The 144,179-nt window shown below is 35.3% G+C and overlaps 1 protein-coding gene, 1 long non-coding RNA gene and 1 other non-coding gene across 4 annotated transcripts; 2 read left to right on the top strand and 1 right to left on the bottom strand.

The window, feature by feature from the left end:
* Window positions 1-65,354: 65,354 nt before the first annotated feature.
* On the bottom strand, window positions 65,355-101,162 carry LOC132001114 (uncharacterized). The gene is made up of 3 exons (XR_009399530.1): window positions 101,083-101,162; window positions 81,586-81,697; window positions 65,355-65,443 (listed from the first exon to the last, which is right to left on the bottom strand). It is a non-coding gene; the product is annotated as an uncharacterized LOC132001114 (long non-coding RNA).
* Window positions 66,665-66,771, top strand: LOC132002300 (U6 spliceosomal RNA). The gene has a single exon (XR_009399802.1). It is a non-coding gene; the product is annotated as a U6 spliceosomal RNA (small nuclear RNA).
* A 424-nt stretch (window positions 101,163-101,586) lies between the features above and the next one.
* DEPDC1 (DEP domain containing 1) lies at window positions 101,587-120,365 on the top strand. Of its 2 annotated transcripts, XM_059375084.1 has the most exons (12): window positions 101,587-101,857; window positions 103,719-103,984; window positions 106,943-107,099; window positions 107,539-107,657; window positions 108,053-108,183; window positions 109,570-109,617; window positions 112,571-112,711; window positions 114,073-114,924; window positions 115,373-115,545; window positions 117,259-117,435; window positions 118,752-118,937; window positions 119,615-120,365. In XM_059375084.1, exons 1-12 carry the CDS (start codon window positions 101,810-101,812, stop codon window positions 119,753-119,755), a joined length of 2,439 nt encoding a protein of 812 aa, XP_059231067.1. In that variant the 5' UTR covers window positions 101,587-101,809; the 3' UTR covers window positions 119,756-120,365. The 2 variants fall into 2 exon arrangements, with proteins under 2 accessions (XP_059231067.1, XP_059231068.1); XM_059375085.1 differs by lacking the exon at window positions 114,073-114,924.
* The last annotated feature ends 23,814 nt before the right edge of the window (window positions 120,366-144,179 follow it).

Below are 144,179 nucleotides of genomic sequence, written 5' to 3'. Positions count from 1 at the left end.
ATATCCAAAACAGCTTTGTGCAACATGTGAACAAGTTCCTCAAAGATTCCAAGAAATCACTACAGTTGGGAATCTGGTAAAATGACAGGACTTCTATTTTCAAATGAGTTTGAGCAACTGACTATTGTTATTTGGGCATTCAAGGGAAATGCGATCTAGACAAGGGCAAAATATATGACTTATAGGTCACGTATGCCTAATATAACTAGAATAGAAATATTGGAATGGAGTATTCCTTATACAAACCATGGAAATCTCTAACTTCTTAAATTCAGTTTATTTTTGCTTAAACTTTTAAGACTTAATGGCCACCCAAAATTCAAATCTACTGTTAATACAATATGTCTTTATATTCATCAACAAGTATTTAAGAGACATCAGCTATGTGCTGGGCTAACAGTACACAAAGCCATTCTCAATGGAGAAATCAAATACGTTCATCAAGCATATGGATTTGTCATGGTTCCCATTACTTTACTAGAGAAAATTTTTTATTGCATTAAAATAAATAGAAGCGCTGCCTTCATATTTTCTCTTTTGGAGGACATGTAATAATGTTTATAATAAAGATAATAAAACTACCTAATGTTACTGAGCATATTTTATATGTGCTGATATTGTGCTAAAAATTTGTATTTACTATTTCTTTTAATTTTTGTAACTCTTCCAGGTAGATACTATGATGAGGAAACTGAGAATTAAATACCAAAGTTGTCTATGGTAACACAAACAGTGATAAAGAGAAGATTGGAGTGTGATTTCCTTTCATATTCAAAACCATGCAGACTAATAAGAAAACCTTAAAAATTATTTAATCTCACTACCTTTCTAAGTATTCTTTTGCAAATAACTTATTGAGGAAATTGTCAATCATTATAGATGTGGTTTCAGAATTCTAGTCTCAGCCTGATCCCCTGGGGAGCCCTGGTACAGGAATCACACCATAGAGTTTGTTCCATCCAGAGACAAGGCCCCCCATATAAGTTAGTCAACTTGCTATAAGCTGGGTATGGGGGGTAGGGAGAGGAAGTAAGGAAGGGTATTTTCTGGCATCTCCAGGCAAGGTGGAACCCTCTTGAAATCCTCAGAAAAAGGGTACAGATATATGCTGTTAATAGCCAATACCTATAATAGCTAGAATATGAATACAAAGCCTGCTAAAGGGAATCTGGGCAAAGCTCCAAAAATATCAGATACATCTGCCAAGTGTTTAGCCAACTCATGCTTGGATATTTTCAGTAAGAAAGAACTCCTCATCATACCCCTTCTCCACCTAAGAAGGCGGCCCATTGCAATCCCTGGAATGGCTTGGATAGAAAAGTCTTCCTCTTGTTGGCTGCGGGGGGAATAAAGGGAGGTCATTCCAGGACAGAATATGCAAAGGCCCAGAGTATAAAAGAGCATAATGCTATGTATTGTTGCCATACCTATTGGTAAGATTTATTGCCATTAAACTTAGGATATGAAAGTATGAGGTGAAAAAGATGGTCTAGGAAGATGGTTATAGGCCAGATAGCCAGATAATGAAAGACCTACATGCCTCATGAAGGACTTATATTATGAGATATCACTAAAATGTATTTTTGCAGAAAAGGAAAATGATCATCTCCTGTATAAAACCAATTCTGGAAACAATGCAGAGAGCAACTCTACCTCATTATATTAACTTTATAAGCTTTCTCATCCTCGTTTCCTCTGGATTATCAGTTCTTCAAGGACAGAAACCTAAGTGCCTAAAACAATTAATGTTTATGGAACTGAAAGGAATTGATCATAAGGAAGAGAAATCATTACAACAACCCAGATGAGAGAGGTTAACAGTCTAAATCAGGAGTCAGCAAACTATAGCCCACAGGCCTAAATCAGTCTAACACCTCCTTTAAGTAAAATTCTTTTGGAATACAGCCACAGCAATTTGTACACATATTGTCAATAGTTGCATCCATGTTATACAGCAAGTTAAATAACTGTAACAGAGACCATATGGCCTACAAACATAAAATAGTTGTATGCCATCCTTTACAGAAGAGATTTGCTGACCTGTGGACTAAACTGAAACAGTGGTTATATAAATGAATAGGTGAGATGGATGGAAATTATATTTAGGAGAAAAAAATCAATTGGAGTAGCCACTACTTTTTGTTCCTAGCTCTATTTCTTGATATCATATACACATTAGACACATGCTATAAATACATATAAAAAGCTTGCAAGTATATCAACATAGCTTTCAACAACTACTATTTGTCAAATTTAAATTGAACTATCATTTCCATAAAATTCCCTAAACTCTGAGGAACATACAAGGTAAACCATTTACCGTCAGGCCTTGAGATCCAAAACAGAAACATCATCAACCTGTTTGGTCCACATAGAGACTGATAGTCCTGCAGTAATGGGACAGTTCCACATAATGGGACATGTCTCTTAAGGAAATCTTCTAAACCTCTAAATCATTGCCATATTCTGGTCTTCAGAGATGGCCTAAATCTTTTTCACCTCATTAAACTGCTCTGCACCAGAGTCCTCTAAAAACTTTTTATCTGAAAAGTCCCCATAAGGCCTGAAATTTCTTTTCCCTTCTCTATATGGTCGGAACATAAAAGATTGCAATTCAAAGAAAAAGTAAAGAACTGTCATGGTCCTTTTTGTTGGTATTAATCTCTGAACAGCAGATTTAGGGTGACTTTTTTTTTCAGTTCCTGGTTCTCTACTTCCTGTTTGAATATACACTACAAAGTGTCAGTGAAATGTATTTATAGGACACAGTGGGCCAGTTGCTAGGTCTTTTGTATCAAGACTTAAAGGATAAAGGCAGGCTCCTTTCTTGGAAAAAAAAGAAAAAAAAGGCAATCTGTAGCCATAGAAACATCTAATCTTAGTTATAGCACCAATATCCCGAGATGGGCAAATAATAATAATAATAATTTAGATTAAAAGTTAACTATAAAAATGGATTTTTAAACACCACACCTTGAATAACAAACCAATCAAGAAAACTTTTCCTACCTTCCATGGAATAAATTTAAGAAAAATGAAACAACAAATGATATATTGGTACTTTTATATTTGAAGATTATTTACCTCAAATATTTAGTTGCTGTCATTATTTGGAAGAGAATATAGTCCACCATACATGATACACCAAAATATTTCTCAAATTAATTAAATATTTAAGTGTGAAGACAAGCATAAAAATATAGAACCAGAGGAGATATAAGTAAACATTTCTGATTTTACAATGGAGGAGGATTCTTTAAAAATATGAGTTAAACCAGAATCTGAAAGACTGATCTGACTTCAACATATAAAAACTTAAGACTTATAGATATATTAAAACAGAATAGTCAAAATTTAAAAACAAGTAACCAAGAAAGAAAATGTTTTATTGGCTATGACTAGAAGTTCCATTCCTTTTTTTTACAAGAGGAAACACATAATAACATGATTTTTTTTTTAAAAAAAAAGCACAAAATACGAGGATATGCATAAAGATGGAATAAAAATGACCAATAAATAAATGAAAAATATATGAAAAAACTCAGTGTCCAAATATAAAAACTACCTTTTTTTTTTTTTTTTGCTTGTATAAAAGCAAAGACTTTTATTTAAAAGATAGTACATAGATATATTAGTTCAAATGTTTTTGGTTGTGAATCACAGAAAACAAATTCAAAGTAATTTAAACAGTGAAAAATTACTAGATCCTCAAAATTTTGTTATCCCAGAGATAGGATTGCCTTTAGGCCTGGTTTAATCAGTAATCAAGCTCCAATTCTCTTAAAATTTTTGGACCTGGTCTATTTATTTAACAGCATTGTGTTAAAGCTGGCTACCTTCATGAAGGCAATGGTTACCAAGACTTGGCTTTTTATGACACCATTCAAAAAAAGAGAGAGTATCTCTCCTGTCACCTCAGTCCTGGCATTCATTCCAATTGGATAAGTTTAAGTCATGTTTCCAATATTTGACCAATGATCATGGTCAGGGAAATGGTATCTTCTAATTTGATTAGTCCTGTGTTAGATGTCTATGCCTGAACCAACCAATCACTGTGGCAAGAGAAAAAACAATTTGATAATTGACTTAAATCATTTAGGATCCATTCTTGTTATTCAGGTGGGGTAAATTCGTATCATGCAGCTAATACATAATGGGGGAAAAGGAATAAACTAGCTGCACTGATAATGCATAGAGAAACAAGCTCAGTCAGGCACAGTGCACAGAGCAATAAATTATTAAATATTTATAAGAAAATTGGACTATAAATATCAAAGCCTTAAAAATGTACACACCACATTTTTTTCCAGAATTCCTGATGTTAAAATTTATCCTAAAGGAATAATCATGGAAAATACAAAGATATATCTATTATATTTGTTTAGAATACCCAAAACTTAATATCCAACAATGGAAAATTACTTATGATATGATACATGAATTGTATATTATATAGTGTAAAAGAATATTTACTGACATATAAAACTGCTCAAGATGTATTATTTAATAGAAAAAAACAATAGAATAATCTATATGAGTTACTTGTTTTTAAATTCTGAATAATCTGGGATGCCTGGGTGGCTCAGATTATGACCTGCCTTCAGCTCAGGTCATAATCCCGGGGTCCTAAAATGGAGTGCAGCATGGAGCTTCTTGCTCAGTGTGGAGCCTGCTTCTCCCTCTGCCTGCCACTCCCCCATGTGTGCAAGCTCGCACTTGTTCTCTCTCTCTCTGACAAATAAATAAATAAATAAAATCTTTAAATTCGGAATAATCTGTTTTGAGATATCCAAAAGTCTTAAGATATTACCCTCTATTTATAAAATATACATACATATATGTATACATTGAAAAATACTTAAATACATCAAAATATAAATAGGTGTTTTCTCTTGAGAGAAGGAATTACAGTTTTTATTTTTCATAATTTTTTGTATTTTGTAAATTTTCTTAATACTTATGAACTATTGCAGTAATGAAAAGAATTCATGTTTAAGAGAAGAATTATAAATAGTAATTAATAAATAGTTTAAAAGAAATAATTAAACAAATCTACATTTTGAAAAAAATTTAATGGGAACTGTGACTTTAAGAATGTGTTGGTGAATTTCCAAAAGTTCCCAACTGCAGGTTGAAAAAAAACCCACATAAAAGCAAATATCTACAAATGGAATCTTTAAATAATCTGCATCTTATCCCTGGAGGAACAGCAGCATGAAGCCATCCTTTAGTTGCACAGTATTAGCCCACCTGAGTTTAACGCTCAGATTAACATTGACTTTATCCATAATGACTCTTCTACCCTCTGGGGAAAAGCTTAGGATAAGCAAAGAAATACCAAACCTCCCCAGAGGGCTTTCCAACTCCCTAAGGAACCCTTTTTTGAGAACAGGCCCAAATACTCATATTTATACATCTGTGCAAGTGATGGTTAATGACCAAAAATTGCACTCTAGGTAGTTCCGACTGTACTATATGTAGCTTCAACTTTCCTGTAATTGATTCAAAGAACAAATGTTGGTCTGGACTTTGGGAAGATATGTGTACACTAGGTTATAGGAATAATCACCTAAATTTAACATGGTAATTTCTAAAAGTCATTTAAACTATATCTAAGTTTACTGGTTTCATCTGTTGATGTATTATATAGGAACAGACTACAGAAGCTAAATATACATGATCTAAGAGAGAGCAGCAAAGTTGAAAAATACGTAACCCTGTATAATGGGAGAGGATTCCACGCATAGGTGCTTTCTACACATAGCCGATCCTAGCTCCATTGTTGTAGAATGTACTCTATTCTTTAATCAACATAATACAAAAAGAGACCAAAAACATAGCAGCAACTGAAGAAAAGGGGAGAAGAGAACACACAGTATCATGGAAAAGTTTATTTTTCTGATTTATGATTTAAGAAAGCAAAAAAAAAACCTTGAAAATTTTAAGTGCAAGTAAAAAGAAATTAAAAGCACCCATAATAATTTGACAACCAAAATATTTTTGAAAGTTTTACACCAGTTCAGTGTGTATGTAATATACACATGTGCTTATGTGTTTAGTATACTATATATTGAAGTTAAATATATTTAATATAGTTTGATATATATTGTTTAAAAGCTTAATATTATGTTTATGTTATATATACATACAAACACATACATTTATGTATATGCTTTTTCACTTAAATATATTATAAATATTTCCATGGTAGGAAACTGCCTTTGGTATTACAATATTTTATCACAATGCTATTTTATTCTATAAATATACCAAAAGTTATTCAATCAGCCCACCATTGTTAGAAATTTAATTTTGTTTTCTCCCATATTTTGTTATTTCAAGTAATGTCGGTTTTTGAAATATTGTTTTATTATTTAACACAAAGTGCTACATTCTTTGATTATATCATTATTATAAAAATCTTCTATCAGAATTCCTTGGTTAAAAACAAATTTAAAATGTTAACGTTCTTGATGTGCATATCAATTATGAAGTCTTCAGTTGCTATTAAAAATAAAAATAATCTAAATTTAAATTATTTAAATAGCTTTATCAAAGATTTTTTAGTGGAGCTCATGAGTCCAGAGATAACTCAGGGCACATAGTTGGTTTCCTACAAAATTCAACAATGTTATGAAGACCCTTCTTCCTTTTTCTTTTTTTTTTTTAATTTATTTTTTATTTTCAGCATAACAGTATTTGTTATTTTTGCACCAGACCCAGTGCTCCATGCAATCCGTGTGCCCTCTATAATACCCACCACCTCTATAATACCCACCACCTGGTACCCCGACCTCCCACCCCCCGCCCCTTCAAAACCCTCAGATTGTTTTTCAGAGTCCATAGTCTCTCTTGGTTCACCTCCCCTTCCAATTTCCCCCAACTCCCTTCTCCTCTCTATCTCCCCATGTCCTCCATGCTATTTGTTATGCTCCACAAATAAGTGAAACCATATGATAATTGACTCTCTCTGCTTGACTTATTTCACTCAGCATAATCTCTTCCAGTCCCGTCCATGTGGCTACAAAAGTTGGGTATTCGTCCTTTCTGATGGAGGCATAATACTCCATAGTGTATATGGACCACATCTTCCTTTTCCATTCGTCCGTTGAAGGGTATCTTGGTTCTTTCCACAGTTTGGCAACCGTGGCCATTGCTGCTATAAACATTGGGGTACAGATGGCCCTTCTTTTGACGACATCTTATCTTTGGGGTAAATACCCAGGATTGCAATGGCAGAGTCACAGGGAAGTTCTCTTTTTAATTTCTTGAGGAATCTCCACACTGTTCTCCAAAAAGACTGCACCAACTTGCATTCCCACCAACAGTGTAAGAGGGTTACCCTTTCTCCACATCCTCTCCAACACATGTTGTTTCCTGTCTTGCTAATTTTGGCCATTCTAACTGGTGTAAGGTGGTATCTCAATGTAGTTTTAATTTGAATCTCCCTGCTTCCTTTTGTCTCCTGCTCTGCCTATTGTGATACTAGGGAGATAACAAATAGCTACAAACAACTCCTGTGAATACATTTATACATTTTTTTCTCCTTTAGGGTCAAAGAAAGTACATCTTCCCCAACACTCAAGCAAAAATCCTAAACTTCATTCTAGATAAATCTGGGTCATGTGCCTATTCTTGAGCCAACAGCTTTGGCAGGAGGGTTTGATATTGTCGATTTACAGTCCCACAAATAGAGTTCAGGTTACCTCCAGTCTTCACAAATATTGAGAATTAACCTTTAAATACTCACAATAAAATCAAAAGCTGTCAACTTGATGAAAGAAAAGAGTAAGCCATTATTCTTTTTCCTTTCTTTCTTTTCTTATCAGTTTAACTTTTTTTTTTTTTTTAGGAACCTGCTTTTTATTTTTTTCATTATATTCATTTAGCCAACATATAGTACATCATTAATTTTTGATGTAGTGTTCAATGATTCATTAGTTGCATATAACAACCAGTGCTCATCACAACCCATGCCCTCCTTAATACCCATCACCGGGTTACCCCATCCCCATACTCCCCTCCCTTCTGTAATCCTCAATTTGTTTCCCTGAGTCCAGAGTCTCTCATGGTTTTTCTCCCTCTCTAATTGCTTCTCACTTTTCCCTCCCTTCCCCAACTGTCCTCTTGCTACTCCTTATATTCTACATATAACTGAAACCATATGATAATTGTCTCTCTCTGCTTGACTTATTTCACCTAGCATAATCCCCTCTAATTCCGTTCATGTCGATGCAAATGGTAGGTATTCATCCTTTCTGATGGCTGAGTAATATTCCATTGCATATATGAACCACATCTTTATCCATTCACCTGTTGACGGACATCTCAGCTCCTTCCACTATTTGGCTATTGTGGACATTGCTGCTATGAATATTGGAGTACATGTGTCCCTTCTTTTCACTACATCTGTATCTTTGGGATAAATACCTAGTAGTGCAATTGCTGGGTTGTAGGGTAGCTCTATTTTTATGCATCTTGAGGAACCTCCATATGGTTTTCCAGAGTGGCAGTTTGGTCTATTTAATAGTGAAAGCTTGAACTCTAAAATAAGATGGTCTATATTTGCATTTTGTTTCCTAAACTAGTTAAGACTTGTTTCATCTTACATAAATTAGGGTAATTTTCTGAAAAACAAGAATAAAACAGGATCCCCTTCTTAAATTCCTATGAAGATAAAATAAAACTTTAAAAAATTTGGTAGGGGTGCCTGTATGGCTCAGTCACTTATTTGCCCAACTCCTGATTTTGGCTCAGGCCAAGATCTTGGGGTTGAGAGATCAAGCCCTGTGTCGGGCTCCATGCTGATCCTGGAGTCTACTTGGGATTCTCTCTCTCCCCCCTCTTTCTCTGCCCCCACCACCTCACTTTCACTAAAAACAAAAACAAGCAAACAAACAAACAAACAAAAAAACCTTGGTAAATGTTGGGTTTTGTTATAATTATATTATTTGTATTACTAAATTGTTGTGATTACCTATTCATTCCATGAGCTAATTTTTCTATTGGGAATAGCAATTTTTTAAAAAATTTTAAATTCAGTGTAGTTAACATACAGTGTTATATTAGTTTCAAGTGTACAATACAGAGATTCAACAATTCTATACATTTCCCAGTGCTTATCAAGATAAGTGTAATCTCCTTCATGTTTTTCACCCATCCCACCAACCACCCACCCACCAACCCTCTAATAACCATCAGTTTGTTCTCTATAGTTGAGTTTGTTTTTTGCTTCATCTCTATTTTTCTATGTTCATTTATTTTGTTTCTTAAGTTCCACATATAAAGGAAATCTTATCATATGTCTTTCTCTTATTTCATTTAGTATTATACTCTCTATATCTATCCATGTTGCTGTAAATGGCAAGACTTCATTTTTTTTAACTGAGTAATATTCCACTGTGTACCACATTTTCTTTATTCATCTATCAATGGACACTTGGGCTGGTTCCATCTTTTGGCTATTGCAAATAATACTGCGATAAACGTGGATGCATATAGCTCTTCAAATTAGTGTTTTCATATTCTTTGGGCAAATACTTTGAAATGGAATTACTGGAACATACAGTAGTTCTATTTTTAGTTTTTTTAAGAAACGGCCATACAGGGGTGCCTGGGTGGCTCAGTGGATTAAGCCGCTGCCTTCAGCTCGGGTCATGATCTCAGTGTCCTGGGATCGAGCCCAGCATCAGGCCCTCTGCTCAGCAGGGAGCCTGCTTCCCCCTCTGTCTCTGCCTGCCTCTCTGCCTACTTGTGATCTCTCTCTCTGTCAAATAAAATAAATAAAATCTTTAAAAAAAAAAAAAAAGAAAGAAACTGCCCTACATGTTTCCACTATATGAGTTCTGTTTGGCACCAGTTTGCTTTCCCACCAATAGTACAAGTGGGTACTTTTTCTCCACCTCTTCGCCAACACTTACTGTTTCTTATGTTTTTTACTTAGCCATTCTGACAGGTATGAAGTGATATTTCATTGTGCTTTTGTCTTGCATTTCCTTGATGATTAGTGATATTAAGCATTTTTTGGCTATCTGTATGAGTTCCTTGGAAAAATGTCTGTTTGTGTCTTTTGCCATTTTGAATTGGATTATTTGGGTTTTTTGAGTTATTTAAGTTCTTTCTGTATTTTAGATACTAACTCTTTATTGTATATGTCATTTGTAAATATCTCCCCCCATTCATTAAGTTGTCTTTTAGTTTTATTTTGATGTATCCCCACTAGTTTCTTTTTGCTTTTTTTTTCCCCCTTGCCTCAGGAGACTTATATAGAAAAATGTTGCTATGGCCAATTTCAGAGAAATTACAACCTGTGCTCTCTTGTAGGATTTTTGTGGTTTCAAGACTGAAATTTAGATACTTAATCCATTTTGAATTTATTTTTATATATGGTATAAGAAAGTGGTTCATTTTTCTCAGCACCATTTGCTGAAAAGACTGTCTTTTTCTCACTGCATATTCTTGCCTCCTTCATTGAAGATTAACTGACTAAATAATGTTGGGTTCATTTCTGGGTTTTCTATTCTATTCCATTGATCTCTGTGTGTTTGTTTTTGTTCCAGTACCACACTGTCTTAATCACTACAACTTTGTATATAACTTTGGGTCTGGAATTGTGATGCCTCCAGTTTGGTTTTTCTTTCTGAAGATTGTCTTGGCTATTTGGAAACTTCTGTGTTTCCATACAAACAAGGATTGTTTGTTCTCATTCTAGAAAAATGCTGTTGATATTTGGGTAAGGATCTCATTAAGTCTGTAGATTGCTTTGGGCACTATGGATATTTTAACAATATCTTTTCTTCCAATCCATGAGCACAGAATGTCTTTCCATTTGTGTCATCTTAAATTTCTTTCATCAATTTTTCATAGTTTCAAAGCATAGGTCTTTCACTTCTTTGGTTAAATTTATTCCTAGGTATTTATTATTTTTGGTGTAATTATAAATGGAATTGTTTTCTTAGTTTATCTTTTCACTGCTTCTTTATTAGTATATACGAATACAACAGACTTCTGTATATTGATTTTGTATCCTATTACCTTACTGAAGCCATTTATCTGTTCTAGTAGGTTTTTTTGGTGGAGTTGTTAAGGTTTTCTCTATATAATATCATGTTAACTGTAAACAGTGAAAATTTTACTTTTTCCTTACCAATTTGGATGCCTTTTCTTCCTTTTTTTATTTTAATCTGATTGTTATGATTAGGAATTCCAGTACTCTGTTGAATAAAGGTGGTGAGAATGGACATCCTTGTCTTGTTTCTAACCTTAGGGAAAAGTTTTCAGTTTTTCACCATTGAGTATGATATTAGCTGTGGGTTTTGGGAATAGCCATTTTTAATCATAAAAAGGGAGGTTTTATTTTATTGTTTGAAATGTCTATTTCCTCATTTAAGACATATATTTAGGTATCACTATGTCTTCAGTAGTTAAATGACAATGCCTACAGACAGTGGTAATGAGTATCTGAAAACTTGAAAAAGCAGCCATGTTTTAAAAAAACGGAAAATCAATCACTGATGAGAGGGTGAAAATTTTTTGGCTTATCCTCCTCCAACTCCAAGACACTGTATATAAGACACTTGTGTTATTGTATCTCTCTGGAATCTACAGAAAGCTAGACTTTCTTCAGTGTAGCATTTCAGACAAAAATGCCAACAGCGTTACTTAATTACAGGGCTAATGTCAAAATGAGTCACTCTGAAGACACAACTGGAATCATATATGATAAACATTATGTTAGACTTTTTATAAAATCAACAAATAACTGTAAACCTCAGCCTTTTGTTACAATAATATCTTTAAAAACTAAAGAGGAGTCCCTCATTCACAAGTTATGAATACTCTTGTCCTAATATAGGAATAGCTTAATTTACAAAAGCCTTATATGAAGCCATTCCTCTAACTGGGAATAGAAATGGCATTTTTAGTTTGTTCAATGTGTAGTATGATTCCTATCTGAGTACTGTTATTTCTGGCTCCCTGATGAGCCACTGTTAGGATTGGTCAAAAAGGATCTGGGCCCCCTTCTTCTCTTTTGGATGTTTTCTTCCTCTGAAATTAGTTAGAACAGAGAGAGAGCTTTTTTTCTTCCACCTCAGAATTTAGCAATTCTGATTCCTAAACAGATGAGTTCTAAGGAAATCGAACTTATTTCAGCTGTGTGCCCAAAGCTCTCTCCCTGCCTCATAAAAGCAGCATGCCATAGATACATTACTATTGACTGTTGTTCAATGTCATGGTTACTTATCTTTCATTACATATAAATGGTGATTGTAGAAAGCTCTCTATCATGCAAATGGTTCTTATTATCTCAAGCTTAAAACACACCCTTTAAGAAAGTGGGAAGTTATGCCCTGTTCTGCAATATTTGGCAGTGTTCATTTTAACTGAATCATTTGTTAGAGCAAAATTACTGTAACCTGTAATAAATGCTAAGATTGTCAGATGCATACTTGTACTGAATTAATATTTTATAGCTTCTTGGCCCTGTGTGGGCTGACTGTTCTACTGGAATGCTCTAGTACCATGGAAACGCTTGGAGATATTTTCTCTTAATTGTAAGAATGTTTGACAGATAACAGTACAGTACTATGGAATTAAACTCCATTGCTGATGAATTCTGATCAGCTTATAACTTGCTTTATCCTATTATTTCAGGGTTTCTTTTTTATTTTATTTTAAAGCATTGCAACATCTGTCCTTGTCCATAATCACTCCTTAAAAGCCTTATTGTCAGTATTATATTGTCTATGTAATTATCAAATAGAAGAAGATACCCAGTTTTTTTAATTAAAATTTTCTCTATTTTTAAAAAGTCCAATCTGTGAACTATGAGTAAAATCTTTTGAAGAATTACTTATTTAAAGAAGAAAACAATTCTGTAACATCTTTCCATTGCTAAACTGTGTATTTTTTTTAGGTACAGTTATATTAACCTTAAATTCTAATGCCAAAAAATATTGGTATTTAGTTAGAAAAAAATATTTGTAGTCTTCAAAACAAAATATGAAGAATGTATATTATACATTTTTATATCTAAGGAACATACTATACTTCTACCTTCCTAGTCTAATGAGATGAAACAGAAAATATTTATTATTTTCTGCTTTAAGATCTCTGAATCAGTTGCCTCAAGTTTTACCCTAAACTCCCATGACCTTCATGAATCACATTCATAATGGAAGCCAAGCATCTAAATCTTTAGGCAGTTTCCAAGAGAAGTAGATAACTGCTAATGACATTCTTTCTTGGTTGTTCCTTTTCTCAAACACATCTAAGAGGGTTCAAGTAGTTGTTTGTGACCAACTCACTAAAATGTTTTCTTTTCTCCTATTATGGCTCTGCCATAAACACTGGGAGGCTCTGACTCTCTTAACTTTAAAAGAAAAAAGCCTTTCACTTTGGTATTTTGGTTCTACCAAGGTGGCCCAAATTCACCTTAGTCCTTAGCCCTGGTCCTCATTTGGGACTATTTTGACACACCACTAACACTAACTATAAGCAGAACACTGGTAAGTACAGCTCATCAACTGACTCAACTCTTTTCTTGTGAACCTGTCCATGTAGCTTTTACCTTTCCTCTCTCCACAGAGTTAAATATTGAGGAATAGTGAAGAAAGCAATATTTAGATCAATCAGTTGAACATTATTGGAGAAAAGCTGTAAATACATTAAATATTTCTCCTATCACATGGAGTTTATTGAGGGAAGATATTAGCTCTGGTTAGGAGTAGCTGGGAAAGGTTTTATAGCAGAAAGGACACTTAAACATTATGTGTGCTTGTGTTGGAAAGAAAAGCAACCCAAGGCGGAAAGAGAGACTAATAAGCAAAGTGTAGGGGGGAAAAAATGGTCCCCCAATGCTACCCACTTAGAATCTGACTATATTACCTTAATTTGGCAAAAGGGACTCTGTAGAGGTGATTAAATTAGGAAGTTTTGAGATGGGAGGTTACCCTGGATTATCCAAATGCACCATAAATACCAGAAGTGCTCTTATTTTAAAAGAGGAAGCAGAAGTGTGAATCAGAGAAGGAGACTTGAGGACAGAAGCAGAGGTGAGAAGGATACTGCCTCTAAAAGTTGGAAAAGGGAAGGAAATAGACTCCCCCTATTATCTTCAATTGTTTATTAGACTTTTATAAAAAAGTCTGCAACACCTAGATTTTGGCCTACTGACACCCATTTCAGATTTCTGATCTCTAGAATTACAAAACAGTAAACTTGTGTTGAGTTTGTGATTCTTTCTTATAGCAGCAATAAGAAATGTACACAAAGGCAAATAGGGAAATATGTGCTATAGGCTATTAATCCTATGATACTCCCTGGTGTAAAGATGAAGTAGCTATAGCTCATGGAAGTTAATTTCTTTGCCCAAATTCACAAATCTGTAAGTGTTAATGCTGAGCAAGAGCCAACGTCTACCAACTCTTCAGCTCTCCCCACTGTACCACATCCCTTGTTCATACCAGGCCACCTAATTTCAGAGGAGTTTGAGTGAAAGTCCAAAGGGTGTAAAACAGTATTCTCTAGCAATAACTTTAAAACTTTCAAGCAAGGAGTGGTATAATCAATTAATTTAATAGCATAACATAAAGTAAATAAAGAGGGAGGGAAAAACATCTAGAACAGATTAGGCTAAAGGAAAGTTGAGGAGACAGGAAAAAAAGGCCTGAACTGAGGCCAACAGTGGGAATAGAGATAGGTATATTGTTTATACAGGTGGGAAGGGGTGAGGAGGAAATTGTTTTCCTTTGGTAATAAATGAGAAGGGTTAAAGTTTTCTAATATGTATATACCTCTTAGAAAATAAGTTAGCCACTCAAAGAAGAAATAATACCATTCTCCTGAAGCTATTTCAAAAAAACAGAAACAAAAAGAAAACTTCCAGACTCTTTCTAGGAGGCCTGCATTACCTTGATCCCAAAACCAGGCAAAGACCCCATCAAAAAAGAGAATTTCTGACCAATATTCCTGATGAATACAGATGCCAAAATTCTCAAGAAGATCCTAGCTAAAAGAATCCAACAGTACCTTAAAAGGATTATCCATCATGACCAGGGATGCAAGGCTGGTTCAACATTCACAAATCAATCAATGTGATAGAACATATAAATAAGGGAAGAGAAAAGAACCACATGGTCCTCTTGATACAGAAAAACCATTTGACAAAATACAACATCCTTTCCTGATTAAAACTCTCCAAAGTACAGGGATAGAATGAACATTCCTCAACTTTATAAAATCCATCTATGAAAAACCCACAGTGAATATCATTCTCAATGGGGAAAAGCTGAGAGCCTTCCCACTAAGATCAGGAACACAACAAGGAAGCCCACTCTTGCCACTATTGTTCAATATAGTACTAGAAGTCCTAACAACAGCAATCAGACAACAAAAAGAAATAAAATGTATTCAGATTGGCAAAGAAGTCAAACTCTCTTAGCAGATGACATGATACTCTTCATGAAAAACGCAAGTTTCCAGCCCCAAATTACTACAACTCATACAGTAATTCAGTAATGTGGTAGGATACAAAATCAAGGCACAGAAATCTGTTGCTTTCTTATGCATTAACAATGTAACTGTAGAAAAAGAAATTAGAGAATGGATTCCACTTATAATAGCTGTAAGATACCTTGGAATAAACCTAACCAAAGAGGTAAAGGATCTATACTCTAGGAACTACTAAACACTCATGAAAGAAATTGAAGAAGACACAAAAAGATGGAAAAACATTCCATGCTCATGGATAAGAAGAATAAACATTGTTAAAATGTCTATGCTACCCAGAGCAATCTATGCTTTCATGCCATCCCAATCAAAATATCAATGGCATTTTTCAAAATGGTGGAACAAATAATCCTAAAACTTGTATGGAACCAGAAAAGAACCTGAATCACCAAGGAAATGCCAAAAAAGAAAAAACAAAATTGGAGGCATCATGATGCCTGATTTCAAGGTATATTACAAAGGTGATCACCAAGACAGCATGGTACTGGCTACAAAACACATAGACCAATGGAACAGAATAGAGAGCCCACATATGGACCCCAACTCTATGGTCAACTAATCTTGGACAAAGCAGGAAAAAATATCCAGTGGAAGAAAGACAGTCTCTTCAATAAATGGTGCTGGGCAAACTGGACAGTTATATATAGAAGAATGAAACTGGACAATTCTCTTACACCACATACAAAGATAAACTCTAAATGAATGAAAGATCTCAATGTAAGACAGGAATCCATCAAAATCCTTGAGAAGAACATAGGCAATAACCTCTTCAACACCGGCCACAGCAACTTCTTTCAAGACACGTCTCCAAAACCAAGGGAAACAAAGCAAAAATGAACTTTTGGGACTTCATCAAGATAAAAACTTCTGCACAGCGAAGGAAATAGTCAACAAAACAAAGAGGCAACCCATGAAATGGGAGAAGATATTCACAACTGACACTACAGACAAAGGGCTGATATCCAAGGTCTATAAAGAGCTTCTCAAACTCAACACCCAAAAAAATAGCTAATCAAGCCAAAAAATGGGCAGAAGACATGAGCAGACACTTCTCCAAAGAAGACATACAAATGGCTAATAGACAAGTGAAAAAATGTTCATCATCATTAGCCATCAGGGAGATTCAAATCAAAAGCACATTGAGATACCACCTTACACCAGTTAGAATGGTCAAAATTAACAAGACAATAAACAGCAAGTGTTGGATGTGGAGAAAGGGGAACCCTCTTACACTGTTGGTGGGAATGCAAGTTAGTGCAGCCACTTTGGAAAAAAGTGTGGAGATTCCTTATGAAATTAAAAATAGAGCTACTCTATGATCCAGCAATTACACTACTGGGTACTTACCCCAGAGATAGAGATGTAGTGAAAAGAAGGGCCATATGCACCCCAATGTTCATAGCAGTAATGTCCACAATAGCCAAAATGTGGAAAGAGCCAAGATGCCCTTCAACAGGTAAATGGATAAAGACGATGTAGTCTATATACACAATGGAATATTACTCAGCCTTCAGAAAGGATGAATACCCAACTTCTGCATCAACATGGATGGGACTGGGGAGATTACATTAAGTGAAATAAGTCAAACAGATAAAGTCAATTACTGTATGGTTTCAATTATTTGTGAAACATAAGAAATAGCTTGGAGGACATTAGGAGAAGGGGAAAATGAAGAGGGAATAATTGGAGTGGGAGATGAACCATGAGAGACTATGGGCTCCAGGAAACAAACTGAGGGTTTCAGAAAGGAGGGGTTTGGGGAGATGGGTGAGCCTGGGGATGGGTATTAAGGAGGGCACAGATTGCGTGGAGCACTGGGTGTTATATGCAAACAATGACTCATGACTACATCAAGAAGTAATGATGTATGTTATGGTGACTAACATAACAAAATAAAATTAAAAAAGAAAGAAAACAAGATAACACATTTAAGTAGGTTGTATAAATATAAATCATAGTTTTCAGATAAAAATTAAGTTTTTAACCTGCATCAGACTATTTTAACTGTTAAATCCCCATTTCAAAAGAGTTTTAAAATTGCTTAAAAAATAAATGAATCCCAATACTGTATTACTTACAATAATACCTGAGTTCTTTTTTTATCTCATTGAGGTCAACTATCTGGCAACCAGTGAAAATTGAGAATAGAAAAGTGTCACTCTGTTCTTCTCAGAGTAACAACAATATACTCTCTAAATCCTCACCTTTCTGACAGGTCTGTCTTAACCTTATCCATCTCTCTATTAACCTGTTCTACTCCCTTCATATGATGTTGGTAAGCTACAAAAATATCTTTGGATGGTCATCTTTGTTATACATCTAAAACGTTTGTTGCTGCATTAGGACATGTTATTTATCGTTCCTACTCCTCTGTCAATTTTCATCATGCCCATTTTTCAATCTTGATTACCTTTGCGATTTGGTTCTTATATGTTTCTACCAACTTTTTCAGAGTGCTGAACTCTGACAATGGCCTTAATAGGCTGAATAATGATTCACCCAGGATGTCTATGTCATAATGTCCAGAACTTGTGAATATATGTTACCATATATGGCAAAATGGACTTGGCAAATTTGATTAGGATCTTGAGATAGGGAGACTATCCTAGATTTTCCAGGCGGGCCTAATGTAATCACAAGGGTCCTTCTGAGGGAATGAGAGGCAGGAGAGAAAGGAAAAGGGAGAAAGTGAAAAAGCGAAGGTTACAGATAAACAGACGAAGAGAGATGAGGAGGGGGACTAATGATCACATTCCGATTCTCAGAAATAACCTAATCTAAAAATAACATCAACTTTTACTTACTCCTAAATTCAACTAGTGAGAGAGAGGAAGTGGAATAAATGCCCTCACACAAAGGGGGCGGAAGATGAGGCAGATCTACATAACACCCAGCCATACAGATATCAGGTCTACCTTGGACATTTGGGGGATGGTGGGTGGAGTTTCCAAAAGCTAAAGAAAAATTTTTAGTGCAACTTCCTTACTGACACTTATCCCCATATTCTGCTAACCTTATCTCCATGTCTCCCACATCTCCTTACCCCCACAATAAGGACAAAAAGAAAAAGGAAGAAAAAGAAGAGAAATTAACATTTTTGAGCACCTATTAATGTCAGACAAGATGTGAGATGTTTTTAACTTGTTACATTTTTTAAAAGATTTTATTTATTTATTTGGCAGACAGAGATCACAAGTAGGCAGAGAGGTAGGCAGGGTGGGGGGGTGGGGGGGAGCAGGCTTCCTGCTGAGCAGAGAGCCCAATGCAGGGCTAGATCCCAGAACCCTGGGATCATGATCTGAGCCGAAGGCAGATGCTTAACCCACTGAGCCACCCAGGCGCCTCTTCTTAAGAGAACTAAAATTTCTGAGCCTTTAATGTGGGCCAAGCATTGTGTGTCATACATAATTTATCTCATGCTAACAAATATTCTTTGAGGTTGATGGTATTTGTATCTCCATTTTGTAGATTAGAAACAACCTTACAGGTTAAGTAATTGCCAAAATCAGACATCTGGCAAATTGCAAGGCTGAGATTCAAATGCAGGTCCGTCTCATGCCAAAGCCTGAATTCTTAACCACTGCTCTAAGAGGTAGGTACTATTTTTCTTTCCTTATAGATAAAAAAATGAGTTAAAGACGTATAAGTAACTTAGGTTACTTTCTCCAAATGAAAATTAGCTTATACATCTTAAAAATATTATAAACATGATAACAAGCATTATATTTGGAAAGCTGGTAGGGTTCAGCTTTTTGGTGGCTCTATAAATTGATTTTATAAAAACCATCCCCTTACAATGAATCTTGGAACACCGAAAAAATAAAATTAAATTTTAAAAATTTTTAAAATTTTAAAAATGAAATAAATAAATAAATAAATAAAATAAAAACCATCCCCAAAATTACACTAAACAACCAACCCCTTATTCAGGCCCATTCAGTATCCACAAATTGGAGTTAGGGTAAATCCCAGCACTCAGACTTACGAAACTAAAACCTACTAATTTATCAAAAGGCAGAATTAGAGTATGTAACAATGGTGTCAAAGTTTGCATTTGGAATAACTAAATCTCTCAAGCACCACCGTACGTTAAATTTTCAAACATGCTCTTAAGGGAAACTTTGTGTTACATCATTCCAAGGGCTTATTTCTCTTAGATCCAATTCATTGGATTGGAGTCGAGAGAACCCACTGACAAAATCTCACACAAAACTTCTCTAACCAGAGTCTCAGAAAGATAGTTCCATGTTGCATGGGCTACCCCTCCAGCCACTATGGGACAAATGCAACCCATATGACTCACAAACAAAACATGACACATACAACTATTTCCTAGATCAGCTCACTTCAGATGACCAAGCCCAAGTAACAAAATCAAAGGTTCTTTTGTGCTTCTTTCTTTTGGTTCACACATATGTTCATGTATAAAATACACAAAAGACTATTTTGTTTTTGATTAAAGCTTCTAATTTGGGCAAGGCAAGAGCTAAAACTTGGATACTGCAGTACTCATCCATTTTGTTCCTACCACTCTTTGAAAATGTGTGTTAATTTGCCCAGAGATTGTACCGCAGTAAAAATAACTTCACATGTACCTGTAATGCCTCACAGCTCAAGGAATATGAAAACAAAAAGAGTTCATGAGAGTCACATGTGTTCTAGTGAGAATACAAAAGAAGCTACTAATTAGGAAAAAACAAAATGACCATGGATAGAGCAGCTGCAGTAATTTGCTGCGCCTTTCTGGCATTATGGGAAACTGCATGCATTATCACAGTCACTTATCACAGCATAAAGAGACTTCATCAGTTTATTTTCCCCTCCCCATAAATTCATCCACTTTAGGCTATGGAAAAGCAGTTCACAAACCTAAGGTTGAAATGCTGAGGTTCAGAAAATGTTCAAAAAGTGGCCTTCAACAGATTTTGTAAACAATGTTTTTGAATAATTTTCAATTAGAGTCACAACGTGTTTGGTTGCAACATTCACTTTCCCTTGATGAGAATCCAGGAAAACTACTATTTTACTTGCTGAAACATGGAAGGAACATAGTCTCAGTTGGCAATAAATAAAACAAGAAGATGGGAGTTGGATGGGAAAAAAAGAAAGAAAAAAAGTTGCCAGCCAAACAGAACTAACGTGTTTAAAATACATTCTGAAGTGTAAAGGAAACTAGTAAAAATTAAGCAGGACTTAGAACCACATTTTCTTCAGATGAAGGTGGAGAGATGAGGGTTCCAGATCCAGCAGTACTGTTGAGTTCTGCCATGCTCGAAATAAAGGATAGCATGACCTGAACCAAAAATGGACAAGTCTATTCAGAGGACAAATTTTGACAAATCCCACCAAATCTGGACATATAGAGAGCATCTCTAAGCACACCAAACTGAGAATGTCTATAAACATGAAGTCATTCGGGTTTTAAAAGTCATTAGAGGGACGCCTGGGTGGCTCAGTTGGTTAAGCAGCTGCCTTTGGCTCAGGTCATGATCCCAGCGTCCTGGGATCGAGTCCCGCATCAGGCTCCTTGCTCGGCAGGGAGCCTGCTTCTCCCTCTGCCTCTGCCTGCCATTCTGTCTGCCTGTGCTTGCTCTCTCCCCCTCTCTCTCTGATAAATAAATAAAATCTTTAAAAATAAATAAATAAATAAATAATAAAAGTCATTAGAATATCCAGAGGAAAAACAAGAATTCACCCATTCCACTATAGAGAACTGTACTCCCTGTGTGTCTGCTATTTTCCATGTAAAATGAAGATTTCTGTTAAACTATCAGGTGTCACATGCATAATTTTAAATAACAACATATTATTTAAGACTAAATTATGAGCTCTGGATTGAGTTTAGCCGTGTTCCCTCCTCCCATGACAGAGAGGCCATGTGGGAAGCAGGCCTGGCCAGTCCGTCTTACACAGCTGGCATGGAGAAAAAGCAGCACACCTTTCAATAATTGCTTTCAACAAATAGTAACTGTGCATCTGTTGTGGCCTCACCCAAACATAATGAGTCTGGGGACTGTCTACGGAATATGGTGTGGGAAGCTAATTTCCAAGGCTGAACCAAATAAGCTAATCCAAAACAGAGAGTCAAACAAGGGCAACCTGGGGATAACACTGGTAATGGGGATGGAAGGGAAGCAGAAGATAGGAGCCCATAAATAAAAACTGATCTAAACAAATTTGGCAGATGGTTGTTAATGCCCACTGAAGGGGTTGGCACATTCATTTGAGTATATCAGTATCATTTGAAGGAGCTGGAATGTGAAAATAAATTACACTATTTCTTAAAAAACAATGGGCTCAAATAAGCAGCTTATGGTATAGGGCAATCATTTGAGACTATGTATTTAACACCAGCCTTTCCTGTGTTCTCCTTGCAAGAATCAAAGAAACATAAAAATTAGGAAAACAACATCTGGACCAATAGAGGATTGAGCAGTAGTGCCAAGAAATAAAACAATTTTGTTGTAAGTCAATGAAATTTCGGGAGTTTGTTTGTTCTAGCAGCATACTGATATGCTATTTTTCTAATTATAAAATAAAAACAATAAAACAATTTAAACAAAGGTGTAGAAATAGATGGGCAGTTTGTACGCCAAATTATTCACTGTGGTTAGCTCTGGGAAGGTAGAAGAAATAGTCCTGAGAATGGTGGATAAAAGGGATTATTTCTCCTATTAAAAAAAAAAGACTTGAAACAATTATAACAACACAATAATTACTAATTTAGCTTTTGGTACATGGGTATTTTTTATACAATTCTTTGTAGTACACTACATTTTTACTATCATAAAATTAAAAATAAACACAATAACATATATCCGCTTAAGAAAATTGGGGTATGTATAAAAGCATAGAGGAAAATTAAAACCACCCATAATCCTGTCAAGAGATAAAATTTTACCAACGCTGTGAATATATACATACATACATACACTATTTTTATAAAATAAGTTTACACAATCTATGGCCTGCTTTCTTTCATAACAATTAAAATTTCCCCATTATATTAAATAATATTTTATAGCATACTAATTTTCTTAAGTAAAATACATACAAAACAGAAGACCAAAAAGTTCTTATTTCCCTCCATCACCTAATGTTATTCCTCCACTATTTGCCAACTTGATGAGTGAAAAATATTCCATCTTCTTTATTTTGCATTTGTTTGATTGCCAGTTAGGCTATACATTTTTGTGTGTATATATAACATTGCAACATTGGTTACCTATAGTGGCTACCTCCTCTATTTGCCTGGACTTTCTCTCCTTTCTGAGGAAGGACTGACCTTCTCCTTTCCCACATGGTTCTGAAGGAAGGGGATTTGCCCAATGTGCAGGGATCCCTAAGTGCAGGGATCAGCATGTAACCCAGTCATCCTCCTGGTGAAGACTGCAGAAACAGTTCTAACAGTTCTAAGAGTTCTAAGAGGGAAGTTCTAACAGTTCTATTTATAATGATAAATACCCACGTGAAGAGAAAACAAAGATCCCAAACAACCTAACTTTACAATTCAAACAACTAGAAATAGAACTAAGTTCAAAGTAAGCAGAAGAAAAGAGGTAACAAAATTCAGAACAGAAATAAATGAAATTGAGAACAGAAACAATAAAAAAAATCAATAAAACTATGACTTAGATTTTTGAAAAGATAAAATTGAAAAACCTTTAGCTAGGCTTATAAAAATAAAGGAGGACTCAAATAATAAATAAAAGGGATGTTTTACAACTGATACGATAGAAATACAAATGATCTGGCGATTCACAGACCTGTACCCTGGAGGATAAAAATATATGTTTATTTTAAAAAAGAAAAAGAATAAAATAAAATAGTCTAAAAAAAAAAGAAAAGAAAAGAAATACAAATGATCATTAGAAACTTCTGTCAAAATTTATATGCCAATAAACTGGGTAATCTAGAAGAAATGGGTAAATCTTGGAAACAAATAACCTACCAACACTGAATCAAAAAGAAATAGAAAATCTGAAAAGACAATAATGTGTAAGGAGACTGAATCAGTAGTCAAAAGCCTCCCAACAAATAAAATCCCAGGACCCAATGGCTTCCCTGGTGTATTCTACCAAACTTTTAAGGAAGAACTAAGGCCAGTCTATCTCAAACTACTCCAAAAAACTGAAGAGGAGAAAACATTCCCAAACCCATTCTACAAGGCTACCATTATCCTGATAAGGTTAGGCACAGATAAGGACACTACAGGAAAATAAAACTTCAGGCCAATATCCCTGATGAATATAGATGTGAAATTCTCAAGAAAATAATAGCAAATAAAATTCAACAGCACATTAAAAGGATGATGACCAAGTGAGATTTATCCTTGGGATACAAGGATGGTTCAAAATACACAAATTAGTCAATGTGATACACTACATTAGTAAAATAAAAATCATACAATCCTCTTAACAAATGCAGAAAAAGATCTGAAAGAAACCAACATCCATTCGTGATAAAAGAATCTCAAAATATTGAATATAAAAGGAAGGAGCTCAACATAATAAAGCCCATGTATGACAAGCCTAGAGTTAACATCATACTCAGTGATAAAAAGCCAAAAGTTTTCCTCTAAAATGAAGAACAAGACAAGAGTGCCCATTTCCACCAGTTAGAATCAACATAGTACTGGAAGTCAAGCCAGAACAATGAGGCAAGTAAGAGAAATAAAGACATCCAAATTACAAAGGAAGAAACAAAACTGCCTCTTTTCACAGATGTTATTATCTTAAATAGAGAAAATCCTGAATACCCCACTGAAAAAGTGTTAGAACAAATAAATTCAGTCAAGTTACAGGATACAAAACCAACATGCAGGGACACCTGGGTGGCTTAGTTGGTTAAGCAGCTGCCTTCGGCTCAGGTCATGATCCCAGCGTCCTGGGATCGAGTCCCACATTGGGCTCCTTCCTCAGCAGGGAGCCTGCTTCTCCCTCTGCCTCTGCCTGCCACTCTGTCTGCCTGTGCTCACTCTCTCCGACAAATAAAATCTTAAAAAAAAAAAAAACCAACATGTAGGTATCAGTTGAATTTCTATATACTAACAATAAAATACCTGAAAAAAATTAAGAAACCAATTCAGTTTACAGTAGCATCAAAAAGAAAACAAAAATAAGTTTAACCAAGAAGGTAAAGATCTGTACACTAAATTGTAAAATTGGTATAGAACCACAAAAGACATCAAATAGACTGAGCAATCCTGAATAAGAACAAAGCTAAAGGAAGGAGTCATAGTTCCTTATTTCAAGCTAAATCACGGGATGCCTGGGTGGCTCAGTCAGTTAAGCCACTTCTTTCAGCTCAGGTCAGGATCCCAGGCTCCTAGGATTAAGTCCTCTATTAGGCTCCTTGCTTGACAGGGAGCCTGCTTCTCTCTCTGCCTCTGCCTGCTTGTGCGCGCTCTCTCTCTCTCTCTGACAAATAAATAAATAAATAAAATCTTTTTTTAAAAAAGTAAATCATAAAAACTGAATCACAAAGCTGTAGTTCTCAAAATAGCACAGTATTGGCATAAAAATGGGCATAAAAGCCAATGGAACAGAATCAAGAACCCAAAGATAAACCATACAGGTTTATTTATATATTCACATATTTATATAAGGTCAGCTAATCTTAGACTGAGTCCCAAGTACACAAATGGAAAAAGGATGGTTCCTTCAACAAATTCTGCTGGGAAAACTGGATAATCACATACAAAAGAATCAAAGTGGACCTCTCAGTCTTGATTTTTTTTATGTGATACTAAAACAAAGGCAACAAAAACAAAAATTTAAAAAGTGAGACTTCATCAAACTAAAATACTTCTGCATAGCAAAGCATTCAATAAAACAAAAAAGCAAACTACAGAATGGAAGGAAATATTTGCAAATCATGTATCTGAAAAGGGGTTAATAATCAAAATACATAATTAACTCATATAACCAAATAGCAAAAAAAAAAAAAACCACCCACAACAACAAAAAAAAGCAGCCCAATCAATCAATAGGCAAAGAATGTGAATACATGTTTCCAGCTGAAGAAAACATTTGCAAATCATACATCTAATAAGCAGTTAATATCTAAACTATATAAGTAACTCATACAACTCAATAACAAAATAACAATTTTAAAATGGGCAAAGAACAAGAATAGATATATTTCCAAAGACACACAAATGGCCCACAGATATATGAGAAGGCACTAAACATTGTTAATTGGGAAACAGAGGTGAAAATAATAATGCGGTATCTTACACTTGTTAAAATGGCTATTCCAAAAAAGACAAAAGATAACAAGTGTTAATGGGGATGTAGAGATAAAGGAATCCTTGTCCACTGTCAATGGTAATGTAAATTCATATAGCACTACAGAAAATATAAAGACTCCTCGAAAAATTAAAAATAGAACTACCATGTCATACAGCAAACCCATTTCTTGACATGTATCCAATGGAAATGATGTCATTATCTAGAAGAAATATCTGCATCCTCCTGTTCATTACAGCATTATTCATGATAATCAAAATGTGGAAATAACCTAATTGTCCATCAATGTATGAATGGATAAAGAAGATACAAATGAAGAGGGTATATATATGCACATACATACACACACGTTTATATATATACACACACACTACACACCATCGAATATTATTCAGCCAAAAAACAGATTTGCAACAACATGGATGAATCTGGAGGGCTAAGTAAATTAAGCAAGATAGAGAAAGACAAATACTGTGAGATATCACTTATATGTGTAATCTTAAAAAAACAAACTCATAAAAACAGAGTACCTGTTGTTCCTAGAGACTGGATGGTGGAGAATATGGGAGGTTAGTCAAAGGGAACAAATTTCCCATTAGAAGATGCATAAAATCTGGGGACCTAATGTATATCAAGTACTATAATTAACAATACTGTATTGTATACTTGAAAGTTGTTAAAAGAGTAGATCTTAGGGTGCCTGGGTGGCTCAGTGGGTTAAGCTGCTGCCTTCGGCTCAGGTCATGATCACAGGGTCCTGGGATCGAGTCCCGCATCGGGCTCTCTGCTCAGCAGGGAGCCTGCTTCCCTCTCTCTCTCTCTGCCTGCCTCTCCATCTACTTGTGATTTCTCTCTGTCAATAAATAAATAAACAAATAAATAAATAAAAAGTCTTTAAAAGAGTAGATCTTAAATATTTTCACCACAAAATAAAGGTAACGATGTGAGGTAATGGATGTGTTAACTAACCTTTTTGTGGTAATCATTTCACAATACATATGTGTTATCAAATCACCACACTCTGTACCTTAAATTTACACAATGTTATATGCCAATTATATTTCAATAAACCTGTGTGGGTTTGGGGTGGAGGAAGAAAGGAGATATTCTATGGTCTCTTTCAGACCTTCCTATTTCACTATATTGCCTTCCTGACCTCTACTTGTTCCCCATAAATTAGTGACTTAGTACACCCTTTTTTTCTGATAAAACTTAATACAGAAAAGATTTTGAGTAGCCAGAACTTATATTTGTCTTCTATTATGATACTAACTTTATTCATATTGCCTTCTAAGCATTCTTTATTCATTCATGGCATATGTCTTTCATATATATAGTAAATATTTTCTATTTTTATTTGCTTTATTTTATTTATTTTATTTTATTTTTATTTCCTTGATTTTTATTTTGCTTTATTTTGCTTTTTTTTTTATTACTTTCAATGCGCTTTTCTCTTTTATTGTTTCTTCCTTAGAGAAAACTAGAGAAAACTTCCTAGAGAAAACTTTCTTAACCTGATGTCTCATATATAATTACTTGTGTTCTCTTCTAATCCTATTAATGAGTACTTTTTTTTCATTTTAATACATCTAGAATGTGAGGGTTTTTTTAAGTATATGTATATATAGATCTAGTAATTGTTGGAGAAGTTAATATATTTTAAGTAGAGGAACCTCTAGATTGATTTTGCATAAACTGCTTCTTATCCTGAAGTCTGATCAAGATTGTGGTGGTTAATTTTATGTGTCAACTTGACTGAGCTAAGGGATCCCTAAATAGTTAGTAAAACATTTCTGAGTGTGTCTGTGAGGGGTGTTTCTGAAAGAGATAAACATTTGTATCAGTCAACTAAATAAAGAAGATTGCTTCTCCAATGGAGGTAAGATTCGGCCAATCTGTTGAGAGCTTTTAGGACAAAAAAGACAGAGGAAAGGCAAATTTGCTTTCTGCTTGACCTAGGACATCTATCTTCTTCTGCCCGTGGACACTGACACTCCTGGTTCTCAGGCCTTCAGGCTTGGACCTGTTCCATCAACCTGCTATGCCATCAGTCCCTTGGTTCACAGGCCTATAGACTCAGACTGAATTATACATTCAACCTTTGTAAGTCCTCTTGGTTACAGATGGGAGACTTAGGACTTCTCAGCCTTTGTAATAACATAAGCCAAATAAATATCAATATATACGGAAAAATACTTATGGAAAAATATACATAGATATGTGTGCATATATACACATACATATACATACAAACACATATATATTACATATAATATATATGTATATGACATATTTATATTTATATTTGTATTGTTTAATACAATCTAGTACAAAGCCCTTGAGATTCTACCTAGGTTTGGAGAATCCTAACTAGTACAAAGCCCTTGAGAATCCTAACTAGTACAAAGCCCTTGAGATTCTACCTAGGTTTCTGGTCCAAAGGATCTAAAGATATCATCACACTTAGGTCAGCCATCTTAATTGAAGAAATTTTAGGACAGTTTTATATCTATCTCCACTGCTGCATCCAGACATTTTCACTATTCCCACACTAGCTACAGCCTCAGTCATCAAAGTGAGGAAAGGAACTTCATCACTGATGTCAGTTAGCCATTAATTATTTTTCTTAGATTAGGATTGTGCTATTATGGCAGTTAGACAATGCTGCTTCTAATTGCAAAATGCCTTATTACTTTCAGTATACCTTGGCTGTAATGTTACTCCTGCGTGTGTTTCTGTGTGTTTACGTGTGTGTGTGTCTTTAAATACACATAAAATTTAAGCAACTACATACTAAGATGCATATTCCTAGTGTCTCATAAACTTTACCCTCACAGATATGGTTCTGGGAAACCCTGCTTTGTCAATCAATCCTCCTGCCCAGGGCCAGACTGCAGGGAGGTACATAACATAAATGTGACAACTGCTACCCTAGGAGAACACCTAGTAGAGTAAAACAATCAGGACCAAGAAACAAACAGAAAAAGACAAATCTAAGTAACAGAAGTTTTAAAAAATATATACAAGTATCAGCTACAAATTAATAAAACACATACACCAAAATGGTTTTAACAGTTCAACTCTAAGAACAGAGACCCCATGACCCTATGACGTGGCTAGGAGGTGAGGTCTTTGGGGCTATAAATATATGGTCATGATCAGCTGGTCTAGAGGAATAGACTATCCAATTTACTTAGGGCTCTGTGTTAATATAAAACTAAGTGCAAGTTCTCAAACTATCATAAATTGTAAAAGGTCTCTGTCCCTTCCTCCTTCTATCTCATCACTTTTTCCACTTATTTTACTTATTAAAAATATTTTTATATTCTCATAAAATATAAAATTCATTTATAATATCTTCAATAAAATGGGTTCTTTGTTAAGCACCGGAAACACAGAATGAAAAAATTCAGTCCCTACCCTTATAGAGTTCACAATTTAATGAGTTCAACAGGTTGGAGACAGACGAAAAATTTTAGTACAGTGTGGAAAATGCTACCAGTATGGGGAGAACAGGGGTAGAAAAAGACATAGGAGGTTTCTTGGAAGAAGTGTTACACTAACAGTTGAAAGATAAATAGAAATATGGTATGTGTGGGTGTGTGTGGGTGTAGAGGACAGGTTTATGGAGTTGGAAGGAAAAGATCATAAGCATTGTGCATGATCACCCAAAGAAACACTATCAAAATAAATCCATTGTGTTCTTACAGCTCTTTACAGGTTTACAAAACACTTCCTTCTTGGCCACAACCATTGATAAAAATAGAAACAAGGTGATGGGATCTCAATCTCCAAATCCAAAACCAGCTACCTGCTATGGCTTTAGCCACTCCAGCAGGGTTCCTGGAAATACAGATCATGCAGAAACAGAGATCTTATAGATCATTATAGCTGGCAAATACATGGTATTTACTAAAAGCCAGGGCTAAGGTCCCAGATCAATGAGTATTTTCCTACCCTTGAGATCTAGACTAAGCACAAAAATTACTTTGGTATAAAACAGTTCTTTGTATATTGTGCACACTGGGGCCCCAGTGTTTTCCAAAAAAGCCACAGAGTAGCACACTAAGCAGTAGGTATCCAGGGTCCCACTCCTGAATGCCTTTTTATTGGTTTATGTATTAGAGTTTTGCCTAAGATTTTCTTGAAAAGGGTTTTGCTTTTAAAACAAAAATTTTTTTAAGCTTAAAATCATTATTGCACTAACCTATACATTAATTGCTTCTAGATTTTTCAAAATGGTATCTGGAATACCCTGAACCACTAATAAAATTTATAAAGATAAAATGGTGGACATTCTGATCCTAAGGTCTTCCCAAAAACACTCTTCTTCCTATATCCAAACTCTCTAGATCCCCATTTCCTAATCTTTTTGATTCCTAATGTTCCAAACTTCAATTTAATATGGTTTCTTCCCAGGGACAAAGATGTTATTCTTTCTTCTGAGCCAGGGACCTTATATTTATAACAAGAAATCCTCTAAGCAAAATCTGTGGCTTGGCACAAACCCCACCATCCAAACCTCCTTATCTTCAGTTTGTATTCGTTGAATCTGATGCATTCCCAGGGATTTTTTTTGTCCCATCTGGCCTTTTTCTGCCAATATAGCTTCTGCTTCTACCTCCTCCTCTAGAAGTCCATCAGCCCATAATTCTTGGGGCCAAGTAAGGTACAAATTTTGCTTCTACATTTGTCCTGGTTATAGATTTTCCTCAAAAGATGTTTTAATTAGAATTGTTACTACTGATGTTTCAAAGGCCACTAAGTGCATTCATAAGCCCAGAGAAAACGGATACATACTCAACCATGCACTCTCCCCCAAATATTTTACTTTAGAATTATTCAGGGCTATATACTTTATTTGTTTATTTATTTATTTTTTAAGGTAAATTGATTTATTTATTTTCAGAAAAACAGTATTCATTATTTTTTTCACCACACCTGGGTATTTACCCCAAAGATACAGATGTCGTGAAAAGGGCCATCTGTACCCCAATGTTTATAGCAGCAATGGCCACGGTCGCCAAACTATGAAAAGAACCAAGATGCCCTTCAACGGACGAATGGATAAGGAAGATGTGGTCCATATACACTATGGAGTATTAGAAAGGGTGAATACCCAACTTTTGTAGCAACATGGACAGGACTGGAAGAGATTATGCTGAGTGAAATAAGTCAAGCAGAGAGAGTCAATTATCATATGGCTTCACTTATTTGTGGAGCATAACAAATATCATGGAGGACAAGGAGTGTTAGAGAGGAGAAGGGAGTTGGGGTAAATTGGAAGGGGAGGTGAATCATGAGGGCTATATCCTTTACTGCCACTCATCTATCTGCTGCTAAATGTACTTCCTTTCTGCTTACCCTATTCCTTTTATGTTCAGCTGGGTTTTAAAAGTTCCAATCTGTTTCTTAATTTGCTTCTGAATTTTCTCTGAGCTTTTTATCTTTGAAAGTAACAAAAATTGAATTCAAAGTCTCAGAAATAAATACAATCTATGCAACTGGGAAGCCCAAGGGATGATAACTTCAGGCATAGCTGAGTCTTAAGAGTTCAAAAGATGCTATCAGTTCAGCTAGTTTCTCTCTCCCCTCTCTTCTTTCTCTCTCTTGCCACCCTTCTCTCTTGGCCCCTTATTTCTCTCCCCCTTGCCTGCCTCCTTCCCCTCTCTATCTTCATTTTTCAGTTCATGTTTCTCCTATATTGGCCTGTACTCAAGCAACTCCATGTGTCAACAAATATGTTCCTTAGCACCTGTGTTTTAAAAGCAGAGGGACTTTTTCCAGTATGCCTATCAGAGAAGGATACCAACTGCCTTTGTCTATGTCCACCCATGGGCCAATTATGGTAACTGTGAAGGAGAAGAATAACTATTGACTACACTAGATCACCTGCAACCCCCCTGCAACTCTCTCTCCCAACCCTAGCCTCACCACAGAGATATGGATATGACCCAGTGTTCCAGTAGTTCCTAAAAAAAAAACAAAAATAAGAACAGATATAAGAATTAGCATTATTGATTGCATTTGAGTGTCTTTCTTCCTTTTTTAATTCTCTCAATGTCTTTTATTTTACTGCAAAATTTAAAAACTAGTCTAAGCAAATGGACTTAAACTCTGGGTTTCTGATATTCTCACTCCAAAGCTTAAGTGGTAGCTTTTACCCTCGTACCAAATTTTGCATCTTTCATTGGCTGATTAGAATTTTCCTTTATGTGGAAGCAAACAGCTCTAACCCAAAGTGTCCTAGATGGAGTCTTTTTAAAAATTTCTTGTTTTGTCTTTGGGTTCTCAATAAATCTGCTAAATTTTTCCTCTACTCCCCCAAAAAACATATGACTGATGTGATATGAACCCCTTTATTTCTCTATTTCCTACTTATGCTAAATTTTATCACTCCCTTATGGTTAAACTCACATTCTAATTTCCCTGACATATATAATCATCATTTTCTATTCTGTCCATCCTGGCATAGAAATATGATTGATTGATAGATGATGAGTGGAAAATAGTAGATGACAGACAGATGGACAGGTAGATAAAGAGAACCTAAGATAGATAAAGCCATTCCATCTACCAACAGTTGCAATTACAATTCAAACAAGAGACCTGAAAGGCTCTGCCTAATGCAATACATTCCCACTCCCTACAAACACCTACCAAGAACCCTTCCCAGTGCTAGATTGCCTCTAGCCAATGCTCTCTGAAGCTCCTTGAGCAGACCTTCCCGAATGAAGAATTAGAGAAATGATTCCCCATACTTGCCAAGGCCAGATTGCTCCAAATGGCTTGTGATTCTCCCAGGTGATCTTATAAGGCTCATGAATGAGCTCTGAAAAATAATCTCCTCTCCCATCCATGTCACATCTCATTAGTTGAAGGCCCTAATCAAGATAATCTTCCAAATCAGGAAATATTTTTCTGTTTACATAGGATAACACCCATCAGAAAGTACTTGAAATCTTAGAATCCCTAAATGAACTTGCTTCCCTAAATTTAGTTCCTGATATATATCCTAGCTCCCAGCTGAAAATGATAGCCATGCACCTGAGAGGTGAAACCAGGCTCAGTCTCATTATATCCTCCCATGGACACAGGAGGAGAAGAGAAAACCCCTTCTTTTCATCCAAATCTCCATACCATCTTTCATCTCCATACCATTCTTTCATCCATACCAAATCTCCCTTAAACCATCCCTTCAATGTTACCATCTCCATGCTGATCTACTTGATCTTTCAAGAGCCAGAGACACAAACCAATAAGAGATACCACATGGGAATCAGAAAAGAAAAATTCAATAGAAATCCAAAAGGGAAGTGATCAAAGTGAACACATCACCCAGAAAAGGGAGCCCTGCAGAAAATATACTGAGTGATATCTCAGGAAGAATATTTGTCCCAGTTACGAAAATGTTTTTTTTCAGCCAAACCCACTGAACAATGTAAAGGAACTTCCTCAGCCACCTTTGCTTTTCTACACACACACACACACACGCACACACACACACGTGCACACACACACACACACACCACTTTATTTAAAGCTTGATGTATAAATAGCAATAAATATATTGCCTAGAGACCTACACCAATGAGAGAAACATATACTTACTCTTCGCTCTTAGCTAAAAGAAATATTTATTTTTGTCAGTAACATAGTTATTAATTAGAGCTCTTAAGAGAGAATTTTGGAAAGATAGAGGTCTATTTTCAAAGGATGGTTAACACTAAAGAAACAGTTCTTGGTTCAAATCCCAGCTTCACATCTCAGGTAAATTACTTAATTCTCTAAGCTTCAATTTTCTCTTGGGTAAATCATAAACTTTCCCCCCATAAGATTATTGGGAGAATAAATTAGAAATTTGACATAGAGTACCCAATAAATGATAATGAACTATAGGATTTTATTAAGATTTTATTCTTAAGTCTATTGTACTTTAAAATTTAGAGTGGTAACTCTTCCCTTTCTTCCTAGCTTTAGAAAAGAATCTTAAGTGTTATAATGAACCATTAGCAATTACAACAGAATCCAGTGCCTAAACAAAAAGTCAAATTTAGCCAGGCATGGGTTTATTTGAACCAATTCCATGGTTTATTTGAACCATGGAATTTTATATGGCAATATTTCCCAGTTGTGCTATAATATATTTACTCAGGTCCATCAACCAATAATTCTTAACTTTTGCTATCCCCAACCTTAAGTATTTCAACAAAATGCATCTTCCTATATCTGTATGCATCAGCATTGTCTCTTCGTTAGATAACAAAATGATAGCAATAAACAGATCATTGTTTCTGTGTCACTCTAGCACTGTATCCTCTTAGTATATCACTACTGGAACCAAAAACAAACTTGATCTTTTCTTCTCCAAAAAAATAAGCACTGCATCCAATTACTAAAAAGTAATCAATGTTCCTGTAAAGCAAATTCTCAGATATTTCTCAGCCTTTCATGTTCTGTCTTTCAAGTTTTAAAAAACATAAAGAGAAAAAGAAATAAGTCTATATGATATAGTGCTTATTAAACATATTGAGAACATGCTTCTCAGTGTGAAGAAAAACTGAATCAGAGTCAAAGGACCTAGGATTCAATCCACCTTTACCACTTATAAGCTTCAGCCATTTAAGCTAAGCTTCAGTTTCCTCATCTGTAAAACAAGAATAATATGTACCTCATAGAATAATGTGATAATTCAATGAAAAATGCTAGCTCCAATATTTTCATGTAGTTGGTCCTCAAAAAAATAAGGTACAAAATGCCTAAATATTGGAGTTATCTCTTGTTCCTTAGTCTTAGGAAAGAAAATTAATTCAGTTAATCAGGGCATTCCCTAATAGAGAATTGGCTTCCCAGTAGTTCTAGTGTCAAAACTCTTGTTTCAAGCAAACCTTTATGTAGAAGCATAAAATGTTACATGTTAAAATATGAAGCAGAAGCAGAGCTCCTTCTTTCAACCACCCATCCATCTATCCACCCATGAAATATCACTGGTGTTGAGCATTATATTAGACATTGGAAGTACAAAAAATAATATATGGCTCCTGGGGCACTTGGGTGGCTCAGTAGTTAAGCATCTACCTTCACATTCAGGCCTTGATCCCAGGGTCTTTGGATCAAGCCCCACTTGGGGCTCCCTGCTCAGAGGGAGTCTGCTTCTCCCTCTCTCCCTGCCCCTAATCCTACTCGAGCTCTCTGGGGTGTGCACCTGCTCTCTCCCTCTCTCTCTCTCTCAAATAAAAAAGAATCTTAAAAAAAAAAAAAAGAAAGAAAGAATAATATATGGCTCCAGTTCTCAAGGAAATTGGCATATATTAATCATGTGTAACCTGTTCTGGTTGAGTCTTAGATGTTGGTTGATTCAAAGTGAGAGATCCTGGATGGACATAGAGAAACTAAGGTCAGAAATAAGGGTACATGAAATGGGTTGTTTGCTACAGACCTAGCAGAATGTAACCTGAAGTCAAAGTCTTAAAAAAGAGGCTGGGAAATAAGAACAGTCTGAAACATCAAGTACAAACATCAAGTTCCAATGGGAAGGCTCGACACTTAGGTCAAGCAAAACAAAGTAAAGATTCCAGAGACAGATACTGGAGAGATTTCATGTGGTGATGGTTTACTGAAGAGGGGTTATAATCCAAAAGGCATGGCTACTTAAGAATTGTGTAGGAGAAAGTAGCAAATGGCTTAGAACCAGTTTGAAGAAGGAAAACATTATAGATATATAGGAAAATACATTCAATAAAGTAATATATAAAACTTGAAGTATAATGTTCAGTGAGACACCATATCCTATGGTAAACATTGATGATTTACAGTGTACTCAAAGGAAGGAAGTGCATAGGTAAAATGGCCCAGATAGGATTTCACCCTAGGAATGCTTGAGGCAACTGGGTTTATTAAGCCTAGAGAAGAGAAAGCTTATGGGTACCATGAAAACAGACACTAAATATCCAAATGGCTATGGGAGAGAGAGGAAATAACATTTTGAGCTCTCAAAAAGCCATTCTCAGAGCTTTCCCTAAGATCTCTAGTCTCTTCTGAGATACAAACAAATCTAACTATAATCTAAGTAGTTAATCGAGGTTGTCCACTTGAGCTTTAAACACAGCTGCCTTAAATTAACTGTATTATTTCCTTCCCAAACTTCTTCTCATCTTCTATACCATATTCTTTTTTACTGCCATCCCCAAGTTAGTCAAGGAAGAAACCTAGAAATCATACAAGGTATTCATTTTCTCTCACACCTCCACATCAATTTAATTACTAAATTTTCTTCATTCTTTTTCCTTAACACATAAAGGGAGTTTTCTAGGAAAAAAAAAAAAAAAAACTAGGACCATAGTTCAATTTCCTACCTAAAAGAAATGGATCTCTGTTACCTAGAGTAGACTTTCTCAGTCCACACAGTACCAACCACAGTCCTCAGGACAGTGTCTGAGTGCATAGGTAAGTGTGTCCCAGGTACAGAAACTTGGGAAACGGTTGAACTGAAATCTCTTGGTGATCACAATCAACATTAGCATACTAAAGTATGAGAAGTCTTTATCTAAAGAAAATTGTTTTGATTTGTATAATCAGTATTTCTTAGGGCTGTTTGGTTTTTGAACCCTTAAGACCTCTTATTTTTCTATAGAGTTAGTGTTCCATAGAATATATTTCAGTGAATATTGGGCTATAAAACAAAATACCCTATAAAACTATTTAGAAGCAGTTTACAACTTTATCTGCTACTGTATTTATCAATCAATCAAATCAGGAAATATGTATTGAACAGCTATAATGTTATGTGCTAAGGATATAATAGTAAGCAACTAGACATGGTTCCTGTTCTCAGGCATTTACTTACAGTTTCTAAAAATTATGATATTTTTTATTTCTCTAAGCCATGCCCATTCCGTAGAATGTCCTTCTCCCATCTTCATCTTATAACCTCCTCATGCTTTGGCTGCTTACACCCTAAATTATAAGTTCCTTGACCACTGAGTATCTTATTTTTATTTTCCTATGTCTAACACATAGTCTACTCAATAAATGCATATTACATTAATAAATGGATAAATGACTTAAGATATTAAATGGCTTTATTTTAATATTTTGAGTTTATAATCTCTAATTAAAACATTTTTATAATAGTGATTTCAAATGCAAAGACATTAATAACATTATTTTAAGGAAATGCTTATAAATGTCTCTTTTTAAATTTCATCTTCTGACTTCTTAACATAATTATTTAGCATAAATTATAGGTACACCTGTCATATCCTTAATTGTACATGAAGCACTAATTTGGAAGAGTTTTAAAAACTTATGTTACATGGAAATTGAAGTAAAATAGCAATTAAAAATTGAACTTAAATTTTAAATGATCTGATCTCAGAAAAACACAAATACACAGTAAAATTGCTTTGTCCTATCATTAACAAAAACTCAAAGTGTCACAAATATTCACCTTTTGGTATTCCACAAATTTGATGAGACTAAATGGAACCAGGAGAATTTGTCAATGGGTTGAGGAATCAGAGAGCTAAGTTCATTTTTTTTACACTAACAACAGTGAATATGCTAGGTTTACAGATCATATATAGTTAGAATGTTAACTAAATCTATCAGAGTCAAGTATCAGCAAGTGGGTCATTCTGGTGAATGTGGTTAAAAGAAGAGAGATTTACAGAGAAATATTTATCCATTAATAATGAAGAAAAGCACATGATATAAATGGAGGGGAGAAATAAACTTGAAGATAAGGAAAGAGGTTAGAGGTTGGCAAAAAATGGCAGTTGTGGAAGCTAGGTGATGAATACATGAGGAGACATTATACCATTCTTCCTGATTTCATGCACAAGTTCTCCAGGCAAAATGATTACAATGCCACACTACATATGGGATCTACACAAAGAAATTAAGACTAGAACAGTAGTAACAAAACAGAAGTAAAATATTTCTTACTTTCAATTGTTCTAAAAAAAAACTTGATGGTCCAAAGCAAAAATACCTGCAATATATTTGTGTTTGGGCATATGTAAAAGTAAAATATATGACAACAAAGCACAAAGAATGGAAGGGATACATCAAAGGGTATAATATTTTAAAAGTAGGATGTCAAGGGGAAAATGGAATCCAGACTGAAATTAATCTAACCATACAACAAATGAATCTCAAAACCTCAAAGAGAACTGGAAAAATGTTATTGAACTAAATAAATTTGGAAAACATTTTTGCAGGATACTGTAAAGCTAAAGGCGAAAGAAACTACACTCAAACATCATCCTATAAATTTATTTACATGGGTATTTGTTACCAGTTCTCAAAGCACTTTACTTGTGGACTAGGTTTGAACAAATAAGCAAATACATATAATGAGAAGCATCTTTCCCACTGTTGAACTAAGGACATTAAAAATAAGGAATGACTGAAATCTAAAATGAATAGTGGAGTAGGACTGAAATCAGAACTATCAATAGGGAGTCACAGACTTAAAAAAGCACAAACATACAGAAAGATGTACAAAAGTAGAAATAAATGTAGATGTTGGTCATGCATTAACTAGTATAAATGAGCCTACCTGAAAGAATTTTCACTAACTAAATTAGGAACAACTTGAAAAATGAAATGTATAATAAGAGTATTGGATTATAACCCAATGATTTATTTAAAAATCCAACTGTTGATACTGATGTAACTAAATAACTGAATAAAGAAATAAAGAACAACTCTTTTTGCAGAATAATTTTAATTGAGAAATGTAGAAAGAATGAAGGAAAGAGAAAATCACCATTAGATCACCACAATATTTTGTTTTCAGGGAAAATCCACTGTTCATAATTAGAGAGCAATATTTAAGAGAAATTGAGTATCTACATAGTTTCAAACTAACTCTCCCCAAATTTTTACAAATCACAAAGGGAAAAATAGTAATGTTTAAAGAATCCCACCTGATACCACTTAACCAAGGTTAACTTCACTGCTAATACAGTTAACACTATGAAACCCCTGTTAAAATGCACTGAGAAGGGCATATTAGCTCTGTGGCATCCTTCCCAATAATGCATAATCCAACTTACTCATGAGAGAACATCAGACAAACCCAAACCGAAAGACATTCTGCAAAGTAACTGACCAAAAAAAAAAGTCAAAGGTGCCAAGGTCATGAAAGAGAAGTTAAAACTGAAGAGCTGTCACAACTGAAAGAATAAGGAAACATGAAACTAAACACTGGATTGGATCCTGGAAGAGAAATAGAACATTGGTGAGACACTCAATGAAATCCAAATGAATTATGTACTTAATAATATTTTACCAAGATTAATTTCTTAGTTTGGGTAAATGTTCTATTGTTTTATAAGATGTTAATATAAAGAGGAAACTGAGTGAAACTGAAACTCTTCTGTAAGTCTAAATTACATCTCAAAATTTAGAAGATGAATAGATGGATTAATGTTTAACCTTGATTTCAATGAACTCATAGTCTAAGGAGGAAAAAACACATTAAACAATATTATAATGCGATAACTATAAACAGAGATATAGAGTTATGAAAGCCAAGGACTAACTCCTGAGCAAATCAAAGACTGTGTCTAGGAGAAAGTATAACATTTGAAATGAGCCCTATTACATGTTCCCGATAGAAGAAAGCCAGAATTTCCAGAAGTAATTTTAAAACATATATGAAAGACTCTGAAATATCCTAGAAACTGCAAACGGGTTGATACGTTTGAAGTAGAAGTGAAGTGCTAAAACTGGAGATACAAGTAATCTTTAGACCTGGTGGAATGTTATCTTCTATTCTAGATAATTATAACAAAAAGACTTTACATCAAGGACTTGATCGAGGCAGTGTTATGTTTTAGACACATCACTTTGATAACATTATGGAGAATAAAATAAAAAAATCACAAAGCTTTATTTACTAGTTGAATGTTTATTCTTCCAATTTAACTTTTATCTAGAGTGATATATTAATGCAAACCTATGCTACTTTCATAAACTCTCAGTAATGGAAATATTTGAAGTTTTCAAATGCCAATACCTTAAGTCTCACTCCTCAAATGAAACAGACCAGAAATATCTATTCCTCATATAGAAAATTTATTTAAAATTCAAATACTATGCCTAATTAGTTCATCAGGAGTATTTTTTATACTTCTTTGGGTAACATTAATAATAAAGCTAATACTATTATTTGTGTATGCAATGAATATTCATTAAGCACCTACTGACACCAAGCATGCTATTATATGTGTTGAAGATTTAATATGAAAATATAGACCAATAAAACACCATTCATGGAGTTCATGTTATAAGGATGAATGGTGAGATAGAAAAAATGATTAAATAAATTACATATTATCACTCATTGGAAGGTGATATAAGCTTTGGAGAAAAATAAGAGGTAATAGAAAAAAAAAACAAGAAAATATGGTATTATTAACAAGAAGTGAAGACAGTAATTTAAGGGGGGGGGAAATGATCTAAGTCTGTCAGAAGTGGCCAATGGTTCAAGTCAAATAGAGAACAAGAATTGTCAGTAATTTGAAGGTTATTGGGGCCGTGGCAAGAACAGTTTTGGTCAAGTAACTGGAGGCAAAAGCCAAATGAACTGAGTTCAAGAATGACTGGTAGTAAATAACAAAAGGATATAAAACTCTTGCTGGGAGTTTTGCTACAAAAGGAAGAAGAGTTGAGGTCAAGAGCTTCTCATTAAAATGGGACAAAAACAATATATGTTTATGTTGATAAGAATGATCCAATAAGAAGAGGAAATTGTTAGTATGGGAAAAGGAGAAGAAAATTGCTGGGACAATGTCCTTGTGTAAGAAGAAATAATGTAACCCAGCTCACTAATAGGGATGCCATCCTTAGATGGGAACAAATGGGATAGTTCATCTATAATAAATAGCAGGTATCAGGCAAAGTATAGGAGTAAAGAAATGCTGACAAATAGTTAAATCTGCTTGTGGGAGATTTTGAAAGCCATCTTCTGAAAGTCAACAACTGAGAATAAAGATAGTTAAAAGGTCAGGAGATTAGAAGAAAGGGAAGAAGATATAAGGTAGTTAAGTAAGAAACTGGAAAATTGCATCAGAAAGTACACAAGTATATGGGTTGAAAGAGAACATTAGAGGTTTGCATCATGAATATCAAATGCCCTTCTGGTTTGTTGTTGTTTGTTTTTCCTGCCCTGTTCATCTACATTGGAGCAAACAACCTTAAGTTAGATTTAACCAGTATTAAGAGTTTCACAAAAGTGGCTGACAGAGTGAGAAAAGAGCAAGTGAATTAACTGGAGAGAGGATTATTACTGAATGAAAATAGCAATTGATCTGGGTAAAAAGTAAAGTGACTCACAGACCTGTACCACTGGGGATAAAAATACATGTTTAAAAAAAAAATAAAAAATTATATTAAAAAAAAAAAAGAAAAAAAAAAAGTAAAGTGACATCATGAAAGAGAGAAAGACAATGAAAAAAGTGGTAAAATCAAAGGGTTGTCTTCCAAATGGGGAAAAGATAGTTAAATTCAAAGAATTTGGTGGAAAAATAAAATAAAATTAAGATGTTAAACAAAATTAAAGAAAGAAAGAAAGAACATAAAATACTGATGATATATTTAACATCAAGAAACACAATAAACCATTACAACACCAAGTAAAGTAGTAATTACTGACTTGTCTTCTCTCTGGCAATCCATAGTTGATTTTTTTTTAAATTTAATTTTATTTTTTCAGTGTTCTAAGATTCATTGTTTATGTACCACACCCAGTGCTCCATGCAATATGTGCCCTCCTTAATACCCACCACCAGGCTCACCCATCCTCCCACCCCCATCCCCTCCAAAACCCTCAGTTTGTTTCTCAAAGTCCACAGTGTCTCATGGTTCTTCTCCCCCTCTGATTTCCCCCCGTTTATTTACTTCAGAGTAAGAGTTCTTCCTCCTCTCTAACCCTGGATACCCAAGGATAACTTTCTGGGGAATTCGTGTGCATCTGTAAAGAAGGTACTAGTTATTTCACAGCTTGCAAACTGTCTGCTCTTTAAGGCTTCTTCGATGCTATCAAAGACACTATTTACAACAGTTATAAACAAAGAAGGTAATTCTGCAGCAACAGTGTATTGACTACAGGGTGATTTAATAAACCGTCTTTCCTAAGGAAGAAGGAAATATATTTTTAAGCTTAGAGAAAAATACAAAACTCAAAATAATCAAAAGTTAATGATGTATATGTAAATTATATAATTAATGAGAGTTAACCCTGAATACATTGAAGTTTTTCTCTAAAGCTACTAAATACCAGAATAATGTTTATTTCTCAAATAAGTGTCTGGTATTTAGTTGGAGCTCAGTATGTATTAGTTGATTGAATGAACAGAAAGTGAGATTGTCTTTTCTTGAAAACCAGTGACCTCCATCCAACATTTAGTTTTTTTCATTTTCCTTATGATATAAAATCTCTGAGTCAAGCCTTGTTTTTACTTTTTCCCAGGCCTACACTTATAAGTTATTCCCCAGTTCACAATAGGTAACAGCATTGCTTCATAAAGGCAATACTGACAGAACTGTACTATTTATAGTCCCTTGGCTTCAAAAGACATTTCCCCCCTCATTAATTTGTTCCTTTGGTCCCAATCCTCACTCTTCATAGAACAATATGTAACAGGGACAAATCTTCCCCTACTTTGCTCATGCTCAGGAGCAAGCTGAAGGCCTGGAAAGCTATACTTCATATACCAAGATGATGCCAGCCAAGCCCTGGCAAGAGAATGATTGAACATTCTCAGATTAATTTCATGGCTATTTGTTCCATCCCAGAATCACATTAAGCACAGGCCTCCAAGTTGAAATTGCATCGCTCTGTCCTTGCTGCCCAGGTAAGGGCAGTGAAAAATGAGTATATTCCCCGCCTTCTAATGATAAATAATGACTTTTCCCTTTACAACTGAGATGTATTTTACAGCATCATCAGAATAGTCTAATTACCAAACAAAATGATAAGATTTAACAGGACTGAAGGAGATAGATGAAATTCACAAGAAATAGGCATTTGCATCTTTGCCATCCTTCAGTGTCACTACAGTAATAGAAAAATGGTAACCGGAAGATGTGTAATAAATAGTCCATTAAATATTCATTTGGATTGTAAATAACTTAAAATTTTAAACTACCCAATAAAATATTGTAAGAGATGGGTACAAACATGTCTGGCTGCTAAAGGAAAACTGACAAGCAGTGTTGGAGGGGAAAATAATAGAGGTAAGACTGAGCATTAACTGGGTAAATAAATGCTGTGAGCACAGAAAAACAAGAAGGGAGCATTGCCTGTAGTGATTTGACAGGGCAAATCTGGCTTTCACAAATTTTGATCTGTAATTGTCCAGGTGGACTGATATTACACTTCCTGCAATAGGGTCATTCTTACAATCACATCTAACACTATTAGTCTCTTGATCATAGCATGATTCTTAACATTTTAGAGGTTTTCCTGGCTGTGAATTCATTCTTTGTTTTAGGCTTGTATGACTCATACACTTGGGTACTGAATCAAGACGAGTATTTGAGATTCTTTTTTTTTTTTTAATATTTTATTTATTTATTTGACAGAGATCACAAGTAGGCAGAGAGGCAGGCAGAGAGAGGGGAGGAAGCAGGCTCCCCACTGAGCAGAGAACCTGATGTGGGGCTTGATCCCAGGACCCTGGGATCATGACCTGAGCCAAAGGCAGAGGCTTTAACCCATTGAGCCACCCAGGCACCCCGAGTATTTGAGATTCTTTTTTATTAAGCTTGGCCTAGTCATTCCAGTATCCATAAAATAAGAACACCAGTTACAACTTGCTGAGGGCAGTAGGAAAAATATATATATAAAGAAGAAGGTTGAAAATATGGAGTACAGAATGAGCATTAACATTCACCAAGTACCTATGAAGAATGAGGTACCATCTACCCACTAAGCAGTTACATACATATTACTTTATCCAACTACAACCATGCCTGGTTGTTATTAGTATAAGCAATTTTTAAAATGAGGGAAATGAAGTTCAGAAAAGTTAAGTGACTTGACAAAAGCAAAAGAGTAGGATAGAGGTAGAACCCAAATTTAAAGTCTGTTTTTTAAATTATGTTCAGTTTGCCATTGTATATATAATACATCATTAGTTTTTTGATGTAGGGTTCAAAGATTCATTAGCTGTGTATAACACCCAGTGCTCATTACAATACATGCCCTCTTTAATACCCATCACCCTACTATCCCATCCACCCCCCCAAACTCTCTTCTGAAACCCTATTTGTTTCCTGGAGTCCATAGTTTCTCATGGTTCATCTCCCTCTCTGATTTCTCCCCCTTCAGTTTCCCTCCCTTCCTCTATGGTCTTCCATGCTATTCCTTATGTTCCACATATGAGTGAAACCAAATGATAATTGTCTTTCTCTGCTTAACTCATCTCACTTAGCAATAGCTCCTCCAGTTCCATCCATGTCAACACAAATAGTGGGTATTCATCCTTTCCGGTGGCTGAGGAATATTCCATTGTATATATGAACCACATCTTCTTTATCCACTCATCTGTTGAAGAACATCTCAGCTATTTCCATAGTTTAGCTATTGTGAACATCTCAGTTATTTCCACAGTTTAGCTATTGTGGACATTGTCATTATGACCATTGGGGTGCATCTGCCCTTCTTTTCACTACATCTCTACCTCTGGGATAAATACCTGGTAGTGCCATTGCTGGTTCTTAGGGTAGCTCAATTTTTAACAACCTGAGGAACCTCCACACCATTTTCTAAGGTGGTTGTACCAGCTTGCATTCCCAACAACAGTGTAACAGTGTTCCATTTTCTCCCACTTCCTCACCAACATCTGTTGTTTCCTGATTTGTTAATTTTTGCATTCTAACTCTGATTGTGACCTTATTATTTGTTTTTAGGTTTGTATGACTCACTCATTGCATGATTTGTTAGAAACCACTGGCTATCTATGAAACAAAAATGCTTAAAGTTGTTGCATATGTTTTTTTCATGAGGGCAAAAGACTTTCAAAGAATCATAAAAGGAAATATTTTCTCTTGCAGAATTTAAGCAGCTGAGAATTCTAATGTCAGTGTTAAAACCAGAACTCTGTCAACTGCCATTACTAAACAGTCATTTTCCCACTGCTATTTTGTGCCTTCTTTCAGGTTTGCTGATTGGAGACTATCCCTGTAACATTTTTATTTGTGTTTTTATTTTGCTAGATCTATATCTTTTTTTTTTTCTTAGCATTTCTTTCCCTTTTTCCTACAGAGTTTATATGCTATCCAGGTTTATATTTCTAAAACTGGAACTCAGTTTAAAAACACATGAATCACATAGAAATGAGTTTTATAAATGACTTTTCAGAAATGTACATTATCCACAGATTTAATTATATCTGTATCATTACCTTAAAGCCTGAAGTTAATGACAAAGATTTGGAAGACTTAAAGTTCATTACCACTGGTGTACAGATTGTTTTTATATAGTTTCCTTTGTTGATAGTGCATTCATCTTCCTGTTCATAGATATTTCCTTGTCCAACGATGAACATTATATACCATATTTAGCATATTACATCACTCCAAACTACCTGGCAACTTACTGTCTAAAAATGATCAACAACAGAAAATACCTCCTCGGGGTTCAGGACACATTTGACAGAGAACCCAGTCAACTATAGCATGACATTCACCTACTCAACAAGTAGGTGAATGCTATTGCTGGTTTAATCCTGCCTCCTTCTTGAGATGTGGGAATTGTGTAGGTGGTAGAGTATCCCAGAATAATAGAAAGATCTTCTCTTTGCCTCCAGATTACTACACAGTCTTAAAAGGGGCAAACCATAGCCAGCACTACATTGAAAGCTATGTATGAGTGGAAATTTAGGGGCTTTTATAGCAACTCCTAGAATGCTGCCCATACAGGGTTTTGCTATGCTGTTTTTGACAAGACAACCAAACTTTATCCCAGCAATCACATTAAGCTATTGGCAGCCTGAGAATTATTCTGTCCTAGAAAATAATAGGAGCACAATAGAAAGATGCTTTTCTCCCTATTTTACCATAGTGTCCTCCTCAGCTCAACAGAAGACTCCAGCTTTGTTTGTTGAATTATGTCCAGGTCTTTGAGAGAAAGATAATTTAAGAATATTTTAATTATGCACAGAAAATGGAAACAATACATTAAATAATCGAAAACTTCGATGATAAGGAATAATAGTTACTGTAACTTTTTTATTACCACACAATTTATAAATTGTCCAAAAAAGATTTTAAGACTCAAAATTCATTCAACTATGTAAATATGATATGGTTTTCCTTTTAAGAATATATCTGACAGGGAGTCATCAACTAACTAGATAAAGTACCAAAGGAAGCCAGAGAAGGGAGAGATTAATTCTGCCCAGAGATAATCCTGGAGGTCTTCACATGATTGATCTGAACCTTGAAGAAGACAAAAAGGAAAAAAGGCTTTTTCAGGTATCTCTAAGTAAAGGGTATGCTGAGAGAATAACTAACAAATAGTTGTATCAAAAGCCAAAGTTAGCTGACGGCAGTATGGGAAGCTGGAATGGAGACAGGAGTGTAATGATCAAAATCCAAAGAATTTTATTACAAAGAGCAATGAAGGCCATGTTAAAAATGTTATCTATTTATCTAATCTATTGGTAATAGGGAGATACCAAGATTAGAAAAACAGGAGAGGTATGTAAAAGTCAGATAAAGAAAAGGGTTTCAAGAAGGGAGTGGATAATGGTACCAAAGGCCAACAGAGGGATCATGGAAGGGGAAATGACATTTGTATTTTTATGTTTACCCTCTAATGTACTTGTTGCTGTTGATGTTGTTGTTTTAAGATTTTATTTATTTATTTGGCAGACAGAGAGAGAGAGAGATCACAAGTAGGCAGAGAAGCAGGCAGAGGGGGAGAGGGGAAGCAGGCTCCCCACTGAGCAGAGAGCCTGATGTGGGGCTCCATCCCCAAACCCTGGGATCATGACCTGAGCCAAAGGCAAAGGCTTAACCCACTGAGCCACACAGGCGCCCCACTTGTTTTTTAATTTAGGGGGAAATCTTGCTTTATGCCAAGGGTAAAGGGTCATACATGTGTCTACTAAAGAAGATAGAGAGCAACCAGGGTTTATTGAGAGAAGTGGCCCAGGTTAAGGCAATTAAATATTCTACTCAGGACTTTTTGTCTCATGTGAGGATGCAAATGTATAAAGACAGCTCAGAATTAATATTCAGTGGCTCTGAAAGTATTCAGCATTCACCAGCGTTTGACTGAAGTATTACTTGGCCATGGGATCTGTTACTCAGTTTCTTTTTCTTCCTATACTTTATCTAGAATGAAGAAAGGTAAATAGGAAAAGCCAAATTTGAAGGATATGCCTTTTTTCTCTTGTTTTCCAATGAAAAGAATTAAGCATCTTCATAGGTTAAATGACACTGGTTAGAAAGACACAGATTTTATTTTTTTTTCCTTCAAGTTCTAATTTATATTCTAGTTAGTTAACACATGTGGTAAAATTGGTTTCAGGTGTAGAATTTACTGATTCACCACTTACATGTAACACCCAATACTCATCCTAAGTGCTTTCCTTAATGCCCATCATTCATTTAGCCCATCTCCCACCCAACTCCATCAACACTTAGTTTGTTCTTTATAGTTTCAATCTCTTATGGCTTGCTTCCCTCTCTTTTTTTTCCTTCCCCTGTGTTCACTGTTTTGTTAAATTCCACATATGAGTGAATCACATGGTATTTGTCTTTCTCTGACTTATGTTGCTTGCCATAATAAACTCCAGCCCCATCCACATCATTATAAATGACAAAATTTCATTCTTTTCAATGGCTGAGTAATATTCCATTCTATATGTTCTATATTCTACACCACATCTTCTTTATCCATTCATCAGTTGATGGACTTTTGGGTTCTTTCCATAGTTTGGCTATTGTTGATAATGATGCTATAAACATTGACATGCTTGTGTCCTTTGATCAGCTTTTTGTATCCTTTGTGTAAATACCTAGTAGTATAATTGTTGGGTCACAGAGCATTTTTGTTTGTTTGTTTGTTTTTTAGATTTTATTTATTTATTTGACAGACAGAGATCACAAGTAGGCAGAGAAGCAGGCAGAGAGAGAGGAGGAAGCAAGCTCTCTGTTGAGCAGAGAGCCCAATGCGGGGCTCTATCCCAGGACCCTGGGATCATGACCTGAGCCAAAGGCAGAGGCTTAACCCACTGAGCCACTCAGGCGCCCCTCACAGAGCAGTTCTATTTTTAACTTTTTGAGGGACCTCCATACTGTTTCCCAAAGTGGCTACACCAGTTTACATTTCCACCAATGCTGTAAGAGGATTCCCCTTTCTCCACATCCTCACCAATATCTGTTGTTCCTGTATAATTAATTTTAGCCATTCTGTCAGGTGTGAGGTGGTATTTCATTATGGTTTTGATTTATATTTTCCTGATAAGTGATGTTGAGCAAGAAAGATAGATTTTAGAAGAGAGGCAATATTTGATCACATGAAATCCCAAAATGAGTTTGAAAATAAATGGCTAGAAGAATCTTATGGAAAGGTTATTCTTTAAAAAGTGGGACAGATAAATGAAGATAAATAAAACTTAGCAGTTCAAGGAGAGGGATTCTGAGAGTTTCCATATCTGGTGGGATCTATTTTATCTATTAAAAAAGTGAGATAAGAGAAGAAATGCATGTAACTCAATTAAGAAAAATGATAAAGGGTTAGAACAGTTTAACACCAAGAAAAGATAATTACTTATGGTGAGTGTGAAGAAAATGTTTGCTAAACACTGCCCAGATTGAAAAATCAGTGTGTAATACCAATCAAAAACATTTTATAAACAATGCAGCAATATTCATTATCTAGCCATTTCTTAGGAAATGACCACAATATTAAACAAATCCAGTGGAGGCATTTCTGCAGAAAGCTCAGATGGTGCAGTCCAAGCACAGAGATTTCTAATCATCTAAGTTTCTAAAAGATAGATCTTAAAATAAACAGAATAAATGAATCACATGTAATTTACCTCATAATATTTTCCCAATATATCTTTAGGCATCTAGAAATTCTTATTCATTCTTCAAGAAGCTGTACAAATGTGGCTTCCTCTCTGCAGAATCTTTTTCCACCCATAAGACACAATATTTATCCTTCCTCTCTAATCTTTGTGGCACCATGTTCAAGAGAAGTTAAAATACTTCCACATGATAGATCATTAGTAAATCTACCTCCCACGATGAAGTGAGAACTCCCTGGACATAGAGATTACATGTTACTCATTCATAGAAACCCAGAATCCACAACAGAACCCAGAACATTATAGGAGCTTGACAAATGCCATTTGGGTAGATTAGTGGGTAGATGAAATTTTATTGAATACCATTTATGCTAGTCAGGTGATTGATAGGAGCTCACAAGTCCATGGGACTGTACTCTATGATAAATATTGAGAGCACAGATTCCCTGCAGCTTGCTGAAGAAGGATCCATAGTGGCCCAATGTTTTTGTTCTCTGAAGTTTTGGAAAGTCTAATAGAGTATATTCTATTAGTTCATAGTAAGGATATTAAAATGCTACGGTCTAAGTAAGGAATGTTAAAGTTGTGACTCTAACATCTCGGACAATAACTTTATATATCATACAAAAAATAGCCTATATCCTTTTGTTGCATTGACTCCTGCCTTCATATTATACAAAGACTTTCATACAGTAGCGATTCCAAATTTCTTAATAGGAGGAATTTGAAGCAGCTCTCTGTTTGGGTGAGTTCCTGTGTGTGTGTGGTAACAAAAGATCGGGTTCTAAGAAACTTCCCTAAATCTGTGCTTACATTCCAAACATCCTGTTTTTATGTAGATTGTATGTTTAATGTGAGGTGGTTTGAGGAAGACACTGAAAATTTGGGAGAATATTACAACCCCATCCCAATGGTAAATATGTATTTTATGATATAGATATAGATACATATCTCACTCTCTGGGGACTATCACTTCCATAATCAAGACCTTGATTATCCCATATGTTAATACATATAATAAGTGCATCTCATTTTTATGGACAATCATCTATCTTAAATCTTGCAGAAATAAAGGAAGACTATGGAAAAGTATTTTAAAAATTTACAAAAATGTGCTTTTCCTGCATTATTGATGAATACTATAGCTGGTTAGGAAAACTTTCATGAATACCAGTAGCACTGTATGTTTCTTTATATCCTATTTAATCAGAATTGCCTGTTTCCTTGTTAGTCTCTCCTACTAGGTTGTAAATATCTTTTTTTTTAAAGATTTTGTGTATTTATTTGACAGAGAGAGAGAAACATCACAAGTACGCAGAGAGGCAGGCAGAGAGGAAGGGGAAAGCAGGTTCCCTGCTGAGCAGAGAGCCCGGATGCGGGGCTTGATCCCAGGACCCTGAGATCATGACCTGAGCTGAAGGCAGAGGCTTAACCCAATGAGCCACCCAGGGAACCCTAGGTTGTAAATATCTTGAGATAGAGACTGTTTTATTAATTCTGTCTCTATCATGCCTAATACAGTCTTGGAATTTGTTAAACATAAGTGATTTTGTTTTGAGTGAACAAAAAAATGTATACAAAAAAGATAGATATATATATATATATAGTTGTTCACTCAAAATATACATATATATAGTAGATGTCCTTCATCAAGTAAAAAAAAAAGTCAACATTGATATTTTAAAGAAGATGGACATTATATGAATCTTTATCTGACTTTCCACTTGAAGACTGAATTGTTGTCTGTCTTCTCACTTTACTACTCTATTTTTTTCACTGTTTATATCTTAATTAGTGTCTGCCATGTTTAAGCAAAATATGAAGAAATTTAAGTGTTTTTTTTCTTACCTTTCTGATAAAAATGCTGTCTGATAACAGAAAATTATTACAAATAGAATGCACTTGAAAAATACATAATTCCTAGTTAATTTCTATATTTAGACATCCCAAAATTTATAACAACAATCTATGCAGTTGTCATGCATATGTAGTTTCAGGAGGTCAAAGTCAGAAATATCACCCTCTGAAATTATGAACCAACAAAATGAATACAAAATGAAAGTAATTAGCCATCTGCAGAAGTAGCATATCCCATAAGGTCTGATTCATCTCTATACCTTGGCATAGTGCCCCTCAGGGAGCTGATATTATAATACCCACAGAAGTAGTATGGCATGGGCAATGACCGCTGTAAATTATCTTCCAGGTGAATGTCTCACAGGAAATGTAATAAAGAAACATTCAGTTTTATAATACATTCACTTCTGAGATCAGTTAGTGTAGTAGGTTTCCCCAGAGCATAATCAGCCCCTTGCTGAACCAGTAAGAGGAAGTTTCTAAATCCACAAAGCTGAGGAATGCATTCTGGACCCACAGTGACTCTACTGCTGTTCAGACTCCTATAAATTCATTCTAATCTTTGCACAAACCTCTCTCTTATCATCTCACCTTCAACGGGTTACCGTCACTGGATAACTGGGAAAATGAGAAAATAGCCAAAGCCCTGCTGAGGCAGGTGTGCCTTCTCAACACACAACCCCCACCCCCATTTGACAAGGTGACAAAGATTTAATTTCCTCCACCACACCTGTTTATTGGAAAGTTTAATGTTAATGGAAACTGCACTTTGGGGGAAAGGACAACCTAAAATCCTAATTGTCTCAATACTTCAATAAATCCATGATGGTCATGAAGAAAATAAATTTCTGATATGTTAAACCCAGATTTCTCAGGCTATGAACTGCAGCTTGTTATATTTCTTCAATATTTTTTTTTTGATCTGTGGGACAGATTGTGACTGACTACAGTATGCAGCAAACTGCATTTCATAATTTTATCCTATGACTCATTCTCTCAACAAGATGGTTGCCTCCAGACAAAAGAAATGGTTTTGAATTCAAGCAAACAGAAGATTCACAGCTTCCAAGCAACACCACATTATGTTGAGCACAACAGCAAGCAAGTTCCTTTACTAGGGGTCCTACGAAGAATAGAGGCTGCCTTGAAGGGCAACTTTAGAGGCAGCTGAGGAACTATAGGGCCATCTGTTCTGGATGATGCAGAAGAAACTACTGCATTCAAAGAGGGTCACACTAGACAACTTGCAAGTTGGCTTCTAATTCTAAATCTGATATAAACGATTATATAAAATATAATCAATGTAAGTGCCATTTAAAATTTCTCTTAAGATTAATATCTACATCAACTTACAAGGAAATAATTATATTGACTAACCCAATTAAAAGGGGCAGTAACTTAAAAGACAATGACTAAAACAAAATCTGGTAAGAGAGAAATGATGTTCCTAACATGCAAAGATCTGTTTCCTAAAGAAGAAATGGCAATTCTCCTCAGGAAACACAAGCATTGATGTTTCCTGCACTTTAAAAATAACATAAATGTGTAGGAGTCCTTTTTCTTTATGAAACTAATGTTTTATTGTTAGGTCTCCTAGGAGAAATGTAATTTTTTTATGATTGTAACTGGCATCTGAAATCTATTTTTGTGGCTTAACAAGAGAAGCAATACTACCATCATGTGGCAAAAGAGATTAAATTTATTTAAAAAAAATTCCAGAGGTGAAATTTAAATCCACAAATAGAAGTTCTAATCAAATGTACATCCATTCTTGTATCATTTAGATACTATTCCTAAGTAAAGAATTTGCAACTTTTCCAATTCTTATAGTAAAGGCAAAATTTACATGACAAAGGGAAACTGTAATTAATTCTTCTCATTTAACTGTTAATAGTGACTTCCATCCTGTTTCGTTGTATATTACTAGTAAAACAAAAGAAAAAATCTGAAAGCTGAAGAAAGTATCATTTATTTTACTACAACAATGAAATCATAGATACTTACATAAACAAGCAAGCAAACAAAGAATTCTAGAAAGATAACCAAGCAAAGAACAAAAGCTAAAATTTTGAATATTACTTTTTTTTTTTTTCAAATCAAAACCACAATGAGATACCACCTCATATCTGTCAGAAAGGCTAAAATTAAGAACTCAGAAAACAGAAAATGGTGAGGATGCTGAGAAAGAGAAACACTTTTGCACTATTGGTGGGAATGAAAACTGGGTGCAGCCACTTTGGGAAACAGTATGGAGGTCCCTCAAAAAGTTAAAAATGGAACTGCTCTGTGACCCAACAATTGTACTACTAGGTATTTACACAAAAGATACAAAAATGCTGATTCAAAGAGGCACATGCTTATCAATGTTTATAGCAGCATTATCAACAATAGCCAAATTATGGAAGGAATCCAAATGTCCATCAGCTGATGAATGGATAAAGACAATGTGGTGTAGAATATAGAACATATAGAATGGAATATTACTCAGCCATTGAAAAGAATGAAATTTTGCCATTTATAATGATGTGGATGGGGCTAGAGTTTATTATGACAAGCAACATAAGTCAGAGAAAAGACAAATACCATACAATTTCAGTCATATGTGGAATTTAAGAAACAAAACAAGTGAACACAAGGGAAGAAAAAAAAGAGAGGGAAGCAAACCATAAAAGACTCTTTTTTTTTTTAAATAAATATTTTAGTTATTTATTTGACAGAGAGAGAGAGAAAGATCAAAAGCAGGCAGAGAGGCAGGCAGAGAGACGGGGGAAGCGGGCTCCCCGCCGAGCAGAGAGCCTGACGCGGGGCTCCATCCCAGGATCCCGAGACCACGACCTGAGCCGAAGGCAGAGGCCCAACCCACTGAGCCACCAGGCACCCCCCATAAGAGACTCTTAACTATAAAGAACAAACTAAGGGTTGATGGAGGGAGGGGGGTGGGAGATGGGCTAAATGAATGATGGGCATTAAGGAGGACACTTACTGGGATGAGCACCTGGTGTTATATGCATAATTGTAAATGATGAATCAGTAAATAATATTCCGAAAACCAATACCACACTAGATGCTAACTAACTTGAATTTAAATTTTAAAGAGTATTACTTTAAATTATAATTTCATATGCCTTATCTTTTTTTTTAAGATTACTTATTTATTTATTTGACAGAGAGAGATCACAAGTAGGCAGAGAGGCAAGCAGAGAGAAAGAGGAGGAAGCAGGCTCCCTGCCGAGCAGAGAGCCTGATGCGGGACTCGAACCCAGGACCCTGAGATCATGACCTGAGCTGAAGGCAGCGGCTTAACCCACTGAGCCACCCAGGTGCCCTTCAAATGCCTTATCTTAATTAGTCCTAACCACTCATACCATTTTTTTTTAATATTTTAGTTATTTATTTGAGAGAGCAAGAGAGAGAACACAAGCAGGGAGAGGGACAGAAAGAGAGGGAGAAGCAGACTCCCCAGTGAGCAGAAAGCCCAATCCCAGGACTCTGGAATCATGACCTAAGCCGAAGGCAAATGCTTAACCAACTGAGCCACCCAGGCACCCCCAATATCAATATTAATATCCCCATTTTACTCACAGGGAAACTAAAATGCAAAGATAATAAATAATTTACTTACAATTAGTTCACTCATCCAGAAGGTGATTTCAGCTTGCCTATCACTTGGTTTGTCAAGATTTTCATGACACACTAAGGGAAAATTAGCCATTTTCTTTTCCAAACCTGCTAATACTTTGCACTAACTTCTTATAGTACTTATCACATTGTACTATAATCATGTTTCTCCTCCTTCAGTTCTAAGTAGGATTCTTGAATTTGAAGATATTTATTCCATAAATATCAAAACTCTACCTATTCTTAATGAATGTTCTGAGGTAGCATTTCAAATACAGCTTTCTCTACATCAGTGGCTCTTTAAGTGTAGATCCTAAGCCAGCAGCATCAGTATCAGCATCAGCTGGGACTTGTTAGATATGCAAATTTTAGGGCCCTCTCCTGATCTACTATATCAGAAAACCTGGGGATTGGGCCATCAGCTATGTTTTAAAAAGCCCTCTTGGCAATTCCAACATACTCTCAATCTTGAGAGGGTCTAGTCTACCTAAATCACCAAGGTGAATACTGATATATTCAGCCCAAATCACCTACAGAATGGAGACAATCCATCTGCTGCTAGAAGCAAAGCAGTTAACAGCTCCGAACTAAGTTCTTCTCAGAGAACAGACCCCAAAGATGCACCTCACTTAACATCTCCTTCTCTGGAAATCTTCCTTAAACAACACATTCTTCTCTACATGGGTTGAGGGTCCCTGCTGTATGCTCCCACAGCACTATGTTTATTATTTCATCATAGACAGTACTGTGCCTGGCACATAAATGGCACTTGACATTAAACAAATTATCTGTATTTAAATCATCTACCTAAGTGTCTATTAATGATCTTCCTCTCTGGACTATAGGCTCCCTGAAGGCAGGGAAAATACTTCATTTATACTCTAATGCCCAGTACCTGGAACAGTACCTGACTGCTTAGTGCTACATACTCACTGAATTAATAAACATTCTACTTTCTGTGGATTCAAAGATGAAGACAATAAGGACCCATCACTAAGGAACTCGCACTCTAGTTGGAAAAAAAAAAAAAAGGCATGTGAACTATATAAATCGTGGTGCCACCTGATACATGTTATGAACAGCCTTGCACCTACCAGGCCTAATACTATCTCCTTTTGTTTTATTTCAATCCTCCTTGTCTTTCACAGTTCAAGAAGACAGATCTCTTCTTTCCCTGACTTCCTATTATCTATCTATCTACCTATCTATCCACTCTTCACATATTTGGCTCATTCTGTGAGTGTGTGTATGTGTATGTGTAGTTTAGTAGTGTTTATGTAGATGCCCTGCCCACCTAGGTCAGGAAATACATCATTGTATCTCCAATGTCTATATCAATAACTCAACAATTGTTAAATAGTTGTCAATTTAGTAAATGTTTGTTTATAGAAATAAAAAAAAATAATTTAGCCCTACCTTAGGTGGGGTTCCATAGGAAATAGATTTTGAATGGAGATTTGAATACAAAAGATCAACTGGGGAGTGTCTGCTCTGGAACAACACCTATAACAGGGTGATACTATTGCACTGAAGACCTTAGCACATCGTACAGGAGCTCTGGAGCTATGATGGCTCTTCACTAATGTCCCACATTGAGATCTGAGACTTTATGCCCCCACATCAACCACCAGATGAAGGCTATCCCCAGGGAGGGGCATAACCTTGGGCAAGACAACTCTCTTCATCAAGAGGTAATTCCTAGAGGGACTGACTAGCTGTGAACCATCATTAGACAACACTCACAAGAGAAGGGGAAAGGAGAGTCTTGGGCCAGCAGAGGGGATCTGGCAGTGCACCTCTGTATCACTGCAGTACCGGTCAGTGTTTTAGTTGTGAGAAGTAATCATACACGTGGAAAGACATATTCATTGTCATATGTACTTTGCTTAATTTTGATGTACTGATTTTGTATCTCCATTAAAAAGTTATGAAAACTGATTTGTCTCAAGAATTTAAACAGTAACTACATATTTTACTCAATAAATTCCTTCAAATATTTAAACTGCTATTATTATAGCTGAACCTCTTATAAACTCAGTTTTGCAGTTTCCTAACTTCGTCTAAAATATCAATGACATAAATATAAATTATTTTTATTGTTCTCATACATTCAAAAATTATTGCTTTATGTATGTTGATAGTTTCCTAGGATTTCTGAATAATTTTCATTACTTCATAGGAATCCAGGTTGCAGAATCTGGTTGGGAACTAATAAAACCTGGTGGTTTGTGTATAAATAATTCAAAAAGCCACTGGTTATTAGATTGAAGCCCTTACTAATGTGAAGATTTACTTGATACAACATGAATTTTTAAAATTTCTGTCATTTGATTTTAATTTCTGAGACTTGGTATCTCCTCCAAAATAATGTGTTTAGTTTTACATAGCTGATAGTTCTTAACTCACAGCTCTTTTACTATGATATACCAACACAAAATACATTTGGAATGTTTTAATAGCTGAGTTTACTATTTGTATTTTAGTAAAATTACCAGAGACATGTAGAGGTTTCCTCTTAGAGGGCATAAGAAACCCAGTCTATATAATTCGTTTTCCTAGTTAGGTCATGTAACTAACTTGTCATTCTGGAACATCATAATAAACTTTCTTTACACTATTGAATCCTCAACCCATGACTACGATGTATCATTTTATATATTTAGGTTTTATTTAATAATGTCTTTCAATAAGGGGTTCTATTGGTCTCCATAGCAATCTTAAGACATTTCATTATATTCAAAAACACTGTGTTGCTATTGCAAATATCTTCTTAAATTACATTTTCTAATTAGTTGTGAGGGGATAGAAAAATAAAATTGACTTAAATATCAATATTATATATTGCATCCTTGCAAAATCTCATTAATTTAAATAATTTCTCTGTGAATTCTTTTTGTTCTTCAAGTAGACAATTACATTGGCTGAAAATAATCACTTACATTTTTTCTATGTATTCCAATATTATTCTTTTAATTAACTTATTGAAAAAACTAATAACAGTAAAAATGTTGAACAGTGGTGGTATCAAGCATACAAGTCTTGTTTCTAACTCTTAAAGAAATTCTCTTGGGAGTGATGTTTGGTATGAATTTTTGTGGACAGCGCTAGCAGGCTAAAGAAGTTCTCTTCCATAATTTGCTTTCTAAGAGAGTTTTTTTTAAAAATAATGAACCAATGTTACATTTTTTTTCAATTATATTTTATATCTTGAGATGAGGGGCACCCAGGTGGCTCAGTCATTAAGCATCTGCCTTGGACTCAGGTCATGGGCTCAGGTCATGATCCCAGGGCCCTGGGATCAAGCCCAGCATCAGGCTCCTTGCTTGGCAGGAAGCCTGCTTCTACCTCTCCCACTCCCCCTGCCTGTCATCTCTCTCACTGTCTCTCTCTGTCAAATAAATAAATAAAATCCTTAAAAAAAAAAATCTTGAGATGACTATATCATGCTTGTCCTTTAAATTATTAGAGAAAGATACATTGATTTTCTAATTCTGTATCCTTATAATTCCAATTTCATAGTGATGCATTAGCTTCTAATTCTATTCCCTAATATTTATTTTTGTATGTTTTTATGTGAAATACATTTTGTATGTTTTATGTGAAATACATTTATACATTGGTTTTTAATTTTTTTTAAAGGTTCTATTTATTTATTCAACGGAAAGAGAGATCACAAGTAAGCAGATAGGCAGGCAGAGAGGGATGGGGAAGCAGGCTCCCTGCTAAGCAGAGAGCCCGATGCAGGGCTCGATCCCAGGACCCTAAGATCATGACCTGAGCGGCAGGTAGAGGCTTAACCCACTGAGCCACCCAGGTGCCCCTCATTGGTTTTAGTATCAAAGTCTTACTAGCCTCATAAAATGAGTTGGAAAATTTAATATTTCCCAACAGGATGGTATGTTTTTCAGTTCTCGCAGATGTGATAATTTTTTCATATATATTTAAAACTAGATATTAGGTGCATGTAACTTTCGAATTTTAAGTTTTCATAGTGAAAAGAAGCTTTTTATCAAAGTATATTATTTTTCCTAATAATGCCTTGTCTTAAATTCTATCTTGTCTTATCTTGTGATATTTTAAGTAGCAGGCAGCTTAGGTGAAAGCTTTTTGGTGTGGCATCAACATGCAACAGATAGAAAATTCCAAAGTAAAGGACACAGCAAGACTAGATTTTCAAATGATGGATCTGAGAATTTGTTTCATATTTTAAAAATCATTTGCTCACATGGAGAATCAAAACATAGCGTAAGTGATGATAGGATTTAATAAGAATGAGGTATTCATTGTATTGCTAGGAGTCAACCTTCTGCTCTCACCACAGACAGAAAAAAAAAATGTTAGAAACAATTCTCCATGTATCTTTCATATTTACACGTCTAGGCATTAACAGCCCATTTGCTCCGTAAGTATTTTTTCAAGAATGTTTTCCATGTGGCCCTGGCAGGACAGACACAGAGACTCAGGAGAAAATTTATTTACATTTATGTATAATAAAGACAGAGACATCTCTTCTCTTGAAAACATTCTAGTAAAGATAAGGTCTCTCTTCTGAGGGAAAGATGGGTAGATTTGCCAGCAGTCTCTAATAAGATTGGATGTTTTCTAAGATCAGTGCTCCTCAGCTGGTCCCAGAATCCACCTGGATCCACTTTCAGATCACTTCTTTAAAGCTCGGAGAAAAAGGGAAACTGATACGAACATGGAGCTCATGCTTCCTGTTATGCTGTAAATAATAATCTCTAAATCCATTTGGGATCATTTCTTCCCTACCAGCCAAAACTATGAAAGACAAGCTGGCATCTGTCACTCTCCTCCTGTTTTGGAACTGCTTGAGAAGAACTTCATGTCTGATAAAGTTAAAAAAATGAAAGAAAGAAATCTGCAGCTTTAATAATTTATCTCTTACAAAGGTACTTGAATTCCAGGGGTGAGATGTGAAATTCATGGTTAGAATATCGGTATGGGATCATTTTTAAAAGTCACTAGTGAAGACGGATAAGATGATCATAACAAAAAGACAGTGAGAAAAGTATTATCAGGGCACATGATAAAAGGGCATCATCTGACAAAGGGGCATTGCCCACCAAGAAAGTTGTAGTTTGATGGGCAAAAATTTCCAAAGTAGCCATGGAAGGACTCCACAACAGACACACTCTGGTCTGAGAATCATTTGGGCTTAAACACCAATTTATGATTAAATCAGTCAAATAAAAATTTGGATATATCCTTTACTTCTTCTCCAACTCCAATATACCTCCTCTCCCAAAGACTATCCAGGAACAGCTAAAATTTTCAGTGAATATGGAAGTGTCAATAATGTCTGGAAAGGAATCTGTTTGTAATAATCTTGGAATTATTTTCTAAATGTAAACAAAGAAGTTATAGGGTCTAGAATTGTCACGGAGTAGCAGGGAAAAAGTAACCCCTTTAAATCACTGAGCAGATATTTAAAAAACTGTAACAAAAGTCAAATTGGTTTCTTGATTATACTCCATAAATTCTGATTCCTCAATATAGCCATTATATTAAAAGAGTTTAATTAGCTTTATGTTAGTTACATTTGCCTACCATAAATTTTTCTAATATTTTTTAAACTCTAGTCTGAATATTTTTCTCTTTACCTGGAAAATTGAGTCCATTTACATTTACTGTTTTATAATTTTCTTTTACTTTTTCTATATGATTTTACTTTTTTCTTCTTTCCTACATTGTTTGGAATGGATTTAGTTTCTGTAATTTTTTAATTATAGAAATTTAATTATTATTTCTTTTATTCTTTCCACTTTTTCCTTGCATTAGTTTTAAAGTTAAACACTCCACTTTATTTAAATGACAATTTTAGAAATTTTAACATCAAAACAAGGATTTAAGGAAAAAGCATATAAGCTTAAAATATTTTAACTAAAATCACTATCTTTTGACTTCTATTATCCCGAAGTTCAGGGCTGTTTTTTTTAAATTTCTAATAGTTTCATCTTTTTATAACCTCACAATTTGGACATTCATGTATTTACTCACATGTTTACTATTTTCTTCTTTCATTTCACACCTTCTCTCATTATTTTTATGACTGAAACATAACTTTTATTAAAATAATTTTTTTACATTCAATTAACTTCTTGTGTTTCTTTTTTACAACAGAAGCTATTTTTTTTTCTTTTTTAAGTTTTTATTTAAATTCAGTTAGTTGACATAAAGTGGTATATTCATTTCAGGTGTACAATATAGTGATTCAACATTTCCATACAATACTGGGTACTCACAACAATAAGTGCATTCCTTAATCTCCATAACCTATTTTGCACATTTCCCACCCACCTCATTTCTGGGTAACTATCAATTCTCTATAGTTAAGAGTCTGTTTTGGTCAGTATCCAAAATATATAAGGAACTTTCTCTCTATGTGTCAAATAAATAAAATCTTTTTTTAAAAAAAGTTAAAAATTGAACTATCCTATGATACAGCAATTACACCACTAGATATTTGCCCAAAGAATACAAAAACATTAATTCAAAGATATACATGCAACCCAATGTTCATAGCAGCAGTACTTACAATAGCTAAATTATGGAAACAACCCAAGTGTCCACCAATAAAGAAGATGTGGTATATATACACAATGGAATATTACTCAGCTATAAAAAAGAATAAATCTTGCCATTTGCAATGACATGGATGGAGCTAGAAAATATTATCCTAAGCAAAATAAGTCAGTTGGAGAAAGACAAATACCACATAACACATATCTTTTAAAGTTTCTCTATTAAGAGGTTAATAGTAAGTTTTCTCTCTCTTTTTATATACCTTAAAAATTCCATAATGACAATTATTTTCTCTCCAGTCTGAAAATTTTATTCCACTGCCTTATGGCTTTCCTTGCTGCAATTGAGAAGTCACTTGTCAGACCAGTTATAATTTCTTTGTAAATAATCATTCTTTTTCTCTCTGGCTGCTTTAAAGGTTTTTCCTTTGTTTTGAAAAATTAGAGCCCTGATTAGATATCGTTAGACCTTCTCATTTTTCCACATATCTTAGTTTCTCCTCACTATTTTGCATTACTTACTCACTTTTTGTTTTACTTTCTTTGACTTCTTCAGATCCTTCAGATCCCTAAGCTATTTAACTCATCTATTTTATCTCTACTATCAAATATCCAATTTTCCACTTAAAGAACTTTTTCTGGCTTTTTTTTAAATGTGACTGATAATTTTTATAGTTTCTTATTTATGTAAATTCAAAAATATTTGTTCTATTTATATTTAAATGATATTTGGACTGATATATAAGTCTAAGATCACAATCTTCCTATATTATATGTTACTGGGAAGACTGTGGCCAGCTTGATATATTTTGTCCTTGGATAACTTAACCTCTCTTCCTGTGTGCACAAAATATTTTCTTTATTGTTGGCATACAGTAAATATCAAACAAAATATAAAAGACATTTTTTGTCATAAAAAATTATAAGATAATTGAATAATGCAAGCAAAATGATAGCAACATATCATGGGGATTATGATCAAATGTAGAAGTAATATACATGACAAAAATAGAACAAAGGTTTGTTGTAAGGTTTTCACACTATTTATGCAGTGGTCTAATATTACTTGAAGGTGAACTAAAATAAATTTTAAATATTTTAAACTCCAGAGCTGTTGCAAAAAAGTATAGTCAGAAGGCAGTAATAGAGATAAACAGAATATTAAAACACATAATCTAAGGTCAAAATTTAGGAAAAAGAACACAGATGCCACAAATAGGAAATAAATAGCTGACAGTAGACTTAAATCCAGATATACTGAAGATTACATTAAATATAATGAGTACGCACATGCTAATTAAAATGTAAAGACTGTTGGAATGACTAAAATCCTGATATGGGTTTTTCTGTGACAATTTTTTTAGAATATAATATTACTTTTTAATTTTTGATTCAAATAATTTAGGTTTTCTTTCAAATATTTTAGTTCTAAAAACATTTCTTAAGCTATATTTTTCAATCTTTTCAGTTCTATTCTTCAGTCAGAACAATTATGCATACTTGGAATTCTCCTTTTGTCTCTCTTCCACACAAATTTCTCGCCAATCCTTTGTTATTTTCCTATAGTTATGGTAATAAATTACCACAAACTTAATAGCTTAAAACAATAAACACGTATTTGCTTATAGTTCTAGAGGTCAGAAGTGTAAAGTGAGTTTCACTGGGCAAAACCAAGGTGTGGAGGGAGCTGTGCTCCCTTTGGAGGCTCTAGAGGACAATCTGTTTTCCTACCTTTTCCAATTCTAGACCTGCATTTCTTCCATCCCTTGAACTATGGCCCCTTCTTTCATCTTCAAAGTCAACAAGATAACATCTTTAAAATCCATCTCTGCTTTGTCATTACATCACCTTCTACTTTTCTGTCACCATAGTCAAATCTCTCTTTGCTTTCTTCCCAAAAGGACAGCTGTCATTACATTTAGGGACTACCAGGACCATCTCTCCATCTTCAGATACTTAATCGCATCTGCAGTCACCATTGCCATAATAGATAACATTCACAGGTTCCAGGAATTGGGATCTGTATATCTTTGGGGCCATTATTCAATTATTCAAATGTTTTTAAATTACTTGTTCATTTACAATTCATTTGGCTTGTGTCTCCCACTCTTACTATGTTTTCAATAGTTTCTATTATCTTTTGTTATTAGACACACAACCTTCACTTCAGGGATAATTTTTTTTAATTTAATTTCTTCTTAACCTGAGCTCATTGATTTTTCAAATTGTAAGAAGTATTTAAAATCTTCAAAAAACAATATAATGATTTTAAAATATATTTGAAAATTCTTTGATCTCTCTCCCATCAAAAGCTATAGCTTAATTTTCCTTCCTTTAAACATGGGCTAGTGTTGTTGACTCACTTGTAACAGAATATAACAGAAGTGTCAATGTGTGGCTTTTGAGGCTGGGTCATAAAAGGCATTGCTGCTTTTGCCTTGTGGTCTTAAAATCAGTCACCAGTTGGGAAGATAACCACCCAGGTTGTAATAAGAACAACAAACCCTACTTTGAAGAGGTTCATATAAGGAGACACTGAGGCCTCCCACCAACAACCAATAGCAATTTTCTAGCCATTTGAGTGGGTTATCTTGAAAGCAGATTTTCCAGCCTATTTATGCCTTCAGAGGATGTCAGATATCCCAACTGCAACATTACTAGAGACTTCAAGCTAGCTAAGATGTTCATGAATTCCTGACTCACAGAAACTCTGTAGACTTCTTCCTTCCTTATTTATATGTCCATTTCTTTGTCTTTGGTAACTTGTTTTGAGTTTATCATATTTAGTTGGGGTTTTTTTAAAGATTTATTTATTTATTGGAGAGAGAGAGAAAGTGGAGTGGGGAGGGGCAGAGGGAGAGTGAAACTCAAGCAGACCCTGTGCTAAGCACGGAGCCCAATGTGGGGCTCAGTCTCACAACTCTGAGATCATGACCTGAGCCAAAACCAAGAATCAGAGGCTTAACCAACTGTGCCTCCAAGGCACCCCTATTTTCTTAATAAGATTCCTAAAATGAGTTTTGCACAGGCACAAAGTAAAAGTAGACAAAATAAATACAGGCATAACTCAGAGATACACGGGCTCAGTTCCAGGCCACTACAATAAAACAAATACCATAATAAAGCAAGAGAAATGAAGTTTTTGGTTTTCCAATGTATATAAAAATTTTGTTTACATTATCCTATAGTCTACTAAGTGCACAATAACATTATGTCTAAAAAAACAAACCCTAATCCCCAATGTGATAGTATTAGGAGGTAGGGCCTTCAAAAGGTAATTAAGCTCCACCCTCATGAACTAGATTAGTGCCCTTGACAAAGAGACCCTAAGAGCTCCCTTGCTCCTTTTGCCTATAAGGACACAACAGAAAGATGGTTGGCTATGAATCAGGAAGCAGGCTCTTACCAGAAATCTCTTAGTGCCTTGATCTCGGATTTCCCAGCTTCCAGAACTATGGGGCACAACATTTGTTGTTTCAGCCACCCAGTTTATAATATTCTTTTATAGCAACCCAAACAGACCAAGACATTCTTGTTCTGTGAAAGAGCATTAAGCCATGAAACATTCTGAGTTATTTTTATGCTTAATGCAAATCAATACATGACTATGAGTTCTTCATCTATAAAGTCCAGATATACTCTGGTAGCTACTGTATCTCGCAAAGCTATGTTGAGTTGATATAGTATTTTATTAGTATGTTGGAGACTTCAAAAAAATAATATTCATATGGTAACATTATTACTGTGTTATGACCTCCCTTTTATGGCTTGGGTAATGAGTTATTTAATTCCCATAATATTAAACAATTTAAATAAAACTTTTGGAGATGGTCAAATTAAATGGTTTGATAGCATAATGTTTAGAGTTAAGCAATTGAATAAAACTGTGGGAAGTATCTGTAATCAAGCTAGATTTAAGTAACATCTGATTCACTTTTATGGAATAATAGCCTTGATGATAAGCTAATTTGAGAAAAGTAGGTCCAGCTGTATATTCATTAGAAATAAGGAAAATGCTCTCCCTAAAACATAAAGCAACACACAAGAGGCAATCTAGTAAAATATCCATTAGCTTAAGGGTATGTATATAATTCTAATCACAGTCTTAGTTCCACCACCAACTAAGCAAGTTCATTTCAGCTCCTTCATGTACCAGTGCCTCAGAAAATAGAGTAAAACAATAGTTTCACATTTATCTTGCATATTTCATGAATACATTGTGATTATAAGTGTACTGATAAGGATAAAGGGAACAGGTGTATGAACACTTTGGGCAATGCATTATTTCATTTATTAGGACTAGAACTTTGGAACTTTCAAACTATATGTATTGTAAAAAAACAATATGTTACCATTAAAGAAATGTTATTTCTAAGCAGTTTGAATTTATTTGCACATATTGACTCTAATAAATACTTGTAAAATTCTTTTTAATACTTTAGCAATTCTATAAGAGGCTTTTATTTTTTTAAAGATTTATTTATTTATTACAAAGAGAGAGAGAGAGCCCATGGGGGGGGGGGCAGGGCAGAGAGCGAAGAATCTCAAGCAGACTCCACACTGAGCGATCTCCACACAGGGCTCGATCTCATGACCCCAAGTTTATGACCTGAGTCAAAACAAGATAGACAATGAACTATGCCACCCAGGTCCTGCTATAAGATGCTTTTAGAATGCAGGGTTTTTTTTTTTAAATATTTACAAATCTGTGGTGATGTGTATAGTATTCTTGACTCTATGAAACATCATAATGTGGTATATCACAAAGAAGATGGGTTTTATGCGGCAAACAAACTTGAAAAGGTATTTAGTAATGTTACCTCTTCACATATGTTTTCTTATCTATAAAGGATATTAAAAAACCTACCAGTGTGGTTTGGAAGATTAAGTGAAAAACATATACTTATTTAGTATCTGGCACAATAGAGATGCTTATAAATATCTTCTCTATTATTAAGTCTGAAGTCATTTATCAATTTGTTCTCCTTTCCCTTACTCTGCATGTTTTAGCCTCTTTCTGCACCACAATCTGATCATATAATTTGATCACAAAAGGGTAACTGATAATTCGTGACACTTTGAAGACAGAAAATTCAATCACTTTCTAGTTCCTTTCTGAATTAAAATCATGGGTCAAAAACTATAGCTCATGGGCCAAACTCAGCCTGCAGCCTGTTTTTATATGACCCCTGAGCTAAGAATAAGTTACAAAGAAGGAAGAAGAAGAGGAAAAGGAGCACAAGGAGGAGGAAGAAAAGTAAGAAAATGGGGAAGAGAAGGAAAAGACTATGTCACTATTTGTGGTCCATAACACCTAAAATATTTACACTCTGGCCCTTAAATGAAAACACCGGACAACTTCTGGTTTATATCCTGAGATCTTTTTGATCAGAGACCTCATCCTACGGCATGGAATTGAGAATTCACCATAATTAGCTTTAAGGAAATAATTAATAAAAACCTAGACTTGGAAATAACCACATGTACTAACAATAAAGAAACCAAACAAAGATTAAAAGTATAACAAATCTGTGATTATTTTTAGATATTAGTAAAAATAATTCTTAGATACCTAGAGTCTGAGTTAAAATTAAATTCACTTGAAATGTTGCTTAGATTATTGGAAAGTTTCCAATTTTGCAACCAAACAGGCTCGCTGCATCATACATTACTTGACTATTACAGTAGTGGAAGTTAACGATGCCTAATTAAAATGCTTGAACTACAATATTAGTAGTTATTTATTAAGCTGTTATTTCAGATCTTTGGAGGAAATACAATTTATGTCTTAAGCAGGCAATAAAAATCCCAGTATAAAAGTCAGACTTCCGTGCTTGCTTCGGCAGCACATATACTAAAATTGGAACGATACAGAGAAGATTAGCATGGCCCCTGCGCAAGGATGACACGCAAATTCGTGAAGCGTTCCATATTTAAAAAAAAAAAAAAAGTCAGACTTCCAACTACCTCTTACTCCAGCATAAATTTAACTTCCTTGCCAAACTCGATTTATTTTAACATATCCAAGCACATGGAAATGTGCACAAGACTTAGTCAAGGTACAAAAGAACCTGTAGGCAAGAAATTTAATAAAAACTAGAAATATAACCCATAATATTAATAGTCTTCAGTCTTACGCATCCTGATGTTTACTGTGTAGATACATGAGCCCCTTTTCTGGGAACTGACACACCACACACAAGTGTAAGGCCCCTTACAGCACTGTCTGTCCCATATGATCATGTCAGCCCAAACTTCTAAATGGAGGCAATCAAATCTTTCTTCTAAAATTGGGTTTCAGATTCATAGTCAATCTCTGTTAACTACCTGAGCTCTTGTAGAACAAAAAGATGGTTACTTTTTAGCCATATATAGAGAGAAGCAGAAAAAGAAAAAAATCTTTAAACAAAGAAAAATTCAGATTCGCAGAGCAAAGCCAGGACAGACTATGCTATTCTGTATCTAGAAAGTGTTTGTGTCATTGCCTTGTCTCCTGATGGCTTTTCCGTTTCTGTTTCCCATCCTTTGTGAGGCCCAGCAGACCTTCGTGTTCCCCACTTGTGTGAAATACTTCGAATCCATATGTAATACATATAAATTTGCTCTATGGCATTGCTCCCTAGAGTTATTGATTAGTAGTCCTGAGAATTTGTATTTCTAAAATGTTTACCATGGTTTGAGAATTACTATTTTAATATCATTATATATACAAAAGTCTTCAGTTGGAGTGATGAGATGGTGTGATTATATAGTTCGGCAAATTAGGAAAAAGGAGTCTATGGTCTTCAATCTAGATGATTCCCCTGTGATGTGAACAGTCCAATCATCCAAGCACCCCTTAATACACTAATGTTTCTATCTACTGTGTGATAACTCAGTACTTCAGAAACTAATTTTTTTAAGACTTTGTTTATTTATTTGACACAGAAAGAGAGAGAGAGAGCCAAGGGCACAAACAGGGTAAGTAGCAGGCAGAAGGAGAGGGAAAGCAGGCTCTCCACTGAACAGAGCCCAAGACCCTGGGATCACAACCTGAGCCAAAGGCAGATGCTTAACTGACAGAGGCACCCAGGCACTCTAGGACTTCAGAAACTATTAATAAGTGTATCAAACTACAACTTATAGTGTCACAATCATCTCAGCTTTATGGAAGAATCATCATTTCCAAAAAATAAGTTTAGGGAAAACAAGATGACTCTCCTTACAGCCTTCCATCATTTGTAACACCCAAATTCAAGGTCTAATATCTCTCCCAGAGTGAACCACTTCCATTGGAATCCTTCCCAGTCTAAAACAATCCATTTGTATCACCTTGATGAGCATAGGGTTTTAAAGATAAAGATTCTGTTTGATATCCAATGAAGGTAAGAAGCTAAGTTGCTAGAGGAGGGAAAATCTCTGACTATAGAACACAAGTAGTTAGCTTTAGGCAGGTACTAGAATAGAAATATAATAAATCTTTGGGCACCTGGGTGGCTCAGTCAGTTAAGCGTCTGCCTTCAGCTTAGGCCATGATCCCAGAGTTCCAGGATCCAGCCACGTATCAGGCTCGCGGCTTAGTGGACAGTCTGCTTCTCCCTCTGTCCCTCACCCCACTCTTGCACTCACTCTCTCTCTCTCTCTCTCGCAAATAAACAAAAATAAAATCTTTTTAAAAAAGAACCATAATAAATCTATACAGAGCACAAGATTCATAAAGTACAGGGCTATCTCCTATCTCCCAGTTTGGAAGAGAAAATCTACCAATTCCTTATAGTCAGAATTTCAGAGTATCAAATCACTTTGGTATCAAAACCAATTCATGGAGATTTTTATTTATTCCACAAGTATTCCTGGGCATACATACTTCAGTGGAAGATTCAGCTTTATGAGGTCTTAATCTAAAACAATTTGGGGAATAAGAGCCCCTTTAAGAAAAAATTACATAAAATTATACGTACAAAGTCCTCTATACAAATATTCAGAGGGACACCTGGGTGGCTCAGTCAGTTCAGGATCTGCCTTCCACTCAGGTCATGATCCCAGAATCCTGGGACTGAGCCCGACAGAGGCTCCCTGCTCAGCAGGGAGCCTGCTTCTCCCTCTCCCTCTGCTGCTGCCCCTGCTTGCTCTCTCTCTCTCTCTCTCTCTGTCAAGTAAATAAATAAAATCTTTAAAAATTCTTTTAAATAAAAAATAAAATAAAAATATTCAGAATGAAAATATAAATCACAAAAAGTTACAAATTGTATTAAGTTGCAATACCAAAAATATAAAATCAGAAGATGGCATATTTCTATTAATTAACTTCCTTTACTAAATTAACTTTCAGCTTCATAATTTGTCATTAGTAAGGACATGAAAAATTTTAAGATTGTTGTCACATTTGGGAAAACCTCTATCAAGAAGAGGGCGATTTTGACTAGGTGTTGGTGAGAATCCATCTCTCTACTTATATTTTACTCATGTAATACTTGGAAGAATTTTCTACAAATTAGCTTCTGGCTCTGAACTATTCTGTTTGTCTTCCTCTTCTCATATATTTTAGGTGCTGAAGCTGTACTATGAGTAAATTGATAGTAAATAACTATCTATGCTGCATTTTTATGTTTTAATCCTGATTGAGTCAACACAACAGGCTATAGTAATATTCCTAGAAAACATCTCTACATCAGCATGGATGACAATGGTTTAACCATGGGGGGAGTAAATGCAAATCACATAAATAAAATCACATAAATAAATCTCATTAAACCAAGTGTATTGCCAAATCAATTTCCTCTAAACTAGATTCAAAACTACCCATAGCTACTGGAACACCAAGCCAAAACAAGGGGAAATACAACAAAGGTAAAGATACAATGGAAAGAATGGAAAGACTGATTATAGATTGAAAAATATCTTACTTTTTAAAAAATACTACAAAATTTTACAAAAATATGTGAACACTGTGAAGGCCTCTCCCAAGACTTTGGAATGAGCCCAGGTAAGTGAGAGGCCCTAAAACTATGCTTCTTTTTTTTTTTTTTTCGTTTTTATTGTTTGTTTGTTTGTTTTTTAACATGACACAAACAAACTATGCTTCTTTTAATTCATGCTAAGCCTACCTCTGCATCCTCTCACTAGAAAGACTAGGAGTTTGCTTTATGTGATACGTGAAAGGTAAATATTCTGGCATCAAGAGGCTGGGTACAACTTTCAGGCTCCCACTTAATTCCTATTTGTCAGGGGCCATGCACTTGACTGTAACTTCCTCATCTCTAAGATGAGGCTGTGACAATAGTGTCTCAAAAAGACCTATTTAAGTGAGCACAGTTTTTAAAATATAGTGATTTATAAATGTTTATTTTTATTAATAATATCAGTACTACTATTCATACTGTTATTAATATGAATAATCAACTTAAGATTATAAAAATTACTTTTACTCTTCGGCATTCTTAGCATCTAGTCTCTACAATGTTTGTTCTTCTGTGGCTAACCCAGATGAAATAAAAGTAGAGCAAGATTATAGCCTTGCTACGCATGGATGGCTAGTGCACAATTATCCTTTCCCAGTGAGGAAAAGGTTTCCCTGGTAACTTGCCTCACTAAGCCCGATCCCTATAAGAACCTGAAATAGCCAAGCAATTTATTGTTTGCAATAAATTTAGTGGAATTTATTACGTCCAAGTTATTTTTTTTTAACAATCTTTGTAAACTCTGAGCAATTTTCTAATCAGGACTTTTTAAAAAGGTTAAGTCTTTTTTCCTATTCCAAACATTATTGAAATATATTGGAACAGAACATTATGATTATTTTTCTTTGTACTTTTAGCAAAGATATGTGGGTATTTGTTCATATCAAGTAATCAAGCTCATGTACCTTAAAATGGCTCATGGCTAATCTCTCAGGTAAATCTACTTGAGAACCCAGCAAAATTCCCAAGTTTTTTAGGGAAATATTAAGAACAGCATTCATTACTTTTTACCAGATTTTATTCATATTTATCTGAAAGACTGAATTTAAATTTAGATTTTTTTCTTGAATACTTTGCTTGGAAATCAAGTTTCCAGTAAAGAAATTATAAAGATTAGAAAAAGAATCTTGCATTTTAAAATGAGTACAAAACTCTTAACAAAATCACCTAAATGCAAAGGGGATCATTTTAAGATGACTGGGAAAAGAATGAAGAAAAATAAAAACATTTCTTAGACCATGCCTGTTAATAATTCTGAGTAGATGTGAAATCATTCCATAGTATTTATATTACAGCAGAACTCTGTAGAAACACAGTAAAGTTTTAAATATATCCCCACAATTTTTATAAAGTAATTATTTAACTAATAGGTAGAAAGTAAAAGCAAAGCATGAAAGTATAGAAATGCACACAATAAACACAATGGTATCAAAGGGACCAATTCAAGAAATTTGTATGTTTGAAAGTATTGAGATGTTGATAGCAATTTTTCTGGGTACCTATTTCCAAGATGATGTCTTCTCTCCCTATTGTGTGCCAAAGAGTTTAGGATCAGCTTTTCTAGGTGTCCTGTTTGGATTTTCATTCATTCAACAAATATTTATTGAATACCTACAATCTTGTAGATACTATGTGAGGTACTGTAGGTATATAATGAGAACAGGAAAAAATGAAAACTCTAATTTGAAAAATCAATGCACCTCTATGTTTACTGCAGCATTACTTACAATAGCCGAGATATGGAAGACACCTAAGAGTCTATCAATAGATGAATAAAGATGTGACATATATACATAACAGAGTATTACTCAGCCATTAAAAAAGGGTGAAATCTTTCCATTCATGACAACACAGATGGGCTAGAGAGTATTATGTCAAGTAAAATAACTCAGAGAAAAACAAATATCATACAGTTTCACTTATTTTTGGAATCTAAAAGACAAACATTAACAAAAGAGAAACATTCTCATAAATATAGAGAACTAGTAATTTCCAGAGGGGAGGGAGTCAGGGAATGGGCAAAATAGGTGAAGGGGATAAAGAGGTACAAACGTCAAGTTATAAATTGACTGAATCACAGGGATGAAAAGCATGTCATAGGGAATATGGTCAATAATACTGCAATAACTTTGTGTACCTAATACACGGTAACTACACTTCTTATGGTGAGCTTTTCAAAGTATATATAATTATATATATATGCATTATATATGTACATATATAATGTATATAAATCAAATCACTCTGTTGTATACCTGAAACTAATATGTTATATGTTAACTAAGCTGCAATTAAAAGTTTAAAAACACAAAAATAAATACATAAAATGAGATAGGAAAATAATGGTCTCAGATTTCTGGTATTTAAATTTAGTGGAGTATAACAGGAGGTTTGTTTGAGATTTTGTTCTGTGTTCTAAGAATTACAGCAAAGGCTCAAAATTATACACAAAACATACAAAGTTCTTACATTATAAGCTCATAAATTCATCAGCACTTGGGCTCACACATATCTTCAAGGCTGAATGGGAGGCAAGAATCCAAAATCTTCTCTACCACACTCAATGATCATCTTTTCTAACAGTGAAAACACATAAAAGATGGGGAGGAGAGAGTGAATTGTGTGCAGTATCCAAGGAGAAGATAACTTTCTTTTCCTTTCCCAATATATCTATATGAATGCTTCTCCTTCCGAAATCCACTGGGAACGGGCAGCTTCATAAAAAATCCCTTTTACAATAGTAGGATTTCCACCAAAAAAGGAGAAAAGTCCAGTTGGGAACCAACAGACTCAATGATCTACCACTGGGTAACCATGAGCTGGGAAGAGAGAAAAAAGACAAGGCTAAAAGATAAAGAAGCAATGAAACTGCATTCATAGTGTTAAGGCCAAGCCAAGTAGACATCTCAAAAAGAGTTGAGTTTCAGCCTCTCTTTGCAGGAACTTCTCCCAAAAAGCACTCCAGCAGTAAAATGCTATCAAGCCAGAAGCTAAGGGTACAGGAAATGAAAATAATAAACCAGAGCTTATCTCCCATGTCAAAGAATCATCAGGGAATCCAAACAAGGTCCTCTACAACCCATGACAGAAACAACCAATGGCAGCCAGAGAAACCTCTTATCAATTACAAGTAATTACTTCTACTCTCAATTCAATAAGTAAAGGCTTGGGTTTTTTCCCCACTCCCTTCTCTGCACCAGAACCTAAGAGAGGAGCTAGTACCTAGAAGAGGAAGTTGGATGTGGAAACTTTGTTCTAAGCTACTGAAGATCAACCAGATAGTCCTAACTGTGCTTTTAAGAAAAGAGAGAGCTTTGAATCAAGTATGAGAGGGAAGTCTTAAAATATACAAGACTGAGATGTTAAAGGCTGCAATAGAACAGTTCTAATAACTGAAAGTGCATGGAATATTAAAGAGTCTATTCACAATTCTATTAGGCAAAGTGAATGCCATTGCTCTCCCCAGAGTTTGGTCCAAGTCGTGAGGAAAGCTAACAGCAAAACAAATGGAGTTAAGCAGATGGATCACTGAAAGCTAGATGTGGGGTTTAGGCAGTTCTGAATCCCAGAAAAGATATCTGCACTAATGGTACAGATTTGGAAGCTCTCAGCACCTAAAACAGAACCAATAAATAATATTATTAACAAAAATATAATATTATAACAATAATAATATTAATGATAACAAGTAACGTTTATTGATCTAATTGCCAGCCACAAAACTAAGAGTTTTATATGGATTATTATATGGATTATAATTTAATCCTTAGGACATCCTAATATACCTAATATATCAAAATGGCTACCACTTTGTTCCCATTTTACATAGAAGAAAAATGAAATTTATAGAATTTAAAGGACTTGCCCCAGTCTCCTACCTGGTAAATAACAGAACAAGTATCTAAACAAAGTAGTTCTGACTCCTCCAATGATCACTTTGTTTGACTGAATTCAGTAAATGGCCTTATGAACTTTTTCAACAGTATAAAGTAGATGTTATCATTTAGATACACATAAAAGAAGGAGGAAGAAAAGATGGACAAAAATTAAAAAAGGTTAGTGCACCTGGGTGGCTTAGTTGGTTGAGCATCTGACTCCCTGATTTTGCCTCGGGTCATGATCTCGGGGTGCTGGGATCTAGCCCCATGTTGGGCTCTGTGATCAGAACAGTGTCTGCTTGGGATTCCGTCTCTCTCCCTCTCTGCCCTCCCCCCATTCACACTCTCTAGCTCTCTAAAATAAATAAATAAAATCTTAAAAAATAATAAGAAAGTTTAGTTAAGATATTTTATAAGGTAAAGACAGTGAGGTCATTATAGAAATATAAAAGTTTGGTCTGTTTGTTTTCCAAAGCATTGTTGAGAGCCAACTTAGAATGAAGAATGTAAATTTATAACAGTACCTACTTTGCTGGTGGTTGATACATCCTTACAAGGAAAATGCTGTTTTCTTTATGACATGACATTTCATCTATCAGTTCCATTCTCTATTCCTTGATAACAGCAGCATAGAATAAAGTATATGATTAATAATTTTCATATATATACACATATATATGCACATACACACACACACCCCTATATGGAAAAGGTACAACTAATGGATGGGCATATATACGTTTTTACAAACAGAGGTATATTTCATGGATCACATTCCTTTAATGCGATTCATTTCATGAGTTACAGAACATTCTATATTTCTGGTAAGATGAAGAAAACTAAACTAAAATTGTTGAGGTCCATTTGTAGCTAAACACTCAAAGCTATTGCATTATCCTTTTTACTTTACATAGCCATACTTCATTTAACTGACAAAGCTCAGGAAGGAGATGTGCAACATAAATCAATTTTCCAGGTAGCTGATGCTTACCTACTGTAGTATCAAACTGATTCTACTTCAATAAATTCAATGGAAACATTCTAAAATATATTACATATTTCCAGTCCTTTATTCAGAGTTACATGATTTAAAATGCATCCTTTTCTTGATGGCCTAGATTCACAGTCTTTGTTTTCCCATTAGCAAAATGAAGGTAAATAAGAGTTATTAATGAGCAGGTACTAAGTGCTGACAACTGTGCTATGATCTTGACTCCAGAATGAGCAGTATGGTGTAAATGTTAAAAAGACTCTGGAGTTGAACCATTTCCTAGCTCTGTTACCTTAGGTAAAGTACTTAACTCTCCATGCCTCCGTTTCATCATCAGTAAAAATGAGATCATAAAGATAGCTTCTTCATGGAGTTATTGTGAAAGTTAATTTCTTCAAAACACTTAGAGGAGTACCTGGATCTTTATAAGCATGGAGTAAGTGATAGTGATGATGAGGAGGAGGCTCTCATGTAATCCCCCTAGCAATCTAGAGTACTTGAGATGAAGAAACTAAAGCTTAGAGACCTTAAATAACTTGTCAAGGCCACACCACTAGTAAGAAAGTGCTGAATCCAGATGCAAGAATACAACCAATAAACACTGCCACTACATACATATCCAACATGTGTTGCTCACACTGGTGGTCATGATCTTGGAGTTATGCAGGGCACAACCTGCACAGCTCAGTAAAGCAGCCCTGCTGACACCTAAGGCTGCCTCCCTATTTCATACCTTTCGAAGGCCAAGTGAAAGAATGGGGACACCAACACAGTTTCCAACACAGCCTTTCAATAAATGATAATAGCTTATCACCTTGCCACAGTTTCTTTTAGTTTTTTGGCTACATCCAATCTAGTACATAGAGGGAGAGACAGAAGACCTGCTAAGCCAGCCCAGGCTTCTGACCCACAGAAACTTCCAGATAATGTTGTTTAAAGCCATTAAGTTCTGAGGTAATTTGTTACATAGCAATAAAAAAGAAATACACTAGGACTTGTACTACTTAGTCTCAAAACCCTGCTTGTGTTTCATATGGTTAATCAAGACCACACTACTAAAAAGAGATAACAACTCCTGACAAAATTCTTACCATCTTGTGATTGCTTTAGACTGTGAGTGCCTCAAGAGCTAAAATTTTGCCTTCATTTTCTTTTTCTTTCTCTCTTTACTGGGTTTGCCTTCATTTTCTAAAAACAGGAGACTTGTTATCTAATAATTAATGTACTGGAAGGAGGCCAAAAGATAAAGTGCAAACTCAGGAGAAACAAAATGTTGAACGGTATATGAATGAAGCAAGGAGGCTGTGATTGGAAAAGAAGAAGAAGAAGAAAAGAAAAGATTTCCAAGTTTGAAACCCTACAAACAAAACAATCAGAATGATGGTAATATGTGAAATGTGAGCACTCATGCCATTTTAAACAGCCCGTGAGCAATAGTTTAACAGACACAATAAACAGATGAGGAAGAATCAGCAGTGAGCAAAGTACCTTCCTTGCTTTTGAGAAAGCAATGTACAGCTAATGCTAACAACCCAACTCCACTTTAACACATCTTGGGCTCAGGAATGAGAGTCCAGGACCAGAACATCACACCCAGTTCCATTTCCAGACATAGCATGGCAAAATAATAGGGAGCAAAAATCTTGACATATCACTGAGAAGAAGCTGTTAATTAAAAAAAAAAAGTCTATATGAACTGAACTTTGAAAGATTAATATTATACTGCATTTTAATTATGTTTTGAAAAGTTAATATTACATTGTGTATTAACATTACATTTTAATTACATTAAAAAACCATTGTTTAGTGTACTTTATCTCTTTAGGTTGACCTAATATTTGATGGCAATTCATTTTCCCTAACTTTGGGAGAATATATGAGAAATATTATAACTATTTTTATAACTTTACTTTTTTAAAATATCTATTTATTTGAGGGGGGACTGTGAGTGGGAGGAGGGGCAGAGAGAGAGGGAGAGAAGAGACAGAGAATCTCAAGCAGACTCCCTGTTGAGCCAGACCTGGGACTCTATCCCACAATCCTGAGATCACGAAATTGTGACCTGAGCCAAAATCTTGAGTCAGACATTCAACCAATTAAACCACCCAGGCACCCCTTAACTTATTTTTCTTTTAAAAGCTTAACTATTTTATTAGTTTTATTTTCCTAGTATATTTTGCATTTTCAAACTTAATAGCAAAAATATTAAAATATCTTTTATTCTGTGTTTCTTATATAATGAGGGACAAAGTAGGAAAGAGATTTTATATAGCCTATGAATATAACACAGATCAGAACACAGGGGATTTGGGTTCAAGGCTCAGAAATTCAGCTAACAAAATGTGTCCTTTGATAATATTTGATCTCTTAATGGCTTGGTTTCCTTATTAATCCAACTGGTATGATAATTGCTATAGAACTTTTATCTGGATAAAGTGAGATGATAAATGTGAAAACCCTTTGGTAAGGTTAAATGAGTTGTTCAAGGCAAATCATAACATAGATGCCAATCTGCATCTATGACCTTCTTCAAGAAAGAACTAACATGGATGGAACTACCCAGAATACATACTGTGTATTATGCTAGGTGAAATAAGTCAATCAGAAAAAGACAAGTATCATATAATCTCACTCATATGTGGAATTTAAGAAACAAGGCAGAGGATCATAGGGGAAGAGAGGAAAAAAATGAAACAAGACGAAACCAGAGAGGGAGACAAACCATAAGAGACTCTTAATCATAGGAAACAAACTGAGGATTGCTGGAGGGAAGGAGGGTAGAGGGATAGGGTAACTGGGTGATGGACACTGGGGACGGTATGTGTTATAATGAGCTCTGGGTATTATATATGACTAATGAATCACAGACCTGTACCCCTGAAACAAAGAATACATTATGTGTTAATTAATTGAATTTAAATACAAAAATACATACTGATTAGACATTGTAGAAGAAAATATTAGTGGCCTTTAAGAAGTAGCAATAGAAACTATCCAAAAGGAAATACAGAAATAAAAGAGAATTTAAGAAAAGAAGAAGAAACAGAACATCAGTGAAATGTAGCTCATGTTCAAACTTGAAAAGGAGGGACAGAAACGTTTATCAACATTTTTATATTTTTCAAAAATATAATGTTTAAAATTTTCCAAATTTGATAAACTCAGAGTTCCATGAAGTTTCGATGAACCCCAAGGCATGAGAAACCTGAAGAAAACTACACCTATGTGCATGATAATCAAATGGCTCAATATCAGGGTTAAACAGAATATGTTACATTATATAGAGAGAATAAGGATGATCAAGTGAGGAGACAGTGGAGCATTTTTTTAAAGTATATTTTTAAGTATGAAAAGAAAATATGGGGGCGCCTGGGTGACTCAGTGGATTAAAGCCTCTGCCTTCAGCCCAGGTCATAATCCCAGGGTACTGGGATCAAGCCCCACATCAGGCTCTCTGCTCAGCGGGGAGCCTGCTTCCTCCTCTCTCTCTGCCTGCCTCTCTGCCTACTTGTGATCTCTGTCTGTCAAATAAATAAATAAAATCTTTTTTTTTAAAAAAAAAAAAAGAAAAGAAAAACACTGTCAACCTAGGATTCAATATTCAGTAAAAAAAAATAAATCTATAAAAATGAAGCTAAGAGGGAGACTTTTCAGATACATAAAACGTGAAAGAATTTATCACCAGCATATCCACACTACAAGAAATGTTAAAGGAAAAATTCAGGCAGAAAAAAATGATATTAATGAAAACAATGAATTTATACAAAGGAAAAAAGAGTACAGGAAATAGAAATTGTGGCTACATTGTTTATTGTATGTAAATAATTCCTCAATAAAGCTTCAGAAAAAAAAAAAAGGGCTCACTTTCTCTAAGAAAATTCCTTAACTCCCAACTTCACCAATTTCCTTGCCATTAGAATTATGTCCTTACTGTGTCGTTTATATTAACATGTGCTTATTTGTAATTACAATTTTCACTCAAGTTAAAGGTACAAAAGTAGAAAAGGTTTTAAGATAAATATTAAACTGAACTTTCACCTTCCCATTAGCACCAAACCAAATGTAGGCCCCCATGTAATTCATTAACCTTTCCAATAACCTGATTGAATGTTATATATCTAGAATATTCCACAATATCATCATCTCTCACCACCAGTAACAACTGAGCGACACTTTCAGAATCATATTTTCTCAGATGCACAACAGCATTATCTCTAGTAAGTTAGTTTATAGAGGTATCAAAACCTCCCAGTTCCAGGAAAATCCCTGCCAGAAACAAGGCCCCATGAAAAGAAGAAATGGAAAGGAATATCTCTACTCTGGTGCAAAGAAGACCAGGTCCTTCTATCCAACATTACCTAACCTCTGATTGGAGTTGGGCCATGATGTGACCTTTCAACATACAAGTCCATTCATGCCTAGGACTCTAGACCAACTGGGAGTACATTATGCTGGACATTTTGACTACCATCCCCCAGACAGCCCTCAAAGCAAAGTGAGGTAAACTTTACAGGTTAGAGAGCCCAACATCAGCAAGTCTTGTTCCTCCACTGCTAGGGCAGGAGCAACTCTCATTTTCTCCCAAACTCTTCCCTCTTGTATCTACAACCTCTTCATCAAGCATACACAAAACAGTACAAACATTTCAAAGCTTAAGCAAAACTTAGTTGATGGAGATACCATCTCTACTTTTTCCTAGAGTCTCTACTCCCACCATCTCCTTGCCCCAAATTCACTTCCCCCTGTCTTTTTGTGACTCATGTGGTGGGAGGAAAGGTGAAGAAGAAAAATATTGATATATAGCCCACAATCTTCACAAGGATACTGATCTAAGGATCCTACCTGAAAAAGAACATTACAGAAATGCTAAATTACTCCATGGTTAGCATTGCAGTCCCTCAATTGTAATTATGATGCCTTATTCCTGAGTTACTTCTCTAGCATGGAGGCATCTACCAGTGCTTTCCAAGTCATCCAACCTTCCAGTGAGGCACATCCTTCATTATTATTCCAGCTTCTAGAGAGTATATAGTCAAGACAGCCAAACTGAACTCTCTTTCAAAATGCAGGAAGCTATTCCCAGAGAAAACAGCATATTCTAGCTAAGATTAAGTATCTCTTATTTGCACCTACAGAACACTGATGTACGTGCCTTTATTAAAGCATTTATCATTGTGCTGTTTTGAAATCATTAATTTTATTATTGAACAATCAAGTTATCAAAACATTGTTTTGAAATTTTCCCAGTTGAAGTGTAAACTCTTTGAGAACAAGTACTAGAACTTAGCATGCTTTCTTCTGAGCTATACATCTGTTTGTGTCTTTTGAACTGAACTAAGTGAGAACAATGTTCTGGGAAATTGTAAATCCTTTGGTAATCCTTGTTATATTTCACATGATCAAAATACAAAATGTCCTAAAAGCTTTGTAACAGAAATATTAAGCACTTCTCAAACATGAATGTTCTAGGATCTTGAATTTATAAATATAAAAACCATTTCCCATTCTTTGGTATTGCTATCATTAAAATATTCAAAAATATGTGCATGTCTTTTTTTTTAAGATTTATTTATTTGAGAGAGAGAGAACATGTGCACAAGCAGGGAAAGGGGCAGAGGAAGAGAATGTCCAAGCAGACTCCTGATGAGGGGGAGCCCAATGAGAGGTTCAATCCCACAAGCCATGAGATCAGGACCTAAGCCAAAATCAAGATTCAGAGGCTTAACTGACTGAACTACCCAAGTGCCCCCCAAAATACGTGCATGTCTTAATGTCAATGTATATTAGATTCTAACTCTTTGACTTAACATTGCTTTATTGAAGTGCCACATTAAGATTTTCTCATGAAAACAAAACTTAATGCTTCTCATTTATAAAACAAATATAATGATAGTACAAAATAGAATTATAAAATGTTGTAGGTGCTTGGATAAACAGTGATTAGGAAGCACAAATGCATCATATTTTCTATATTAATTATGATTTAAAGAGATAATAAAGTCTTAAACTCAACAACTGAGTAGTTGGATAAGAGACTAAAAACTACTTTCTGTGAAAAGCTAGCCATCTCATTTTTTTGTTTAAATCATTAATCATAGATTTTTCTTACTTATTGCTTTATATTAGTAATAGAAGTTTTCATAGTAATAGAAGCAACATAAATGTAGCTCTGTGTAGTAATTCCTGATGGTCCCTTGATTTCAGAGTAATCAAATCTCCTTAGATTATAATGTTCTGTAAAATTGGTTATGTTCTTAGGAATCGAATGCTATCCCATCCAAGTGTGTTTCTCTCTCCAGCACTGCCCTCAAACCATCCACCCAACCAAAAAGGCACACTGAAAACCTCTAGAGGTACAACTTTTATTCCACATGAGAGCATAACCTAGATCTCTCTAAAGAGAGAGACAGGGGTGCATAGGTGCCTCAGTTGGTTAAGCATCCAAGTCTTGATCTCAGCTCAGGTACCAATCTCAGGGTTGTGAGTTTGAGCCCCACACTGCGCTCCATGCTAGGCGTGGAGCCTACTTTTAAAAAAAGAAAGGGAGAGAAGATTGCCTTTTAGGGAGAGCTCAGTATTGCAGTTTATGCCATTTTTTGTTTATCCATGCCACAGAATTTTCTGAATAGCCACAATGTCAGCCGACCCCTCATCGAATCTACAGTTCAATAAGCATATACCAATACTCAGGCTTATCACATACTTGAGAACACAGCACATTCAAACACAACCTAAGAAAAATCAGTCATTTTTCTCTAAGCACTAAACTTAGTACAAGCCCATCTACACACACATTTTGAGAGTATCTACCAGAGTATCTAGGTCCCCCTAACTTGTAACTCTCATAGAATCCCAGAGCTTATCTATAAATAGTCTACAAATAAATTATCATCCCGTCCCAAAGCCCTCTTGTCCAAGACAGAAATATCCCTTTTCACCATACCTTTCAGTCATGCTCTCTGTCTCCTGAAGGCTTTGGATTTGCAGCTTATTCTCTTCTTTTATTCGTTCTTCCATGTTGTCCAGCCAAACAAGATTGTTTTTCTCTTGTTATGCTATGGGAAAATATTGAGAAACTAACTTAAAAAAATAAACTCAGAAATGAAACTTCCAGTGAAAAGAGGAGAAAAGAAAGCAAAAGGTATCAAAGAACAAGACAGTAAAGATATTAAATTGATATATCTGATACTTGAAAGCCACTGTGATCTATCATTAAAACTGAGAATAAAATGAGTGATGAATCTAACAAAAACGGGATGGAACTTTCACAAGGAAATTTCAAAATTGACATTTTTACCCCTTATTCATAATGGATAAGAAAAACAGAAAGGCTCAGAAAATAAAACTTCAAGACAAGCAAATAGATACACAGACCCACTGTCAGGTAAGAAAACAGTGAAGGAAGAAAGCTGCTGATGGATATCATCAAGAATCATAATAGTGGTGCCAGGGTGGCTCAGTCAGTTAAGCATCTGCCCTTGGGTCAGGTCATGATCTGGGGTTCCAGGCATCAAGCCACAGGTCAGGCTTCTTGTTCAGCAGGGAGTTTGCTTCTCTCTTCCTCTGCCTCTCCCTCCTGCTTGTGTGAACTCTCTCTCTCAAATAAATAAAATCTTTTAAAAAATCATTATAATATTGATTTATGAGGCTATATAAATATGAAATTATTTATTATTAATTGGAAATGATGTGTGGTAACATTTATGATCTATAACTGTTTTATTAATTTGTATATCTGACCAGAATTACATATTAATTAGGTTCTTTGTTTCATTTAGAGTAAGAAAAATATATATGAACTTTTCCAGGTACTCACTCTTTAGAAAATAAAATACCATTGAAGCATTACTATTGTGACAGGCTACAGTTCTCAGGGAAATCTCTCTGTATTGAGTCAGAAAGGTCCTCTATCATCTTCTCATTTGGCTAATTTGTTCTTACTCTTATTATTGGATTAGTATTGTATAGTATTATTGTAGACATTCTTTGACTTAGATGTCCCTCTTATGTACCATCCCAGCATCTTATACTATTTTTAATAACTTACACTTCTATCATAACACCAATTAAGCCTTATTTTATTGGCATGTATTTCTTGAAAAATTACAAGTAACTCTGAGTAAAACTTGTTTTTACTGTCTAATATAGCCCCAGATCTAGCAAAATCCAAGAACATAGCAGGCAGTCAATAAACATTTACTGAAGCAACAAATAAACACTTAGATAGAAGTGATGACTTACCAAAGAGTCAAGAATATGTAGTCTAAAAAACATCTGTCACTTCCTGATAAGTACTCCTGGAAAGTCTTAGAATAGATTAATGTTAACATTAAGGCTATGATTAAATGGATTATGGTCCCTAAGAAATGCATGCCTATTAGAAACTTAGTCCTCTAGGAAGTAAGCATCCAACCTGCAATAGCCTGATTCTCAACGTCCAATTTTACAGTGTTCATGACACCATGTTTTCTATATTTAGAATTCCTTCTAATGACTTAAGCCCAATAAGACTATAGTCTCTGAAAGTGCAGTTAAGAGAGAATAACTAAGTGTTCATGAATTTTAAAGTAATCCCTTTACAATTGCTTATAACTATACCATAGCTATGCTCTAAAAGGGACAAACTCAGAAATAATTAGAGTTTTGGTCATCTTAATACATATGAAAACTTTCTTTTTTTCCCCCTCTATTCCTTAATAGTTAACATGTATAATAAGGAGTGGTTTTCCTACTTGTAATTCCTTTAATTTAATATAAGATTAAAGAATGGTCTATTCTTTATGTTCAATTACACATGGATTTCATGTTAAATTGGTTTCAAGTTATAAGAATGAACCTATCAATGTTAAGAAAAAATGAAGCTGAATACATACATAAAACAGAATTTAAAAAAAAAAATCAATCACCTCCTAAACCTGCAGCAAATACTTTGAAGAGTTAACAATTACAATTATGTAAAGAACATTATTTCTTCCAGGATAACAAGGAAAAACTCATTTAATATCTAGAAAAGGACTTTTACAAGATAGAAATTAAATTTCCTCTCATAAAAGAAAATAAATTATTTCCAAAGAAAATTTCACTCAAGAATTCCTAAATTGAGATATTATGATAATCTCTCATAATAACCAACCAAACAGTTATTTATTAATAATTCATTACTATACCAGATATAGCGATAAAAACAAGATGCCCTTCAATGGACAAATGAATAAAGAAGATATGGTCCATATATACAATGGAGTATTATGCCTCCATCAGAAAGGAAGAATACCCAACTTTTGTATCAACATGGACAAGACTGGAGGAGATTATGCTGAGCGAAATAAGTCAAGCAGAGAGAGTCAATTATCATATGGTTTCACTTACTTGAGGAGCTTAAGGAATAACATGGAGGACACTGGGAGATGGAAGAGGAGAAGTGAGTTGGGGGAAATCGGAGGAAGAGACAAACCATGAGAGCCTGTGGACTCAGAAACAAACTGAGGGCTTTGGAGCAAGGGTGGTGTGGTGAGCCTGATTGTGGTTATTGTGGAGGGCATGTATTGCATGGAGCACTAGGTGTAGTACACAAACAACGAATTTTGGAACACTGAAAAGATATAAAAATAAATTAAAAAATAATACATAGGGCAGCTACTTGAGGACTCTGATAAGTAAATAACAAGAAGATCAGAAAAGAAACACAGAAATCAAAGTATTACTGAACTGACAGTGAGTTTTAACTTTTATTTTACTTTGGAATGTTTTGGCCTATACTTAGTTTAGTCTGAAACTCAAAAATGGGGCACAGAAACAAAACAAAACAAAACCCTAACACAGGACATCTGGGTAGCTCAGTCAGTTTTGTGTCTGACTGCAACTCAGATCATATTCTCAGATCCTAGGATTAAGCCCCATATTGGGCTCCACATTCAGCAGAGTCTACTTCTCTCTCTCCCCCTGCCCCTCCCCCTGCCCCTCCCCCTGCTTGTGTTCTCTTTCTTTCTCTCTCTCAATAAATTAAACTTTAAAAAATAAAAGACAAGACTAACACTAACAGAGAGAGCAAGAAGTCCATTTGTTTTTCTTTTTCCCATTTGCTCATGCCCCAGCCCCAAGCAATCCAATGGTCGCTCAGTGACCATAACAGAGATGGCAATGGAAGAATGTGTGTCTAAAACTTTATGTGACAAGAACCTTCCATCTCCAATCATATGAGCTGTACTCCAAAGAGGATAAGAAATCTCCCCCCCCACCCCCCGACCTACCTCTGTCCTCTTGCTGTTTTGTACCAGATACGGAGTGAATCACAGGAAGAGTGTGAGTGGAATAAAGACCCATGGTTATGGCCAGCAAACCAAAAAGGGAAGCTAGAAGAAACAGAAAAGCACAGAGAAACTTGCAGAATGAAGAATGTGAGAAAATGATACCATAAATTGCTTATGAATCCTGTCCTCACCCACAAGCTACATATGCATATATTTGAACTTGAACAGCATACCAACAACTCTAAAAAGTGAACCATGATGTAGACCACTACCCAGATCTCACACTGGCCACTGAAAATGATACATACACAAAAAAGACCCTTTGCACTATAAAAGCTTTGGAAACAAAACCAACATTGAAAGAAAGCTGCAGAAAGCTGGTTACAGTTTATGGTCTGAACCCAGATAGTCCAACTGCCAACTAAAACAAAAGTATCCATATTTTTCATATGATTTTAATAAGACCTAGAGTCTCATAACATAATATTCAAAATGTCCAAGATATAATTTAGAGTTACTTGATATATGATGGATGAACCAGAAAAATCTCAACTCACAATGGGAAAGACCATCAACAGATGCCAATGATGAAGTGACACGGATTGTATAATTATCTGACAAAGCATTAAGCAGCTATTGTAGGGGTGCCTGGGTGGCTCAGTTAAGCATTTGTCTTTGGCTCAGGTCATGATCCCAGGGTCCTGGAATCGAGCCCCACTTTGGGGTCCCTTTCTGCAGAAGCCTGCTTCTCCCTCTATCACTCCCCCTGCTTGCATTCCCTCTCTTGCTGTCTCTGTCAAATAAATAAATAAATAAACGAAATCTTTTTTAAAAAATAAATAAATAAAGCAGGTATTATAAAAATGCTCCAATAAGTAAGGGGAAATAATCTTGAAATAAATGGAAAGGTAGTAAATCTTGAAATAGAATATATTAAGAATCCAGTGGAAACTCTAGAACTGAAAAATACAATAACAAACTTAGAAACTTACTGGACGGGCTCCATAGCAGAATAGAGATTGCAAAGGAAATTACTGAATTTAAAGACAGAGTAATAGGGACTGTATCTGAAAAACTGACAGAAAATGAATGAAAAAATTAAATTAAATTACACAGAACAACAGGAATCTGTAGTAGAGTAACAAAACGTCTAACAGTGATATCATCTAAGCTGCACAGAATCATGAAATGTTTATAAAAAAAATTTTTTGAAGAAATAATGGTTGAAAACTACCCAAATTTGGAGGAAAGACATATACTTACAGGTTTAAGAAACACACTAAACCCAAATAGAATAAACCCAATGAAATCTATGCCCAGACCTATCATAAACTGCTGAAAACTACAGACAAAGAAAATATCATGAAAATAGCAAGAGAAAAATAATGTATCATTTACAGGGAAAAATTATTCAAATGACTCATGTAGGCCAGAAGGAAGTGGAACATTTCATAATATTCTTAAATGTTGAAAAGAAACAATTACCAACCCAGAATTCCATATCCAGAGAAAGTATGTTTTAGGAATGAAGGTGAAATGGGGATATTCTCAAACAAAGGTAGATAAAGCAAGAGAATTTCTTGCCAGTTGATATGTGCCAAAAGAAATGTTAAAGAATTTCTTCAGACAGAATGGAAAAAATATCCAAAAGATGCCTATAGCACTGAGAATGAAAGAAGAGCTGCAGAAATAGTAAATATTTGGGACAATATAATACACTATTCTTATCCTCTATAGTTCTTTAAACTATGCTTGATATTTGAAGGTAAATATTTTAATACTATCTTGATAGGGTTTTCAATGTATGTAGATATAATACATAAAACAATTACAATGTAAGGGGGCATAATAAAAGGAACTATATGGGTGAGAGGTAACTGGGTGTTTCACTGAAAATAAATTCTACAGGAGTTAAGATGGCAGAGGACTATGGGACCCTATTTTCATCTGGTCCCTGAAAATCAGCTACATAGTATCAAATAATTCTGAACATCTGCAAAATCAACCAGAGATACAAGAATTGTTACAATTCTACAAATAGAAAAGTGGCCACTTTTTTGCAGGTAAGGAGGTGTGGAGACATGAACCCAAGGTGATATATGGGAAGATAAACCGGGCAGAGGGAGCCTCCACTGGAATGCAAAAAAGTACTTTTAAAATTTTGCCTCAAAGGTGCTCAAGAGACAAAACAAGTTGGAATCCCAGGTGGGAGAATATGGCCTCAGGATCCCCAAGGTCACAAAAAGAATAGGGGTATCTGAATGCAGCAGAGTCCCCAGCACTGGGGACTGCTCAGTGTTTCCATAAATCAGAAATACTGCACTATTGGGTGACCACTCTCTAAGCAGGGTCCCAGCAAGAGGCAGGACCTTGGCGATACCTTCCTCACTCTCTCCCAGGAGGAACACTGGAGGAGACCATCACCAGAATTCATAAAGTTTGGACACTTGAAAGGAAACGGGATCATGTGCCTGAGATAAAAATGTTCAGTCACAGGATGGGTGAACACAGAGTTCAGACAGAAAGAGAAACCAGGGAGACAAAACTGATTGACTGCTTTTCTGTAAGGGCTCACTGAAATGTAGGGGACATGGACACGAACTTTCAGCTCAGGGCCTAGAGATTGGGGCACTGCCATTTTCATCCTCCACACTAGCTCCAGAGTCACTTACACTAAGACTAGTCCCCTAACAAGGCGCGGTGCAATTCCTCCTGGGCAAAGACACCTGAGAATCAGTGCAACAGGCTCCCCCAGGAGACCAGCAGAAACTTTCAGTGAATGCCAAGTTTACAGATCATAAAGAACTGTTAACTTTAGCTCTTGGGCAAAGAAATGTATAGCATTCATGTATTTTTCTTATTATTCTTTAGTCTTTCAGCTTTATATTTTATCTTTTCAGATATTTTCTTATTTTATCAATTATTTTTAAGTCATTTTAATTTTCATTTTTACACTTAGGTTTTATACATTTTTTTTCTCATGTTTTGCTTCATTGTATTCAACTTCATTTTTGGATATTATGTTTTTGTTTCTTTCCTATTTGGGATCTAGTTTCTTCTAACAAACAGACCAAAATACACCCAGTATCTAGTTCATTGTTCTGTTCAACTTCTTATTTGATTTTATTCTTTTTTTTTAATTTTCCTTTCTTTTTGGTTTCTCTTTTCTTCTAATTTGTGTACTGTATATTTTTATGGTGTCACTATTGCTATTCTTATATTTTCCCTCTCTTTCATATGTCCATTTTTTTCTGGACATAATGACCAGATAGAAGAACTCACCCCCAAAAAGAGAACAAGAGGCAGTACTCACTGCCAGTGATTTAATAAATATGGATATAATTAAGATATCAAAACTAAAATTCAAAACAATGATTATAAAGATACAAGTTAGGCTTGAAAAAAAACAGAGAAGACACAGAGATACCCTCACTGAAAAATAACTAAAATCTAATCAGGTGGAAATTCAAAAGGCTATTACTGAGATGCAATAAAAAATGGAGGCTCTAACTGCTAGGATAAATGAGGAAGAAGAGTCAGTGATAAAGAAGAAAAATGATAGAAAATAAGGAAGCTGAGAAGAATAGAGAGACAATTACTGGATCACAAAAAGAGACTTCAAAAACTCAGTGATTCCATAAAGCAAAATACTATCTGGACAAGAGGGGTCCCAGAAAATGAAGAGGGGTGGGCAAAAGGTTTATTTGAACATATTACAGCTGAGAACTTCCCTAATCTGGGGAAGGAAACAGGCATTCAAGTCCAGTAGGAAGACAGAATCCCCCTCAAAATCAATAAAAATAGGTCAACACCTCAACATATAGTGAAGCTTACAAATTTCAGAGATATACAGAAAATCCTAAAAGCAGCTTAGTACAAGAGATCTTTAACCTAGAAGAGTAGAAGCATAAGGCTAGCAGCAGACTTGTCCACAGAGACCTGTCAGGCTCAAAAGGACTGACATGATATATTCAGCAAGCTAAATGAGAAAAATATGAAATCAAAATACTTTATCCAGCAAGGCTGTCATTCAGAATAGAAGGAGAGATAGTTTCCAGGACAAACAAAAACCAAAAGAATTTGTGATCACTAAATCAGCGCTGCAAGAAATATCACTGGGAATCCTTTAAGTGAAGAGAGAGGCCAAAAGAAACAAAGACCAGAAAGGAACAGAGACAATATCAAAAACAGTGACTTCACAGGTAATACAATGGCACTAACTAAATTCATATCTTTCAATAATAACTTGTAGTGTAAATGGGCTAAATGTTACAATCAAAAGACACAGGCATCAAATTGGATAAAAATCAAAACCTACTGATCCCCTGTCTACAAGAGATTAATTTTACACCCAAAGACAGCTCCAGATAGAAAGTGAAGGGGGGAGAATAATTTTTCATACTAATGGACATCGAAAGAAATCTAGGGTAGCAATCCTTATGCCAGATAAATTATATCTTAAACCAAAAACTGTAATAAGAGAAGAAGGAGGACACTGTATTATAATTAAAAAGTCTATCCAACAAGAAGATCTAACAATTGTAAATATCTATGCCCCTAAAGTGGGATCAGCCAGTTACATAAACCAATTAACAACAATATTAAAGAAACTCATTGACAATAATAGTAGGGGAATTTAATACCCCACTCACAGCAATGGACAGATCATATAAGCAGAAGATCAGCAAGAAAACAAGAGCTCTGAATGACACACTGGACCAGATGGACTTCACATACATGTTCGGAGCATTTCATCATTTCATACTAAAGCAAAAGAATACACATTCTTCTCAAGTGCACATGGAATATTCTCCAGAACAGAATACATCCAGGGTCACAAATCAGGTCTCAAAAATCTCAAATACAAAAAGATTGAGATTATACCATGCATATTTTCAGACCACGATGCTTTAAAATGTGAAATCAACCACAAGAAAAAATTGGAAGGACCACAAATACATGGAGGTTTACAGAGCATCCTACAAAAGAATGAATAGGTCAACCAGGAAATTAAAGAAGAATTTTAAAAATACATGAAAGCAAATGAAAATAAAAACACAACAGCTCAAAAGCGCCTGGGTGGCTCAGTCGTTCAGCGTCTGCCTACGGCTCAGGTCATGATCCCAGGGTCCTGGAATCAAGTCCCACATCAGGCTCCCTGCTCCGTGGGAAGCCAGCTTCTCCCTCTTCCACTTCCTCTGCTGTGTTCTTTCTCTCTCGCTGTGTCTCTCTGTCAAATAAATAAACAAAATCTTTAAAAAAAAAAACAAAACAAAACAGTTCAGAACCTGTGGGATGCAGCAAAGATGGAAGTATACAGCAATACAGGTCTTTCTCAAGAAACGAAAGTCTCAACTACATAACCTACACTTATACCTAAAGGAGCTAGAGAAAAAACAGCAAATAAAGCCTAAATCCAGCAGAAGAGAAATAATAAACAGTAGAGCAGAAACCAAGGAAACAGAAACCAAAAGTACAGTGGAACATATCAATGAAACTCAGAATCGGTTCTCTGAAAAAATTAATAAGATCGATAAATCCCTACCCAATACACAGAGGTCAGTCACTTTTCTATATAAACAATGAGGCAGAAGAAAGAGAAGTTAATAAAACAAGCCCATTTACAACTGCACCAAAACCCATAAGACACCTAGGAATAAACCTAACCAAAGAGGGAAAGGATCTGTATTCTGAAAACTACAGAACACTTAGGAGGGAGCCTTGGTGCCTCAGATGGTTAAGTGACTGCCTTCAGCTCAGGCTATGATCCTGGGCTCCTGGGATTGAGCCCTGCATCAGGCTCCCTGCTCTATGGGAAGTCTGCTGCTTCTCTTTCTGCCCTTCCCCCTGCTCATGCTCTCTCTCTCAAATAAATAAAATTGTAAAAAATATTATAGAACACTTATAAAAGAAATTGAGGGAGACACAAAAAAAAATGGAAAAACATTCCATCACCATGGATTGGAAGAATAAATATTGTTAAAATGTCTATGTTACCCAGAGCAATTTACACATTTAATGCAATCCCTATCAAAATATCATCAACATTTCTCACAGAACTCGAACAAACAGTCCTAAAATGTGTATGGAACCAGAAAAGACCCTGAATAGCCAGAGGAATGTTTTAAAAGATAAACAAAGCCAGAGACATCATAATTCTGGACTTCAAGGGGGTATTACAAAGCTGTAATCATCAAGACAGTAGGGACTGGCACAAAAACAAACACAGATCAATGGAACAGAATAGAGAACCCAGAAATGGACCCCCAACCCTATGGTCAACTGATCTTTGACAAAGCAGGAAAGACTATCCAATGGAAAAAAGACAGTCTCTTCAAAAAATGGTCTTGAGAAAATTGGACAGCCACATGCAGAATAAAGAAACTGGGCCATTTTCTTACACCATACACAAAAATCAACTCCAAATGGATGAAAGACCTCAATATCTTGGAATCCATCAAAATCCTTGAGGAGAACACAGGCAGCAACCTCTTCCACCTCAGCTGCCACAACTTCTTGTTAGATACATCTCCAAAGCCAAGGGAAACAAAAGCAAAAATGCACTAATGGGATTTCATCACGATTAAAAGCTTTTTCACAACAAAGGAAGCAGTCAACAAAACTGAAACGGCAACTTACAGGATGGGAGAAGTTATTTGCAAATATCTTATCAGATAAAGGGTTAATGTCCAGTATCTATAAAGAACTTATCAAACTTATCAAAAACTTATCAAAAAAACAAATAATCCAGTCAAGAAATGGGCAGAAGACATGAACAGATATTTTCCAAAGAAGACATCCAAATGACCAACAGATACATGAAAAAATGCTCCACATCACTCAGCATCAGGCAAATACAAATCAAAACCACAGTAAGATACCACCTCACACCAGTCAGACTAGCTAAAATTAACAGGTCAGGAAACAACAAATGTTGGTGAGGATGCAGAGAAAGGGGAACCCTCTTAATGGTGGGAATACAAGCTGTTACAGCCACCCTGGAAAACTGTGAAGATTCCTCAAAAAGTTGAAAATAGAGCAACCCAGCAATTGCACCACTAGGTATTTACCCAAAGAATATAAACATAGTGATCAGAAGGGGCACCTGCACCCCAATGTTCACAGCAGAAATGTCCACAATAGCCAAACTATGGAAAGAGTCCAGATGTCCATTGACAGATGAATGGATAAAGAAGATGTGATATATATATATACAATGAAATATTACTCAGCCAGTAGAAAAAAATGAAATCTTGTCATTTGCAACAATGTGGATGGAACTACAGTGTATTACGCTGAGTGAAATAATTCAATCAGAGAATGACAATTATACAATTTCCCTCATTGTGTGAAATTTAAGAAACAAAAAAGAGAATCACAGAAGAAAGAAGGGGAAAATAAAATAACACAAAATTGTAGAGGAGAGACAAACCATAAGAAACTCTTAACTACAGGAAACAAACTGAGGGTTGCTGTGGTGGAGGGTGGGGGCGCGGGGGATGGGGTAACTGGGTGATGGCATTAAGAAGGGCACCAAACGTAATGTACTGGGTGTTATATGCAACTGCAATTGTCAATTAATTGAATTTAAATAAAATAAATTTTTTTTAAAAGAAAAGACATTCTAGGGAGACAAAAGTAGATGTAAGAATTGCAACTGCAATGTGACTATCCATAGGAAAATAACTTTTGAAGTCAGAAAAAAGACTAATTAAGGATAGACTGGGGAGAGGTGTAATGTGAAATTCTTACATTGCATATAAGCATCCTCATGATCTAAATCATGTTTATGTCTCCAGCTTCATCTCATTCTTTCTTTCCTGCACTACCACATAAAAATTACTTTCAATTTCCCAAATAGTCTACATGCATATGCTTTCATAACTCTGTACAAGCTATTCTTTCTCATTAGATATCCTTCTTTCCTTTCTTCACCTGGCCAACTCCCAGTTTATTTGTCAAGGTAAGCTGTGGTGTTTCCTTCTCACACAAGCCCTCCCAAAAATAGCTTTTGTGACTTTCCTATGCATCTCATTTTATTATGGTTGTCATGGTGCTTAAGAAAATATATCATCTGCTTATGTTGTTAGGTATTTAAATAGTATGCTGCTATATGCACAATATAAAAATTCCAAACAATAAAAAACTTCATAGATAAAAAGAATAAAAATTTTACATGAAGTAACATTACACACTCTTTCACTTTTCCTAGATTGATGTGTGTTCTTCCAGGGTTTTTCTACTAATTTACATAAGTGCACACACACAAATTGGATAAGACTATTTGCATTGTTTTGCCACTTCTTTTTCACTTAAAAGTGTTCCCCAAATTTCTATCCATGTCAACACACATGTATATACTCCAAAGTATGCAGATGGCACACTATACCCTTTTGATAAAAATATAGTTTATTTTCAATTTTTTCACTATTTAAAGAATGTTCAAGCAAACACTTTTGTGCATAAAGATAATTTACTCATATAAGTTACATCCTTAAACTGTGGAATTTCTAAGTCTTAACACAGGCAATTTCAGTTTTGCTTGAATTCTGCTATACTGTGTAATAAATCTCCATTCCACTCATTTATTCAACATGTATTCATTGAGTACCTACTGTGTGTCGGGCACTACCATAAGCACTAAGAATTTAGCAGTGGACAAAAACATTGTAAATCAATTCTTTCATGGAGTTCATGTTCTAGTGGATAAAAGCAGATGATATATAAATAAACATATACCTCAGGTCTGAGAAGGAAAATAAAGCATAATAAAGAGATAGAAAGGAGTAATATTTGCAATCATTCCAAAACAGCATCCCTTTTTCACATTCTGCCTTATATGTGATACTATCACCCACCTAATCTTCAAAAACTGGAATATATTATTTCTGATTCCCATGATTGGTAAGGCATGTGTATCTTTCCATACATTAACTGGCCATACATTTTACCTGATTATTTTACTCAGTAGACCATAAGCCCCTTGCAACAAATAATCCTATGTTTTTTTATCCCCAGAGCCTAGCAGAGTACCTGGCATAAAATAGGCTTAAAAAATGACATCTTTTTGATGGAAGGTATAAGAACAATCTGGGTTTTTGAAGAAAAATCAACAAGGAAAAGCAATGTTGTGTAATCAACCAGTAAACACCTACTAGACTAGAAGAGAATGTTCCTTGATCTATGAATTTCCTGCAAGGCAAATAGTCATTTACAAACTTCATGTAGTATTTTCTCATCAAGAAATTCACAAACTGCCTCCTCCTCTATAAATCCCCTTCTACCAATGTTATTATCATACACTGAGTTCACCAGAATTCTCATGTACATATTGTAGTAATAGAGCAGTCCAACAAAGGATTTTTTCTACTTCAGAATACATACATATTACACATACATATGAAGATATGTTTTAGACATGTATAATTGTACAGCTACAGATCTATTAATTTTTAATAAATTACCTTTAATAGAAAAACATAGAAATGTTATAAACAAAGGCAAACTCAGACATTTGATGGTTATATATTATATTAGCATTTTCTATATATACTTTGAAATTCATTAATAAATTTTACTCTCTCCAGCACAGCATGAGACCTGACTAAGCAAAATTAAAAAAATAATAATAAAGAATTGGCATTAAAGTTCAAAGAAAGCAGAAGTCTATAAAATGACATATCAAATGAAGACTAGAATTCCCTATAGCCTCCTTACTGCCATCTCTCCACCAAAAGAGACAAAAGACTAAAGGGAAAAAAAGAGCGAATAGAATGAAGGAAAATGTTAGTGGAAACTATTTCAGATGAAAGACTTTAGGGTAAAAAAATAAAGTTCTACATTAATGGAAGAATATAAACTATAAAATTGTATTACTTTTATTATCACGCACTAAACACACACACACACACACACACACAAATCAGAATTATTCAAAGGGAAGAAATACGGGGCACCTGGGTGGCTCAGTTGGTTAAGCCTCTGCCTTCAGCTCAGGTCATTATCTTGGGGTCCTGGGATCAAGCCCACATTGGCTCTCTACTCAGCAGGGAGCCTCTTTCCTCCTCTCTCTCTGCCTGCCTCTTGCCTACTTGTGATCTCTCTCTCTGTCAAATAAATAAATAAAATCTTAAAAAAAGAAAATAAGAAATACAGGGCGGGGAACTTGAACTTAAAAATATTCAAGTATAGTAAAAATCTTAACCAAAATTAAATTGAAAATTGCTTAATTAAAAATTTTCCACATAATTTCCAACACATGTATTTAAGCATTAACAAGACATCAAAGTAAAGTGATCTATATTAGAAAGATTTTCAACAATAATGTTGAAGCCAAGAGTATTCTAGTTAAAAAAATCAGATTAGCTTGAATACTCCATATACACCCAAATATACTTTTAAACTGAATTTCAATTTTATGCACACCTACATACACGCACACACACATATATAGTCTGTTTTCACAGAGATTAGTTTACACTCTAAAACGCAGTATTTCTATTTAAAAAGCTATTAGATATTGCTATTAGTTTTTAAGGAAATATTCAATTCCCTATCTCTGAACACTTCTCAATCTGTATAATTTAGGAGTAATCAAGGCTTCTCATTACAAAGAAAGAATTTCCTGCTTCCTTCAAAGACCAACCTCTCCAATTCTATTTCATCCCTTCTCAATTTTTCACAGGGTTTGTTCCCACAATTATCCCCTCTCTCCTGCATCCCTTATTAATCTCTTCAGCTTAATTATTTCCATCAGCTTACAAACATAGTCTGGTATCCTGTATCTTAAAAATTTTACATACAAAAACGGAAAAAAAAAAATAAGCCCTCTTGCCCTCATATCCTCTTCCAGTTACTATTTTTTTCCAGGAGCTATTTCTCACCTCCCTTTCACTGCAAAACTTCTTGAATGTGTTAGTGATATCTGTCTTCCTCATTCCCATACTCTTGTCAGGTCACTCCACTTGGGCTTCATTTTTTAAAAATCATTACTACACTAAAAACTGCTCTCAGGAAGGTGCTCACCATGATGCCAGCTCCCACAGACACTTCTCTGTTATCCTGCTGAACCTCAGGTCATTTGGCAAGGTAGATCATCCCCTTCTTCCAAAGACATTTTCTTCTCTTAGCATTCTTAACACACAAGCTAGTTTCTTTTCCTCCTATTTCAATGACTATTTCTTAAACTTTTTTGCTGACTCTTCTTCTTCCCCCATTGGGAAGCAACCCAATGATGAGCTCCATTCTCTTCTCTACATCTCCTCCTTCAGTATTAAATACAATGTATATACAAATGCCTCTCAAATTCCATTCTATAATTCTGATCTCTCTCTAAAATGCAATAATCTTGTGCTCAACTGTGAATTTAACATCCACACTTGAATTCCTAGTAGCATCTCATAATTAACAAGTCCAAAACAGAAATTCTGATTTCAATTTGTTCTTCCCCCAATCTTTTCCATCAGAATAAACTCTATTTATCAAACTGATTTCTTAAGAACAGTGAGAATCTCTATATTAGCTATGTATTGCTCTATAACAATTCACTCAAACAACAACTTTAAACAACAAACATCTTAGTCTTTGTAGGTCAGGATGCCAGATATAGTTTAGTGGTTCTAGCCCAGGGTCTCTCATAAGACTGCAGTCAAGGTATTGTCCAAGGTTGGTCATCCAAAACTTTTAGTAGGTTAGAAGAATCCACTCTAAGGTGGCTTACTCAGTCAGTGCTGACTGTTAACATAAGGCTTCAATTCCTTTCCACAGGAACTTTTCCAAAAGACTGTCCAAATAGTCTCATGATATGGCAGGCAACTTCCCCCAGAGCAAAAGATCCAAGAAATAGCAAGGCAAGAACAGGAATTACTTTTATGTAATTGAATGTGAATGTCAAGATTCACATTCATTTTTGCAACATCCTATTGGTTACCCAGGTTGGCCTTTCTTGGTTTGCAATGGGTTAACATAAGGATATGAACACCAACAAGCATGAATCACTGGGGGCTGTCCTGGAGGTTGGCTAATATAATCTCTCATGGAGAAAAAGAAACCATGTAACTGAATTCTTCATGGTCTTTTTTAAATTTTATTTTATTTATTTTTTGACAGAGAGATCACAAGTAGGCAGAGAGGCAGGCAGAGAGAGTGGGGAAGCAGGCTCCCTGCTGAGCAGAGACACCACCCCCTACCCCAATGCAGAGGTCAGTCTTAGGACCCTAAGATCATGACCTGAGCCGAAGACAAAGCCTTAACCCACTGAGTCACCCAGACGCCCCTCTTCATGGTCTTTTAACCCAGGTGTTTTTTAACCATAAATTGTTCCACTACGTAAAAACAGAACACAGAAGAATAAGGAATGTGGCAGTCTGACCACAGGCCCCTGTCATCCTCACCTTCCCAAGCTTCAGTAGACTTACATAGTGTGTTTGAGACTATGGGATTTACTAGAAGCTTTGGAGAAGTAAGTTAGGGACTTTCATATGCTATGTACTAGAGAGGAGACTAAAAGTCTCATGAAGTAAAACTTCCCAATAAAGACAAAAAGTTATAGGACCCCAAATTAGCTTAGTTGTCAAACACATGAGAACCTCCTCAAGAAGGCCAGCATCTGACCGTGAGCAATCCTGATAATCTCCCCAATGTAGTTATGTGGCTTCTCTGTTATCTATACAGAGCTCTGTAACATACTAAAATGATATAAAACCTTACCAAGGAATTGGATGGCATTCTTCCTAAGAAATATCATCACCACTAGCACTCTTGAAAAAATTCTTTTTTTTTTTTTTTAAAGATTTTATTTATTTATTTATTTGACAGAGAGAGATCACAAGCAGGCAGAGAGGCAGGCAGAGAGGAGGAAGCAGGCTCCCTGCTGAGCAGAGAGCCCGATGTGGGACTCGATCCCAGGACTCCGAGATCATGACCTGAGCCGAAAGCAGCGGCTTAACCCACTGAGCCACCCAGGCGCCCCTTGAAAAAATTCTTTTACGGGAGATCTTCTGATGGTAAGTGACAAAAATCCAAGCAAACAAACAAAAATTATACCATATGATCAAATTCTAGAGAAGTAAGCTAGCCTCGGAAAGACTAAAACTAGTACTCTCTGACTTTCATTTCTGTTTCTCTTTAAGCCTCTGTGTGTTTTACAGAGTAGAAGTCTCATTAACTATAACTATAGCCCGCACTGGCTCCTGGCTCCTATCTTCTCAATTCAGTTATCAGAAAAAGATAGCTCTTCCCTCTTAATCCAATATTTCAAAAAACCCTCCTTGACTCAGCTTGGGCATGTGACCACCTCACTGAATCAGGGGAGCAAAATGCTATAACTCACTTATATTGTGTTCATTCCTGAGAGCAAAGAACATGGAAGAGTCCATTCAGAATACATGTTATAGTAGAATGAGTTCTTTGAAAAGGAGGCATGCTATTCCCAAAAGAAATGAGAGCCATTGCCAGACAAAACAATGAGTGTCAACTATACTTCTAACCCTAAAATATAACAGCTGTCTACATATTTGAGAATGCAGGATTTTGGGAAATGGATGGTAGCAAAATAAAAAATAGTTATTTTATTATTTTCATGGTCTTAACAAGTCTTTACTGGGACTCATCTCAGTTACTGATGGCAAATTTTAAAAAATCTCTTATAAGAACATATAAATTAAAGCAAATCAATGCATACAATAAAAAAAATCAGCAGCTGGGGCACCTGGGTGGCTCAGTCAGTTAAGCATCTGTCTTTGGCTCAGATCATAATCTCAGGATCCTGGGATGGAGCCATGTTGGGCTCCTTGCTCGGGAGAGAGTCTCCTTCTCCCTCTGCCCCTCCCCCTGCTCATGCTCTCCCTCTCTCTCAAATAAATAAATAAAATCTTTTTTTAAAGAATCAGCAGGTCAAAGAAGAAGGTCATTTGGGGGCATTTATAGTGAGTTACTATAAAACATAAAGGTGTAAAGGAAATTAGATCACTGAATTCAAAGCTCAGTTGGAAGAATTCTCTCAAAATTTACAAAAAGAAAAAAAAAAACAGTAAAATAAAAATCCTAGAAGGAAGAGCATTAGAAAAGTAAGACAGACCCAGGATATCAAATAACCAATAACAGTTTCAGAAGCATGGAAGAAACAGACTGGATCAATACAAAAGAAAAAAGAGGAAGTTTTCTCCGACCAGACCAAATATTAGTCAAGATTTATGAACTCACACTCATAACTAGACATATGGAATGATGGAATGCCTAAACTTCAAAAACAAATAAATCTTACAACCATGCAGAAATATTTTATAAAAAGTTTCCTAGGAAGAAAAGTTAATTGGATATATATCACCTATATACAAGCTTTGTTTTTAGTGATAATCCATTCACCAAATATTTATTAAATTCCTATGTGCTGTTTAGCAGTTGGAGATACAATAGTGAACAAATGAGGTACAGTCTCTGCTATGGAACTTATATTCTATTGGGACTAAATGAAACTCCATGCAAAGTAGAAAAAGCTTACTGAGATAATCTCTGTCAAGGTAGGAAATTTTTGTATTTCATATCTTGTTTCCTCATATTTAAGAGGTGATACTACATTTTATTTTATTTTCTAATATTTGTTTTATCAATTAGGATTAGTTTCAGCTCTAAGCCTGAATTAACAGAGGTTCATATTTCTCTCATAAAAAGTTCACAGGTAGGTGGCCTTTGGGCATTCTAGCAGCTCAGCTCCACAAAATCTTTAGAAATCCAGGCTCCTCCATCATAAATATGTACCCTGTACCTACCCCGCCACACCAAACACACACACACACACACACACACACACTCATACACACACACACACACACACACTCCCCCAATATTGTTTGGGAAATCCAAGGAATTAGCATTTTGACAGGTACCCCAGGTGATCTTAATGTGTTTTTTTTTACCCACCTGAGAAATCCCAAAGTAGGGGAATGAGGAAAAAAATGATCAAGTGAGTCCCCAAAACCAGGTAATGAAAGAAATAAAATTACTTCCAAGAATCAAACAACGAAATCAATAGTTACTAAGAGCAGAAATATATAGTTAACTAAAGAAAGATAAACCAAAAAATTAATTAATTGAAGAATAAAAAAAGAATCATAAAACACCAACATCTGATAAAACCCTAACTTTTAGATATTTTCTTACCTATAAAAACAGTCAACATGAAGGTGAAGGATGCAAAGTAAGCCACAGAAACAATGAAAGTATCTAAGAGTCCTAAAGGCTTTCTCAAGATGTGACCCCCACTTTTCTCTGCATGCCTTTTTAGAACTTCAACTATTCTCTTGTGAAAAGTTTGGATTTACTTTTCCTGCTACCTTCTAAAACATGTCAGATGATACTCTGTAATTTTAAATTAATTTTATGTCATTAATAGAATCCTCAGATTATGTCTTAGAAATTTAGGTAGTATTAAGCTATAGCAAAGGCTGCAATGAGATAATTTTCAGCTAAGGAGCTAGGCAAAAATGCAAAATGAATTTGGCTTCCGCATTGTCATCTCCATGTCATTCTGAAAGGAAATAGGAGGCAAAAGAAAGGACAATATGTTATAAAGCCAGATAAACAATAGTTAACATTATTTTGTAACATCTATCATTCTACTTGCCCTTAACACAAATGCAAAACTGAGATGATTGTTCCCATTTACCAAGTCGTTTTTGAAAATTCCTAACCACTGGTCCTGTTCAGAAAAACAGATGCATCTCCATCTAAATTATCTGAAGTTCAATAGCTAAAATAAACTGTAGACCATTATACTATTCCTCCTTAGAACACTTTCCCTTACCTCGCCTTTTGGCTAAGTCCTATCCTTCTAAATTGCTGTTTAATTTCCAAATTAATTATTCTACAGCTTCAAATCACTCAAGCAACCTCTCAGTATGCTGTACTAAGGCTTTCTTAGTATCAGTTTCAGACTGGTGATAGAGCGTTTTATTTCAATAAAAATAAAAAGTATGAAGCCTGACCTCCGCCAAGGAGACGTGCGACTTTGGGCAAGTCTCTTCAACGTTCAGAACTTAGCTTATGTCATTTGAAAAATGACATTTTTAAAGTGCATAATCATGATTTAAATTTAACCATGATTCTTGTAAAGACATGCCAGATTTTCTTCAGCGGAGCAATTTGACAAGTTTTACATAACCTTTCCCAAGCCCTTCGTCGTGTGTACTTACTGGAAATCTACTTATGCTCCATTTTACCACGGAATTAAAGGGGAGAACGGAATCATGGCCCCCAGCTAAGATGTACCAGGATGACCGCACCGCAGCCTACACCCAGGAAGCTTTACAGAAGCAAAAGCAAGGGTTTGTCAGGTGAAAGCTACGCCCAAGGGGTTTGTCAGGTGAAAGCTACGCCCCAGAGGTGCTTTGTTTTACATGCCAACCACTGCTGGAGATTCTGTAGGGCCAGGCAGAAAACGCTTGGGGTTTTGTTTTTCTTCTTCTTTTCAAATTTCAAATTCCCTAAAGCCAAAGGCAGGACTCCAAACCATCCAGTCTGTGGCTAAACGGCCTCACCGGTTCTGAGTGTGGAAACACGGCTCCGCCTCGCCTGCGACCGCAAGAGGGAGAAGCAGCTCCAGGACAGCCGAGTGAAGCCCAGAGCCCGTCCCACGGGCCCGGCCCCCGCGCTGGCTACACGGTGCCAAGCATCCGCGGCTCGCGCCCGGGCACCGAGCCGCGACGCGGCGGCGCTAGCCAACTGCGGCCGGATCCGGACGGCGCGCACGTGACTTCGAGACGCGGCCAATCAGCGCAGCCCTCTGCGCTATTCAAATCCGCGGCGCGGCCGGCCGTTGTGCATAGGCACGCCGCCGTCGGGGCCACCGAGCTCCCGTATCGTCCTACGCCGCCATGCACTGCGCCGGCCGCTGACAGACCTCCGGGCCCGCCAGGCGGAATGGAGAGTCGGAGTGTTCCTCCCGGGCCTTATCGGGCCACCAAACTGGTAAGACCGCCCGGAATGGCTAGACTTTGGCCAGCCGCAGCGACGGCCGCCACCACCTTTACGCGAGAACGTTTGTAGTTTTTTGTCTTGAGAGGACAGATGGATCCCAGAGCCCCTTGGTTCCCTGAAAAGGAGATTGGGGGGGAATTAGGCATCGCGAAACCCTGGCGGGACACGCCTATCCCCCTTCTTTGAGGGTCTGGGCTGTGAGCCGTTAAGTCCAAAGGGTCGCGTCCCCGGGTTTGCGCATCATACACTGGCCTTTTTTAGGCGACTCCTGTGCCTGCAGTTGTCGGCGTGCTCTGGAAAGTCCTAGAATATTCCGATTTTAGCCACTCCCCACGTCTGATTCTCTACCCCGATCAGGATTAAAGAAGAGCTGAGAAAGGGTTCTGTTACCCTGTAGTGTCAGAATAGGGAGACAGCCCGAATGTGACAGCTTTGTTTTGCTGGGTCTGTAGAATGTAATGCAGGATCTACCGATTGTAATCGCATTAGGTAACAGCTGCCCATTTCCAAACTAAGCCCAGAACAGTTAAGATACCCAACGGGAACCACTGTTGGTAGTCACTGGGTTTGTACTCGGATACAGTGTCTTTGTGCATTTAAATTCTCAATCCAACAGAGTCCAGTGCCACTGGGTACGTGAAATTAGAAGAGTGGCTTAACTTACGTTAGCCCCAGTTTCCACTCTGGTAAAGTCGGGCTAATAGTGTATACACCCCTTAAAGGATATCCCAAGAGGATACCGTATATGAAAGTGTGTTGTGATCTATAGATCCTATGGATAAGTCAGAGCTCAATACGTTTCTTGAATAAATGTATGAAATGGGGAGGTGTGGTGGGAAGAAAAGAATAATTATTGTGTTGTGGGTGTTGGGGCCGCATTGGTTAGATAAATGATAACATAGCTTGTAGTGGCATAGTTGGGGGTTACGAATCAGATTTCTTGGACTCTAATACAGGATTTTTCAGTTAAAGAGTGATGTGTGTACTTTACACCACCACCACCACCTTGGTACTCCAGTGGTATAGCTACCACAAACCTGAAAGTTTGGGTTATTTGAAGACAATTTGGAAAATATGAGTATCTTTTTAAAACCTAGGTGCATCACTGTTATTCAATATGCAGTGGACTTAAAGCTTAGTTAATTTACCCTCTTGTTCTATGTTCACTATGGGAATCTTCACGTAAGACATATATAAGGTACTTCAACATTAAAGGTATCTTCCAGTAAAACTACTGCCTACCATGAATTTTATTTGACCAGCATAGGAGTTACGAATGCAGGTTCTTGAGTCAATCAAACCTGGGTTTGAATGCCTGGATTCATCATTTATCTGGGTGACTTTGGTCCAATTATTAAATCTCTCTGTGTTTCATATTCCTTATATGAAAATGGAATAACAATAGTACCTACTAATAGAATTCTGAGAATGAAAATGAAGTGATGAATGTAAAGTAGTATCTGACACAAATGCTACCAGCATTTTACTAATATTAGTTGAGATTTAGAAAAAAGGACTAAGTGTTTTCTGTATCAAAAACTAAGAGGCAAGTTCATTGCAGTTCTTCATTATTTGCAGGTTTCCTAAGTAAGCCAATCAGACCATGAAGTGCTTTTAGTCAAAAACTATTACAAAGAAGTATTACCACAATACTAGAATAAAGAGAAATCAATATAATATCTGATATTTTCTGTAGTAAATAAGACAAATGATTTCTTAATGAATGATTCTTAATGAATGTTTATGATATAATCCGTTGTGAATAAAATAATTTTCTTTGTCTTTGTTTCAACTCAGTAAGATATCTAATTTTGTTGTTTAATTTTAAAAAATATATATTTTCTTTCTGCAGTGGAATGAAATTACCACATCTTTTCGAGCAGGAATGCCTCTACGAAAACACAGGCAGCACTTTAAAAAATATGGCAATTGTTTTACAGCAGAAGAAGCAGTGGATTGGCTTTATGACCTATTAAGAAATAACAACAATTTTGGTCCTGAAGTTACAAGGCAACAGACTCTCCAACTGCTGAGAAAATTTCTTAAGAATCATGTAATTGAAGATATCAAAGGCAGATGGGGATCAGAAAATATTGATGACAACAGTCAGCTATTCAGGTACTGAACAGACAAGTAGCTACAAAATTGAATTACTTAACAAAAGTTAACTCCATTTCTATAATGCTTTTACTAAAATTTCAGCTTCGTCAGAAGAAAATTTTTTTTATAAAACTTACTGCTCAGTACAATTAAAAGTACTTAGAAGTTAAAGTTAATTGCTGCACAATTAAAACTTGTAAAATGTTAAATAGTATATAAAATAAAATAGGTATTGGGACAAAAGAGTGAGACAACACTTCTTCGTATTCTGAAAGCTAGAACATTTCAAGAACAGATTATTGTTAACCTTTAGTTTCATAAGTTGAGGAATTATAAGACAAATTCTCACAGGTCCTTGCCCTCGAGTAACATATAATCTTATATAATCAAAGAATATATGTGATAAAATAAATAATAGCAAACTGTAAATAATAGAAGAAACTTACCATAGGTTAAAGAGATATTTATTAAGGATTCACCATGTATCAGAAGCCTTGCTTTATGATTTACATGTTTTCTTACTTAATCCCCAGACTATTTAAGCAGGATAAATATTAGTTCATTTTTACAGATAAGGAAACTGAGATTATGCTTTATTTAATCTTGTTACATATGTATGATATATGTTCTTCCACCTTGAAACACGGTAGATATTTGTCAGATTAGTAAATACATTTGTTCTCCTGTTGTTTGTACTGCAGCTTTCTCTGTGGAGCCTTTCTGACTCCCTCAGGCCACCACAATTGTTTTTTCTCATGCATACAGGGTTCTGTTTCATATATGATTCAACTAAGTCTTTGGATTCTAATACCCATGCTTTGTTTCTCTACAAAATTAGTAGTTTTCAAGTGAAATGTCTTAGAAGTTGATTTTTGCCTCCATATCAAAGATGATTTATGTTGTACAAGTGAATTGCAATAACAAGCATGTGAATAGTTCATTTTGTAGAACATTCTACAAATCCTAACTATAGCTTCCTCTCCTAACTATAGCTTAGTCACCTTTGGGAGCTCCTTTGCTATTATTCATTCTATAGTTGTTACTGGTTTTTAAGATCCTAGATTAATCTTTACTTCACCTCTCCCCCTGGACAATTTCTTACCATGTCTTCACCTACTTTCCTTTTAACTTTAAAATTTCCAACCCAAATATATCTTCTGAGATTTAGACCCATTTTTTGCCCATTAGGCATTTCAGATACAACAAAAAGAAAAATAAGTATCATGTCTTAACCTGAACTTTGTCTTCTAATGTCTATACATAGATGAATGATACTGTTTTCCCTGTAGTTGCTTTGATTCTTTTCCTTTCCTCTCCCCTTTAAATATGATTTAATTAACCATATCTGTTATACTGCTTCAGTAGTTCTCTGTCCACTTCTTTCTCCACCCTAACAGTTTTTTTTGTTAGACCATTTTTCTCTCTTACCTGGAACTCTGTGTAATTCTTCAACTAGTCTCTCTGCCTCTAGTCTTTTATAATGGTAATAAGGTTATAAAGTACTTATAAATATACTTTACCAAAAATATGTAAGACCTTACTGGAGAAAATTATAAAGTTGTATAGAAAGTAGTAAGTGGAGAAGGATATCCTGTTGATGAATGAAAAGACTTAGTATAATAAAAGAGTCACTTTTCCCAAAATCGATAAATTCAGTGCATATTCATTCAAAATCCTATATAATTCCTTCATAGAATGTGACAAGCAGATTCTAAAGTTCAAGGCAGTTTTGAAGTGAACAAGGAGGGGAGAATTGCCATATATGGTATCTGGTCTTAAATTAAATTAAAACAATTAAGTACTGAAAAAGCAAAACCCATACATATAGTTGGTTCTTGAATAGTGCAGGGATCAGAGACACTGACTCCTTGCATAGTCAAAAATCCACATATAACTTTTGACTCCCTTAAAACTTTGCTAATAGCCTACTATTGACCAGAAGCTTTATTATTAACATACGTAATCAATTAACACACATTTTTGTATGTTACATGTATTATAAACTGTATTTTTACAATAAAGTAAGCTAGAGAAAAGAACATGTTATTAAGAAAATCATAAGGAAGGGAACACTTCTGTAATACTGTACTTCATTGATTTAAAAAACCTGTGTATAAGTGTTCGAACCCATGTTTACAGGTCAACTGTATATGGGAATGGGATATAAATTATACATGGATTAAATACCTAAATATGAAAATAAAACTCTTATGAAGGAGCATAAAAAATATTTTAGGACTGTGGAATATAAAAGAACTTCTGAGTTCACTATAAACTTATGCATATATTTAATGTGTAAGATACTATAGAATGAAAAAACAAAACCATACATATTGTTAATGAATATTTATTAAAAATATAAACATGAACAAGAAGGAAATAACACTAACTGCAAGTTAATGGCTTCCCTCAGAAAGAAAGAAATAGAATAAGCAAAGAATTTCTTTCATTTAACAAAAAAATAATAATGAAGTCTTTAGTAAAATGTTAACAATTGCATTGGTTGAAGATTACATATATGCATGTTATCTATACTATTTTCTGTACCTTTTGTATCTTTGAAATATTCTTTATTACACTGGAGGGGGGAAACATTATAATCAAAAGCAGTAACAGAAACCAAGATCTGGAAATTAGAACAAGCACAGTCAACAAAAGTCAGAAATATGTATAAACTATAGATAGCTTGTCAAAGAAATTTTAAAAATGCAACTATTTTCTTCTTCAACAGAATTGATCCCAATAATACCTCTAAATTATGCCGATATAAAGTTAAATATGTACTATATAGTAAGGAGAGAAGGAAACTATTAAGATATTGTTTAAAGGTTTAGTGAGAAAATCGATTTATGTAGAATCTTTATTCCTGGTAATATAAATAAATTCAGTTCTTTTGTGATTTTTACTTTAGATAAACAGGCATTAAAAATTTGTTTCTGATCTTATATTACTTATTGTATATTATTCTTAAACCAGATTTCCTGCAAATTCTCCGCTTAAAAGTCTTCCACGAAAGCATCCAGAATTGAGAAAAAACAGCATAGAAAACTTTTCCAAAGATAAAGATAGCATTTTTAAATTACGAAATTTATCTCGTAGAACGCCTAAAAAACTTGGATTACATTTCTCTCAGGTAAAACATCCCTTTTGCTAATTATTAGTTTAAATATAACTACCATGTACTTAATTAAAAAATCATTAAAAGTATATAAATCTTTAATATTTGAAGCCAATACTGAAGTCTCTTAATCTACATTGAATTCCAAAAATGTGTGTAAATTGTTTTACAGTAGAACAATAGAAGGCATAGGAACAATAATAAATATTGTAGTGAGACATACTTGAAACACTATTTGTATAATTTAAGTCTGTTTTGTTTTAAATTGATCTGAGGGTGGTAGGAGCAGCTACAAAACCAAAAGTTCTATTACCATATGTTAACATTATTTCTTTAGGTGATACCTTATAGCTTCATTGTGGACTATCTACCAATAAAATATTAGGAATTGTGTCACTTCAATATTTCCTTAATTTGAGCATAACATTAAACCAAAGTAATTTTTTTTCCCCAGGAAAATGTAGAGGAAATGAACCATGAAATAATCAATGGAGATCAAGAAAACTCAGTTTATAATAGAGAAATAAGCCAGGAAGATGTTGAAGAAGTTTGGAGACATATTACTCTGATCTAGTAAGCTAAAACTAAGCTCTAACCAAGTTCTAGAGGTGTTTAGAATGTGAATTTGACGTTTTTATCAAGATATACAAATGCAAAAAAGCTTAGAATTTAACCTATATGTGTTTCTTAATAAATGCTCTTGCTATAGTTCTAGTATAGTAGAAATAGAATGTTTTCAGCATGATTTGTTTTTTCTTTGAATCAAAGTTATACATATAGTTTGGAGTTTTATATTGGAATCATTTCAAGGTTACTAAAATACATTTGAAAGTGGCTACTAAATATAAACCTTGTAAGTTAAGAAAAGAAATACTCTGAATACTTTGCAATTAATACTCTTTCATATTTATATCCTATTCCATTTATTTTATGGAGAAAAAGAAGTTTGTCTTCTTTCTTCTGTTTAGCCTACAAACTATTTTAGGTGTGCCATCCCTAGAAGAACTCATAAATCCAAAGCAAGTAGTTCCTCAATATGTAATGTACAACATGACCAATACAAGTAAACATGGAATAGTTATACTACAAGACAAATCAGGTTGGTATCAATAAAAGAAGTTAGAATCTTGTTAGCATAGGTTGCAGCTATAGTGGGGGTGCATTGAGACTAAAAATATAGAAAGTAGAATACTTTGAGAGAGCATCAAGGGGAGATTATTGTTTTATCATACGTGCTTTAGTAGTCATTTTAAGTGAATATTATTCATACTATTATTTTAGCCCATAAGTGGTACTTATGCATGTTCTTTTTAAGTGGTAGGGCTAGACATCTGAAAGGTATGCAAATATAATAAAATTATTGATTAACTACATTTTAGTGAGGGCCTACAATGTACCAGGCATTATGTTAAGATTTAGTGATGAACAAGAGAGAAATGGTCCATGACTTCTTGGAGCTTATATAAGTAGTTACATATAAATTTACACAGGTCGAGATATATACGCAAAACTGAGGTAACACACAATAACATAAGCCCAAACTCTCAAAGCTGATATTTTAAAAATTACTAGCTTTGTATTATATATATAGATATAATATATTGATTTTAGATCTAAGATGAAAAAATTAGGGATATAATTCAAGCCAGATGCATTACAAAACTTAACACTTCAAGAAATCTGTCAATAAATCACAAAGTGTTAACTCATTTTTTTATAATCAACTGCTGCCTGCAGTGTTAAGTGGCATGCATTACTTGAGTTTCTTTCTGTTGGCAAGAACTTTAAGGTTTAAATTGTAGGAACAAAAAGCAAAAACTTAAGAATCATGTTGCTTATGCATATGGCTTTGGTCTAGTCCCATCTTTCATTACCTAAAATCACATACTTAACAGTATATTATCTTATTCAGACTTTTCTTTATAACCATAAACTTTTCAAGTCAAGTGTATGTATGGTTTTTGTATTGGTGTCAAAAACTACAAGATTTTATGCAGCATATTTCAGTTAGTGACGAAAGATCTTAAGTAAGCCTCACTGTGAAAGCACCCTAATATTCAAATATAGCTCATTTCAATCATAGATCTCACTCAAGGCAGTAATATTCAAATAGTATAGCTATAATTAGAATGGAAATGAAGATAAAGAAAACATGGTAGTAGTGGACAAGGATGAACATTTTTTTATTTATGAATCCCCACCAAAATAATGTATCCTCAATTTGGGGATAACTAATTGTTTTATGTATCATGGAAAGCATCAAACTCAAGATCTCTGTAAGTTTTAAATTTGTATTAAAATATTATTTTGGCTTTATGTCTTCTTAAACACATAATAATTTTTAATCTTGGTAATATAGATGTATGTACATACATGCATATATGTGTGTGGGTATAATTATATGTATATAGTAAGTGTAAAATATTAATATACTATCATAAAAATTGTGTGATTTACTAAATAGTGTAAATATATTTTTGTATAGATGACCTTCCTCATTGGGTCTTATCTGCCATGAAGTGCCTAGCAAACTGTAAGTTAATCATGCAAAATATGTATGTATATTTGTGTTTTATATTTGTAGTATTTAACAAGAACTAAAGAGATTTTTCAAATAATTCATAGAAGTCCTGATAAATTTAGAGTATGCCAATTTCTCTTGATGCTTAAATGACAATCTAGTAGAAATTATTACATATACTTGCATGTGGAATAGAGTCCTTAACTTTTTCTATGAAGATGGTGGTTTTATAATTCAATCTTCTCATGTATGGCTCAGTTTTCATAAATCATAAAATCATAGGTTAGTGGGTCTTACAGAATTTTTAGGTATAACATACATTAGTTGTCTTAGTGAGGCCTCTAGAATCATATACAACCTGTAAGTAATATAGCTCTTACAAGCAGGAAAGGTTCAATCAGAAATAGTCTCATAAAATCTACTTTAGTCCCCTTGCCATTAGTACAAGACTTCAACACTGGGGTGCTTCATGACAGGCTTGTCATCAGATATATACATATTATATATATAATGTATCCATCAGATATATTAATGGGACTTTTATATTTATGGGGAAAAATGATCTGTCACTAAGCAGCAAACCACTTTTTTAAGCATGTTTTTTTCCATAATGATCACTGATAACTGATTTTTATAATTTGAGACCATATTTCAAGTAGAAGACCTAACTGCTTTAAAAATCAGTTTTAAAATATGCAGAAATATGTGCTTCTAAGTCATCAAATTAAGTTAAATTATATTTTGATAGTTTTTTTACAAAAGGATTTTTCTCATTCTTATGAAATGAGTATTTTATTAATAAAGTTCAAGATAGGTATATATTCCCTTGTTGTCCACTGGGTGTCAATATGACAAAATAACAGAATAAATAGCAATAAAATAAATAATGTAAGTGATAGAAATATTTTCTTTATCAAATTGAAATAAAGATCTTAATCATAAACTTGATTTTTTTAGTTTCTCTTTCTACCTTCCCTCATCTAACTGCCCTTCTGCCTCATACCTTGGCTCATGGTTAGCAACCCAGATACTTACACTTTCAGGATTTCTCTGAGATCTCATGTTGAGGGATATTTTTTTCTTCTCTTTCTTACCAGTCTATGTTATACCTAAGTGGTACCAAAGATATAATTTACTAGATTCCAAATTAATAATATATCTAGCCAGAGGTGGTATTTAGACTTGTAGTCATTATTTAATCCGTATAGTAATCCTATGACATACAAGAATCAGTGATTAACATACTATCCCATTTTTTTTCCAGAAGAGAAAATAAGGCTTTTGAAAGTCTACTGATAATATAAAGAGCTATGCATGCAAACTAGGATCCTCGAACTATAAATTCTGTATTTTAATTCTAGTAAAAGTATTTTGTCTTAGAAAATGTTGTAATGATTATCAAAATTTGTATTTTACATATTGAGACTATTTCTTATTCTCCTGAAGGAGATGTTTATTTTGCTCTATGTAAATCCATATTAGCCTTTAAGCTATTAAATATGTGTGATTTTTTTCTTTAATCCTTTTTTAGTGCATGTGCTCACATTTGTATGACAATACAAAAGTTTGGAGACAGAGAAGTAAGAGATTATTTGGGTTTGGGAAGAAAAAGATTATAACTTGAAAGAACAGCATCGGTGGCTCAGTCAGTTAAGCATCTACCTTCTGCCCTGGGCTCAGGTCATAATCCTGGATCGAGCCCCACATTGAGCTCCCTGCTCCTCAGGGAGCCTGCTTCTCCCTCTGCCTGCCACTCCCCCTGCTTGTGCTATCAAATAATAAAATCTTAAAAAAAAAAAAAAAAAAGAATAGATAGAAGAGTGACTCTCAAACCCCATTGCGGATTATAGTAACTAGTGAAACTAGCCAAAGATTCTGATTTGGTTGATTCATTAGGTGGTTTCATTTAGTTGATTCAGCATACCTCAGAAGATTCTTAGAGTGAAGATTCCCAGACCAGCATTTGGAAACTACTAAATTAGCCAGAAGCAAACATTTTTAAGTCAGTAATTCTTAGCTTTGCCTCCATAAATTCTGGTCTGTACAGAGAAACTTATATTTTTAATAGGCATATTGGATGATTCTGATTATATAATCCATAGAGCCTACTTTAGTTGTTAGACCTCAGGGTGCCAGGTCTAGCTCTTACTTACACTGCTCTAAGTTCTAATTCTAGCTTTGCCACCAGTGGCTTTTTCATTTTAGGCAAATTACTCTGAGCTTCACTTTTTTCATCTGTAACATGAGATCAGATTTTATTTCTGAGTAAAATACTAATGAACAGGAATGATTCTTTTAAGAACGTTAAGCTAATGAAATGGCAATGTAAAGATATTGTTTAAATTCATTAAGGGCATGCTTTGTGTTAGGCAAAATTTGTTCATGAAAATGTAAATTTACAAAAGAGAATTTAGAAGGATTATTTGTATAACCTAAATATTCTTTGTTTTATAAAATGAATTGCAATAAAATCTCATTAAATAACCTTAATATTTTAAAATATATTTTGGGACACCTGGGTAGCTCAGTGGGTTAAGCCTCTGCCTTCGGCTCAGGTCATGGTCACAGGGTCCTGGGATCAAGCCCCACATCAGGCTCTCTGCTCAGCGGGAAGCCTGCTTCTCCTCTCCCTCTGCCAGCCTCTCTGCCTACTTGTGATATCTCTCTCTCTGTCAAATAAATAAATAAAATCTTTAAAAATAAAATAAAATGTATTTCAAATTTTGCCCTCTAGGCAATTTTCAAGTATATAAATATTAAAACAAAATGCTAGTAGTTGCTTGTAGTGATTTCTAATGAAAACAATAAGAATGAGATGTGCACAACTCTTCAGATTTTTGAATTGTGACAGAAGTTGTTAAACTTAGCTCCTTCATGAAATACAGGTTTTATATATTTTAAAATTTAAAATTTTTATTTGAAATAAATAAATTTTACCAATTTTTTTTTGCCTCCTGTGTCTTAGGGCCAAGAAGTAATGATATGAATAATCCAACTTATGTTGGATTTGAACGAGATGTATTCAGAACAATAGCAGATTATTTTCTAGAGCTCCCTGAACCTCTGATTACGTTTGAATATTATGAATTATTTGTAAGCATTTTGGGTATGTATGGATTTTTACTTATTATTCAAATGTATTTCATTAACATTTTCAAGTCTTCCATAATTTAAAAGATGTAGGTAAAAAAAAAAAAAAAGTGCAGGTAAATATAAAGGTGGCAAGCTATGAATTATTTTAAAATTTGGGAATACTCTGGTTCCTGTTATGTTGTTTTCCAATAATTTAAATATGTCATTCCAACACCAGTTCTCCACATCAGTTTGGTGCCCTACAACTCATTTCTGACACTGACTACCCAAAATTAGACTAGACCCCACAAGGTAGGCACAAAATCCTTTAATCCTGATATTAACCATAGAGTTAATGTAAACACCAATTAAGTGCTCACCTCCGCAAGACTGCCTTCCATTCAGTTGTCTATAAATGAGATCCTCGGGCTTACTGACACTTCTGCCCAACTATCAGTTTGGGGGTTCCCATAACCTTTCTTGGATTTAATGATTGATTTTAACTCAGAACTCTGGAAACTGCTTTATTTAATCAGTACCAGTTTTTTAAAGGATACAAGTCAAGAACAGTCATATGAAAGTGTAAGTACATAGGGCAAGATATGGAAGTAAGGGCTGTGCAGATCTTTCATGCCCTCTCTAAGAATGCCATCCTCCCAACCAGGTTCATATGCTCAACCACCCATAAAGTTCCCTAATCTTGTTACCTCAGAGTTTTAATTGAGGTTTAATTACATAGGCATGACTGATTAAATCATGATTGATTAAATCATTGGTCATTGGTGATTGACCAATGATTTGTCAATCTGTCAAATTGTCAATTTGTCAATCAGTCTTCAACTCACATCCCCCTCTCCTCAAGGAGGTCTGAGGTCTGAGGTAGGCTGAAAATTCCAACCTTCTCTAGTCCAGTCCTAAGTCACCTCATTAGCATAAACTCAGATGTACTCAAACAGGTGCATTATGAGTAACAAAGACTCCTGTCTCTCTGAAAATTCCAAGCCTCTTAGAAGCACTACACCAGGTAGTAGAGACAAAGACCAAATATTTAAGTCTTTATTATACTATAGTTGTCTTATAATTAAGAGCTTTCTAATATTTATAGACTGAAACCAGTTTTTTTTATGTATTTGACTCAATTATAATTTAGACTGTAGAAATAAACTTTAAAGTTATTTATGTCACAAGTTGGAAAACCTCTAGTCTTGCACTTTGTAACTGAATGTTGCATGTGTCCTATTTAAGTGGCTTCTGAATTAAGCAACTGCTATTTGTACTATACTAACAATATATACTATAGTGATGCTTTTTTTTTTTAACTTTACTATTGTTTTTGTTTTATTTTTGCCCACTGTCACACAGTTGCATTTTAATTTTTGTTTCATTTCCTGGTAGTTGTTTGTGGCTACGTCACAGTTTCAGATAGACCCAGTGGGATACATAAAATCCAAGATGATCCACAGCCTTCAAAAATCCTTCGCTTAAACAATTTGAATTCCTTCAAATCAACTGAGTGTCTTCTTCTCAGTCTGCTTCATAAAGACAAAAACAAAGAAGAATCAGATACTACTAAGAGACTGCAGATAAGTGATCAAGGATTTCAAGAAAAATGTGCTAAGAAAATGCAGCTAGTTAATTTTAAAAATAGAAGAGCCAGTGCTAATGACATAATGGGAGGAAGTTGTCATAATTTAATAGGCTTAAGTAATATGCATGTTCTATCCTCTAACATCAAACCAAGGTGCTATTCTTTAGAAGGAATTATAGACCTACCAGGGAGTGCAAGTAAAGAGGTCTTCAATGCCTTCCATCAATCTGTTCTGAATATAGAAGGACAAAATAATAAGCAGTTTTTAGAATCTAAGAGCAAACAGGAATCCCTAATGAATCTTCATTCAGAGGAGAGTAATCAAAAGCCACTCTGTGTTGGTTTTAAGAGAACCTCTACTTTGACTGTTCAAGACCAAGAGGAGTTATGTAATGGGAAATGCAAGTCAAAACAGCTTTGTAGATCTCAGAGTTTACTTTTAAAAACTAGTAGAAGAAGGAATAGTTATATCAATATGCCAGTGGCTGAAATTATCATGAAACCAAATCTCGGACAAGGCAGCACAAGTGTACAAACAGCTATGGAAAGTGAACTCGGGGAGTCTAGTACAACAATCAATAAAAGACTCTGCAAAAGTACGATAGAACTTTCAGGAAATTCTTTACCTCCAGCTTCTTCTGTGTTGACTGGCACACAAAGTAAGGTTGATGCTTTCAATGCATGTAATATTAACTTTTATTGTTTACTAACTGTGTTTTGTTTACCTGTCTTTTCTTATCTGAAACTGCTTTATATTTTTCCTCCAAAAGGAAATGTTTTTATTGCAAAAGACTTTGTCATGGCATAACCAAGATTTATTCTACTTACCTAAAGCACTTATTTTCTTTTACCTCATTTTAACTTATTCTGAGTCACTTTATTTGTAGTTGGTAAAGGATGTTAATACTCAAATAGGTTATTAAGAAAGTAATGAGCTTTTGAGCAATGTGGAAATTTCTAGGGATAGTTAAAAGAAATTATTACTAAAATATTGTTTTAGTATTTATATAACTGTATTCTTCATGTAATTGTGTATGCTCATGATGTGAAAGCAATTTAGTGTCATTGATGATTTTTTGGGGGGTGGGTTGTAATTTTGCCTTCTAGGTTTCCTGCAACCTCATTTAGAGAGGGTTGCCATCGATGCACTACAGTTATGTTGTTTGTTACTTCCCCCACCAAATCGTAGAAAGCTTCAACTTTTAATGCGCATGATTTCCCGAATGAGTCAAAATGTTGATATGCCCCAACTTCATGATGCAATGGGTACAAGATCACTGGTAAGTTGATTTCTTAAGGAAAGAATAAGCCATGGTTCATAAAAAAAGAAAAGCAAATCACCCAAAAGTTCTACTTGAGTGATATTGTGGTCTCAAAATCCTAGATTTTTAGGATAGAAAGGCTCTTAAAAGTATCTTTCTTAGTAGCAGAATGTTGTTGCATTAATCTTTTGTGTCCAGTATGCTAAACTTTCATATCCTGATCTTTATCTTGTCTGAGCACTTTGCCTCTTCACTCCTAACACATCATATTGATAGACTTGGATTATCAGACCAAATTCCATTGCCTTGTACAAATTCTGTTTGGTGAGGAAGAAAGAGAAGATATAAGCATGGTTAAAAGCATAAGGGCACTATAACTTTGTAAATGAGAGAATTAATAGAAATCTTGTGGTAATGGGAAAGTTGTATTTGACGAAATATGTGAATTACGATAGCATTTCACTGTGGGCAAGAAATTGGGACAAACTATTACGAAGCAGTCTCAGACTCCATAAGAGGATGAGGGTGGAAGCACTTTATCCAGATATTGATTGAAAATGAACTCTTAAAATAGTATCTAATCTCTCTCACTCACTCTCTTTTCAAGAGCTACCACTTCCTCAGTGCAGCTTCCAGTGATTTTCTTATAGCAAGGAATCTGGAGCTGAGCTCTATTCTTCCACTCATTAAGGACAGTTCTTTAGCAATGATAGACCCAATCTAAAAAGGAAGAATTATTCTTGAGTAATTGTGACACCATTAAAAGGCATAGGGAAGTTTATAGAGGAATATATTTTCAGAGACATGAGTAGAAAGAAAATAATTTCAATTTTATACTTTTTGAGTTTGAGTTTATAGGACATCCAAGTGAAATTTATCCAACAGACTATTAGAAATGTGAGCTTGGTGAAGAAAGATTAGGTCAGAAGGCAGATTATTTGGAGAGAAGTAGTAGTTGGAGCTTTGAGAATAAATGAGCTCTACAAAGCTAGGAAGGATAAATAAAAAGCTGAGGACTCAGTTGTGGAAGGAGAGGAAAACATGTCTGACATGTAGGAATAAAACCAAAAATATTTCAGTTCAGTAAATGTGTTCCTCATCTATTATATGCTAAATACTTAGAATTCTAATGACTATTTTAGAATGAGATATGGGTTTGAGTGTCTTATACTTAGTGGATAATATGGATATGAATGAGAGTAAATAACTTTTGAAACACAAAATTTATCCCAGGATTTGAAGACTCCTTATGATAGAATTGAAAAATGTATGTATTGTCTTTAAAAACTGACAGAAAAAAGATTAAAAGCTATTTTCCAGAATTTCAAAAGCTAAATGGTACCAACCTCATTATCACTAATCTTTACATGGTATGTATTCTCCTAGTTTGTGTTTTATGGGGTTAATAAGTCATTGTTCTTTGACATTCTTTAAGTGACATATCCATATGTTACTAATGGAACCAATGGTATTTACCAATAAAATTGTGACAAAATTAAAGAAAAAGCTAAGCCCTTTATAATCCTTTGGAATTATATTAAAGAAATACTTAAAAAGTACTTTAAAAAGAATATTCTTACCTTTCTAATGTAATTAATTGTTCTCATTTTTAAGCTGAAGTCTGCTTATCACTTTATCTCAGTACTTTAGCATGATACCCAGAAATTCCTGATACTCTTATTTATATGAAAGCTTAGGTTTTTACATTCACTTCTTTTAATATGTTTCTAGATGATACATACTTTTTCTCGGTGTGTGCTATGCTGTGCTGAAGAAGTGGATCTTGATGAGCTTCTTGCTGCAAGATTAGTTTCTTTCTTAATGGATCATCACCAGGAAATTCTTCAAGTACCCTCTTACTTACAGACTGCAGTGGATAAACATCTTGACTACTTAAAAAAGGGCTATGTATGTATTGTAAATCTTAAAATTCTCTGCATTAGTCAGCTCCAAGTGGCAAACTCATCTCAAACTAGCCTAATTAAAAAGGAAGTCTTTATTAGCTCACATAAATAACCTCTAAAAGTCAGGAATATAACAGAATCTGGGGACTCAAATAGCAATAAAACTGTTTCCATCTCTTCATCTCTTATTTCCATTTTGGTCCTATATTTAACAAATGGCTCCTTCACATGATAGGGGGCATATGGCTGATTAAAGCTCTTAAGTCACAGACTTGCATTTTTAACCCAAAAGGAAAAAGAACTACCACTTTACCTACCAATTTGAAAAGTTCTTCACAAGGCAACTACTACATGCCTCTGGACAGTCTAGGCTAAAACACAACCTTTAGGTGGTTCAGGGTAAGTGCATTGGAGACAGGGCCATACTCTGGCTCTAGATGATTAGAGGAGAATCTGCTCTTCAAAAAGTGAGGGCAGGGACACCTGGGTGGCTCAGTTAAGCATCTGCCTCTTAATTTTGACTCAGGTCATGATCTAGGGTCGTGAGATCGAACCCCCACATCAGCCTCCACCATCAGTGCAAAGTCTGCTAGTCCCATTCCCTCTGCTTCTCGCACTCTCTCTCTTTCTCAAATAAATAAATAAATGTTTAAAAAATTGGGCGGGGTGGGGGGATGAGGATACTGGACCTGGAATGGGAAGCAACTATTAAAAGGAGAGAAGGAATGCTGAGTAACCAAAAACCAGATGTCTGTTATATTCAATTTTTGGCTGCCGAGCACCTATATTTCATACTATGTTTCTTCCCATATATAAGCCCTGGCTTATAATTATCCTTCACAATTTCCTTCTGTTATCAGCAGATGATACGGTATCTGTTCATGCTCTTACACCTCAAAAACAGTAGATGAATATTAATACTATGTCAGAAGAGTAATGTTTTAAAATGAATTAAAGCATTTTTGTTTTGTTTTGTAGTTAATAAAATTCATGGTTAATGGCAATAATGATAATGGATGGCTTTAATACTTATTCTGTGCTGAGCACTTTATATACATTAACTTTTGTAATTCCCATTTTACAGATAAGGAAACAGAGCAAGTGAAGTAGAATAACTTGCTCAATGCTACAAAGCTAGTAGATTGTGGGTCTGGGATTTATATTCCGGGATTTATCACTACTCTACTGCATAATACAGTTTTCTTTAAGTATTAAATGTTTGATAGCAAATTAGTAGATACTAAGTCTCATCTAAAGAACCCTTAGCAAATAGGAACATGAACAGAATAGACTTGGACTATACCATTTTGTCCACGACAGATTAAAAATCCTGGAGATGGACTGATTGTTCCTTTGCCAACGTACTCATATTGTAAGCAGATTAGTGCTCAGGAGTTTGATGAACAAAAAGTATCTACCTCACAAGCTGCAATTACAGAACTTTTAGAGAATATTATTAAAAACAAGAGTTTGCCTCTAAAAGAGAAAAGGAAAAAACTAAAACAGGTAAGAGAATGAACAAGTTCTCAATCATAATATTTTTCATTATGCTGTTGCTGATTGTTATTTAATAAAATTAAGAATCTAATTTCTCATTCTAATGTTTTAGATTTTAGACATTATATATTTAGGCTATTTATATACCCTATTTGCCTGGCTTTACTCTTTATCCTGAAATTTGAATAACAAAAATAATAATAATAATAACAGATACTCTTCCTTATAGTTTAGATTAGCCTGAGAAAATAATTAAAATATTTTTATTATAATATATAACTTTTACTGACTCATTATTACCATTTAGAATTTTAAATCTCCATCAAAATCCAGTAACAACATGATTCTGACAAGTTTAATTCCAGGTCTGAGATACTCAAATATGAAATATACTAAATCACTATGACCTTCACAGGTGTTACAAATGGAAAGAAAGAAGATCTGGAATTTAGGAGGAGAATACATTAGAAGAGAATCCTAGAATATTAATGCTAACTTGGATCTAAGAAATCTTACATTATACCTTTCATATATGAGAAAGCAAAGGGAAAGGCAAGGATAAATTGAAAGGATACTCACTTCTGAAATACATGTTTGAGAAAGGCACTGAATTCTTATGTTGAACACTGGCTTCAGCTAGGATAATAAATGTAAAATACCCTCTAATTTCTCACCTCGTTTTTAAGTTTCAGAAGGAATATCCCTTGATATATCAGAAAAGATTTCCATCCACGGAGAGTGAAGCAGTCCTTTTTGGTGACAAACCTACAATCAAACAACCAATGTTAATTTTAAAAAAAACAAAGTTTCGTAGTCTAAGATACTAACTGAATTAAAAATTACAATGTAATATCTGTAGAACTTTGGTAAATGAGGCCATATCTAAGAATCTAGCTTCTAAAATAGAAGTCTATTTATTAATGGATTTTTCTAAGAAAAATATGTAAAGAGGTACCAAAGTAATTTTTTATCAGTGTAAGACTGCTAAGAAGCTAATAGGTATCAACTGAGAACAGATAACAAAGGTGGTACCAGATACTTTAACAAGAAATCTTTTTTTTAATACAGCACCTGTAAAAACTATTATGTGTGCTAAAACTTTACTTACTTGAATTTTGAAAACTGATATGTCAAGATTAAGCTGTAATTCTGTTTTTTAAAAAAATTATCTGTACATGTACTTATGAATATTAGCTAAAGTACTAGTTGTTTAGGGTATTCTTTTTTCTAAGTAAAAGAATGTGAAGAGTATTGGAAAACTCAGTGAATTCTCTATGCTAAATGTTGCACTCTTTTGTGTATTCTTTTTCTACTTTTGATCTATTTATATATATGTTTTTAAAATATGTACATGTAAGTAAATCTTCACTTTGCTTTAAACCCTTATCAAAACTGCGTCAATCATTCAATTTTTCAATAAATATCTTGATATTTGAATATCTTGCATTCTTACGTTCATGTATCTACTAGAAGATAATGGTGTAAAAGAAGTATAAGGCAATCGTATTCATTCAAAAAATTTATTTAGCAACTACTATGTGCCTTTTATTATTCCAAATAGGGAGAGAAAATGATGAATAAAATAGAAAATTTTTTCTTTATGTATTTTCTAACTAAGGGAGATATACCTTCCAGGTACTTAAATAACAGTATATACCCTGAAATTAAGTCATGGAATATCCTTCAGCTGAAGACTGGCCTCTTTAGTTATGTAACAGTTCTCTAAGCTAGTGTTTTCAAACTCTTACATATTAGAATTACCTAGAAAGTTTTAAAACAATAATGCTCAGGCTCTACCTTTTATCAGTAGCCATCAGTATTTTTCAAACTCTCCAGGAGATTCCAGTATTCAGCCAACTTTAAGAATCAGTCCCTAAACACTTTTTATAAGCATTTAAGCAAATGCCAAGCTTGGCTTTATTATTTCATTGGATGAAAATGCAAATTATAAACGCTTCTCATCTTAATACAAGGTTATTCATATTTCTGCTTTATTAAACACAAACTTGAAGCAGTTTTTCTTCCATATTTTACTCTAAGCTTATTTAGTACCCATTCTTATGTGTAAAGATATATAATGTCTGAGACATAATAGACACTTACTATTCAATAACTTGATTTCTCAATGTAATGTGCTATAAAATGACAATGTTTCATTTGAAATTACTACTTTTTATTAAAAACCTGGACAGATGGGGCGCCTGGGTGGCTCAGTGGGTTAGAGCCTCTGCTTTCAGCTCAGGTCATGATCTCAGGGTCCTGAGATCGAGCCCCACATCGGGCTCTATGCTCAGCAGGGAGCCTGCTTCCTCCTCTCTGTCTCTGCTTGCCTCTCTGCATACTTGCGATCTCTGTCAAATAAATAAATAAAATCTTAAAAAAAAAAAAAAAAAACCTGTACAGAAAATAACTCCTGTCTTTTACCCTTAGCTATAAAACTATAGGACCAAATTAGATCTTTTTCCAAGGTGTCTATATGCTAAAATTTTCCTCTTTAAAGATGTATAATGGAGCACCTGAATGTCTCAGTCAGTTAAGCATCCAACTCTTTGATTTCTGCTCAGGTTGTGATCTCAGAGCTGTGAGATCTAGCCTCACTTCAGGCTCTGCACTGGATGTGAGGCCTGCTTGCGATTCTCTCTTTTCCTCTCCCTCTGCCCCTGCCCTCACTTGCACTGTCCCCCCTCTCTCTTTCTCAAATAAGTTTTTTTTAAAAAAGACATGTAATTATGTGAATTCTGTTGCATATTGAGATAAAAATTATTGTGGATTTTCTAACGATTTTGGTTTTTTATCCATTGATATTAAATTATAAATATTATAAAGTCAGTAACTTTTCATCTACAGTAGTGTGCATGCAATTGAGATTACAGAATTGGTGTAACAGGGCGCCTGGGTGGCTCAGCGGTTTAAAGCCTCTGCCTTCGGCTAGGGACATGATCCCAGGACCCTGGGCTCGAGCCTCACATCAGGCTCTCTGCTCGGCAGGGAGCCTGCCTCCTCCTCTGTCTCTCTCTCTGCCTGCCTCTCTGCCTACTTGTGATCTGTCAAATAAATAAAATTCTTTAAAAAAAAAAAATTGGTGTAACAATTTAATAACCTGAATTGTGAAGTCAGGTTTGAATTTTACTGTGCTATTTACTATGTAACCTCAGACAAATTAACTGTTCTAAGTTCTACTTTTCCTCTTCTATACCATAAAGATTATAATAGTATCTCTCTTTTAGAATTGTTCTGAGAATTAAATAATATAATACATGCAAGTGTTTAGCACAGTGTCTAGTCTAGAAATAGCTCTCTATTAAATATTTTTTTTAATTTTTTTTAAAGATTTTATTTATTTATTTGACAGACAGAGATCACCGGTAGGCAGAGAGGCAAGCAGAGAGAGAGGAGGAAGCAGGCTCCCCGCCAAGCAGAGAGCCTGATGCAGGGCTCGATCCCAGGACCCTGCGATCATGACCCGAGCCGAAGGCAGAGGCTTTAATCCACTGAGCCACCCAGGTAGCACTCTATTAAATATTAACAATTATTATTCTAGCACTAGAAGAGATCTTAGCAAAAACAGTCTTGTGTCCTGAGTTTCTTTAGGCAGACATGAACAAAACAAAATTGTGAACAATTATTGAGTCTTATTAAACTGCTATTTAGTTAGAAGATGAAAGTTCTGATTGTACACACTGGCTGAAAAATTTTAACCTAGTATGAAGGGAAAATTTGATGAGGAAGGAAAGTATGAATATCTTCAGAAGCAATATTCTTAAGTATATGAAAACATGAGTTGCAGTACACAGTAAAGGGCTTAGCCTTCAGCAAGAGCATGGACAGATTCCATACTTCCCATACTGTCAGAAAAAAGGCAGATTGTTTAAGTTCAAAATAGATTGGCTGATTGGATGTTGATGGCTTACAGAAATTCTCTTCTAATTGCTTTTAGTTTCTTAGGAACTAAGAAAGTCAGCTGCTAAGAGTAAAGCAGGATGGGGAGGATGATATGCAGGTTATACCAAATCAAATGATATCTGGTTGTTTTACAAACTGTATGTAGTTCTTGCTGCCAACCATCCCCGATTGTTTCTGCTAATGGTTGTGTTTTAATGATCCGCTCTCCCCACATATTGTCCAGGACAGTTACATAACATTTAGAGGTGGAGAGTATGTGACATTTTCTACTGACTACATTCTGTCCTTGGGAAACTTAAACTCTTTAGTTTCTTCATCTATAAAATTTGAATAATAACGGGCACCTAACCAAGTTGTTTTGAAAATCAAAAGAGCCAACATATTTAAATCTTGAACTGAGCCACGCCCATGTTCAACTTCCCAAGTCCCTTCCTCTTTCCTTATATTGAGCTTCACAAGATCTCTGCTAATTAAAACTTCTTTCCTACCAAATCTCTGCCTTCGCATTTCACAGTATGTTTCTACTCTATCAGTGGTAGTCATTTTGACCTCATATTTAGTGGAATTAAAAATAGCTTGGAATTTTATATCCTAACAATCTGTGTACCTCTCCAATAGATGTACCACCCTTTGATTCTAAAGATAGAGTGAGAGAGTATGTGTGTGTGTGTATGGCATTGAAGTCTTTTAAGGGCAGAAAATTAAGGATTGCTAGTTTTAATATTAAATTCTAAATAAAAAGAAATAAAGTCAATTTCACTAGAATAAACTTAACAGTTCTGAATACAATCAAGTAGAGCAATTAAGAATCTTTTATTACTCAAAATTAGCTTCTTTGTTAACTGAGAGTCTTATTTTCTAAGAACTAGGAGAGGAAAGGTACAGATTACCTGTTATCTCCTGAAAATTTAAGAATGTGCACTGAATTTGTTGTGTAATAATTGGCATGGTCAAAGGTGAAGGAAGTCAGTTGAGTACTATTCAAAAAGGCCAACAAAAGAATAACTGGAGGGGCAACTGGGTAGTGTGGTCAGTTAAGCTTCTTACTCCTGTTTTCATCTCGGTTCTTGATCTCTGTCTTGAGATTGAGCACTGGGTCAGACTCCGCAAGGAGTCTGCTTGATACTAAGCAAGGACTCTGTTTGATATTTTATGCTCTTTCTCTCTCACAAATAAATAAGTAAATAAATCTTTAAAAAAATAAAAAGAATAACTGGAAAGTAGTAAAACAATCCCTGGACCTCATTGAGCTGGGAATAGTTTATGTTACCATCAGGAAGAATAGAGCGTCTAATACATGGGGCATTGGGTAGCATCTTCAAAACAGTTGTGCTTGGGGCGCCTGGGTGGCTCAGTGGGGTAAGCCACTGCCTTTGGCTTGGGTCATGATCCCAGGGTCCTGGGATTGAGCCCCGCATCGGGCTCTCTGCTCAGCAGGGAGCCTGCTTCCTTCTCTCTCTCTCTCTCTGCCTGCCTCTCTGCCTGCTTGTGATCTCTCTCTGTCAAATAAATAAATAAAATCTTTTTAAAAAAAAAGAACAGTTGTGCTTTACTAAAGTAGGGCCAAATTAGCCATAAATTAAAACTGCTATGGATTCACCTTAATGAATCTTAAAAATACCTCAAAATGTTCAAATTGATCAAGTAACTTCCTGCATACCAGAACAAAGTTCCATACCTTTTTTCTCATATCCTTTAAAAATATTTTTATTAGTTTCAAAGGTAGAATTTAGTGATCCATCAATTGCACATAATACCCAGTAGTCATTCCATCAAGTGTCCTCCATAATGCCCATCACCCAATGATCGCTTCCCCCACCCACCACCCCTCCAGCAATCCTCAGTTTGTTTTCTAGAGTTCAGTCTCTCTCATGGTTGGCCTCCTTCTTAATTTTCATCTTATTTTTAGTTCCCTTTCCCTATGTTCATCTGTTTTGTTTCCTAAATTACACATATGAATGAAATCATGGTATTTGTCTTTCTCTAGCTGACTTATTTTGCTTAGCGTAATACTCTCTAGTTCTATCCACATCACTGCAAATAGCAAGATTTCATTCTTTTTGATAGCTGAGTAGTATTCCAATGTACTACATCTTCTTTATCTATTCATCTGTTGATGGACATCTGGGCTCCTTCCATAATTTGGCTATTACAGACATTGTTGCTTTAAACATTGGGGTGCAGGACCTCTGGGTGGCTCAGTTGGTTAAACATCTGCCTTTGGCTCAGGTCATGGTCCCAGGGTCCTGGAATCAAGTCCCACATCAGGCTCCTTGCTCAGTGGGGAGCCTGCTTCTCCTACTGCCTTCTGCTTCTCCTGCTTGTGTTTTCTCATTCCCTCCCTCTCTCTGACAAATAAATAATAAACACAAAGGTGCATGTGCCCCTTTGAATCACTATGTTCATATCCTTAAATACCTACGGGTACAATTGCTGGGTCATACTGTAGTTCTATTTTTAACTTTTTGAGGAACCTCCATACTGTTTTCTTCAGTGGCTGCACCAGGTTGCATTCCCACCAACAATGTAAGATTGTCCCCAAATCTTCTCCAACATCTGCTGTTTCTAGAATTTTTCATTTCAGCCATTCTGACTGGTGTGAGGTGGTCTCTCATTGTGGTTTTGATTTGTATTTCCCTGATCCCGAGTGATGTTCAGCATTTTTTTCATGTGTCTATTAGCCATTTGGATGTCTTTGGAGAATATCTGTTCATGCCTAGTCCCCATTTCTTGATTAGATTATTTTTTCTTTGGGTGTTGAGTTTGATAAGTTCTTTGTAGATTTTTTATACTAGCCCTTTATCAGTTAAGTCATTTGCAAATATTTTCTCCCATTCCATAGATTGCCTTTTAGTTTTGTTGACTGTTTCCTTTGCTGTCCAAAAGCTTTTCATTTTGAGGTCCTGATAGTTCATTTTTGCTTTTGTTTCTCTTGCTTTTGGAGATGTGTCTAGTATGAAGTTTCTGTGCTGAGGTCCAAGAGGTTCCTGGCTGTGTTCTCCTCTAGGATTTTGATGGATTCCTGTCTCACATTTAGGTCTTTCATCCATTTGGAGTTGATTTTTGTGTATGGTGTAAGAAAATGGTCCAGTTTCATTCTTCTCCCTGTGGCTGTCCAATTTTCCTAAGACCATTTGTTGAAGAGACTGTCTTTTATCCATTGGATAGTCTTTCCTGCTTTGTCAAAGATCAGTTGACCATAGGATTGAGGGTCCATTTCTGGGTTCTCTATTCTGATCCATTGATCTGTGTCTGTTTTTGTGCCAATACCTACTGTCTTGATTACAGCTTTGTAATATAGCTTGAAGTCCAGAATTGTGATGCCTCCAGCTTTGGTTTTCTATTTCAATATTCCTCTAGCTATTTGGGGTCTCTTCTAGTTCCATACAAATTTTAGGACTGTTTGTTCCAGTTCTGTGAAAAATGCTGATGGTACTTTGATAGGGATTGCACTGAATGTGTAGATTGCTTTGGGTAGCATAAAATTTTAACAATATTTGTTCTTCTAATACATGGACACAGAATGTTTTTCCATTTCTTTGTGTCTTCCTCAATTTCTTTCATAAGTGTTCTTGTTATCTAATTGCTGAGGCTAGGACTTCCAGTACTATGTTGAACAACATTGGTGAAAGTTGTACATCACTGTCGTTTTCCTGATCTAAGGGGAAGACTCCGTTTTTCCCGATTGAGGATGATATTTGCTGTGGGTCTTTTGTATATAAATTTTATGATATTGAGGTATGCTCCATTTATCCCTGCACAGCACAGAGTTTTTATCAAGAAAGGATGCTGTGTTTTGTCAAATGCTTTTTTTGCATCACCTGAGAGAATAATATGGTTCTTGTCCTTTCTTTTATTAATGTAGTGCATTACATTGATTGATTTGCAGATGTTGAACCACCGTTGCTGCCCATGAATAAATCCCACTTGGTGGGGATGAATAATCATTTACTATACTGTGGATCCTATTAGCTAGGATCTTGGTGAGAATATTTACAACCATATTTCTCAGTAATATTGGTCTGTAATTCCGTGGCTGGCCTCATAGAATAACTTTGGAAGTTTTCCTTCCATTTCTTTTTTTTTTTTTAACAATTTCAGAAGAGATATTAATTTTTCTTTAAATGTTTGGTAGGATTCCTCTGGGAAGCCATCAGGTCCTGGATACTTGTTGGGAGATTTTTTATTACTGCTTCAATTTCTTTGCTGATTATGGGACTGCTCGGGTTTTCTATTTCTTCCTTTTTCAGTTTTGGTAGTTTATATGTTTGTAGGAATGCATCCATTTCTTCCCGATTGCCTAATTTGTTGGCATATAATTGCTCATAATATTCTCTTATAATTGTATTTCCTCAGTGTTTGTGATCTCACCTCTTTACTTCACGATTTTATTTATTCGTGTCCTTTCTCTGCTTCTGGATAGTCTGGCTACGGGTCTATCAATCTTATTAATTTTTTCAAATAACCAACTTCTAGTTTCATTGATCTGTTCTCCTGGGGGGTGGGGGTTATTATTATTTCTCTTCTACTGCTGGATTTAGGGTTTATTTGCTTTCTTTTTCCAGCTCCTTTTGGTATAAGATAGTTTGTATATTTGAGACTCTCCTTGTTTCTTGAGGAAGGCTTGTACTGGTATATAATTCCCTCTTAGGGCCGCCTTTGCTGCATCCCAAAGTTTCTGAACTGTTGTGTTTTCATTTTCATTTGATTCCATTTATTTTTTTAAGTTCTTTAATTTCACAGTTGATCTCTTCATTCTTTTGCAGGATGCTCTTTAACCTCCATTTGTGGTCCTTCCGAATTTGTTCTTGTGGTTGAGTTCAAATTTTAGAACATTGTGGTCTGAAAATATGCATGGTATAATCTCAGTCTTTTTGTACCAGTTGAGACTTGATTTGCAACCCAGTATATGATCTATTCTGGAGAATGTTAAATGTGCATTCAAGAAGAATGTATATTTTGCTGCTTTATGATGAAATGCTATGAATATATCTGTGATGTCCATCTGGTCCACTGTCATTCAGAGCTGTTGTTTCCTTGCTGATCTTCTGCTTATATGATCTGTCCATTGCTGTGAGTGGGATGTTAAAGTCCCTTACTGTTATTGTAATATTATCAATTGGTTTCTTTAATTTTCTTATTAATTGCTTTATATATTTGGCTGCTCCCAAGTTAGGGGCATAAATATTTATAACTGTTAAATCTTCTTGTTGGATAGATCCTTTTATTCTGATAAAGTGTCCTTCTTCATCTCTTATTAGTGTTTGGTTTAAAATCTAGTTTGTCTGATAAAAGGATAGCTATCCCAGCTTTCTTCTGATAGTCCATTACCAGCATAAACAGTTCTCCATCCCTTCACTTTCAATCTGGAGGTGTGTTTCAGTCTGAAATGAGTCTCTTATGGACAGCATATCAGTGGGTCTTATTTTTTATCCAATATGATGCTGTGTCTTTTGATTATAGCACTTAGCCCATTAACATTCAGAGTAATTATTGAAAGATATGAATTTAGTGTCATTGTATTACCTGTGAAGTCACTGCTCCTGTAGATTGTCTCTATTCCTTTCTGGTCTTTGTTACTTTTGGGTTCAGTCTCTATTCAAAGGATCCCCTGTAATATTTCTTGCAGGGCTGGTTTAGTGACCACAAAGTCCTTTAGTTTTTGTTTGTCCTAGAAACTCTTTATCTCTCCTATTCTGAATGACAGCCTTGCTGATAATGTATTCTTGGCTGCATATGTTTCCCATTTTGCATGCTGAATATATCATGCCAGTCATTTCAGGCCTGCCAAGTCTCTGGACACGTCTGCTACCAGTCTTATGTGTCTATCCTTATATGTTAAGGACCTCTTGTCCCAAGCTGCTTTCAGGATTTTCTGTGTATCTCTGAAATTTATGAGCTTCACTATTATATGTCAAGGTGTTGACCTATTTTTATTGATTTTGAGGGGGATTCTCTGTGCCTCCTGGACTTGAATGCCTGTTTCCTTCCCCAGATTAAGGAAGTTCTCAGCCATAAATTGTTCAAATAAATCTTCTGCCCCCCCCCCCACCTCTTCATTTTCTGGGACCCATAGTATCCCAATACTGTATCACTTTATGGAATCACTGAGTTCTCAAAGTCACCCTTTGTGATCTACTAGTTGTCTTTCTCTCTTCTTCTCAGCTTCCTTATTTCCCATCATTTTGTCTTCTATATCATTGACTCTCTCCTCTGCCTCATTTATCTTAGCTGTTAGAGCCTCCATTTGTGACAGTATCTTAGTAATACCATTCATGAAGGATAGTTAGAAGAAAAGCAGAGGGACAATGAGGTTCCACCCTAAAGGCAAACCACCCTAGAAGGAGCTCTCCACCCTTTCCCATGTGATAGATAGATGACAAAACCTGATTGGATGACAGGCTCATGGAGTTTAATCAGATTAAAAGAGCCCACCAAAAAGCCCATGAATTCCCCTAGACTTAGAAACTCCAGTGGCATCCTCTTGGGTCCCCTCCCTCTTTGGGAGCTGTGTACACTATCATTCAACAAACTTTACTATCCCTCAATAAACTTTGCTTTGCTGCCCCCCACTCTGTCTGGTCTATCTCAAAGCAGGGTGACCAAGAACCATGGACACCAATGAAAAAGGAAATCCTATAACAGCATTTTTTATTTCAGCCTGATTAGATTTTATTTTTTTTTAATTAATTTTTTATTTTTTATAAACATATATTTTTATCCCCAGGGGTACAGGTCTGTGAATCACCAGGTTTACACACTTCACAGCACTCACCAAAGCACATACCCTCCCCAATGTCCATAATCCCATCCCCTTCTCCCAAACCCCCTAACCCCAGCAACCCTCAGTTTGTTTTGTGAGATTAAGAGTCACTTCGTGCACCTGAATGTTTAAGTGGGTAGTTATTTATTTCTACAGTAAGGGATTCTCTAGTGTCTTCTATGCTTTTTTCAAGCCCAGCTGGCATCTTTATAATCATTGTTTTAAATTCTATTTCAAACATCTTATTTATATCTGTATTCATTAACTTGCTGGCAGTGAGTACTACCTCATGTTCTTTCTTTTGGGGTGAATTTCTTTGTCTCATCATTATGTCCAGAAAAGAACATATGAAAGAGAGAGGAAAGACAACAATAATAACAAAAGGAAAAAAAGCAAAGGAAACCAGAAGAAAACAAAACAAAATATGAAAAAATCAAGCAGGAAACAAAACAGAACAAAATAATAAACTAGATGCTGTGTGTATCTTGGTCTGTTTGTTAAAAAACTAAACCCCAAAACAGGAAAGAAGGAAAAACATATGTATACACAAAAAAGGAAAAAAGGAAACCAAAAGTAAATATGTGTGTATGTATAATTTATATTTATATATTATTATATATTATATATAAATATATAATATATATTTATAATTAATATATATAGTCCATATATATATGGAATAAAAAAAATTGAAAAAATAAAAAACCCTGAAAGACTAAATTTAAAACAAAAACAAAACAAAACCACAAATGCTATATACTCTTTTCCCCAAGAGCTAAAGTTTGCAGTTCTCTGTGATCAGTAAACTTGGTTCTAGCCAGCTGTTCTTGCTGGCCTTCTGGGGGAGGGCCTGTTGTACTGATTCTCAGGTACCCTTGCAGTTGTGGAAATACACCATCCTTGCCTGGGGGCCAGGCTCAGTGTAAGCAGCTCTGGATTCTACTATGTGGTGGTGTTTTGCTCCTGGAAGGCTTTCAGCACTAATGGGGAGAGGATGAAAATGACAACACCCTGCTCTCTAGCTCTGGAGCTGAAAGCTTATGCCCCCCACTCTTCATTGAGCTGTCACAGAAAAGTAATCAATCACGTTTGTCTCTCTGGTTTCCATCTGAACTCTGTGTTCACCCAGCCTGTGACCAAGTGTTTTTATCTCAGGTATACGACTGAATTTCAAATCTCCAAATTTTACAGATTTCTATGGCATGGACCTGCACCGTTCACAAAGTTCCATCCTTTTAAAAATACAGCGAAACCCAGCACTCAACAATGTAAAAGCTACAATGTCCATCATCTAATCAAAAATTACTAGACATATTGTGTGATCATTTCATAATAAATACAATATTGGTCATATTGTACATCTGAAACTGGTATGTCATTTGCCAATATACTTCAATAGAAAAGTAATAAGAAGAAGAAAATAAAAATTACCAGACGTGCAAAGAAACAGAAAATACATTACCCATAATGAAAGCGGGGAAAAATCAGTCAACAGAAACATGTGGGAATGACAGAGATAATGGAATTAAACACTTTAATATAATCATTATAAGCATATTGTAGGATATGAAGGAATAGGGAATAAAGTGATAGAATGGAAATTATCAAAAAGAAGTTATAAAGATTAGAAGTATAATACCTAAAATGAAAAATCTATGTAATGAAATTAAGAGCAAATTAGACATAGCAGAATGTCTGTAAACTTGAGAGAGCCATAGACACTATCCAAAATAAAGAGGAAATAAAACAAAAAATAATACAGAACCTCAGAGAGCTGTGTGAAATTATGAAATTGAGTAATGTGTACATTTGGAGGCTGGGATGCACCTGGGTGGCTCAATCGTTTAAGTGTCCAGCTCTTGGTTTTGGCTCAGGTCATGATGTCATGGGTCAGTTGAGGGATCCAGTCCCACAATGGGCTCTGCACTTAGCAGAGTATCTGCTTGAGGATTCTCTTCCTCTGCCCCTCCCTCCACCTCCATGCTCTCAATTGCACTCTCCTTCTCAAATAAATACATCTAAAAAAAAAAAAAAAAAAAAGAAAAGAAAAGAAACCTAGGAATGAGAGAAGAAAAAGGAAGGGCATAAAAATTACTGGCCAAAAGTAAAGGCTGCATTTTTTTCTAAAATGATAAAGACCATAAACCTATAGAAGCTCACATAACCCCCAACAAAAGAAACAAGACTATACCAAGACATATATAATCAGGTTGCTAAAAATTATTGATAGAGAAATCTTAAAGGCATCTAGAGAAAAACACATTTTACACAGAAAAATAAAAGTGACAGTACACTTCCTGTAAAAACCTGCAATCCCGGAGAAAAATTGAATGATACTGTCTTAGATTTACTAACTTGACTGGGAGTTGGTAGCAGTTCAACACCAATAAAAGTTTGGGCAATAACTTTCAGCACTTCGCTAGCCACCAATGATAATAATCCCCTCATTATGAGACAGCCACTGGAGGATCCAGCTCCAAAATTCTATTCTAGTCACCTTCCTGGACTACTCTTAGTTCTGTTTTAGGTCATGATCCCCATATTTAGAGACATATTTGAATAAGAGTTTACTGGGAAGTACACTCAGGAACCCTTGTAAGAAAGTGATGGAGTTGGGCTGGGGCAAAAGAAAAAGTTGAACTGCGGTGCAGCTGATCGCATGAGGGGTTCTGAAGGTGGGATGGCTCTTCAGAATTGTCTCAAACTGAGAGAAAGTGCTGGGAGTTTGTACCTTTAAGTAAACCAGTCACAGAATATAGGTTGTTTCTGAAGAAGAAGTGTAACCTTAGGTGAGACAACTCCCTTCTACCAAGCATACAATTCCTAAAGAGGACTAGAGCCAGTATTCCTGGCAGTTGGGAGAATTCATGACATAGCACTGAATGGAGTCTGTACAGAACACTTCATATTCACCACAGAGGATCCCTAGCATTAAAATGAACACAAAGCAGCAGCGGGTGAAGGGCAAGGGTGGGGAGGATTTGTGTTAATATGAGAGACAGAGACAAAGGAGAGGTAATAAAAATCAGTTTTCAGTTATTTTCTGCTTTAGTATTTACTAATTTTAATCTCTTATTTAAAAGTAATGTCTGTCTATTGTAGATGATTAGAAATGAAATTTTAAATCACCCATATACTTACCAACCAGAATCAACCCTGTGAAAATCTTGGCGTTCCTTCTCCAGAACTTTGTCTCTCAATGACTCAAGAGAAAGTAGCTCTTGTCTTCTAAAACTTGTATGATTGGTTAGGATTAAAAACAGAGTAATTTTTCCTAAAAATTCATGGTGAAGCTAAAAATACAATGGTAAAGACCTGGCATTCTTGTTCATTACGTACAATGTCTCAGACTTTTGCATTTGTGGTTTTTCATCAGGTTCCAGGTTACTTGGAAATTCTAAGGACTGTATCAATCTTTAGATTTTAGCACTCTCAATCTCTCTCATGATTCTTTTTTTTTTTTTTTTTTTTTTGATTCTTAAGTGACCTGATTTGTCAGGCAGCACCTTATGTTCAAGCAGAGTCCAAATTTCTTTCTCTTCCCAAACTTAATTGATATTCTTGTGTCACCTCCACACAGACTTGTATTCTACCTATTGCTAGGCTAGAACATTGTTAAGCATTATACTCGTTCATTAAATTTCAGTGTCAAACCATAAATTGGGAGGAATTACACAATTTATAGATCACTCAAATGTTGGTTGAATTTAACTTTTGGATTCACTGTTGGCAATTCCTAAAACAACTGTCTTTTGTTTTGTTTATTTAAGCAATTAGGAAGTTTGATTTTGGTGACATGGGCACCAGTGCCATCTGCAGGTCTCCTCTGATGCAGCTCTTACAACTCTCGGGTTCTCAAAAGGGATTTGACTCTACTGAATATTTATGGCTTTGTAATGTCAAATACAAAGTGATATTAGACACAAATTTAAGCAGCATAAATTTACAGGTACAGATCCCTGTTAGGGATTTTTAAGTCACTGAGCTAATATCAATTGTCATATTCATATTTATAGCCAAAATATTAAACATAACATATAGGACCTTAAATATATTTTGATGAACATAAATATTGGGATCTTAGAGGACTGGCTTCTAATTGTGGCTCCATTACTTACCAGCTGTGTGACATTAAAAATTTTAATATCTCTGACATGAAGTTTCCTTATTTATAAAATGAGAATAATACTTCCTTCTTGATTCTTGACATCTTTGAGAGCTCAAATGAGATAATATGTATAAAATACCTCATACAGAATGTGCATACAATGTGCCCCAATGCACAGTAGTTCCCTTTCCCTTAAATTAAAACAAACAAAGTTTTAAAAATCTAAAGACTATTGCCTTCATACCCAGTCAGCTTTAGAGTTGTAAAATTATCTTTTGGGGGAAAATGGAGTTTGAAGGAACTGTCTTCTTAGAATACTTATTATCAACCCTGCTCTCTGTTTTCATTTTTATGTCTTTTAAATTTCAAATCTATGTAGATATAAATACCTGCAAAGAATATTTCTGCAAGATATTTACAAGAAATTGATAAACAGTGATTGATTGCTGAATCTGGAGGATATGAAGCCTTATTTTTTAAGGTGTATATCTTTGGAGCTGTTCTAAATCCTATCATGTACAGCATCTTTCAAATAAAAACAAATAAATATGAATATATGGAAAAGGAAAATATATGAAATTATCCTTATATAAGTCAAGCAGAGAAAGACAGCTATCATATGATCTCCCTGATATGAGGAAGTGGTGATGCAACATGGGGGCTTAAGTGGGTAGGAGAAGAATCAATGAAACAAGATGGGATTGGGAGGGAGACAAACCATAAATGACTCTTAATCTCACAAAACAAACTGAGGGTTGCTGGGGGGAGGGGTTTGGGAGAAGGGGGTGGGATTATGGACATTGGGGAGGGTATGTGCTTTGGTGAGTGCTGTGAAGAGTGTAAACCTGGTGATTCACAGACCTTTACCCCTGGGGATAAAAATATGTTTATAAAAAATTAAAAATTAAAAAAAAAATGATTAATTCTTTCTCCCCACCCCCAAATCTTGGCTTCTTACTTCTAAATGAAGCAGTAGAGAAAAGGAAAAATCTTGACTGAACAATTCAGATTTGGGATAAACTCTGAAATCTTAATATATACTCTCAAGGGAACCTGTATCATGTAGTAGACAATTATTTCTATTTGCAGACTTTTATACAAAGAACTCAGAAAAATCTTTGCCTTGGGGGGAATTTTATCATCTATTTGGAAACATGATATAAGTACAGTTACCTTGATAAATACTAGACCAAGACAAGATCCTTCACTTATCTAACAATTAGGACATGTAGCAAGCATGAAATATGCTATGATGATCCATCCATAAAGTCCAGGTTGAGCTAGACAAAAGATAGGAAAACCTGTGCTATCTGGAAGACACAGGCTAGTATACATGGTAATTAATCATTTTACTTCATGTTTCCAAAGACCTCTGAATCAAATTGCCTTTGTTAACATATACTATCTTATTGTGTATTATTGACAGTTAACAGTCACCACTCCCTCCCACAACTCCCTCCCACCTATCACCGAACCAAATCAGACTGTGTCCTTAGTACTTAACTGAATCACCCCCCTCCAAGTGGCTCTCCTCCTGTGTGTGCTGCCAAAAGACCTCATACCTACATCCAGTACTGAGCTTACCACAATTTGCTAAAATCATTTTTTATATGTCTGTCTCCTTCCATTAAACCATGAGCTTCTAGAGACCGCTAGAAACGGTCTTGTTCACTTTTTTTTATCTCTAATACCTATCATGGTCCCTAGCCTATATTAGGAGAGACCCAACAGATGTTAAACAAAATAAATGGCTAGCTGGATGGATCTGCCTCTACATGAGATTTTTGCAGAGCAGATGTTTCTGAAAAGCCCTCTTCTACAATGTCCATGGTTTTCACAAAACCAATCAGTATTTTGATCTTCATTATTCACAATTTCATATTTGTGAACTCGTCTACTCAATAACGTGTATTTCTAACCCTCAAATTAATACTTGCAACACTTTGACAGTCATCCCTGGACATGCCCAGAGTGGTATAATATTGCATCACCAACATGTGTGTTTCCAGCTGAGGCTGAACAAGGGGATGCTCTGTCTTCTTTCTCAGCTCTCATGCTATAAATAATTGTCCTTTTTTGGAGGTCTATGTGGTGCCAGGGTTTTTTTTTTTTTTCCGCATTATCGTGCTCTTTATCTGTGATTTCACTGTTAATATGAACCCCAAGCATAGAGCTGAAGTGCTGTCTGGTGTTCCTAAACATACAAAAGCTGTAATGTGCCTTACAGAGAAAATGCGTGTATTGGAAAAGCTTCACTCAGGCATCAAGTCAGGCACTGTTGGCTGTGAGTCAACAACAACATATATTAAATAATGTATATATATAAACACACATAAAATAAGGTTATGGATTAACAGACTGATGAAAATGTGACCAGAATCTCACAGGAACCCAAATCTGTTATTACCCTAGGAGCAAGTCTTCAGTGTTTGCTAATTCAGTGTTCATGGTGACTTACAGAACATTAGTGCAAATAATGAGAATCAATTGCATTGTCCTATCTTTAAAAAACAGTGAAGGTATCATTACTGATTTTTCCTCTACACATTTCTATATTTCCCACATCTATTGCAAACATGTACTGATTTTATTATAAGAATATGTATATTGTTGGAGATGGTGTGGTATGAGTACAAAACATTGATTTAGCAGTCAAATCTGGGTTTGAATTATTGCTATGTCATTTACTAGTCATGTCACTTTAGAAAAGTTATTTAACTTTTCACAGCTTGTTTTCCCTATGTGTAAAACAGGGATGATACCATGTACCTTGGGGAGTTATTTTGAGGACTGGAAACAATATATCTAAAATGTCTAGCTCATAATGTGATATACAATGTAACTAACTAAAATAGAGCTCTGATACTGTTAGCTTTCTCCTAGGACCAAATTGCAGAGGCCCCAGCCTCAGAGGCTCACAGGTCTTTGGGCAATCATGTTTCATCTCCATCATTAACCCCACTCACAAACACAAGTTTTATAGATTCAGTGACTCATCCTCTCTCCACTGTGTTCATTCTATCAGCTACTTTTGAGCCCCCACGATGTGCAGAAACTTTTCCAGTGGTGAATAAAACAGACAAGATCTCTGCTTCTCAGTGTGAGAATTAACATGATTTAGCCCTTTGTCAAACTACAGTGACTTTGACCTTATGTATCCTAAAAAATACCAGGGTATAGGGACTAGGACAATTAACTCTAAAACACTTCATATTCTAGAAAGAGCTTCCTTTTTGAATCAAGTCCCATCAGATATTTGCTTAGGTACAGCCCCAGCTGTTTGCCTCTTAAACTGTTTAATATGTGTAGCATGAGGGTGCTTGATTTTCCAACAACTCCCCAAAGCCTGTCTCACATACTCCCTCCTTTTGAAAAATTCATATTCTCCTCTCTCTCTCTACCAAACTGGGAAGATTGAAGTAGCAGTACATTTATAATAGGCTAGTCTGAGATGGTCAATAAGATCTGACTATTGTATAAATTTAACACATTTCTAAAAGGAAGCTCTATTTCAGAAAGGAGTTTTTGACAATAACTGAACCACATCTCAGATAAGTTTAATAAGAATGATTTAACTTGGGGGCACCTGGGTGGCTCAGTGGGTTAAAGCCTCTGCCTTCGGCTCAGGTCATGATCCCAGGGTCCTGGGATGGAGCCCCGCATCGGGCTCTCTGCTCCGCGGGGAGCCTGCTTCCTCCCTTCTCTCTCTGCCTACTTGTGACCTCTGTCTGTCAAATAAATAAATAAAATCTTTTAAAAAAATGATTTAACTTGGACATAATCCATGACAGAATTTATGCTTCTAAAAATAAACTCACAATGGGAGCTCCACATGACTTCCCATACAGGGAGGGGTAGCAGTGTTTCTGCGTGTCTTTTTTCCCCCAGTCCTGATCTGTCAACCATGATTTCCTGTTCCTTAGTATAAGGGTACTTGAGGTGTCACTATCTGTGCACCATGTATTGTCCAAGAGGCTGACAAAATCCCTCCATGTATGGTCAGTAATCCATTGCTGCCATTACTAGTACAGCCTTGCTGACCTCACACTTTTATCTTGTCTCTGCTTTTATGTTGCATTCTGCTTTTCTCCTGAACACTGCAATGTCTTTTCTGTGCAGCCTCTTTTCTTTTGCTTCAGCTCTCAGCCATGTTGGAGAGACAATTTACCTTTGGGAGATGATTTTCTTTTGTCACCAACCCCCTCACCATGTGTTTCTTCTGTAACACACCCTAGATCTTGGGAACAGGAAACAGTAAGTCGTTTTGTTTTTGTTTTGTTTTGTTTTTTTCATTCTGGAACATCCTGGGCCATAGCTACACAGCAGGGATCAAAGCAGGCACACATCAAAAACCCTCCAACCGAGAGGAGCAGGCCTGAAGCTTCAGTGCCTCTGGCTCTTGTTATTATCATTGCCTGTGAGTCATGTATACCTCATCTTTCCCATTTGCTGTTCCTTCTCCAAGCTCTGCAAGAAATTTGCTCTTTACCAAACTTTCTTAACAATTCAAGATAAAAACAAGACAAAAAACTCCAACTTTTCCCTCCTTTCTTCCTCATATAATTAGTAATAGATACCTAATTTCAGTGATACTCACTTACTCATTTGACAATTCTTAAGCTGTTATAGTGTGCCAGGTATTATGCTAAGTGTTGAAGCTAGTAAAAATGAGTGGCACACTCCCGACTCTCACCGAGCTTTTGAGTAATGGAGCAAGGCAACCAACACATAAACAGAGAGTTCTTCATAAACAGAGACAGTGTAACAAAGTCAGTGGTGGAGGCAGCCAAAGGGTCACCACTTCTCAGATAAGGTGATGCCCCTTGCTGAGTATTTTTCCAGGCAAAGAGTGCTGGGATGTTGAGAAGAGGTATGCAGAAGCAGGGCCTTGTAGAAAGGGGCAAATCACAGGGATAAGAAAGAACATATTTTTTTCTGTTAGGGAGAAGTAATAGAAGCAGGATTTTTGAACTATGTATCTTAGGCAGAGAGTCACTGGACATCTAGCTGGGATCAAAGATCATAAAAATTTATCTGACTTACATTTAAAAACTTGGGCTTTATCCTATAACAATGAACTTTACTAAAAGGCAACCTTCTTGTGCCCAGTTGAATAACGAACCCCCAAATAAGTTCATGTCCTAATCCCAAAAACCTGTGACTATATACCTTATATAGCTTAAAAAAAAAAACAAAACAACCTTTGCACTTGTGATTAAAATAAAGATCCTGAGATACAGTGATTATCCTAGATTATTGAGTAGACCCAATGTAATCACAAGGGTCCTATAGAAAAGAAAGACAGGAGGATCATCAGAGACAGATGTGAAGATGGAAGCAAAAATCAGAGAAGAGAAAATGATAACGCAGTTGGCTTCAAGACAGGAAGGGGCCATAAGTCGAAATATAGGCAGCCTCTAGAAGCTGGAAAAGTCAAGGAAACAGCTGCTCTCCCAGTGGCTCCAGAAGGAAAGTGACCCTGTACAACCAATTTAGACTTCTGACCTCTAGAACCGTAAGATAATTAATCTGTGTTGCTTTAGTCTCTAAGTGTATGGTAATAATAAATTAATGTAACTCCTTAAGACCAGGAGTTTTGAGCGTTTTTTCTTCGGTATCTTAAATAGTACCAGAATACATCACCCCAAAATATGCCTCTTTGGCATATGGGTTATTTTGAGCTAAAGGCTACTGAGAACCAGAACACCCAGAAAAAGACCTAAATTCAGGGCACACATTTCCCTTTTGTAAAAGAAATTCACATTTATAAAGAAAATTTCCATTTGTAGAGATGTCTCTCTTTCCTATGCCAGGAAGAGGAGAACTCAGCAACTCACCAATAGAGAAGGCACTGACAAATCTGGTTAACTAACCCTATCAAACCTTATTAAACTCTTACTTACCATACATTTTATGGTCACCTTCCCACAACTTGCCTTCTTCCCAAAAGCCCTCTATCAACCACCCCTGAAATGTGAAAGCTTAAAACAATGACTATTTATTTAGCTCACAATTCTGCAGTTCGGCAACCTCTGCTGGGCTCAGAAGGACAGTTTTTCTGGACTTACCTGATCTGGAATGGCCTCACCTGAGATGAATCATCTTCATTTCATGCAGTCTCTCACTAGCTGGGGCTTTTTCATGGCAGTCAGAAGTCCCAAGACACAGAGTAGATTTGTGCAATAACTCTAGAGGATTAAGCCTGGAACTGACACAGCATGTCTTCTACTGCATTCTATCACTCTAAGGGAAGTCACAGTCCATCTCACATTCTAGGAGTGGGAAGACACTCCATCTCTTGATAGGAGGACTTGTAAAGATAGATTGCATGGGGCATGGATAAGGGCCACCATTTGTCACAAACCTTTCCATATGATCCAATGATTCTTTTCTGTTTTACCCCAGTATCATAACTACTCTCCTTCAGAAGTGACAGTAGTAATAATAAGCTAACAATTACTGAGCACCTGTTGCCAGATAAGATTCTGAGCACTTTATATTAATAACTTATTTTATTCTGATAAGAACTCTTTGAGGTAGGTATAATTATCATTGGCACTTTGCTCAGTTATGGACCCTCAACTCTATGGGCAAATAATCTTCGACAAAACAGGAAAAAGTATACAGTGGAAAAAAGACAGTCTCTTCAATAAATGGTGCTGGGAAAACTAGACAGCTATATGTAGAAGAATGAAACTCGACCATTCTCTTATACCATACACAAAGATAAACTCAAAATGGAAAAAAAACCTCAACGTGAGACAGGAATCCATCAGAATCCTAGAGGAGAACATAGGCAGTAATCTCTTCAATATCAGTCACAGCAACTTCTTTCAAGATATGTCTCCAAAGGCAAAGGGAAAAAAAAGCCAAAATAAACTTTTGGGACTTCATCAAAATCAAAAGCTTCTGCACAGCAAAGGAAACAGTCAAGAAAACAAAGAAGCAACCCACGGAATGGGAGAAGATATTTGCAAATGACAGTACAGACAAAAGGTTGATATCCAGGATCTATAAAGAACTCCTCAAACTCAACACACACAAAACAGACAATCATATCAAAACATGGGCAGAAGATAATGAACAGACACTTCTCCAATGAAGACATACAAATGGCTATCGGACACATGAAAAAATGTTCATCATCACTAGCCATCAGGGAGATTCAAATTAAAACCACATTGAGATATCACCTTACACCAGTTAGAATGGCCAAAATTAACAAGACAGGAAACAACATGTATTGGAGGGGATGTGGAGAAAGGGGAACCCTCTTCCACTGTTGGTGGGAATGCAAGTTGGTGCAGCCTCTTTGGAGAACAGTGTGGAGATTCCTCAAGAAATTAAAAATAGAACTTCCCTATGACCCTACAATTGCACTACTGGGTATTTACCACAAAGATACAGATGGAGTGAAAAGAAGGGCCATCTGAACCCCAATGTTTATAGCAGCAATGGCCACGGTCGCCAAACTGTGGAAAGAACCAAGATGCCCTTCAACGGACAAATGGATAAGGAAGATGGGGTCCATATACACTACGGAGTATTAGGCCTCCATCAGAAAGGACGAATACCCAACTTTTGTAGCAACATGGACAGGACTGGAAGAGATGATGCTGAGTGAAATAAGTCAAGAAGAGAGAGTCAATTATATGGTTTCACTTATTTGTGGAGCATAACAAATAGCATGGAGGACGTGGGGAATTAAGAGAAGAGACAGCACTTTAAAAGAGGAAACAAAATCACAAGGAGGTAAAATAATTTAAGAGATCCTTTCCACCAGGAAAAAAAAAAAAAAAAGATCTCAGAGGACGAGCCATGTGATGTTGATGAGAATTAGGCCAGAACTGAACAGCTCTCCAGATCATCTGTAGGCATGAACAATTTTCCATAGCCTCCTGTCACAACAAAAGGCATTTCTTTTCCGCAAGACTCAGAGGCTAAAAGTAGTCAAGAAAATGAAGCTGCCTCACCATCGTTAAAGAGATATCTGTACATCTACAATCTCAGCCAATGATTTTAAAAAGGCAAATTTTTAAATCATCTTTAATGGAAAGAATTCCTCTGTATAGGTTTTCTTCATCATTCCTATGGCATCCTTTTTTGTTTTAATTCCAGCAATATCAATCAGGTGACACTAATGCCAGGGAACATCAGGAACTGCAGGGATTTATAATGTAATACAGGGAAGTAAACTTGAATTAATTAGACAATACTAGAGGAAGTACCAACTAGGTAATTTTAGAGCATTGAGCCTTTCGGCCAATAATGTCTTGAATGACCTCAACTTTGAAGCATGCTCTAACCAACAAGAGGAAGATCCCCTGTCTCTGTGTCCAATCTACCTCTGATCTTGCCTTTTAAGCTTTTCTTCCTTTGATATCAGACATTGTTTCTCAGCCTTGTCTAACCTATCAACTCAGACCTAATGAGTCTGAATCTCTCTCTCAAGAGATTTGGCAAACACTACCCTATCTCTCATGTAGCATGATTTTAACTAACATGACTATTTAAATCTAGTGTGATTATAGCCTAATTTTGATTGGCTCGACTGAGTTCTAAAAGTAGGATTCAGGAAAATTGGGATCCATGGTAAGGAGTAAATTTTGCCTGTGAACTCAGTCTGGGCATCCCTATTGGGTATAGCTCAAATGGGAGACAAGGCTGAAGCCTCACCCTTGCTAATCAAAAGTTACATAGAAAAGTGCTACAATGGCATCCATATGGGCCACACATGAGCTGTCGGAAGCAAACATTCTCTGATGGGAAGAAAAGATTAAGTATGAAAACAAATAAGCTTTAACATACCCAAATCTACTTGTTATATCCCATACCAAAGCCATTTCAATTCTGACTAAATTGAGAGTAAAAGCATTGAGACCTCGGGTTTTCACTAATAGGTTAGATAAATAATTTTTGAACTTTAATATCCTAACATGTAAAGTGGGAGGTTTGTACTAGATGATCTCTAAACTCTTTTACTCTAATCTTGGAGTCTAAGTCTCGTCTAATAATAGTCTTCAGTCTATACTAATCTAGTCTAGTCAAATAAAATATGATAAGTCTTTGGTATGACTGAAATGTTTATTGAATTGATTATAGTTTTACTATACTAATCTGACTGGTTAATTCAATAAAGACCAACAAACCTATTTATTTCTATAAAGTCAGCTTATATTTCCAACTTAATCCAAGTTTGGATATAAGTCAGGGAGGAAGAAGGAACTCCCTGTCACTTTCTTTTCTCTTCACCTCTTATCTTTCCAGAACCTCTAAAAGGATCCAGTGATCCAATGACTGATTAAATAGTTTCATCTCTTCTAAAGTAGAGAAATTAATTTAAAGCCCTTCAGAGAAGGGCATTAATAGATCACACCCCTGTTTCTTCTTCCCTATTTCATATGTGAATCTTATTCTGATTCTTTCAAATCTATGATCTGCTAGTTATGAGATTCACAGCCATAATAATATAAGATAGATCTTTTGAATATAACAGTTAAAATGTAATTTTAGTGCAACTGGAGCCTTTCTAATCTGGCTATTAGAAGAAATTTCTAATTATTTTTTTTTAAAGATTTTATTTATTTATTTGACAGAGATCACAAGTAGGCAGAGAGGCAGGCAGAGGGGGAGGGAGAAGCAGGCCCCCTGCTAAGCAGAGAGTCCTATGCGGTGGGGCTCAATCCCAGGGCCCTGAGATCACGACCCATTCCAAAGACAGAGGCCCAACCCACTGAGCCACCCAGGTGCCCCAGAAATTCCTGATTAAATAAAACATCTCTAATTGGTGAATATAAATAATAACACATTAGGCACTCAGAAATGTGTCTTCATGGAAAAACATATTTAAAAAGTAATTTAAGGGGCGCCTGGGTGGTTCAGTGGGTTAAAGCCTCTGCCTTTGGCTCAGGTCATGATCCCAGGGTCCTAGGATCAAGCCCTGCATCAGGCTCTCTGTTCAGCAGGGAGCCTGCTCCCCTCCTCTCTCTTTGCCTGCCTCTCTCTGCCTACTTGTGATCTCTGTCTGTCAAATAAATAAGTAAAATCTTTAAAAAAAAAAAAAAGTAATTGAACAGGGTGCCTGGGTGGCTTAGTCAGTTAAGCATCTGCCTTCAGTTCAGGTCATGATCCCAGAGTCCTGAGATTGAGCCTTACATCATGTTCTCTGCTCAGCATGGAGCCTGCTTCTCCCTCTCCCTCTCCTCCTCCCTACTGCTTGCTTTCTCTCCTGCTCACTCTCTTTCAAATAAATAAAACACAATCTTTTAAAATATTAAAAAATTAAAAAGTAATTTAACTGGAGATGATTTAAACAAAAAATTTAAAGTATTTATTCAGAAGTATGAACAGTAAAAATCAAAGTGATGCACTTGAATCATTAGATTCTTTGAATAATTGCCTCAATTGCATACAACCAGGCAGTTATGATTAACTAAAAGAAAGATTATGAGAGATTTACAGTGGGAAAAAAAAGCTA

The sequence above is a fragment of the Mustela nigripes genome, chromosome 14 (genome assembly GCF_022355385.1).
Source record: "Mustela nigripes isolate SB6536 chromosome 14, MUSNIG.SB6536, whole genome shotgun sequence".
NCBI classification, from domain to species: Eukaryota; Metazoa; Chordata; class Mammalia; order Carnivora; family Mustelidae; genus Mustela; species Mustela nigripes.
This window is presented reverse-complemented; position numbering and strand designations above follow the sequence as displayed.

Excerpts from the sequence above, each read along its gene's own strand:
- DEPDC1 (XM_059375084.1), top strand. The coding sequence starts at position 101,810 with ATGGAGAGTCGGAGTGTTCCTCCCGGGCCTTATCGGGCCACCAAACTG. Across the intron at positions 107,100-107,538 it reads TTGGATTACATTTCTCTCAG|GAAAATGTAGAGGAAATGAA; the intron begins GTAAAACATCCC and ends TTTTTTCCCCAG. Across the intron at positions 109,618-112,570 it reads CATGAAGTGCCTAGCAAACT|GGCCAAGAAGTAATGATATG; the intron begins GTAAGTTAATCA and ends CCTGTGTCTTAG.